General features: G+C 35.5%; 3 protein-coding genes across 5 annotated transcripts; 2 read left to right on the top strand and 1 right to left on the bottom strand.

The window, feature by feature from the left end:
• Positions 1 to 31,511: 31,511 nt before the first annotated feature.
• On the top strand, positions 31,512 to 32,842 carry LOC104600988 (AWPM-19-like family protein). Its single transcript, XM_010264173.3, has 3 exons — positions 31,512 to 31,780; positions 32,012 to 32,189; positions 32,281 to 32,842. The coding sequence occupies exons 1-3, from the start codon at positions 31,651 to 31,653 to the stop codon at positions 32,513 to 32,515; spliced, it is 543 nt and encodes a 180-aa protein (XP_010262475.1). The 5' UTR covers positions 31,512 to 31,650; the 3' UTR covers positions 32,516 to 32,842.
• Positions 32,843 to 44,197: 11,355 nt separating this feature from the next.
• On the top strand, positions 44,198 to 47,429 carry LOC104600989 (uncharacterized). Its single transcript, XM_010264174.3, has 3 exons — positions 44,198 to 44,407; positions 44,710 to 44,839; positions 44,940 to 47,429. The coding sequence occupies exons 1-3, from the start codon at positions 44,269 to 44,271 to the stop codon at positions 45,427 to 45,429; spliced, it is 759 nt and encodes a 252-aa protein (XP_010262476.1). The 5' UTR covers positions 44,198 to 44,268; the 3' UTR covers positions 45,430 to 47,429.
• Positions 47,430 to 47,576: 147 nt separating this feature from the next.
• Positions 47,577 to 107,169, bottom strand: AAS (Pyridoxal phosphate (PLP)-dependent transferases superfamily protein). Of its 3 annotated transcripts, none has more exons than XM_010264176.3 (14): positions 106,928 to 107,169; positions 106,716 to 106,836; positions 106,363 to 106,435; positions 105,982 to 106,212; positions 102,018 to 102,181; positions 99,154 to 99,294; positions 79,765 to 79,824; positions 76,018 to 76,182; positions 73,065 to 73,121; positions 72,646 to 72,710; positions 69,005 to 69,128; positions 67,547 to 67,684; positions 67,322 to 67,446; positions 47,577 to 47,948 (listed from the first exon to the last, which is right to left on the bottom strand). In XM_010264176.3, coding segments are annotated over exons 1-14 (1,470 nt in total). In that variant the 5' UTR covers positions 106,930 to 107,169; the 3' UTR covers positions 47,577 to 47,944. The 3 variants fall into 3 exon arrangements, with proteins under 3 accessions (XP_010262478.1, XP_010262477.1, XP_088757263.1); XM_010264175.3 differs by lacking the exon at positions 47,577 to 47,948 and adding an exon at positions 62,594 to 62,817; XM_088901137.1 differs by lacking the exons at positions 47,577 to 47,948; positions 106,928 to 107,169 and adding an exon at positions 62,597 to 62,817 and having other exon boundaries at positions 105,982 to 106,076; positions 106,187 to 106,212; positions 106,716 to 106,757.
• Between the last annotated feature and the right edge of the window lie 18,500 nt (positions 107,170 to 125,669).

Raw genomic sequence — 125,669 nt, forward strand, 5'->3', positions numbered from 1 at the left:
GATCAATTTGGTTGGCCAAGTAGCCTACAACTAAACCGAACCAACTCATGAACACTCATAATTTCAGCTAAATTAGCAGTCTCATCTCTAATAAATAATAATAGTTTAATCTCCAATAATTATTAAAAATTTATAGCGAAAATAAATAACTATTGAAAATATATTGATAATGAAAAAAACAATAATTACGAAAAAACAATAAGTACTAAAAATATATTAACTTAATCAATAAATAGCATAATCTCAAATAATAGTTTAATCTCTTATAAATATTAATCAATAATTTATAACAAAAATACAATAAATATAATAAGTACAATAAATTAAATTTAAAAATTTCAATAATAGTAGTTTAATCTCCAATAATTATTGAAGGTTTTTTATTAAATAACAAAACAAAATAAATTTATACATAATCATTGAAAATACATTTATCACAAAAAACAATAAATAATAACTAAAATACAATAAATATTAATTTTAGTATATATAATTATATAATAAATACAGATTAAGAGTTTAAAATTATTATTAATAAATATTAATTTTTTTGAAAGTTATTTTCTCGGCTTATTACTTGATATAAGTGAAATTATTTATTTACAATATTATGTAAAAATATTAAATTATTACTAATTTCAATATTATGTTATAATTATTTTTCTTCTTTTCAGAATTTTTAAATTTATTATATAATTTATTTATTTTAACTATTTAAAATCTAGTTATGTTAAATATTTTGTTATTTAAAATATTTATTTATTTAAATATTTAATAATATGTAAAATATTTAAATTTAAAAATATTAATTATTTATTGAATTTAATTATCCACAAAATCATAATTTATACTATTATAACATAATTTCGTTATTAACTTTATAATATATTAAATTATTATTAATTTCAATATTATGTTATAATTATTTTTCTACTTTGAAGAAAATTTTAAATTTATTACATAATTTCATTATTTTAACTATTTAAAATCTAGTTATGATAAATAAATATTTATTTAATAATTTAAATTATCCATAAAATATTTAAGTTTTTGTTATTTTAATTTTATTTATTTAAAGCTATTACATATTATTAAATATTTGAAAACATTTAAATTGATAATTTGAAAAAAAAAACAGTATTTAAATTGTTAGTACATAATTTCGTGATATTTTTTTGTAAAAATATAAAATTATTTTTTATGTTTTTATTAAATATTTTAAAGTTATTATATAATTTTGTTAGAATATTTAAATAATTCTTAAATTTTTTAATCTAAACTTTCTTTAGATAGATATAGATCTAAAGTAGGGGAGAGGATAAATAGAATTGAAAGATAATTTAGAGAGAAACTCCCTATATATATATATTAAAGGAATGATTTCAGGCCAAAACCTCCCTCACATGTGGCTCTCCTCCACCCAAACACCTGTCATTCTAAAGATTTAAATAAAATGGAAACGTGTCAAATTCTCATTAGTGGTAGTTCAAGAAAAGAGCCCACTAACATGAAGAGTGGAGCCCACCACCATGCAGAGTTGTGAGAAATGGGAAGCTCTCACTTTCAATCATTTCCTAAAAAAAAGGGAAACTGTGTTATTAATTACTGTTTTACTACTAAACTAATTAATTAATTCCAGCTATTGATTACTAATAATACTCTGCTTCTAATTAATTAAGTACAATTATTAATTACTAATAATAAATATTGTTAACTACTTCTAATTAATTAATTACATCTATTAATTACTAATAATAATTACTTAATTGTTGATAATAATTAATTAGTGATAAAAGTACTCATTATTAATTCAGAAAATAATTTCTTATAATAATTACTACTAATACTTAATTACTGATAATTTATTATTGACAATATTGCTCGTTATTAATTCGAAATGATAATTAATAAATATTTTCATAATGGTAATTAATAATTCGGAAATAATCATTTTATATTTATATTAACTAATGTTAATTATTTTGAAAATAAATATTTAATGTTAATTATTTATATTATAATTATTATTGAAACTATAATTCATACATTTATATGAAATAATTAATTATATTATTATTATAAGTAATTATAATTAATAATATTATATTAACTAATATAATTTTTTTATTATTATTATTATTATTATCAATAATTATAATTAATTATTACTAATACTAATGATGATAATTATTACTTCAGAATGTTAATTAATTAATGATAATTAATAAGTGTTTTAATAATTTTAATTAATAATTGGGATATAATCATTTTATATTAATATTAAATTAATATTAATTATTTTATAAATATATAGTTAGTGTTACTTATTTATAATTGATACTATTATTATTCTCCAATAAATACTTCATTTAGTGAAAGTTAAATTATAAAACTTTCAATTATTCAATATTGTTAAACTTAAAGAATTATAAAAGAAAATATTATTTTGTGAATTAACTAAAAACCTTAATTATAACAACTTGATTACTTAATAAAAATAAAAATTAAATAATAATAATAATAGTAATAATAATACTTTAATATTACTGATTTCAAAATAAATACACACATAATAAGAATATATTATTAGTTAATAATAATAATATACTTATTATTATTACTGATTTCATAATTATTAGTATATAATTAATCTATTAATATTACTGATTATTATTAAATAAATGTTAATAGAAAATTTTATTTATTTAAAATTATTTGCTGAAATTACCCATTTTAATTCGGACAAACAATTAATTATTAATTTTAATTTCTTAAAATTATTATTTACTGAATAATTTTAATTACTCTTTGATTAACAATCTTATTTTTGAATAATTGGTTTTTTATGTTTGATAATTTTTTTTTGCAAAATCCAAATAATTTTTCTTTTACAATGCTAACCATTTTTTTTTCTCTTATTCAGTTTTCCAAAAGATAAAAAAATAAATTAATGATATTTACCTATTTTTATCAAGTTGTCATTAATGATGACGATGATGATGAGTCAACTTTTTGAAAGAGACGGGGTACTAATAATAATTAATGACTTGTAATTAATTAATTTCAGCTATTAATTACTAATAATAATAACACACTAATAATAATTAGTTATAGATAATAATTTCTTATAATAATTACTACTACTACTTACTTAATGATAATATTTCTCATTATTAATTCAGTGATAATTAATAACGATTTTCATAATGGTAATTAATAATTCAGAAATAATCATTTTATATTTATATTAACTCTTATTAATTATTTTGAAAATAAATATTTAATGTTAATTATTTATGTTAGAATTATTATAAAAACTATAATTCATACATTTATATGAAATAATTAATTATTTTATTATTATCAGTAATTATAATTAATACTTATATTAATTAATATAATTATATTATTATTGTTAGTAGTTATAACTAATTATAACTAATTATAATGATTTTTTATAAAAATTAGTTACTGATTATAATTACTTACAGATAATTAAATCCTTAATTATGACAATGATAATTACTACTCCATAATGTTAATTAATTAATGATAATTAATAAATATTTTGATAATGTTAATTATTAATTGGGATATAATCATTTTATATTTATACTAATTCATATTAATTATTTTATAAATATATAATAATTGTTACTTATTTACATTTTTATTATAAGTAATTATAACTAATACTATTATTATTCTCTAATAATTATTTCATTTAGTGGAAGTTAAATTATAAACTTTCGGTTATTCATTATTGTTAAAATAAAAGAATTATTAAAGCAATTATTCTTTCAGGAATTAACTAAAAATCGTGATTATAAAAAATTAGTTACTTCATAATATATTAATAATATTAATAATAATAATAATAATAATTTAATATTACTGATTTCAAAATCAATACACATAATAAGAATATATTATTAGTAAATAATAGTAAATAATAATATACTTATTATTACTGATTTCATAATTATTAATATCTTATCAATCTATATTACTCACTAAAGACATGGAATAAAAAAATATTCAAATTACCACTAAATGAATGAACTAAAAATCTATGAGTATTCTAATTGACTTGAATTTGACACATCAACATGGCCAAACTTATAATTTCAACCTATATTTCCTATTTCTATCTCCCAGTTCCTATAATTCAAACATACCATTAGGTTATGTACAGGTTTCCCTACCTTTTTCCTAAAGATAAATTATAGCTAGTCTACGTGCATGTGGGGAGATTAGACTTAAAATCTATAACCATGATTGACCAAAAGAAGCATTGCCACCTAACTTGGAGGTGACTTCCATACTCGGGATAGTCCCATTATTCTCCTTCTTTCATGTTTCCTCTATTGGATGGGCTTTGGAGTCTTGATTATATTATCAGTTGATTGTAGCGATATATGATGATAATTTGATTGTAGTCATATATTTTTCATCTCTTATTTCAGAGGATGGATGCATTTGCAAATGTGGTTTAGCATGGATTGTTTTTCTTAGCAGCTCTTTGAATGATTTTCTTCCTTCTTTGCCTCTTTGAATGGATACCATTTAAATGCTTTTTATCCATTCACATGTCCCTAAATATTAAGTAGTATTGGTGATATTGTTATAAACATCCATATAATTTTACTATTTTATAAACAGATTAGTGATTTCAAAGTTATTGATACTTTTTTGGGGGTGGGTTGCTCAACAAGACATTGATTTTTTATTACTAAATAGTAAATTTCAAATTAAATGATACTGTAGTTGCTCTTTACTTAGTTTGGGGTCATTATCTAGATAAAAACATGGTAAGTCTCTTAAATCAAATAAAGAGCCTACCCTAAATGTCTATTATAAATAATTAACAAAGTGAAAAAAATCAAATTAAATCAAATAATTACTTGCTGAAAATTACTAAATTAAGTAAATAATAATAACAATAAATTATTTATAGAAATACTTAATAATAATAACAATCATCAAGTACTTAATTAAGTAAATAATAAAAAACGAAATAACAATCATTAGTTATCGTTAATGTTTATTCAAAGCATGCCCCATAATAATTACCAAATAGAGTAATTAAACCTTAAATAAGAATCAAAATTTATTAACAGTCATTAAAATTGTTAAGCCAAATCATTAATGCTTATTCTTAAATGCTAATTATGAATTAATAAATCTATTATATAATAATTATACTCGTTGGAAAAAAATTATTTTAAGTAAATATTTAAATAATTACAAATTTAGTTAATATTATTACTATATAAAAAATTTAAATTAAATACTAAAATAAATTAATAATAATAATAATAAGAATGGTTAAATTAAAGTAATAAACAGTTCAAGTTTAATTTAATGACCCGTATAATTTTACGGGTTTGACATATAAGGGTCAAATTATGTAGACCCCTCGACTGTATGAGTGTCTTAAAAAATGGTAGTTTATAAATGGTAATAAAAATCATAAATGTTTTTTCACTAGTATACATATATATTAGTAATAAAAAATGGTAGTTTACATATATATATATATATATATGTAAAATTTAACTTCCCCGCACTTAGTACGGGGTCATTCACTAGTATACATATATATTAGTGGGGATCCCATGGGGCGGGGATCGGGGTCCTCGCAGGGCGGGGAGTGCTCTCCCCGTCCCCGCTAACGGGGATGAAAATTTCCCCATTTCTGTCCCCGTGGGGGGAAAATCATCCCCATCCCCGCCCCATTCGGGGTGGATCCCCGTGGGGATCAGGGAAATGGAGAAAATTGTTGCCATCCCTACCAAAAATCCATTGGGAATGCTATTTTTATGACTGTTGAGTGAAGCTATTCAATTAACTTCGGAATATGCATGCTCTAACTATCGCTGTTCATTTGTAGTGGCATACTTTTTGATTAGAGGTGCGTCTTTCTACCCGAAGATAAGGCGAAAAAAGGGTGAGAAATTTCATTATGGCTTCCCGAAATAAACTTGAATCGAGCTTCTCATGTATTTCCGACGTGGAATCTTTTGGTGGTTAGATCTTCCCCCAACCAAATGAGAAATGATAAAAACACAGGTTGCCGGGCTTCTAAACAGCCGACGCCCACACAGAAAGGCACACCAAACAAGGTCTGTACCATGCCTGCTCAATTTAAACAACTTCTCTCTAGCAGCTCCTTGGGACGTAGAAGCCCTCTCAAACGGGGCCTATATGTACCTTAACCAATTTCTTCAAGCATATGAAAATAATAGAAAAAATCATAATTTGAGCATGGAAGCTGTTTTTTATTTTATTTTAAATCTAATTTTATATATTTTTATTGAGGTTAGGCACTAGTTTCTGACAAATAATGATAATCTTTATTTTGTTTTAAAAAAGTTTGCTGTATTTGAAAGATCAAACTAAACATTGTTTTGACTACATTTGGTTGCAGTGCAAATTTGGTTTCATTGATACAAAATTATAGTATTACAAATGATTTGGATGCAAATTCTGATTTATTTTTGTTTTAAATTTTATTTTATTTTGTTTGATTACATTATAAATGAAATAAAATACCACCTGAAGCAGGATAAAGTAAAATCCAAAACAAAATTAAACCAGGATTTGCAGTGTTTTCCATTTCCACTTTCCTTTATTTGTACTAGTGCAGATAAAACTGTACTGCAACCAAACACAACCGCAATGCATTTTTCATTGCAGTTCCTAGCCTTCCAAACATCAAATTCTAGAATTTGTAGAGCTCTCTTTTCTCTTTTTCTCTTTTCTACCTTTGTAGGCGTGACCTAGTATAATGTTGGGTTGGGTCCCTAGTTCCGTTTTGTCAAATCAAATTTCTATTTTTTTTTTATATTAACCATTGGAGTCTTACAATCCAAATTCAATCGCCAGAGTGTCCAATTCATCTTATTATTTCCTTTTTCTTTATCAAATCTGTGCCAGACCCTCGTATATTTGTCCTCATGCGTAGCAATAAGTACAGAAAATCTACCCATTTCTTGTCTGGAAATTATACAAAAGCTTGTATTTTCTTATAACGAAATCCTTAATTTTATGTGACCAACATTTTTTATCTTGCTCTTTGCTTTGGATTAGATTCTCCATTAAGCCCCTAAGAAATCAAATGACATCTTGCTTGCATATCCTCGAGTGATGTGGATAGTACAGAGAATCAAAAGGGCTAATCTAACAAGACCACGAAGCAGTCTCAGTCTGTTGTTAGAGATACATCTCCAAGTTGAAAGGCTAAGGACATTTGGTATATGCCTAAGCTCTCTATCGACTATTTTATTCTTTTGGCTTTATCCATGGATATTTTATTTCATTGAGTGACAAAAGAGTCCCATGATGCTCTTCACTGTTGATGATGCATTTAGAAGGATTGTTCAATGAATAGCAAAGTTTTTAAAATTGGACCGGACAGGGAATCATTCTGGGAATTGGTTATTGGGTCGAACAATTCAATCATTCGGCCTGAATGAATGATCCGTTCTGAAAAAGAAAAACAAAAAATGGTAAAAAATTATAGTTCGAGTCAACAGTTCAATTGCCTATGTTAGTGACTCACTGACCAAATTGATAGTTTTTGACCAAAAAACGGTTTTGGGGTGAAATGGTACAGGTTCCCGATCTAATTACAATTAACTAACTACTAAAAAATTTGATTGCAAATTTGCAATGTTTCTACTATTAGAACATAGTTAATGGACCATCCAATAATCATCAATGAATTTTCAGTAATTAATTAATTGTATCTAGGTTGTTCATTGATAATGCAGTTGTTGTTTAGCTCACCCTTGTTGAATATTAGTCTTAGAGAAAATAATAGCACACCCTTTTTGAATATTTAGTCAATAAACATCAATGTTTTCAATCACAGGGAGCAGTTTAGATAGGCTGAGAATGTAGTTGCTGCTTTTTTTGAATGTGGGTCAATGCCAATTTCATTTCAGAATTGTTCATCTTGTAAACAATCTCTTCTGTGCCCCAAAAGAGACCAAGGACTAGTTTTAGAAAAGTTGTGCTTTGTTTCATCAAAGATATTTTATATTTTTGATATATACAGTTCAAAATGTTAGATCTTTATAATGGATCAAACTTGAGATATAATTAGCAATAAATCCATTCAATGTATGAGGTTGAATTAATGGAATTAGGATTGACACATTTGGGTTTTAACATTAGTTTGGGTCTGGACCAAGGTCTATATTTAGGGTTGGTCTGATTTGGCATTTAATCTGACCTAATTCATCTAATTTATACCCTGCTTTCTTAGGCTATGTTTGGTTTGAAGGAAAATGTAGGGAAAGGAAGAGAAAGGTAGGGAAACTTTTACAAACCTTGTATAGGTTTCCCCGTCTTTCCCTTCCTTTATCTACCTTTTCTTCAAAACAAACATAGCCTTAGAGTGAAATAATTAAAAAAAGGGTTTAAAGAGATTTAAGAGAGAATAAGGATATAATGGGGGAAGGGAGATGCTAGTATGTTATAGAGATTGAGCTATGAGAGAGAGAGAGAGAGAGAGAGAAGTGACGGCTTGATAGGCTTTTAGGGAAAAAAAAAGGGATAAATAGACTGTACTAATCTATTGATATGAAATATGTTATAGAGATTGAGCTATGAGAGAGAGAGAGAGAAGTGACGGCTTGATAGGCTTTTTGAGACTGTACTCCGTCTCAAAAATATGAAATTACAACCACCTCCTAATCTACTGATATGCCCCTATAAACCACACCCTACCCATGAATTTAACGCCTACCCCAAAATAGCACATTACTAGAACCTGCACTGTAATTCCATGACAACTCCAGGCTACCCAAGCCCATTCCATGGCATCCATATCCGAATTCATTAGCAGACACATGACACAGAAATCCATGATCCATGTGCCAAAAGTACTTTTTGTCTTCTAAGGAGAGTCTAAATGCCATCCACATACCCGTGCTGGAAGGCTGTAATATTCGTTGAATCTTTCCATCTTTTCAACTGTAAATGATCCATGGATGGATAACTCATCCATCAACCAAGATGCCTTTGCAAAGTTGCTATCCTTTTCATGTAATTCTCCAAATGCCTTGAAAAATTAAAGTGTCACCCCGAGAGGGCCGAAGGGGTAGCAACTTTTGGCCAACTGCCTTTTCAAGGTGGGCCCCACATGGACAGCCAATAAGCCATATTTAGTGAAAAAACCCAGAGATTAATTTTAAAGGGGCTATTTGTGTGCTTGGTTCCACTTTACTTTTAAGAGATTATATGTGGTTTTTAGTAACATAATTAGAAGAGACCTATGCAATGCATAGGCTCGTGTTAAAAAGGTGATCATGCTTTATAGGGGGTTTGGCTATGATACCGAAAAGACGTCATATTGGAAAAACATGTAACCAATCAACCGGTATCATAAACGTATCAGCTGACAAGATGCTACTTATCAAAATTCATGAATGGGTTTTAAACGGTCCACATCACCATATCTCTTCTTTCTCCAAACCCCTCTTCCTAATTTCCTATTTTTTTTTTATTTTTTTAATTCCACATAATTAACTATTAAACCAATAAGAAAATAACACAGGCTTAACTATTTCTAACAACTATAAAGAAAGAAGGATTTGCTTTTCTTTTCTTTTTCTTTTTTTTGATACAAGGATTTCCTTTTCTAATGTTTAGCCAAGTTGTGGCACAACTTTCCCCCACATTCTTCTAAATTGTCTCCAATTCCTATTTATCTCCTAAATTATCTCTATCTCATATTTATCTTTTAAATTATCTCTAATTTAGTAGAGATATTCTCTCCTAAACTATCTCTAATTCCTATTTATCCTCTCCCCCAATTTTTATCTACGTCTATTTAAAGAAAGTTTCAACTAAAGAATTTCAGAATTATGTAAATATTATAATAAAATTATGTACTAACTTTAAAATATTTATTCAAAACATATAAATTAATTATAAAAGATTTTAATAATATTCATATTATTAATAATTCTATATTTTTACAAAATTCATCATGAAATTATGTAGTAACAATATAAATTATAATTTTATGTATTCAATTTAAATGTTATTTAAATAATAATAATTCAACATTAAAAAATAAAACATTATTTAAATATTGCAATAACTAAATATCTTAAATAACAAAACCTTAAAAATATCTAAATAATTATATAAAATATATTTAATATTATGTAATAACATTAAAATAAATAAAATTCAAATAATGAAAAATTTTAAATATGTTACATATTATTTAAATCTTTAAATAATAAAAAATTTAACATCACTAAATTTTAAATAGTTAAAATAACGAAATTATGTAAAAAAATTTAAAAAAGTCTTAAAAGAAGAAAAATAATTATAATAGATTTCATAATATTCATATTAATAATAATTTAATATTTTACAAAATTAATGATGAATTATGCAATAATAGTACTGATTATAGGTTTATATATTATTAAATTCAATAAATAATTTATATTTTAAAATTTTAAATAACAATATTATTTAAATAACTAAATAATTTTGCAAATAACTAATTTTACTTATACCAATTAATAATTATAGAAAATAACTTTCAAAAAAATAATATTTATTAGTAATAATTTTACAATAATAGTGTATATTCATTATATATATACACTAAAATTAATATTTATTTTACTATTAGTAATTATTTATTGTATCTTTTGATAAGTATGTTTTCAATAATTATTTACAAATCTATTTTTGTTTTTTTATTTAATAGTAAATTGTCAATCATTATTCAAGATTAAACAACTATTATTTAACTTTTGAAATTTAATTTATCGTATTTATTGTATTTTTGTTATAAATATATTTTTAGTAATTATGTATTTTTTATAATTCATTGATTAATATTTATTAGAGATAAAACTATTATTTGAGATTACATTATTTATTAACTAATTTAATATATTTTCAATATTTATTGTATTTTTTGTAATTATTGTATTTTTATTAGATATCTATTTTATTTTTATTATAAATTTATTTTCAATAATTGTATATTTTTTTTTTATAAATTTTCAGTAATTATTGGAGATTAAACTATTGTTATTTATTAGATATTAGGCTATTAATTTAACTAAAATTAAGAGTGTTCAAGGATTAGTTCAGTTCGGATGCAAGCTATTTTGCTAACCAAATTGACCTGGTTAGGTCGAGAGTTTGTCACCCGAAACTGATTAACCATTAGTGAAAACCCGCCAACTAGGGTTGTATCGGTTTGGGTCTATTTTTGGTTTGGTTTGTTCGTTCAAAAGATTTAAATTTAAATTTAATAAATTACAAGGGTATTATTCAAAAATAAATTAAATTTATGATATAGAATATTTTAAACTAAGAAATATGGAAATTTTCCTATATTAAAAAATTATATTTAATATATATATATATATATATATATATATATATATATATATATATATATATCTATGGTTGTGTCGGGTCGGTTTAGTTTTGGTTGGTTTATAAATGGCCAAATTGAAACTAACGTAACTTGGTCGAGTTGAGAAACTATTAAACCAAAGCCGATCGAAAATACTAGAAAAGCGACCAACTTAGGTCGAATTCGATCAAATTGATTATTAAAAAGTTAAAATATAAAACAATTATATACTCCTATATATTTCTATTATTTAGCTTTCACTTAACAAAGTTCGTACATTGCATAGGTCCCCACTAATTCTTATAAAAGACATTTCATCGAGCTAGTTGAATGAAATTGTCTTGGGCTTTTATTCTAAAAAAAGTGAGCTGATGTGGACAACTGTATTTATAATTTTGATACCTCCAAAGACGCCCCCTGTCAGACACTTTTATTGGTAAGACACCTTACCTGATGGTCTACCTGCATTGTTAATATCTATTTAATGACAAATTTAACCCTGTTTAATTAATCAGCCTATTAAAAAAAATTAAGATAAAAAGTACCCCTAGTTCATTTCTTTCCAATATTTTATGCTCTTCTCTCATTTTAGAACCCGTCAATGGTTTACTTCACTTTCTCATTTGTTTCTCAACGAATTAGGTTTTAAGCTTTAACCATCACTTGTAGGCTAAAACTTAAGACAATGGCTATGGGTATATTGGTTTAAAGGTACAGGGGGTATTATTGGTAATCTTGTAGAAATTGTTTGTTTTTGATAGAAAATATCTGATGGGTGGGGGAGGAGTGTTCCTGGGAGTCCGAATCTCCTACCGCATCCATATCCGCCTGTTGTTCTTATTAACCCAATGATATGGTCACAACTGTCCCATGTGCGTAAACATGTCCACCGACCTCAGTTTTGTTGTTTTGTGCCGTATTTTTATTTGATTCGACCTGACTTTTGTGGAGAATTCAAAGGAGAAAAAATTTAATTCTATGGTAGAGGACTTGGGCCAATCCTCTCTTGTAGTATGAACCTAACTTTGATCATTGTTTGGTTTAAATCACAAAACCGAACCGAATTAAATCGAATTTGTTGTTTGATTCGGTTTTGTACATGAAAATGGTCTGGTTTGGTTTGGTTTCATATTTTTCTTAAATTGTAGTTTGAATTTTCAATTTGGTTTCATGGAATTTATAAATCGAATCAAACCATAAATCATAAAGTGAAATTATATATGTATATATAATATAAATCTAGAAATATACAACATAGTTATATAAATAAATGATGTATAAATATAATATATCTAAACTGAATGTATAAAATTATTAATATATATATATAAACTTTTTAATTTTATAATAAAATAATAGAATAAAAATTTTAAGTTTTTAATTTTTAGAGGTATTATTTGGGCTTTCTAATTGGATTAAGCCCAATAGAATTAAAGAATGGTCTAAAGTTCCCCAAACTATATTAGAAATCACACTAACCGTAATAAAACAGTTTGGTTTGGTTTGATTTCCATGTGAAAATGGTTTAATTTGATTTAGAAATTTCTCAAACCATAATTTACTAGTTTGATAAAAAATCTTCTCTAACCCGCACTGAAATGCCCCTAAATTGAGCCACCATAAGTCGGTGCACTGCAGAAACACTTTGAAGCAGACCTACAACTCAAAAGACATCATACTTCATACCCTCTAAAGACCTATGTAGAAGGCAAGTTATACCATTCAAATACCTAAGTAAAAGTCAGGATAAGTTTGAGAGAATCACAGAAAATTGAGGGGGATTAATTTTAATAGGACACTTTTTAACAAAATTTTGACTTTTATAATTGAACCGTCTATAATTAAAAGAAGAAAGAATTTGTTAAGACATCACATTCACATTCACATTGAATAGGAGATTTGGCTCTAACAATTGAAGAATAATACTTTTTCAGGTAGGGTTTTGCCAGCAAGAGATAGGCAAGTAGTCGTCTTACATGAATAATTCTTCAGAATAAACTTGGTCCTCACAAAATATCAACCTCAGCCAGCCTTTGCAAGTGGCCAATATTGAGCAACGTGGTCCAATTTGGCCATATCTACTCTGAACGGCCTTGAAAATAATGACCCAAAACCAAAAGTTACTTTTCAGGCGAATTAGACCACGGTGCCTTTGGGCTCCAAGATGTACATGGATACTACGGGGCATATTCATTGTTTATCAAGGAAGACCTCAGTGAGTGAAAAAGAAAAGAAACAAAAGAACTCTTTTAGTTATGTTTTTTGGACTAATTTGCCATTGTCGACTCACTTCCTGGGTGCTAAATTTTTAACTCGCCAGTTTATTTTTCTGACTGACCTTGCCCAACAGGAACATTAACGAGTTGGTGTTGGATTTTAAATTTATTAGGGATTAAATATAATGAAGTTTGATTGATTAATTACATGAAAATACATTTGCACATATATCTTGAAAATAGTTTTTAAATCTCACACTAAAACCAGTTTTGAACTTATTTTATTTTTTTATAGCATTGTCCTACATTGAAAAATTTACTAAACATGTTTTTAGTTTTTAAATAGGAATTTGTTTACTCCTTAGAATTATAAGAGGAAAGTATGGAGGTTTGCGCACATGCATGCTATGCTTTAGAGGCACACTTTGATTGTTGGCATTTGAAACTGTGACTATACAAAGAACCTCTCTTGAACCGGTACCTTCCTTTTCGAAATGACCCTTCAAAAAATTATATAAGGAATGTGAATCAATGAAATGAACACACGAGTTTTTGAAAACTCATTACACTTTGACACATTATTTAATGAAATGAACTAATTTGGTTTCATGGGGCACTTCATGCAAGAAATGGCGTTCTTTAATAAACTAGTTTTTCTTTTCTTTTTGAACAAGAAAATATTTTTTTTTATAAAAAATGGAAGCTATACTTTCATTATCCATTCATCCATACTACATCATTACCATTAGAAGTATGAATGAGCTTGGAGTTTTTTTTTTTTTTGACTCAAACATTCTTTTGAATTTGGTCACTCTCTAATTATGAGGGTTGAAAATATAATTTAAACTACTACTTTTCACTTCATTCAATTTCCTCTTATTAAGTCTTATATTTAATATATTAATTCTTATTCACTCTTATTAAATTCCATATAAAGGTATTTTTTTCTTACTAATAAATTTTAGTAATGGGTGTAACTTGGGCAGGCCCAACCCGAGCTCTTATTGATCTAGCCTACTATTTTATACGGGCTGGGTTTGGATTTTCGGTCCTTAGGATGGACCCAAAAGTTTGGGCTGTTTTATTTTTAGTCATTAGGTAGCCCAGGCCTGATTCACATATATATATATATATACACACATATATGCATACGCAATCACATATATGTATTTTTTGATAAACCATACATACATGAATGCATGCATACACGTACATACATTTATTTTAAATTTTAGTGTGAATCGATTGATAAACCCAAGCCTGAGCCCAAATTTAATGCATCAAACTTCGGTTTGGGTTAGACTCCAGATTGGACAATTTAGGCTTGACCTCGGGTTTGAGCTGGGCTCAAGCCTTAGGCCAAAATCTTAAGATTGGGTCTGGGTTGAGCTTAAACCCAGCCCAGCCCACCCAAATTGCATTCGTAATACTAGTATTAAGAAAAGAATGTATACTCAGTAAACCTTTCATAGTTTTTTCTACTTAATTTATATGAGACAAAGGAAAAGACAAGATTGAAAGTAGTGAACCCGATAATCATTGAAAAAGGAGCCTCGGCTAGTAATGTCTCTCATAGTGTCTCTATGTGAAACCAACAATCTTTTTTGTTTGGCTGTGCTATACAAAATTAGTTGTACATCTCTCCTGTTTTTTTCCTAGGCTGTGTTTAGTTGCAGTACAAATTTATTTGCATTAGTATAAATGCGTAAGAGTGTAAATGTAAAAAATAAGCTTATTAATGTACTTTTACACTCAAATTTATTTTATTTGCACTGCAATTAAATAAAATAAACTAAAACTTGAAATAAAAAAATAAGAATTTACGCTCAAATCATTTGCACTGTCATAATTTTGCATCAGTGAAAATTTACTTGCATTACAAGCAAACACAGCGTTATAAAGCTTCTGTTCTTGGATTGTTCACACAATTCTTTAGTGCACTCAACCGCCCTTAGTTAGGCACGTGGTTGGTGGATGGCAACAGTCTTGACAGTTTGTGTGATAAACAATCTGTCCAATCAGTCATGTGATCACAGGTTGGTACAATCTGATTATGATATGGATGGATGACATTCTTCGAATATAAAGATAAAGTGTAGATCAATTCTAGCCATAGTTCCCAAGCATAAGATAGAGGAAATGACAAAATCAATGGAGGGTGCTTTGGCTTTTTAATCCCTCTCCCCTTAAATCCCAACGAATTTTTAACCAAAAACACTCTGGATTAATTTAAATCCCAACGAATTTTTAACCAAAAACACTCTGGATTAATTTATGTCTAGTCTGATTAGTGTTACTCTGAGTTCAAAGAATTGAAAATGATGTATCACAAATGCCTAATTTCTATACTTTCTCCTTGGTCATTGGGAGCAATTAATTATAGGCAAAAACTATAGTGCAGTAAAAGATGTGGATCAATGATATCTTTGATTTAAGTCTTGTTAAATGTGAAAGTATGGGTGCTATTATATAGTGTAGATTGTCAAACTGCACTGAATCAAGCAAAAACTAATGGTTTGGTCTGGTCTGGCCTTAAAATGATTTTGTTTGGCTCGATTTTCTGATTTTAGAAACTAGACCAAATCATATACTGTTTTAAACCGAATTATTGTATGTATGTATTCATTTAACATTTCATACATTTTTGTTGTCTGTTTTAATTTTTAACTTGTAATTTGATGCCAATGGAATTATTTATGTTTGAGAAAGTGTGCATGCAATTAATATAATATTAATAGATGGTACTTGCTAATTAACATTTTAATTTGATATTTGAATTATATTTGTTATTTACGTAGGTATGTATATGTATGTTATTTGAACTTTCTAATTGGGTTAAGCCCAATAAAATTTTACCCAAATTGTCTAGTTTGGATTCTATACTAAATTGGTTTTGTTGGGTTTGATTTGATTTGAGATCTTTCAACAGAAGGACAGACAACACCCCTACATTAAAGTATGTAAGTATACTTTATGGGATGTGAATAAATTATGTTGAACTTTTAATCTTAGATTTAATGTGAAAATGAATATTAACACATATACTACTTTTATTATATATGTATCATTCTCAATTTATGTTCAAATGCTAAGCATGGATACAGACATGCTCTTGATACATTCCTTCCAAAGAATATAAATTAACCCTTTTTTTCTTCAACTGAAAAACAAAGTCAAGTAATTTTATATTCCATTTATAAACCAAGAATGTTCTCGAAGTATGTTGAAAAAAGATAAATCAAGCCATGTCTTAGCAAGGCAAGAAAAATAGAGAAGGGAAAAGAAATTTGGATTTTTCAAAAAGTTCAGGAGATAATCCAAGAAGGTCATCATATTCCCCAAAGAATAAAATATTTGAAGAAAACCCTAGATCCACCAAATATTGCTTTTTCTATCCATGGAATTATCCTACTTGAAGGCTATCTTTTTCATTCAAATTGCTAAAGAATCACATTCTAGTAAAGAAAAAAAATCAATAGAGTTCAATTGTTGTGTGTATCCTACTTGAAGGCTATCCATGGAATTATCCTATTTGAAGAATCCTGCCAATTGCAAACGTTGGATTTCATTATCCTTTCTCTTGCTTTTTCTCTCTCCAGAAGTAGAGTTCAATTGTTGAAGAAGAGAGTTCAATCGTTCACTTGTTAGAGGAATCGACTATAAAATCCCAGGAAATTAGAGGAAGTTGATGTAGAAGCCACCGGTGTAGCAAGAAGTCATCGGTGTCTTAGATCGTTGGTTGGATTTGTGGGTTCAGAGGTCATCAGTGGAAAATAATTGAAATCGGATTTTACCATTGTAGTTGCTTTTCCGGTGGAGTTCTTCGAGGTGGTTTTCAAAGTGTATGAACGACATGATTTGTTACATTGATATTGGCAATGTAGTTGCTTTTCCGGTGGAGTTCTGACATATCCACAAATTTACATTGATATTGGCAACATATTTACACCATAAACAAATGGACCAGAGTAAATATTTACATCAAACCAGCATTTGCATCGTAAACAAACACAGCCTAACAGTTTGTGTGTATCTATGAGTTTCTTTAACAGTACTGTTAGAGGGACGTCTCTCTTATCCCTATTTTTTGTCTTATTAATTAGTGGCCTGGTGGGATGAGAGAGAAATGACGAGGGCCAAGTTCCCAACCATGCATCAAAGCAACTTGTTGGGTTCTCTTCATTTCTATTAAAGAGCAAATGGGGTTATAAGCAGGTTGGGCTTAAATCCAACTGAGTGGGTATACCTCAAACCTAATTAGTTTTCATCCTTATTTTTCATTATTTTCTTTCCTTCTATTGCAGAAATGTGCCGAAGAACATAAAAAAGAATATCAAGATATTACTTCCAAACCAAACCACATGTAGTTTGTGTTTGTTTCTTTTTCAACATTTTTTTGTTACACTCTTTCAAAAGAATCTGACTTTTCCTAAATTCTCCATGAGTACAAACAGTAAGGTTGCTTTATGTCAAATTTTCTGCATACAAGATCCAAAATCAAAAAGCATATTTTGTCATAACAGGATATTATTTGGAACTTAGCATCACAACTTTGGTGTTGTTTCGGATGTTGACTAGAAAAGAAATTGTTGTTTATGATTCCAAATTTTATTACACCCCATACAACTAGTTAAATTACATTAAAAAAATTATGCCCATATTGGCATCCTAAGATAAAGTGTGGAAAGGGTAAGCTTCACAATTGTCTCCTAATTTTACCAGTTTATACATATGCATCTCTTGATAAAGATTAACTAAGGTTGTATTTGGATAAGTTTTAGGATTTGTGTTTTATAAGTCCAAATTTTAGGATTTATTCTTTCAGGTTTAAAAGTGTTTTGGCTTTAGATTGTTCTGTTTTTAAAAGAAATTCTTACCAAACGCTCAATTTTATTGTCCATATCCCAAATCTCAATAGTAAAATATTTTTCTTTGCCCTTCATCATAAAACAAAAATGTAGATTGCAATTTAATCACACACACATGACGGCACATGAGAGAGAGAGAGAGAAAGAGAAAGAGAGGGAGAGAGGTGAAAAAAAGATAATCAGGGCCCTACAATAAACAATCTATATTATCTATATCTATACTACTTATAAAAGTTGAATGAGTCTTATTGAGACAGTAAACCAAATGAAACATTACTAGCCTCATGGGGGCAAATTTGTAATTTAATAAAATAAGCTTTAATTGAGACAGTAAACCAAATGAACAATATTTTTGGATAAAAAATTTAAGACCCTGTCTATACTACTACTAAAAATGTGAACGAGAGTGGAATTTTTTGTTTGACTAAAATAATCTATTTTTTTTTTTTTAATTTGGTCCCTCTCTCATTGTAAGGACAAAAATGTAATCTGAATGACCGCTTTTCTCCTCATTCAAATCCTTATCGTAAGTCTTATATACATATAAACTCCCAGTAACATTCATGAAATCTTTTTCTTAACTAAAATACCCTTAGGTCCCGTTTGGTTTGTGGGAATAGGGGTCTGGAATCGGAATTGGAATGGGCTATTCCAATTCCAATTGTTTGGTTAGGTGGAAGTAGAATCCCATTCCCATTCCTATTGGAATGACATTCCCCTGTTTGAGGGAATGGCCATTCCCTACCCCTCCCTTGGGAATGAAATTCCATTCCTGCCGACTTCCATTTCCATTCCCATTCCTGTCTGAACCAAACAAACTATGGGAATCGACCATTCCGTTTCCAATTCCAAAGGATTTCAATTCCGATTCCGACTGTAAAACAAACAAACCTTTAATTTTTTATTTTAATTTTTTCAATTGTAAAGACATAAAATATAATTTGAACTATTATATTTCTCCTCATTAAATCTGACATTTAGGGTACTAACTCCGTTTTTCATAGACTCTTATATTAATTGATCATATTAAGAAAATGTGTCAAAAAATAATCGTTTTTATTGATTCAATCGCATAAGACTAAATTAATTTATAGAAGTATTAAAAACTGTATAACTCCTATCAGGTCTAAATAGGTGGGAGGGAGAACTAATTACAATTCTATGGTGAATGACAAGGTTCTAGACGCTGTTAAAAAATTCCATGACAACACTGACAATCATGTGAATATGAGGCCATGCAACGTCTATTTGATTATAGATGCCAAGAAGACAATACTTTTGAAGTAACAGATCCCAACGTTCTAGTAAATGGTCCTGCAGTGAATGATAGAGGAGACTCCACTGAATATGCCACATGGTCAAATCGGACCTGACCAGGAGATTGTAGTTCGTCCAAAACGGAATAGGGTATGGATGATATCCCTCAAAATTCTCCAATTTTCTAATCATGATTGCTACTCTTTTTTGGAATATTAGGGGAGTGGGTAACCAAAAATCAGTTCGCTGATTAAAAGAAACTTATTAAAATGCACAATCTCTCCATCGTGTCTATTATGGAACCTTTTCTTGAAGCTACTAGGGCTTATGACGTGGCTAGAAGGATTGGTATGCATAACTATATTGTAGGAGATATTTATTGCTGCAAGATTTGGATTCTTTAGCAACCTAGGCCATGTTTGGTTCAATTCTCTTTCTTTTTTTTATTTTTTTATTTTTATCCATTATGAAATTTTAAAATGGACAAGAATGGATTAAAACGGGTAGAATGAGAAAATATTGTTATAAACCAAATGTTTTTCTTTTTTTTTTAACTAAAAATGAATTATTTTTAGATTGACAAGTGTCCTATGTAAAAGTGTTTTTGTACAAATATTTTTGTAAAAGTACTTTCATAAAAATGCTTTGATAAAAGTGCTTTCATAAAAGTTTTTTCGTATTCTATAAAAATGCTTTTATAAAAGTACTTCTGTAAAAGTGCTTTTTTAAAAGTATTTTCGTAAAAGTACTTTTGTAGAATTACTTTTACAAAAGTGCTATCATAAAAGTACATTTGTAAAAGTACTTTCATAAAAGTACATTTGTAAAAGTACTTTTGTAAAAATATTTTCGTAAAAATGCTTTTTGTAAAAGTGCTTTCATAAAAGTGCTTTCATGTAAAAGTACTTTTAAAGAAGTGCCCCATGTTAGTCCGCTAGTAAACATCTATAGCAACAGTTTTGTAGGCATATTTCCTTAAAAAATGAAAATGAGCAAGATGGGGCATGGTTATTTTTCATGCTGCAGGCTACTGCAATTTTTGTGCTATAGGCTGATTTTTCATTTTAAAAAGAATGTGGCACATGGTAAGAATTTTGTAACCAAACACTCTAATGTTATTTATTCTTGCTCATTCTTGCCCAGAATTAGCAAGAATTAAAATAATGAAACTTAGGGTAGTGAACCAAACATAGCCCTAATTGCCATTTGAATTGGTTGACTTTTCTAGCCAATTTTTAACCGTTTTACTGAGAGATTTGGGGACCTCTACATCTTGCTACTTAACTGCTATTTATGGTAGTTGTAAGTTGTAACTACTTGGAAAGACATGACACGTGGGCTTCACTAAACAATTTTGCTACTAATTGTGATTTCCTTGGGTTCTTGAGGGGATGAGTCCGGATCTCCTGCCCAAGTTTATCTCAGCCATACACAGAGAACATCTCATCCTCTGTGTAGTATTATGCAGGGGGAGATATTCCCAATTCACAGGGGTAGTGTCTTGTGGGTAGGCGTGAGCAGGAAGATCTGGAGTAATTTTAATGTGGTCTCCAATGCAGATGAAAGAATGGGCCGTAGCTATGGGCCCAATTACAGAATTTGATTCTTTTGTTTCTAACTTGGGTCTTCTAGACTTGGGTTTTGTTTTTGTTGGCAACAGGTTTACTTGGACTAATGGTTCTTCTGCAGCCTGCCCGGTGAATATTAGATGGCAAACAAATTTCACTATAATAGAAGTATTTCATCCGAATAGGGCTTGTTCTAACCATGCACCATTGCTAGTAACCATAAGAAATGCTTCAACCAGTGGGCGCAGACCATTTAAATTTCAAAAAAAATGTGGCTTCTTTGATTTTCGGCCTATTAGTCTTTGTAACGTTTGCTATAAGATTTTTGCAAAAAAATTGATAAATTGGCTCTCCACTATTCTTCCAGAACTAATTTCTATGGAACAAAGGGCTTTTGTTAGAAGTATTAATGACAACATTGATGTGCTTCAAGAAATGGCAACGGAAATTAATAGGAAAGCAATGGGTGGTAATGTTATGGAAAAGGCTTATGATAGGATGAATTGGAATTTTATATTCAGTATTCTTTACAAATTCAGATTCAGTACTATATGGATTGATTTAATTCACCTTTGTATGTGCAATTGTTGGTTCTCGGTCATGATCAATGGGTCTCTTACAGGGTACTTTCACTTTACTAGGGGTTTGAGGCAAGGTGATCATTTGTTTTCTAGTCTTTTTATTCTTGTTGAGGAGGTTCCAAGTAGAGGCCTTACTGCAATTTATAGAAACGGCTTTGTGCCTTATTTTTCTCTTCCAAGAGGGTACACGCCTATCTCTCATAGCCTCTTTGCAGATGACACTATGATTTTTGTTAGAAGTGAGAAACAGGGTCTAATGAATTTGATGTTTTTTCTCTCAATTTATGAGAAAGCTTCTACCCAAAGGATAAGTAAAGAGAAGTCTTGCTTTATTGTTCATCCAAGTATGAATATTGTTAAAGTTAATATGATTAAACATGTTATTAGCCTTAAACATAAACAACTTTCTTTTACTTACCTCAGAGTGCCTATTGGTTTTAGAAGGATAAAAATTGTTGACTTTGAACCAATTGTAATGAAGATTCCAAAGAAAACTGAAGGGTTGAAAGCAAAACTTCTGTCTTCTAGTGGCTGATTGATTCTCATTAGACATGATCTTCAATCTATGCCAATTCATATTCTTAGTGTTGTTTCTCCTTCTAAAGCTGTCATTCACAGAATTCACACTCTTTTTGCCAATTTTTTGTGGGGAGCTTCTGATCATGGCAACAAGTTGCATTGGATTGGATGACCTAAATATGCAAACCTATTAAAGAGGGAGGCCTTGGCATTCACTCTCTATTGGATGTCTCTGAGGCTTTTATCCTTAAAGCTTTGGTTTAAACTCATTAAGAAAACAATATTTGTGCTGAATTCACATGCTCTAAGTATGTAAGAACCATTCCCTTTGATATCCTCTCTAATTCTAGATCTAGTTCAGAATTTTGGAAATGCATGATTGAGCTCAAAGATATAGCCTTACTTCATTGTCAATGGTCACCAGGAAAAGGGGAGGTCTCCTTTTGGTATGATAATTGGATAGGTTTAGGTCTTCTTTTTCAGTACTTGAATGATGACAATGTTCAAGACTTCTTTTTGAATCAAGTTGTGGGTGCTCATGGTAATTGGTATTTTGTCTTGGCACTTACCCTTCCTCAGTTTATTAAGGACTTAGCTAAAGAAACTGCAATCACTATCAACAATGGAGACCATAAGCTTATTTGGAATCTGAATTTTAATGGTGAGTTTTCTTTCTCTTCAGCTTGGAATCTCATTAGAACTAATGATACTAATGTGAGTTGGTTCCATTATGTTTGGAATTCAGATCTCTCTACCAAAATATCTATTTTTGTTTGGAAGTTTCTTCGTGGTGCAATACCTCTTGATGATGCCATAAAAAAAAAGAGGTATTCAACTTGCTTTCAAATATAATTGTTGTGGTATCCACAGTATTGAAAATATTTATCATGTCTTTGCAACTATTGCAACAATATATTCAATGTTCCTGTTTTCCAAAATCAACATGTGGTTGATAGAATCTATATGTGGTGGAACTTGGCTGTTAGAGATTTTCAAGTTCATCATCTCTACAAAATCCTTTCATTTGTCTTTCTTTGGATGATATGGAAAGAGAGATATAAGCGTCGATTTGAAGGAAAGGGTGTGTCATCTTCAATTCTCATAAGAAAAATTAATTGGTGGTTGGTGGAATTTAGTCTATGTTATGCTACATGCCTACACCATCTTCGTATGGGAATTCTTTCATTCTTGATGTTTTAGATATCCCCATCAAACAAATCAAAGAGAAAAACTATTTGCTGGGTTTACTGGTAGCCCCCTAATAATCACCCTACTTGTTGGAAATTTGAAATAAAGCTTGAATAGGAATCTAAAATCATATATAAAAAGAAATCTTTTCGAAAACAACTTAAGAGTTAAGATTCTGCAAACATATTCACTAGATTGGAGCATAGACAACTTACATCTTTTAATCTTTTCTCTTTGTTTGAAGTCAAATCAAGAGATAATCTATCATCCCTCTACATTTTTCTTAGCCACAAAAAAGTCGTACATCAGCTTTTTAATATATCCAAGTCGGATCAATAAGCACATGCCTATTAGATACCAAAGGTGAATGGTATTAATGTTTATTCTTTGATATTCACATGATTTCATTCTTACTACCACTCCTAAATTTACTTTTAGTAAGGGTGTCCATGGATCATCGGCTTTGGACTGAACGGATTGGACGGACCAAAAAGATATAGTGGATTGAACTAATTTGGTTCAAAATATTTATTAAATTGGACTGAACTTGGTCCGTTCATAATAAATTTATATTGAATATAAGATAAGAATATAGGTGTCAATGGACCGGGCTTAGGTTGAAACCAATCTAAATTAAAATGAATTTGAACAAAATGCATGGTACAAACATTGAATTGGACTGGTCCAAATTATTCATTGGATTGAATTAGACCTGGTCCATTTGTAATGAACGCACACTGGACTGAATTGGATTGGACCAAATGCAGTCCAATCGACCGATGCCCCTACTTTTAGATCCTATTAAAAACTTTTTTGACCCTCTCTAACAAAACATGGATAATGGGTATAAATTAGATGATATTTTCTTTTAATAAATCCAAAAGGGGATACACAAGACGGGTGTAGCATGTCCCCACAAATGACAAAAACAAATAAAAGACAGAGACCAAGGCAGGCGAGCAAGATTAGAGGATACAATCAACGTGTTCATAGATGATGAAGCTTCATGGGCTAGCCAGTTAGCAGCTTGATTCGCCTCCCAAAATACATGTCTGTATTCCAAATTCCTCTCTAATTGCTCTTTCAACTCCCAACAGTCTTAGATGATGTTCCTTAGATTTCACGGTGAACCTGAGGCCCCATTTGGTGTGTCTTTTTGTACAGATTATCGGCTTTTTAGAAGATCGGAAACTCGCTTTTTGGTCTTTCTCCATTTGGTTGGGGGAAGATTTTTCTGCTGAAAGACCGTATCCTGAAAAGACCCAAGAAGTTCAATTCGAGCTTATTTCAGGAAGTTAAAAATGGAGCTTCTCACCTTTTTTCATTTCATCTTCTTGCAAAGATACACAAGTTTTTGACTGCCAAAATCATTATGTAAAAGTTCACTATGTCTTTAAAGTATTAGATCTTCCAAACGATTTTTCAAAAAAAAAAATCCAAATAGCACCTTACCAATCCCAACCAAAATTTTATTTAATCCGATGCATTTGCATTTACATGAATGAGTTTGCTTGCTAGTGGTATAAGGAAATGTGAATCGAACCTTTCTCTACAAAGCTTTTCCCGTTAAATGCTCATTTGGGAGTGCTGTCTTGGACTCTGGAAGCTATATTCTGGCTTTACTGAAATGGAAAACAGTTGCCGATTTTTCAACATCAATGACAAGTGTCCTACAAAGCTTTTCAGAAACCGCTTTCTCGTAAAACGGCCCATAAGCGTAATGGATAAGCTCTACCTTTTGCTTCACCCTTGTACTGGATAATGGGCCCATCATACGCCTTAGGTACACGTAGTGGGCCTAACTGATTATTAAAATAAATTAACAACGATGTAGATTTTTGTCATTGGTTAGCCTTGGATGGATAAATTTTAATCTAATAACTGAAAATGTTTCTAAAAATTGGACCAACCTAATTCCAACGTGGACTTTACGTGAAAATAGGGGTGATCTGATCTGAAATCCGATTGTATTTTATCGGATTCGGATATACTGTGATTAGATTTTTGGATCGGATAATAGGACCTGATTGAAAATTGGATCGAATTCAAATCAGTCCCTTATACAATCTGAAAAGATCCGATCATAAATATGTTTATATTGTATTTTTGTAATTTTTTATAAAAATACATGTATATATATATGATAAAAATAGTTGAATAAAATACTTGTGTTTTTGTTTTTTCTTTATATAAACTGTTATATTTTTTATAATTTTCAAAAATTAAATTGGAATAGATTAAAATTCGGATATCCGACATTCTTAGCGGATTCAAATTTGAATGTATTAGAATATCCGATCAGAAGTTTGGATCGAATTTGGATGTACCATGGTTCTGAATCCGATCTGATCCATTTACATCCCTACATGAAAAGCCTGAAGCCTATCTTTGATTAAAGGGTTTGATTATAAACCGAAAAGACATGATATCGGAAAAGCACCAATATATTTTCATTCAGTCATGAAATTGACTTTTTAATACAATTATTTTTTTTATTAAGCGGCTTAGTAAATGCAATTTATATCCCATTTGAGAGGGTTTTTCTTATACGTTCTGAGGGGCTATACAACGAGAGTAGCCCATTCCCCAACCCATAACCCCCTCAGCCTAGGTGTAGGCAGAATTTGATCTTAAGCTTGCATTTGGAAACGATGCAAATGTAGAGTGCAAAACCTTATATTTATACGTATTTATATTTCTACTCTTTAAGCTCAATTTGAAAGGAATATAAATGCAAATTTATAGAGTACAAAACCTTATATTTTGTATTATTTTGTATCTATTTACACTGTATATATTTGTATTTATACTGCTTCCAAACTGAGCCCAAAACACAACTTTTAACGTTTCCCTGTGGAACCCAATTCGAAATGTCAGAAACTGCATTCTACAATCCTCTCAAACGGGTATTTAATCAAAGGTGGAACCCTCCCAAACAGGCTCAATAACTCATGTTGGATTATTAGGATTGAAGTCAACCTGACCGGGCCCAGCTCAACTTGCATCCCTAGTCATATTGTGTAGCCATGGTTGTACAAGAACTCATTAGTCAATTAAGTTTATCTACAACACATTTTGTTGTTTTCCACCTTCACCATCATGCTTCCTTTTGCTTGGACAAGTCAGTGATTGGCTGCCATGGCCTTCGTTTCTAGTAGCTCCTACTGTCTTCGTTACAGGGCTTGTAGCTATAGATGTCTATTATATTCATCTCACTCCAAATTTGAGAGATTCTGGTAAATCTACTCTACTGTTTATCAAACTAAGAGTCTGTTGGTTTGCAGTTGGAATTAGAATCGAAATCTTATTGAATCAGAATTGGAATGGTCTATTTTCATAGTGTATTTGGTTTAGACAAGAATTAAAATGAGAATTGGAATGGTCTATTTCCATAGTGTGTTTGGTTTAGATAGGAATCGGAATGAGAATTGGAATTAGTTGGAATGGGATTTCATTCTCAAGGGAGGGGGATGTAATGTCATTCCAGTAGGAATGGGATTCAGATTCCACCCAACCAAACTGTTAAAATTGGAATGGCTCATTTTAATTCCAATTCCAATTCCAGACCCATATTTCCACAAAACAAACAAATGGGACCTAAGATCATTAGGCCCCATTTCTTTTGTTGCTAGAATTGGGATCTACTATTTACATAGCACGCCTCACAACCACATCCCACTGGGAATATTTTCCCATGAACAATAATACAAATACGGGAGACATTCCCAATGTATGACTAGGAATGCTATGTGGTCGGTGTGAGGCGCATTCTGTGAGGAGCAGATCAGGTCTCTTGTCGCTAATATCTAACTAACAAGGCGTGCATGGATTTGTCCAATCCATATAAACACAACTCTGAAAATTCAGAATAAAAAAGAAAAGGTGGTAATTTGTAATTAGGGCTGTTCATAAGAAGACCCAACCCAACCAAACCGACCAACCTGGACCGACCCAATCCAAGTCGGTCGGGTTTTCTTCAGCACCGGTCGGTTTCGGGTTATAAAAATTCATAAACCGATGATTCGGTTCGGTTTTGGTTTTCATGTGTGAAAACCGATACCGACCCAAACCGAACCGACTTAGTAGTTAGTTCCTAGTTAGTAGTTACAACGTACTTAGTTCCTACTTAACTAAGTTGTCTCTATCCTAGTTACAACCTACTTAACTAAGTTGTCTCTCAAACTCTACTCCCTCCACAACTGGATCCATGGATGGACCACAAAACATTAAGGAAATGCTGGTTTCCTTTGAGAATGTAGAGCCAGAAATGAACACTTGAACAACAACTAAGTCACCACTAAGTAGAGCCGAAATCGACCCAAACCGACTCAAACCGATCAGGTCGGTTTTGCTTAACACAGGATTGGTTTTGGTTTCAATTTCAGGTAACTCGATCAGGTCGGGTCGGTTGGAAAAACATCAGTAAATCGACCCAACCCAACCCATGAACAACCCTATTTGTAATTTCACTTTACTATGGATTTGTCCAAATCAGTCTTCCAAAATTTATTACAAGTTCATGAAACCTTTTTGGATGCATAGTGTGGAAGTAGAGACCATATATATATTGCTATTTTTTTATTATTTTTAACAAATTTTACTATTTCAAATAATTTGGTTAGTTATTAAAAAATAGAAAATGAGAAATTATTTTAAAAATCCATTTAACAAGAATTACTAACAAAATTCTTGCAATTGAAGTAAGCCATTTTAAGAATAAATATATAGACAGGTTAAGGGGGTGTTTGATAACGCTTTTTAGAGGTTTGGTGTATGAAAAACTTGCTTTTTAGACATTAGACCCATTTGGTGTTGCTTCTCTCTTAATCTTGTTTTCTGATTTAAAATTTTAAGCTCGTGGGCCAACTCTTAACGTGCTCAAACACGTTTTAGAGCGAGCCCAAAGTCGAAAATACCCCCCCAAATTGGAAATGATGCGATTTTGCCCCTGTTAACCCCAAAACCTAAAACATTTTCCCATTTATGTTTTCTCCTTGGAACGGAAAAGAAGAGCATCTTCACGTTCGTCTCATTTAAAGATCGCCGCTCTTCTTGTTAAAGGTATCTTCTTCTTCTTCTTTAAATGATTTTGCCCCTGTTAACCCCAAAATCGAAAACATTTCTGCATTTGTGTTTTCTCTCTATAACAGAAAAGAAGAGCATCTTCATGTTCATCTCGTTTGAAGATCGTTGCTCGTCTTGTTGAAGGTATCTTCTTCTTCTTCTTCAAACGATTTTGCCCCTATTAACCCCAAAACCTAAAACACTTCTCCATTTGTGTTTTCTCTCTAGAACGGGAAAGAAGAGCATCCTCATGCTCGTCTTGTCTGAAGATCACCGCTCATCATCATCATCATCATCATCATCATCATCATCTTCTTCTTCTTCTTCTTCTTCTTCTTCAAACGATTTTGTCCTTGTTAACCCCAAAATCTAAAACATTTATCCATTTGTGTTTTCGCTCTGGAACAGGAAAGAAGAGCATCCTCATGCTTGTCTTGTCTAAATATCGTCGCTCGCCTCGTCACTGGTATCTTCTTCTTCTTCTTCAAACGATTTTGCCCCTATTAACTCCAAAAGCTAAAACATTTCTCCATTTGTGTTTTCTCTCTGGAATGGGAAAGAAGATCATCCTCACACTTGTCTCGTCTAAAGATTACCGCTCATCTAATAGAATGTATCTTCTTCTTCTTCTTCTTCTTCTTCTTCTTCAAACGACTGTTCATAGGGTTCTTAGAAAGTATACATGTTTTTGATTTTATTCTTATTTTTATTAATTATTTGAATCAAATAAATTATTTTTTATTTTTTATGATTTTTTGTATTAATTATAACTTATTTTAATTTTTATTATTGTTGATTAATTTAATATTTTTTATTAGATATTAGTTACGTATTTAGTAATTAATTATTTGTTTTTATTATTAATTATTAATTAGTTACTGATTTTATTAATTATTTTAATATTTATTTGGTGTTCATTATTTTAATATTATGTATTATTAGTTATAAATTGTTAATTATTAATGATTGACATTATTAATTATTAGTGTTATTTATTTTAATGCTTTTATTAGTTGTAATTTATTTTGTTTAGTTTTTTTGTATTTTTTAATTATTAATTATTAATTTCATTAATTTCGTATTAATTATTTTAATCCTTAATAGTGTTAATTATTTCAATTTTTATTAAACTTTATTTGTCTTTTTTATTTATTATTAATTATTAGTTATTTTTATTAATTGTTAATTATTAAATATTATTTTAAATTCGATAAATTATTTTATATGAAATAGTACAAATTGAACTCAAAATTACCAAATAGTCTATTCTAGGGGTAAAATAATAAAATTAGAAAATTTCAGATGTTAAAGGCTTGGTCCAACAGAAATAAGCTTATCTATTCAGACACTTTTAATATCTTTTAATATCTTTTTAACTTTTTAAACTTCATATTTCAGATTTATCAAATACCACCTAAATTTGCCATATATAATTACGAATATATAAAGTTTTTAGAATAAATACATTTTTAAAATAAATATTCCTATATACTCTTAAGATTTAAAAGTCCCTTTAGTTTGTGTAAATTTGATAGGTTTCTATGGTGATCGGCTCCGAAGGCTTGAAGAGAGAAGTTGAAAAGTATGGAAAATGGCTGGATCCTCAGTACGTGGAGTGAGAAGTTAGAGAAGACTACTGGTGAAAGAGGGAATTGTCTGTATTTACATTTCTTATTTAATACATGTTTTCTTAGGTTGATTATTAGTTTGGACCGGATCAGATGCATTTGGCCGGGTAGCGGTTTGTAAGTCTATATCTTACACTCTCAAGATTAAACATTTTTTTTTGAATAATTAAGCATAATTTTCTATATTTTTAGAAAAAATTCCCGCCATTATATTTCTCTTAAAAATTGGCATTAAGTGGTAGGAATGGTGATATAGGATTATAGAATTCTATAACTGGGATAAGGCTTAGAATGATAATTAATGATCTTTTTGCTAAAAATATATATAACAAATACTGGTCTATCTAAGTATCAAGATAACAAGGGTTTATACTTAAGTAAACACATTATAGGAAAAATCATGGCTTTCAAAACTGGATCAGACTGGTTGGTTGGATAAAAAAAACCGGAAACTGGTCAGGTGACCAATTCTATTTTATCTTAGAAGGCTACAACCATTGTTTCCCAAAAACCGTTGATTTCATTAGAAAGCCATTGATCCGGATAATCAAACCGTTCAACAATTTTTCCGATTTTTATTTTTTGTTAATTTTTTTTATTTCTTTTGTCAAGATGAACTGTCCGTTTAATTCAAATAATCGGACTGTTCAACTCGAAAACCTGATCTGATCGATTCGTTGTCCGATTCAATTTTAAAAACCTTGGAAAAACCATGATGATGTCGCTTTGAAGGAGAATCCATCAGAGACACATGTTTTCTCTTTCCTTGTGAAAAATAAAGAAAAGGGTCTCTCTAGAGTTTGCATCAGAATGTTGTGGATTCCAGCCTCCATGGTTGAATTACAAGTGTATTACAGTTTACAGGGCTACCTTCTACTTGTGGAAGGCTAGAAGATTCTGGTTCTGGTCAATAAAAACCTCAAGAGTGGTTGATGATTTGATCGGTGTGATGAGACCGTTTAGACTTCACAAACCATCAGACAGAGGAGTTTCTTAGAACCCTGTTCTGTTCTAGATATGCACAAACCCTTTGAGCTCCAAAGTCCAAGAGAGGGTTTCATGGAAAAGCATGTCACCCAATTCGACACGTGTCCCCCACCTGTAAGCAAGATAATCTCAAACGTTCAGAATTTCTTACTAACACTCCTATCAGCCGACACGTATAATATTCTCATGTCCTCGCTTGCTCTATAATAATGTGTTGCACTTTCACTTCACGCCTATCCAAACTCTCAAATAGAGATAAAGGAAGCGAAGTCAGAGAGCTTACAGTACTCCATCTTCCTTGAAGTCTCTCTCTGTCTTGTAGTTGTGTGAACTGTGAAGTGAAAACTAGGGAAGAAAGTGCAGAGAGAAAATGGCTCTAGCAGTTGGAAGAAACATAGCAGCGCCATTGTTGTTTCTCAACTTGATACTGTATACTTTGGTTGTGGGCTTTGCTAGTTGGTGTCTTAATAGGTTCATCAATGGCCAGACAGGCAATCCTGGTAACAAAACCTCTCTTTTTCTCTCTCTCTCTCTCTCTCTCTCTCTCTAAGTAATCACTGGATGGGCACTTGGCCAAGCTGGCCCAGTTGAACCCTAATGCCACCAGGCAATCTAGCTGGAGCCAGCGCCAGACGACCCCAGTCCTCAGAACTAAGTTTATAAAGTGTAAAGGGTATTATAGAATACTACTGATAATCCTTGTCTCTGTTTAAACATTATTGATCGATCAGGGTTTGGAGGAAATGGTGCAACTATATTCTTCCTGGTATTTTCCATATTGGCTGGCGTGGTCGGTGTGGCTTCAAAATTTGCTGGAAGCAACCATATGAGGGCTTGGAGGAACGACAGCCTTGCTGCCGCTGGGTCTTCATCGCTCGTGGCATGGGCCGTGACCGCCTTGGCGTTTGGGTACGTAGGCACCCCACAACACAAGTATTAGTCTTTCTCTTCCGCCATATCTGTATGATTGATTGTTCATGTGTGCACATATGCTCTGTAGGTTGGCATGCAAGGAGATAAGTATAGGAGGATGGAGGAGTTGGAGACTGAGGATACTGGAAGCTCTGATAATAATTCTGACCTTCACCCAACTATTGTATCTGCTACTGCTTCATGCTGGTTTAGTAAGCAGCAAGTATGGCCCAGGCTATAGGGACACTACTAACTACGGTCTTGGGGCTGCTGAGGTTGAGCCGGCTCATAAGGTTGGGGGTATGACTGGAGTTAGGGCGTAGAGAGTAGAGAGCCCCCAAGTTCAGCAGCTGGAACAAAGCAGATAAAAAGAACTGGTTTTCATCAGCTCCCATATTTAGTTCAGTTCAGTTGATCTTGAGTTGTGTGTGGTTCAAGTAACTGTGTCTTTTGTTTCCTTTTGTTTCCTTCTTTTGCTTTTGTTAGTAGCATGTGGTTAAGTGGCTCTTTGGTTGTGGAGTTGTTGTTTCTTCTATATGGAGACTTTAACTTTCTGTAGTTACTTAACAAAGACACTTGGTGGCCTCCTAACCGAAGGTCTTCGGTGGTGTAAATGTGCAAGTATATATTGGACAATTGGTTTTTGTATTTTTCTTATGCTTTTTACTGGTCACATTTTCTTTGAGGCTTGTTTGGCGAGATTCTGGCTTGAGTGTATTGACAAACGGCTCCTTCAGAGAGGATTTTGTTTTGGTGTTTTGGATTTTACTTCCTTCATGTCATTTGCAAATTACTGTTGTGTAGACAGCAGACTAAATAGAAACTTGAGGGGAAGTTATATAAGAATTTTATAAAGGTCCATGAGAACTTTATAAAAAATATATAAAAAATAAAACAGATTATAGAAAAAATTTAGGAGACATGAATAATGATTCTAATTAATTCACCCGGAGTCATGACTAATTTCGGGATCAACCGGTCTGACCGCCCGTTCCAGTCCAGTGCCCATTCATGAGTTTCATTTTGCCTTCATAAAAAACCGACAAATCAACCCATTTCTATCAAAATGAATTCCTTGACAGGCGATTAACAATGTTTTAAAACTTAACCGGAACCCAAACCACTCGAATGCAGCATATAATATATGAAAAATATTTTATATTTAATTTATGTTTTTAATTTAGTTATAAATTTTTTTATTTGTAAAAAATATTAAAATTTGTAATTTGAGATAAAAAAGATTTAATTTTTTTTTAAATAACGGGGCAAAGCAATTATAAGGCCAGAAAAAATTATCCAAAATAAAAAATGAATCATATGAGATCAAATGGATTAACTGGCCGAGTCAAATTTAATGGCATTTTTTAATTTATTTAATTTATTAAAAATTAAAAAATGGTTAAAAATGGGTGGGTGGTATTGAGTCTATTTGACCATTATTTACATTACACAATTGAAGTGGAACGGGATCGGATCCTCGCACTTGGGCACCTCACGGTGGACTGAACAGTGAAACATTAGTGTTAGATTTTTGGTTAATGAAGGGGAGATGAAGATTTATTGGGTGGACTGAACATTAAAAAACCCCAGTTTATTGCATGATCTGACAGAGTGACAAAGATGCAAGAGAGACTGACAAAATTTTTAAGTAATGGGGTTTGATATAGAGTTCAGCAAGATCCGTTCCGCTCTATTTGACATATGATATTCCCAATGTAAGGTTAGGAGAAGCTGTTCGAATGGTGTGATCAGTGAGCACTGACTTGCACCGATTTCTTTGATATATACTGATTTGAAGGATGGTTTTTAAAACGAACCGGTGACTAAACCGGCAGGGTCTGGTTACCGGTTCAAATGGTTCGACCGTTTGACCTGAATGGCCAATCCGTTCTGACAAAAAATAAGAAAATTTGAAACAATAAAAAATTGAAAAATGGTTAAAACCGTTCGAATGATTCAAACGGAATTGATCCGGTTTGGTCCGACCGGACCAGTTTTAGGTCACCTAAAAAGCGGTTTTAGGTGACCGGTTCCCGGTTTTTCTGATCCGACCGTCCGATCCGGTTCGTTTTTGAAAACAGTGATTTGAAGCATATTAAAGTTCTTTAATTAACAAAACATTAGCAGGGTCTCCGCTATCGGCTATGATGCTCACAAGGTCAGTTTGTGGAAACTATGATGTCAGTTTTTTGTTTGAAAATCTGTTATTTATTGGTCTTAACCTGGTGGAATGTTTTCGGAAAGTATAGGATATTTATATAATTTTTTATTTGATATATTTGGACCATCAAAAGGTAATTAATTAGTTCTTTAAAATAATTAACAGGAATTATAATATTTTATTTACTTTTTTGTAATATTATAATTATCATGGTTTTTGAATTGCCGTTGACTTAGATAGTCAGATCGTTTGGCCCGGGAACTATTTAGGCAATCGATTCCGTTTTATTTCAAATCTGGTCTTTGGCCAAAAACCTTTGAATCAGTCAATGATCTTTTGACTTTGGTAGTCGAACCGTTGACCCGTCAATTCATTCAACGGTTTTAGCCATTTTTAATTTTTGTTGTCAAAAAAAACTGTCCATTCGAACCAAATGATTGAACCATCAATTCAAAAACCGATGGCTAGAACAGTTTCATTTTCGGATCGTTTTTTAAAATGTATATTATCTAATTTTAATTAAGTGAAGGGACCTTGCTAGTTTTATAGGGGCTGGTTTCTCCTTCCGCCCCATTCATTTTCACTTCGAGCAAATGCTTCTCAGGTAAATTTTGTCCGGGAAAGTTCAGTTTCAGTGTTCTTGTGTCATGTGTGATACAGGTTATCTGGGTAAAGGGAGAGGCAGGAGGGAGGGAGCGTTATTTTAGAGCGGGTAGTAATTGATACTCTTCATTCACTTACCATGAGATTCAATATAGTGGCAAATGAACGTGGGGATCGAGATTTATCGATTTAACCCTTACTAAATATAATACTGGAAAACGAATGGAGTCGGTTTATCAACTTAACCCCTGCTAAATACTAGCAAACGAATAGAGCCCTAATAGGTTTCAGGCTTAAGTGCTGGGATAGCTCAGTTCATTTATAGTCCTACCAAGTAGCAACAGCAGAAGCAGTTCTTTTGGCTAAGGAACTCAACGTAATTACGCAACGTTTGAAAAGTGTGGATAGGATCAAGTGTATATTGCTTCAAGTAGAAGAAGCTATGAAAAAACAAAAAGTTGGAGATTGTGGAGCAATTCTTAATAGGGTATGTTATGTATTAGAGTTTTTGGCATATATAAAGGATCCAAGAAGACAACCAAGCTACATAATTTATGGCAGGATCTGGGCATCTAGATAACGATTCCTTGGGGCGTGCTCTCCTCCGTCCCTTTTTGTTAGAAAATTAGAGAAAGGAAAATGGAACTTACGGGATGAAGTAGAAAAATGATTGTAGTGAACTGAATTAAAGAATGATGGGTGCTGAATATTGTCATTGATCACTTTTCTTAAAATTGCATTTGTTAAATTTAGGTTTAATTTGGAAGGAGTAAGGTTCAAAATTTTGTCACCTATCGGCCCGTATCGGTCGATACATATCGTTTTGGCAAGTTTTCGGCACGGGACATGGTACCAAATTGAATGTACCGTATCTATTCATTGTATCGATGCCATATCATGTTTGTATCGTTGAGTATCGGTGCGTTTCGACACCGTATCGGTCGATATAGTATGATTTTACTGTGGTAGAATCGCAAATAAAACTCCTTTACCCTTCAAAAAGCTTTTTAACCTTTCTAAAGACTCGAATCTTGTAAAAAATTTCCAAAACATCTATAAATTTGCAAGATTCAATAAGTTTTTCAAGGTTGTGAAAAAAGGAGCGAAAATAAATATGTTTTTTCAAAATTCTTTTACATTTTCAGCCAATGTTAGACAAGATAAGGGGAAAGAAAGTGGTTTGCCCCTTGCCCCTTCGGCTGGGGGGCTTTTTCCCCTAGACCCCCCGTCCCCCTTTTCGATGTAGCCCAATTTATTTTTTTTGAGTTAGGGGGGTCTTGCTTCGCTCGCTCGCCTCCGCTTCGACAATACCCCCCTTTTAACAACTGTTATGCATTTTTATTGTTCTTATTATAAAAGATTTTTATTAAAGATAAAGAAAAAAAAATGAAATCCCCCCTTCCACCTTCCTCCTCTTAAGGAAGCTTTCATCTCCTTGTGTTCGAGAGGCTTACGCCTGTTGCATTCTAAATTATGCTTCACGCCTCTAAGTAGTGAAGCACCTCTATGTTTTAAAACATTGATATTTATTTTTTTTATTTTTAGAATAAAATATGCAAAATAATTATTTCATCTATTATGTCCATAAATTCATTCAATTTTTTGTTACATATTTACTTTTCTTAATTTTAATTTAATTTTTACAATAAAACATGCAAAATAATTATTTGAATAAATATAAATAATTATTTAGTTTCTAAAAAATTAGAATAAAACATGAAAAATAATTACTTGATCTATAATGTCCATAATTAGATAATATGTTTCTGTTCCCGACTTCCCGTTTATTGATTATAATATGTTTTATTTTTCATAAAACCTACTAAAACATGTTATTTTTATGCATAAATAGCTCATTTATGTTATATTTAGTGATATTAATGTTTATTTATGATTTATTAGAGTATTTATAGCATTTCCATGTGTTTCCATGCGTATCTTAATTTTTCGTCTGTATCCATGCGTATCCAAGGTGTATCCCGATACGTCTCTTAAATTTGCCTTTCCAATACACATAGCATTTATGATACTTTGAACCTTGGGAAGGAGTATAAATACAAATATATAGCGTGCAAACATTGTATTTTTTGTATGTATTTATACTTGTACTCTTTTAGGGTCAGTTTGGAAGGAGTACAAATGCAAATTTGTAGAGTGTAAAACCTTATATTTTGTATTATCTTGTATGTATTTTCACTGTACATATTTGTATTTATACTCTTTCCAAACTCAGTTTAGAAAGAGTATAAATGCAAATATGTATAGTACGAATAGATACAAAATACAATAAAATACAAGGTTTTGCACTCTATATATTTGTGCTTGTACTCCTTCCAAATTGAGCCTTATTAAATTTGTGTTAAATTTGTATATCCACATATTGTCTGATTCTTTATTATAAGAAGTTTATAGACACTAGGGCAAATAAAAGAGAGACCAAGGTAAGAAATGTTATTTTGAAACATTTGAAACAAAGTGTTAAAAGGCACAAAGAATTAAACAAGATATAGAAAATACAAAGGAAAACTGGGGGCCAAAAGAACAAAAAGCATACAAAGAGGGAAGAGAGGGGAGAAAAATTAAATGTATTTTAATACTACAATAAATACAACACTTTTATCTTTTATACAAGGAAGCCAAACTTTCGGGTTGATCAGTACAAATTGGTAATAAATATTTATTGACACATCACATGTGAGAATTATTTTAACTAGAATGATTAGACTTCACCCCTCAAGCAAGAAACACCAATTTAATCTTTCTAGAAACAGCTTTTAACACATGCATTTTTAAGATATGCCTACTTTAACCATAAATAGCCTCAAAATAAGAATTGTATGTGAATTTATGTTGATTAACCCAAGACATTTTTGGTAGAAATAGCAATGATGCCTAGGGGTGAGCAAGAAAAACTAAAAAACCGAACCGAATCGAAAAGCTGATTGAAACCAAATAAAAAATCCGGTTAATTGAACTGGTCAATTTGGTATTTTTAGAAAATTGAAGGTATCAGTTCGATTTCAATTAACTAATAAAGAAAACTAACAATTAACCAAACTGACTGATATACATATGTTTCTATATATTTTATTTATTATATATTTTTATTTATATAAATCAATAAATATGTATTATATATATTTATAATATATTTTCTATATATTATAAATCAATAAATTGAACTGCAAAAATTTGTATACAGAACTGTCTTGACTCTCCTCGAATACAGATTCTTTGTAGACAAACAACATTGCTAAAAATTCTACTTCTTAGTGTACAATCATTTGAAGCTGAGGTAGAATGACAGGAAATATTGGCAAACATATGGAGTTACTTTAGTATATTAACCAAACTACCACATGTATGAGGTAAATTCATAGTTCACTTAAATCCTTGCTACTAGTGGAAAAAATCTTTCATTCCAAATGATTATGGGTGCAACTTGGGTGGGCCCAACCGAGTACCAATTCAATTCGCAATTTTACATGGGCTTAGTTCGGATTTTTGGTCAGTGGGTTGGGCTTGGGTCCAAAAGTTTGGCCTGACCCAACCCCGGCATAATCTTATATATTTGCATGCATACGTACATATTTGCATCACATATATATATATATTTGCCAAATTTTAGTGTGAGCTGATTGACTAACTTGAACTAAGTCCAAATTGGGTTCAAACCCAACCCAAATGCATCAAATTTTAATATGGGCTGAACCTGAATTAGATAAATTAGGCTTGAACTCAGACTTGAATCTTAATCCCAATTTTTAGGGTTGGGCCTGGATTGAGCTTAAACCCAATTGAGTCCAACCTAAATCCAAACCCAATCTAAATGTATCAAATTCCAATATGGGCTGAGTATGAATTAGATAAATTAGACTTGAACTTGGAGCCTTGTTTATGTAATTAATTCTATTATTCAGTAACCTTACAATCTCAAATGGGTTGTATTTAAAAGGCACGATCTATGTTGAAGAATGACCCTTGCCTGACTGTACCCAACCAGTCACCTATCTGGTAGAAAAGTAAAGAAGAATCCGGTTCAACCAGCTGCCAAATGGGTTGGTGTTCAAAGACACCAGATATATTCAAACCGACTAATGCCTTTACATTCAACGGAAATATCTCACAGTTCAAGACAGGAATAGTCAAACAAAGAGCTGGGCGGTGCCTCATAGTAAGTAGGTGATAGACAGATCTAGTGAAAGTAAAAGATTTTTGAAGGTTGGGCATATATAGTTCAGTTTGATGTTCAAAACAGGGAGATATGATCAAAATATCAGATATAAAGAATAATTTCTTGACTTCATACTCCAACAGTCCAACTGGCTAATGTTTTTGCATTGATCTGGTTTAAGTTGAAGTGAAAGACAGGTATAGTCAAAGTAAACAAAAGACCAGAGACTGAATTGATGCTTCATATTGGGTGATAGGCAAAGTCAAGAGTCAAAGATGTTTGAAGGTTGGACATGGTTCAGCTGCTTGATGTTCTTTCCACAGGCTGGTTGAGTAATTATCCTATAAACCTTTTGGAATGCTGAAGTTAGGTATGGGTCAAAGTAAATGTGGATTGGTCAAAATCCATTGTTAGTGAGGTTTTTTTTTTTCTTTTTTGGTTGGTAAATAGGGTTTGAATTCATAGGGCATGTTAAATGGATTGGATTTGGGCAGAATAACTTCCACGCTTCCTGTGTTGGAAAGGAAAATATACTTTTGGGTGGGAAAAAGTTCTGATGGCAACCCTAAAAGAAAAAGTTTCTAAGGATAAATCATATGCTTAGAACTTAGAAGTTATCTAATCATGAGAGTTTTCTTTTTTCCTTATATAATCTTTTAGGTATGGCCCATACAGAGGTGGGCCCCGAGTCCAAAATGGTAAAAAAAAGGGGCTGGTTGGTGGATTGGAAATAATCGTCTAATCTAGACATAAGTGCATCAGTTTGAGGTTGAGGATGATTCAAATTTTCAATCTTTACATTACTCAAGTGCCCTTATTTAAGCAGCTGTCTACTGATAGAATTGATTGTTGGATGCATGTCAAATCCTGATTGGTATTTCAATCCTTTATAAGTGGGTAAGGAGGTTCTGTTTGGATAAACTTTTCCTTGAGCTTTGGGTGTGAAAGACAAAGTTGGGCCAAAATACTGTTTTTTGTGTTTGGTAAGAATTCATTTTAAAATTATTATAATCTAAACTAAAACACTTTTAAGCCACAAAACACAAAATCTAAAATTGGGGTTTTGTGCTCTTAAGCTTAAAAAGCACAAATCCTGAACCACAACCTAAATAATCTCTTCTAAGCAAATACTTCAAAAGCATAACTCAGATACCTTCTATTTTCCTTTGTTTTCCTTGTGAATCTCACTTTAACCCCCCAACACAAATACATGCATCCTTTGTAAGATACTTTGGAATAACATTATTATCATAAAAAACAGTCATTTTCAAAGATATGTGTCTATATTTGATAGGGTGGCATCACTTAATACAACCAATAAGCAACTCTTATAAATAGATCTCGATCCAGGGTTACATACAATTACAGCTTCAGAAAATTGTCGATTCAAATGTTTTGATTTGAAAGCATTTCATGAAAGTAAAATAATTATTTATGATTGCTGGAGAAACAATTATTCAAAAAAAAATGTAATGTTTTTATTATAATGTTTGATTTCAAGTTTCATATAAGATCTAAATTTTAGTACTTCTTATAGGAGGAGTTCTACAGAAAGAATAATCTCCTGGATAACCAGTTCTGTAAGGGAACACTCATGAAATAAGTTTATGATCTCATCCCAGACTCCAAGTAAAATGACTTATCTAATGATGTAAGTTTTTTTTTTCTATTTCAATACAAGTTAGTTGTTGTGAAAATAGCAAAATCAGAAACAAGAAAAACGATTGGCAAAAGGAGAAATGGAAAGAAAAGAATGTAAAATAGAGTAACACAAAATAATACATAAATTTATATATCCAAGGTTCAAAAGATTGACATGTATTGGCCCGTATCGGCCAATAGTATCGTATTGGGAGCCCCCCGATACACCCCTACAGAGGGTGTATCGGGTTCTGACCGGTTCAGGGGGTGGAGGAGCTTTAAACCGCCCCCCTGAACCGATTTTGAAAAAAAAAAACTAAAAAAACAGTATCAATGGCATATCAATATTTAGAACCTTATATATATGTCTTACATCAACATCCAACCGGTCCAATAGGATCAGGTTTAGCCTAATGCCATACCCTATCCGTATTTGTACCAGTTGTAAAGGGATAGTAGGGTGGAAATTGCTATTCCTATTTTCATTCTTAAATAGGGAACCTCTACTTATTAGAGTGCGTTTTGGAAATATGCCCATTGCACCAACTTTATGTTATTATAAACAAAAAGTATCAATTTTATCCCTTCATTGGAGATTCGACCATTTATTAAAAAAATAGAAGTATGTGCTCAAATAACCAAAACTAACAAGGAATAAAAGAAGAGTGGAGAAAAAGAGCCACAAGATTAAATCCCTACGCTTCTAAGAACTGATATGGGTTGTCAGGCATCTAAATATATAATTAGAACAAGAATATATATTATAAAATGTTTACTTGATCCATTACAACATATTGGTTTATCCTTTCTTTCCTTGATGGAAAGTGGAAAGGGAATTGGAGTTTTGATTGTAAAATGTCAAAGTACATTTTGTGAAAAATGAATAGATAAAAAGTAAGCAAACTTTAACATGATTAGTTGAGATCTGGATTTAACATACAGCCAATATTAAATAGAAAATACACTGTAATTGAACTCTTAAGTTGTTCCTTCAAATTCATTTCTTTAAATGACTCCCCCTTTACATCTCCTATTAATTCATGTTTTTCAAAATCGGACGGACCAAAACCAGATTTTTGCTAAAAAACGTTGATTTGGTCAGTAAATCGCTGATCCAGGCAGTTGAATTATTCGAACCATTCAATGGTTTTGATCATTTTTTATTTTTTATTTTTTTTGTTAGAACAGACTATCTGTTCAGTTCGAACGGTCAGTCCATTCAACCTGGGAACCGGATCCCTGACCGATTCATTGTCCGGGTCAGGTTTTAAAAACCTTAGATTAAGTCATGCCATTGGCTTTATCCACTTAATAACCCTCCACTAATCTCCACTCAATAACTCTACATTACAGCCACCGAAACTTACACCAGCCAACTAAGTACAGCAGAGTTTTCTCATGAGAATAACACATGCTCAGCCCATTTCTCTAGCAGATAGCATGACTATCCTTGTGATAATCCTGATGCTTCAGCCACTTATTATTATCATAAGAGTTTTAAATTTTAACTTACATTTTCTTTTGTTTGTGTAAGTGGATCAATAAATTTTAAGAAACAATTGATTATTAAAGTCAATATTTATAAAAATTGATAATAATTGGTTTTCTAAGAATTAGCATATATATATATATATATATACAAGTCCTAGTTATTACTATTCTATCATTTTTCAGCATTTCTTAATTGTTTTATGATGGTCCATACTTCACATGAGCTATTGAAATATGCGTTTATTATGTTTATATATCTCATTCATCTATACTATGTTTTAAAAAGCAGTTATCTATTTCAGACTCCTTATATTGCTTCACAACCCTTTTAGAATTTTGTGGATTTTTTTTTTTGAATTTTCAACAAATATATAATTAAATATGAGATTATCTATTTAATCTCACTTACAACTGATTCAGTTAATAAACTGATTGTAACATGAACATCTTTTTAATGACTCCGGATCTCATACCCACAAGAACTCTACCCATGCATGCCTGCCTTGGGAACATCTCCCCATGCATAATAACACATAGGAAGTTTTGATGTTCGCCATATGTGGCTGTAATGTTATTTGGGTAGGTGTGGATAGAGTTGTCTTGAATAAAAAATCCGGATACCACCCTATGCATCGCCTGAATATATTTCTTCTACCGTAATTATCTAAGAACCAGATTTAGTTCATTAATATAACTTTTGGGATTTATTCGAGTTTTTCCAATGTATTCATGTTTATCCATGCATATCCTAAAATATTTATCCAAAATTTATCCCAATACATCTCTTAAAATTACTTTTTCATTCTCTTTTCATTTCCAAAGCTCTTTTTTTTTTTTAACTTTGATTTATTTTGATCTCAATCAAAACATGGCGTGCGTTGGAAGGTTGGGTGGAGTTCTTTTCTAAATTCCTTACTTCGAAAAGCTTAAAAGAAGAGGAATTTAGAAACACCAAGGGATCTGTTGGACTATAATAGTAGCACTTTTTTTTTTAGGGTTTCGTTCACCATCCGTAAAAAGATATGGACAGAATGGTTTAATAAACAAATTCTATCGGTCTCTAACACACATTCAGACACCCTACGTGTCTTCCTTCTGACATCCACACCCTTATTATTTTAAGCTTCCAATAACCTGAAAACGGTATCCTACAAGCACATGCTTAATAAACAAATGAATAATGGAGGTCACCACGTATCAAACTCCTAGGAATACTCCCAGAAGATGGTCTCACCAAATCAAACAGGTGGTAGATACCCATTGGGCTCTAGTCCACTTAATGTTTTTAAGCTATTCTTTTAGAGAAATGCTTTCTTTTCTCCTACGTTTACAGCTGTGAACTCTCAAAAGGGCTATTAGTTTTAGCTTGTAGACATAAGCCCCAACACATACGTGTCCGGTGGCTATGAGCTTCCTTTTTCTTTCTTTTCCCTGTATATCTATATTAGATTTAGCAACATATAATGTAAATGGCTTGTTTTAACCCAAAAAAGTTGTAATGTAACTTGCTGAGGCATGCCAGCCAATATGTCAGCATTCCTGAGGTTTATAGAATACCATCATATATTAAGGTTATGGACTACAGCAACCCTAGTGTTGTTTATGATCTGAACTGTTGAATTGGAATCTCAGGATCAGTTGATTGTTAATGATTTTTGGACTCAAAACTGTCACATGAGGTGGCCCACTCATCAAATGGTCTAGATCACTGTAAATAGTTCATGATTGTGAGATGACATGAAGTTCCATGAGGATGCACAAGAATACATGGTAGACCCACTTAGGTCATGGATCAAATACTTGATCATGATGGAGCATAAAGATAGCCTGAACTTAAAGAGTAGATGGATAGAGATTATTTGATAGGGACAGTTAATTGACTGATTGAATGAGGTAGGAATTATGAGCTTATATAAATATGGCAGACATTACAAACTAATGCCATAGAATTAGGAGGGAAAGCTTATCAGTAATCAAGGAGAGCTTGATTTATATTTTGGGGGGTCATGGCAGGACGATTAGGCTGGGGAATCCTTGAAGAAGGTTGGAGGAAAGGGCCTTGGACTGCTGAAGAGGATAAGTTGCTCACTGAATATGTCAGGTTGCATGGAGAGGGAAGATGGAACTCTGTGGCAAGGTTTGCAGGTAAATACTACTTAAATCCTCTGTTTTCAAACTGGGTCAGCTGTCTTTTGGTGTGGAAAAATCTGGGTTGTGACTAGAGTAGGTATCAAACTTGGCCTAGTGAACCAGTTTTTCTCAGATCAATTACCTCCCCTCTCTTCTGTAGATGAGATCTTTCATCACCACTAAGATATTTGTCTTACCTGATGAGTCGTGGGCATGGCTCGTTCACTAGGACTAATGAAATGCCAGTAGCTCTTTTGTTTATTTTATTTCACTTCATTTATGTATTTAGATGTGTCATACTTATTACTGGGTTTCAGGGTTGAAGAGGAATGGTAAGAGCTGTCGGTTGAGATGGGTGAATTACTTGAGGCCAGACCTCAAGAGAGGACAAATAACTCCATATGAAGAGAGGATCATCATGGAGCTACATGCTCGATGGGGAAACAGGTAATTAAGGCAACTGTATCATGTCTGAAGTTTCTAAACTTGGAGATTATGAAGCTTGATTATTATTCTGCAATTACTGGAAGATGGGTTCCATTCTCAGGTGGTCGACAATTGCAAAAAGCTTGCCTGGGAGAACAGACAATGAGATCAAGAACTACTGGAGGACCCATTTAAAGAAGGAGCACTCTGAAAGGTCGAAAACTCGATTTCGAAGATGGCAACAGCTTCAACAAAAGAAGCAGCAACTACAGCAGCAGCAACAACAACAGCTGCAAGAACAACATCAACAAAACCAATTTGACATGAAAAAAATCATGTTTCTATTTGATGAGAGTAACCATAGATTGTCATCTCTATCCCCAGTGAGGCAAGATATGGTCTTCATATATCCCAGCAACTCTGAGGAGCAATGCATGATGTCTTCCATGTTTAACAGCAGTGCCTCTGTGCAGGAGGCCTCAAGTGAGGAGATCCTATGGGGTGACCTATGGAACTTGGATGACATCCATGCCAACTTGGACACTGCCTGTTCAACCAGCAAAGCTAGCTTGCCAAATTTGGTCACTTCTTCACCTTCTGAGTTTAACTGAGTAGCCTTCAACTTTAAGCACAGTGTCTGATACTTATTGGTGTAAATTTTGTCTGATACCGAAAGGCAAACCTCTTATGGTTTAAGTTGGTATTTTATTAGACACGGTTATAATTAGGCCCAGTTATTTAATCTATGGAAAAGAAAATAGATGATATTTACCAATATTTTTCAGATAAGAAACCTGATATGGAAGAAAGACGAGATAAAATAGTTGAGCAAAGTTTAATTAAATAGATCTATCACGAAGTCGATTCATACGTCATGTTTTAGTGGTGAAGGATATTCTTATTGTGGATAGTATTTAAATAAATAGTGAATGGGAAATCATAATAAATAATAACTTGTGCACGAACTGTGTTTGGGAAAGCAAATAGATAAGGGTAAACAGAACACCACAATGAGGGTTCCCGCACCAGCTTGCAAGTGGAGTGATTAGGGAGGTGTTCTTCTGGGTTAAGAAAATGGGTCTAGAGATAATGCTATTCTACTCTCTAGTATGCTTAAGCATGTCAGCAGATCCTGCTTCAATCTCCCAAATGCAGGGAAGCAATAGGTGCCTTGTCTGTCCTTGTACTGTTTTTTAAGTCATCAGGCATCAATAAAATCTTTCTGCAATAACTATTGAACTATTCATACTGGCATTGCCCCATATCCCCCTGAATAAGGCCTGAAATGGATTTTGAGTTTGGTAGAAAATATTAGCAAAGGGCTATCTGCCTACATGTCTTCGTCTGGGCCTAGATATATAATTATTTTAAAGGCTTAAGCTTTCATGCATGAGACATACACTTTTTTTTTTCGGTATTGAAGCACTCGCCTTAAGGCATACACTTTGAGGCAAGGTGTACAAATGAAAAGAATAAAGCCTAGTAACAGTGTAAAAAGGTGTAGGCCTCAAAATATATGGAAAAAGCAGTTTAATTATTATGGGCCAAATGAAAAGCCAATAGGGAAAATCAAGTATTATTAGTTTTTCTTAGTATTTTAGGAAAATTCGATGCAAAAAAAGGACCGATCAAGTTCTTAATTTCTCTTGGATAAATCAAATGAGTTTTTTTCCTTATTATTCTAAATCTAACATCCCAAGTTTGTTATTTTTCTCATTTCTTTTCCTAATAGATTGTTTCCTTTCTTCTAAACTATTCAATTATATGAATGATTCTACATAAGTTTCCTTTCTTCTAAATTGTTCATTTGAATAATCTGAGATCATTGCATTTTGAAACAAGAAATGTAAAACGTTTATAATTGTTAGCTGATTAATTACTATTGTATTTAAAACTTAAACGCTTAGACTTATTGCTTATAAACTCCTATTTTATGAGTATTTGTACCTTCAAATGATTCCAACTTGATATATTATATGTTATTTTTATCAATTTATAAACTTTAATTTATTTTTCCCTTAAGCTTTGAGGCTTACACCCCACCTTTTTGGGCCATTACGCCTCAGTTATACCTTTAACCTTTTAAAACCTTGCCAGAATACAGAGAAAACAATTTCATCTCCACTTGACACATGGTGATTCAACTGTATTTTCTGAATAGCGGTTGGGCCAGGCCCAGGGAAAAGCTTTCTAAGACATTTCAGCATCATATTTACAATCCATCATGCACCTATTTTACAATCCAGAGTGTTGAACAACTATAACATGCTGGAAATATTCTATTGGATGGAAAATCAGGATGCTGAACTACCTTAACTCCTTTATAATTGCATGAATACATCATTTGAGTCCTGGACCCTTGCATCCAAATTTGTGCAAGGGATGGTTGTGGAATGCCTTTTTGGTATAGTTCTAGTACAAAAAGAACGATCCAACAGTCTTGTCCCAGTTACGAGATAGAGCACCCTTTTATCCCCCTTTTCTAGAATAGAGTAAAACATTTTGAACTATTTTCCTAACCATGTACTTGGTCTGCACCAAGTGAATGCTCTCTGAATACTCTCAGTACAGTTGAGCCCTTCAAATGATTTCTTATAGTATTATAACAACTTCAGGATTACAAAAAGAAAAGAATGCATAAATTTTAGTTGCTGCTTATGTAAACTCTAGGATAGGCATAGAAAAATAAAATTACTATCAAGTCTCAACAGATTGATCAAGGCAGATGAGATTCAACTCTAAGTTGACTCAAGCCAGATTCAGGGCCAAAATTTCACTGGATCTTTTCAATCAATAATTACTGTGGCATATTTCATAGTGTATTAGAAAAGCTCTAAATTGTAAACATTCTCAATGTTTAGGGTCTTACATTTAATTATCCAAAGATCAGTTGTGTAAAAAACAAAAATAGGATCAACCGTCTTTCCCTTGTAGATTACTTTTTTACAAAGTCAATATACTGTAAAATACCAGTGAATAAATTCTGATTATAATTGAAATATGACAGTGATTTTCTCTGTAGGTGGAAAAATGTAATTACAGAGGAAAGATTATTCAAATGCTTGAATTTTGGACTTCCTATCGGAGTGGTAGTGCAAATCTTGAGCATTCAGTCTGGATTGGTGATTACCTGCATCATATGCTCTGCCCATCTCAGTAATTGTTTTATTGGTAATTTGAAATTTTGTAAATTTGTGAATGAGAATGATTACAACATGAATGGTTGGCATGATATTTCTTAGTGATTCTCCAAGTTGAAGCCAGCAAAAATTCTCAGTATTGAGCATTCCTAAATATGGTATTTCAAGAGACAACACAACCAGCAAATTCCAAAATGCTTTTACCAATTTATCTCAACTTTGGATTTCTTGGTCAGGACTGCAGTTCGTGGAAAAGTAGGTTTTATTGGCCATATATTCATAAGTTAACGGTTGCCAATGATCTTTGCATAACATTGTACAAAGTAAATAGCATAATAGATCCACAAAATTTAGACAGATCTACACATGTCAAGTTGTCAACATGAAAAACAAATACTTGGGGGTCATAATTACCATCACAGATCACTTAATGACATGAGATGGGACGGGAAAAAGATGGGATTATAGGAATTTGGCTTTGGTCAGGGCAAAGCCCGTTCGAGCAACCTTTACTGCCTTTGCACTGAGAATATCTCCCTACTTGTATGCTTTATTTCATGGAAAGATATTCCCAATAAAAGGTTGCAAAAGGCTGTTAGAGCGGTGTTGGCACAGGTTTGCCCTGATGGAAATCGATCTCGGATTATAGATCCCAATTCTTGGGATGTGGAGTGTAAGAGTTAATACATGTAGGGGAAACTTATGTAACAAAAACAAACACCTTCCTTGTAGTATTTCCAAGAGTTAATACGAGATCCATGACCCACACATAAATTATTAATTATTTAATAAAATATTAATAAAACAATTTCACTAAAATAAATAATTAATAAAAATATTAATCAATAATAATTTAATGATTAATTATTTTTCCAGAATAAAATATTAAAATTATTAATTAAGTCATAAGTATTAATAAAATAAAATATAAACTAATAAAAATTAAAATATTAATTAATGTCAACAATTAATGTAAAATTAAAAATTAACAATAAAATATTTAATAATTAATTAAGTTACTATTTAATTGTAAATTAAATAAATATTTTATATTAATAATTTAATTAAAATAAATTAAAAGAAATAATTTATCTATAAAAATAATTTAATAGTTATGAGTAATTACTATTAAAAATATTAAAATTATTAATCAAGTCATAGGTATTAATAAAATATAATATTAATAATAACTTATAAACTAATAAAATGAAAAATATTAATTAATTAAAATAATTAATTAACTAACTATGGATTTTCAATAATTCATATCTAATGAATAATAAAATACTAATTATTAAAAAGTATTATTAACTAATTAATAATTAAGAAAAACTAGTTAATAATTAAGAAAAACTAGTTAATAATTAATTAACTAAGTAATTAATGAAAAATAAATAAGGATTTTACTATTAATCTAATTAATGATTCAATAAAAATAATTAAATAATAAAAATGTTAAATAATTATAAATAAAGTAAAATATTAATTAATTCTTAGTAAATATTAATAAAATAAATTTTAATATGTTAATTCTTAATTAATAATTAATTATATAATTATCGATATTAATTAGATATAAATTATTTCATTAAAATATACATAATTAATAATTAATAATAATAATAGAATATAAATTAATAAAATTATTACTTTTACTAGGGTTGATTTTCCCACTTTTTTTCCCTTTTGCAACCAAAATCTTTCCTTTCCCATCCCATACTTTCCCATCCCACCAAAATCTTCCCACAAACCAAACAGAGTCTAAGAGAAAACCATTGAACCTGTTTTGGGAGAGAATTAGGACTTTATCTCCCCTAAAACAGTCAGATTAATAATATATATTAATAATAAAATGTATCCATACAAGAATACCCTGCCGCCCATGTACTTAAAGATATACTAAACAGCTCTCTCGACATCTTCTCATAAATATGTTGATTTTCTATGTTTTGATATGAGTTTGTACTTATTTTATGGGGATAATGGTAATTATAATTAAAGATTACCACTTATTACTGTGAAACCTAGGGAACTACCATAGGATTTATATATTTTTTATTTTAAAAAACTCATTGACTAGGTAACTAGACGACAAGGCATCCCTTCGTTGCCTAGCTTTGCCTTGGCACTTTGAAAACTATGGTTTGTTGATTGGATTGATTCTTAGGGTTTTGGTCCCACTTCTCTGGTTGGCAGACCAGTTTCTTTCCTTATTTGGACTGTTAATATCATATTAATCTTTCAGCCAACTATTCTTGGATTGTATTACTTCAGTTTGGTGCCATCTTGCATTGTGGAGCTGTATTACTTCAGATGGCTCGAAAGGGACTTTGAAATGGAAGAAATCAGGGGAGCTGTGTTTTCAATGGACAGATCTAAACACCAGAACCAGAGGGGTTCAATTTGGCTTCTTTCAAGATTGTTTGGAAATAATCAAATCAGATTTGTGTTAGGACTTTGTTGAACTTGTTGAGGATCATTTCATTAATCCCGGGATAAACTCTACTTTTCTAGCTCTGATACCTAAAAAGGGAGATGTTATCCAACCTAAAGATTTTAGTGACGAGTATCTACAAAATTGTGGCAAAGTGCTATCTTTGAGGTTAAGAGCAGCCCTTCCAAAATAAATCAATCGCAAGGGGCTTTCATCCAAGGTAGATAGATTACTGACCAGATTCTAATAACTAATGAGAGTGTGGAGGACTTCAAACAAAGGGGAGAGAAAGGATTAGTGTGTAAATTAGATCTAGAAAAAGCTCATGACATAGTAGACTAGACTTTCCTGTTGGAAACCTGGAGGAATTATGGATTTGGTGAGAGGTGGTGCAGATGAAATAGAAGGGTGTCTAGAAACTTGTTATTGTGTGGTCAGAGACTTCTTTCCGGTTACTAGAGGATAGACAAGGTGACCCACTATCCCCTTTCCTCTTTACCTTGATAGTTGATGTGCTCAATACTTATTGGGAGAGTAGATAGGTTAGACCTAATAAGAGGGTGGAGGGCAGGAAGGGAAGGCACAATTGTAACCTATTTGCAATTTGTGGATGATACGATCATTTTTTGTGAGACAGGGGATACACATAAGGAAAGAAATTTGAAATGGATGATAAAGTTGTTTGAACTTGTTTCCAAGCTAAAAAACAACTTTGAGGAGAGTTGTGTTGTGGGGGTAAATCTGGAAGAGGAGTTGACTAGGGTAGCGGAGTCTATAGGTTGCTCTACTTCTAGTTGGCCTTTGAAATACCTAGGAATGCCTTAAGGAGTAAGCCCAAGGGAAAGTAGGTTTTGGAATCCGATAGTAGAAAATTGTGCAAAGAAATTAGCAGCTTGGAAGAGGAGTTATGTGTCTTTTGGGGGTCGTATCACTTTGATAAAAGCTACCGTAGCGAATCTTCCAACTTACTTTCTTTGTCTTTAGGACGCCACAACAGGAGGTATTGAAAGTAGAAAAGATCATGAGGAACTTCCTATAGGAACCTAGTGAAGATAGAAAGGATCATCTGGTTAGATGGGAACAAGTGTGCAAGAGGAGGGAGCAAGAGGGTCGGGATTAGGTAACCTAAGGAAGAAGAATACAACTTTGTTGGGAAAATGGTTGTAGAGGTGGCACTAGAAGGGGATAGGCTTTGGCATAAAGTTGTGGAGAGCATTCATGGAGTTGCAGGTAATGGTTGGGATGCTGGTGTATCTCAGTGGGCTACTTTGAACTCTCCATGGAAGGTTATACATAGCATTCTTCCCTAGTTCCTTAGCCTGGTCAAGTATGACATATGCTCTGGTGACAAGGTTCCGTTTTGGGAGGATGTTTGGATTGGTAACTCTACCCTCAAGGGTCTCTTTCCTTCTTTGTTTTCCGTTACCCTCCTTAAAAATGAACCTACGTAGAGGTTTGTGACTTCTTCTCAATCTTCTTGTTTAAGTTGGAATTTGGGTTTTAGAAGAGACTTGATAGACTCTAAACTCCAACTTGTTGCTCAGCTTCTCAAAATTCTCGACCCCTTTTTCTTGGACCCTTCTGAGCCCGATGCTTGTGTTTGGACCCCAAACCCCTTAGGCTCCTTTTCATGTGCTTCTTTCTTTTCCTCTTTGTGCTCTGTCCCTTCACCTCAACCTCTTCATTAGAAGAAGATTTGGTCCAAACCTATCCCCCCTAAAGTCGGAACTCTATGCTGGGAAGTGACTCTGGGGAAATTAGACACCTTGGACATGTTGCAAAAAAGAAGACCTTGTTTTCTCTGTTGCTACAGTAGTCCGAACCAGTAGAAGAGGAGAAGAAGAAGAAGAAGAAGATGAAGATGAAAGAACAGTCGAACCTAATAGGTTAAACCCTATTTGCCGACCCTTAATATTGATTAGGCTCTAATTAGTAGTATAAAGACTAAACTGCCCCCACTTAAGATGAAAGCTGTACTTTCTGCATCATATTTGATAAACCAGATGCCATCTAAGGTGTTGGGTATGAAAACCCCTTTCTCTGTTTTGTGCCCCACTCTTCCAGACTTTCCCCTTCCTCCTCGGGTCTTTGGTTGTATATGTTTCATACATGTGAAGGATCCAAAGAAGACCAAGCTGGATCCTAAGGCTACAAAGGGAATATTCTTGGGGTACTCTCCTACACAAAAGGGTTACAAGTGTTATGACCCTGTCTCCAAGAGAAAGTATGTCACCAGAGATGTGGTCTTCTTTGAATCTCAACCCTATTTTCAGTCTTCTCAAAATCCTCTTCAGGGGGAGACTAGTGGGATGGAAGAGGATTCTCATTCTCCCTCTTTTTTTGTCCCCCTATCTGCCTCGGGTCTTCCATCCTCTCCTCCTACTCCTTGTTGTGACATTCTGGGTCAACCCAGTGAGGCTCCCACTGTGCCGGTTACCTCTCCTGATGCTGCAGATGTTCCTGAAGGCTCCAGTAGGCAACAAAAAGAGATACTTACATACAACAGAAGAAAAAGGGGCCCTCAACCTCATGACAGCAACCAGTTGGACTCGGGTCAATCTGTCCCTACAATCCAAGGTAATTCAAACTCTCATACTTCTGATTTGGATCTTCCTATTGCTCTCCGTAAGCCTATCCGCTCTTGCACCACCCGGCACCCCATTGCTGATTTTGTTTCTTACTCACATTTATCTCCTGCCTATCACTCCTTTGTGTCTGCTCTTTCCTCTGTGCGTGTTCCTTCTAGGTACTCAGAGGCTGTGTTTGATCCAAGGTGGAAAGAAGCTATGAATGAAGAGATGAAAGCCCTAATGAAATCAAGAACTTGGGAATTAGTGGATCTGCCAGAGGGGAAGACCACTGTTGGGTGCAAGTGGGTGTTTACTGTAAAGCACAAGGAGGACGGGTCCATTGAAAGGTACAAGGCCAGACTTGTGGCAAAGGGGTTTACTCAAAAAGAAGGGATTGACTACAAAGAAACCTTTGCCCCCAGTAGCAAAGTTCAACACAATTCGGGTTCTATTGTCACTAGCAACAAATTTTTCATGGGAACTTCATCAGCTGGATGTGAAGAATGCCTTCTTAAATGGTAACCTTCATGAAGAGGTATTTATGGAACCTCCACCAGGCTATGACTTTGGTAGAAAGGTGTGCAAACTGAGGAAAGCATTATATGGGTTGAAGCAATCTCCCCGTGCATGGTTTGAGAGGCTTTGTGGGGCCATGAAGAAAGTGGGGTACACTCAGAGTGGTGCAGACCATACCTTGTTCATAAGGAGACAGGATAGCAAATTTACTGCGCTCATTGTTTATGTGGATGATATGGTAATTACCGGGAATGACTTGGAAGAGATAAAAAAACTGAAGGAGTTTCTAGCTTCTGAATTTGAGATCAAAGACTTGGGTCATTTGAGATATTTTCTTGGGATTGAAGTTGCCAGGTCAAGAGAGGGAATCTACATATGTCAGCGGAAGTATGTTCTTGACCTCCTAGAGGAAACAGGCATGATGGGGTGCAGGCCAGTAGATACACCAATAGAACAAAATCATGGCCTGTAGGAATCAGTAGGGGAGGACTACTGTGATAGAGAGAGATACCAAAAATTGGTAGGGAAGCTGATATACTTATCCCTCACTCGGCCAGATATTGCTTATGCTGTGCATGTTGTCAGTCAATTTATGCACTCTCCAAAGATCCCTCATTTGAAAGCAGTTGAAAGGATTCTCAGGTACTTGAAGACTTGCCCAGGAAAGGGAATTCTCTTCAGGAAAAACAATAGAATTGAAATTGAAGCTTATACTGATGCAGATTGGGCTGGTTCTGTGGGAGACAGAAAATCAACTTCAGGATATTGTACATTTGTGGGAGGGAACCTGGTCACATGGCGTAGTAAGAAGCAGAATGTTGTGGCTAGATCAAGTGCAGAAGCAGAATACCGAGCTATGGCACACGGGGTAGCTTAACTCTTATGGCTCAGAACTCTTCTTAATGAGCTTGGTATTAAGGCTGAGGGTCTTCTCAGGCTGTATTGCGATAATAAAGCTGCTATCAACATTGCCAACAATCCCGTAAAGCATGACAGGACAAAACATATTGAAATTGATTGACACTTTATCAAAGAGAGAATTGTTTCAGGAGAACTCTATGTGTCGTATACACCATCGGAGATGCAAATTGCAGATGTATTGACTAAAGGGCTGGCAACAACAAAGTTCAGGGACATACTTGGCAAGCTAAACATGATTGATATCCATGCTTAGCTTGAGGGGGAGTGTTAGAATGTTGAATGATGTCTCTTTGTATGAGTGTTCGGCTGATAAGAGTTCTTATTAGCCCATACTTGAGTTCAAGTTATCTTGTAACTGGGCCTGTGTTAATGGGCCTAAGCCTGTTTAATGTTTTAAGTTACTGGGTGTCCCATCACTAATCAGGGGCATTCCAGTAATTACTTGTATCTTGTACTACATTCAAATATAAATAATAACATGGTCGACTGGCTAGTATAGTTCGACATTCCAGCATCTCTTCTTCTTCTTCTTCTCCTTTCTGCTACTTCGGCTACAGTAGTTTAGCTTTCATGGTATCAGAGCATTAGCTTCTTCTTGGTTTCAACCAGCACACACTCTCTTCTCTTTTGGGCTAGGTTGCAACTTTGAGGGTTTTCTTGAGGCAGTATCCCATTTTACTTATAAAAAAAAAGGTGCTTATTGCGTTTCCAGCCTATCTTGGCCTGTCAAGTAATTTTCAAAATACCAATTACTCTTATTTGAAAAGAGTGCTTTTTCACCAAACACTAATAAGTGCTTATTAGAGTAAGCACTTATTTATTCAATAAATACTACCAAACAGGGGCTACTACTGGTTGGTGTGAATCCTTTGTGGTTCACTTATTTCCTGGAAGTGCAAAAAATAACAGACTGTTTCCAAATCCTCTATTGAAGTTGAGTATCAGTCCATGTCTTCTGCTTGTAGTGAAATTATATGGATTAAGGCCTTACTTCAGTAGGTGAGAATAGATCATCCGTAATTCCATATCTTGTGTCCCTCTTTGCTGACAATATGAATGCCATAGATCATCCTTCCAGTTTTCCATGAGAACACCAAAGAGCTGATTGCCATTTTATTAGAGATATACATTGCAGGCCAAACCACTCTCCCACATGTCTCTTCTGAACTCCAACCAGCTGACCTCTTTTACTAATGCAATGAACAATCTAGACATAATTTTCTTGTTGACAAACTTATCCTTACTTCTTAGTATCAGTTTGAAGGGGGGAGTAGAGAGTCTTTTGTGAATGGGATGGTGGTATACTATAGCTTGTAAGCCTTGTATACACTGTATCATTATGTACAACATCCATTTATTACTTGTGATAAAGTTCTGATCTGCACTAGAATTCTGTTAGTATTAGTATTAGAGAGACATCAGAAGGGATACTAGAGAGAATAGGAGAAGAAGAAGAGAAGAGAAAAGAGAAGAAAGGGAAAAATCTGGTTTGAACTAGAGAGCTTGATCACCCTCTCTAGTCGGCCAGGTTATATTTATATGTTTCTATTCAATAATCAAAAGACTATTATGTCCCTACTTAAGTATGGGACACATCACTTAACATAAACATTACGCATCAGCTTTAAACATAAATAGAAAGACTAAATTACCCCTATATAGTCGACACTAACACTCCCCTCAAGCTGGTGAGTATATATCATATAGTCTCAGCTTGTTACATATGTAGTCCACTCTTCCCCGACTCAACCCTTTGGTGAACAAGTCTGCCCATTGACTCCTTGTGTTAACATATGCAGTATCTATCACTCCACTAAGCACCTTCTCTCTCATAAAGTGACAAACTTCTATATGCTTTGTTCTCTCATGAAACATTGGATTAGAAGAGATGTGGACTACAGCTTGGTTGTCACAATAAGGCTTCATTGGAGTGTCAATCGAATATCCCATCTCCTGTAGAAGCCACACTAACTCACAAGTGGTATGTGCCATGGCTCTGTATTCAGCTTCTGCACTGCTTCTTGCCACAACTGTCTGTTTCTTACTTTTCCATGTCACTAGATTACCCCCAAGGAAAGTACAGTAACCTGTAGTGGATCTTCTGTCAGATACAGAACCAGCCCAATCAGCATCGGTGGATCCCTCTATTTTGAGATTTCCTCCATTTTTATATATCAAGTCACGACTAGGAGCTCCCTTCAAATACCTTACAATCCTTAAAACTGCATTCCAATGTGGAACCCAAGATTTCAACATAAATTGACTCACCACACTAACTGCAAATGAAATGTCTGGCCGAGTAATGGTTAGGTAGTTTAGCTTACCCACAAACCGCCTGTACCTTCCAAGATCTTCAAACTCCTTACCCATATCACTGCTCAACTTGGTATTTGGTTCCATAGGTGTTTCAGCTGGTTTGGCACCTAACAATCCTATTTCTTCCAATAAATCAAGAACATACTTCCTCTGGCACAAATTAATACCATGCTTAAACCTTGCTACTTCTATCCCCAAGAAGTATTTTAATTTACCAATCTAGCTTTCAACCAATCTACACCACCATCAGGTAAATGCTTAACAGTGTATACCCACTTACAACCGACAGCCTGCTTACCAGGAGGGAGCGTGGTGAGATCCCACGTATGATTATGAGCTAAGGCAGAGAGTTCTTCTTCCATTGCATGGCACCACCCTGGCGAGGCAAGGGCTTCCTGGACATCCATAGGAACAAAAATAGAAGACAACAAAGAAATAAACTAGCAATGGGAAGTAGAAAGGTGAGAGATAGAAGCATAATTAGAAATGTGGTGAAATGTGCAATTGCGTTTACCTTTCCCTAAGGCAATTAGAAGATCAAGGTCAAAAACTGGGTTGTGGTTGGTGTGGGAACAACTGTCGGATCTGTCAACGGTGACGAAGCTGGAGGAGCTGGTATATGTTGTCAATGCGTATACACTTGATGGATGGGTGGCCGTTCAACAGCAAGTTGCACTAGAGGCAAAGACTTAGTCACAACTGGAACAAGTGGAATGGGGTCCTCAATGGGAACTGAAAGAGGAGGTGCGGAAGAAGAAGGGACATCACCTGACCCCAAGAAAAATGGAGTAGACTCAAAGAAAGTAATATCTACACACACAAAGAAACATCGAGAACTAGGGTTATAACACTTATAACCTTTCTGGGTCTGGGAATAGCCAAGGAAGATACACTTAGTGGATCATGCATCCAATTTGTCCTTTCCTGGTCCAAGATTATGAACAAAGCATACACACCCGAAAATCCTAGGAGTAAAGGAGAACAAAGACAAGGTAGGAAACAAAGTGGTGAAAGGGGAATGAGCTTCAAGGATGGGTGTGGGCAACCAGTTAAACAAGAAGCAAGATGTAAGCACAGCATCACTCCAAAAATGTTTGGGTACATTCATATGGTGCATAAGGGATCGAACAATTTCCAAAAGGTGATAGTTCTTTCTCTCAGCTACCCCATTTTGTTGTGGGGTGTGGATACATGAAGTTTGATGAATAATGCCATGTTGTTCCAAATACTCCTAAAACAGTGTATAAAAGTATTCTCGACCATTATCAAAACGAAGAATCTTAATGTGTACACCAAATTGGTTGCGGATTTCAGCATAAAATTTTTGGAAAATGGAAAACAATTCACTCATTTCTTTCATTAGGTAAAGCCACATCATCCTTGAATAATCATCAACAAAAATAACAAAGTATTTGTAACCATTGTATGACACTATTTTATTTGGACCCCAAACATCTGAATGAACTAAAGAAAAAGGTTCGACATATGATTATTAACCCTAGGACTAAATGGAACACGATGATGTTTCCCCAACTGACACAATTCACAATCCAAAACAGAAAGATGACTCAATGACGAAACAAGAGACTTCAATACTTTAAGCGATGGATGACCAAGTCAACAGTACCACTGAAGAGGAGAAAGGAATGTCTAAAGGGATGTTGACGAGCTACCACCACCATCAAGATAATACAGTCCACCAGCTCCACGCCCTCCACCAATCTTCATCCCCGTCTTGAGATCTTGAAAGACACAAGAAGAAGGGTAAAAAGTGATAGAGAAATTAAGAGACTTGGTCAACTTACTAACAGACATAAGAATAAAAGGAAATTTGGGAACATACAAAACTGAGGATATAGCCCCTCATTCTTTGGTTGGCCAAACAAAAGGGGAAGGATAATGTGGGGATGTGTGAGGGTTGTTGTTTGCTGGACTCTTTGGGAGGAAAGGAACACCAGAATTTTCTCTGAAGCTGAAGGAAAGAAAGAATGCCTTATTGAAGTAGTAACAATGAGGGTGTTACATTGGCTGAAATCCTTGGACCTGTTTGTTGATATTTCTATGGATATGTTGCTGAATAGCTGGTTGGAGGTGGCAAATTCTGCTCCTGCTCGCTCTTTAGTTTGTCTTGTGTGGTCACCACCAGGAAGTGGACTTGTAAAGCTAAACTTTGATGGAAGTAGTGAGGGAAATCCAGGTCCATCAGGTGTAGGAGGGGTTTTCAGAGATGAGGATGGAAAGGTGGTCGCTTTGAATTCAGGTTCCATTGGGTTTGGAGACTCTCTCAAAGCTGAGGTCTATGCAATACTGGAGGGTATAAGGAAGTCTAAGGAACTGAATATACAAAAGTTAGTCATTGAAGGGGACTCAAAGCTGGTCTTAAGTTGGTTACAAGAAGGTAGTGGACTTTGGAAATATGCTAATGAGAGGAGGGAGATTAAGTGGCTAACTAGAGGACTGGAAATCAAGTTTCAGTGGGTCAAGAGAACAGCAAATGCATTTGTTGATGCTTTGGCAAAGCAGAGGGTGGGAAGGGATCAAATGTTTTGGGCTGTTCTGTAACTTTTTCTTTTTTGTTATCTTCCTGGAGAGAGTTAAGCCTGTTTATCTCTCTTTGGAGCGTTGTAACTAAATTCTTTTAATCTAATGAATTCCAGTTATTGATCAAAAAAATAAATAAATAAAGGATCTATGTCAACATTACCAATACCACAAATGTAAGATGTGGAACCATTAGCAAGGGTAACAAAGTTTGATGTGGGGCACTGAGAAAGGGAGGAAAACACACCTAGAGTTCCAATCATGTGATCGGAAGCTCCAAAGTCAATAATTCAAGGATTGAGTTTGGATGCCAAATAAGCCATACCTGAGTGTGCAAGAGTGGCTATATTCTGTTGAGATGTGGCCTGAATAAACTGCTCATACTCATCATGTGGAACACTCATCATCTCCTTCCCAGAAACATCTGTAGATATAAAAGGCATCTGATCAGCTTGTTGACTCTCCTGTCTGGAACCACTATCACTAGCCACTCCATGATTTGCCCAAGTTGAAGGTGGGCCATGCAAATAGTTGTAGAAACTAGGGTTTCAAGAGAGAGGAAGAAGAGAAGAGAAGAAGAAGAAATGGAAGAAGAGAGCTATCGAGGTGTGTGTGTTTCACTGTTCACACCCTTAAAAGAATACATTATAATCTGAGAAAATAATAATTACAAGAAGGCCCCTATATGGGTGCCCAAATACTGAGAGAGTATAAGAAAGGAGAAAAAAAACCAAAAACACCCCTGCCTAGCCATTCTCAACACTCCCCCTCAAGCTGAGCATATATGTCAATCATGCCCAGCTTGGCAAGGTTCTTAGCAAACTTTGGATGGTGAACACCTTTAGTGAGGCAATCAGCTAGTTGGTCTTCTAACCTTACAAAAGGAAGGCAAATCTCTCCGTTAGCAATTCTTTCTCTAATAAAGTGTCTATCCACCTCAATATGCTTTGTACGATCATGTTGGACAGGATTGTGAGCAATATTTATGGCTGCTTGATTGTCACAATATAGTCTCATTGGAACATCTGCTTGAAGGCCCATCTCAGTCAATAAGGTCTTCAACCAGAGTAGTTCAGACACTCCATGAGCCATTGCCCTATACTCTGCCTCAGCACTAGAACGAGCAACCACAGATTGTTTCTTACTTCTCCAGGAAACCACATTGCCTCCAACTGAGGCACAATAACTGGATGTAGATCTTCTATCATCGATGGACCCTGCCCAATCAGCATCTGTGTAAGCCTCAATCTTTAGATGGTCGTGGTTGAAATACAACATCCCTTTGCTAGGGCATCCTTTCAAGTAGGCTAAAATTCTGTTAACTGCCTGCATATGAGATGTTCTGGGTTCATGCTTATATTGGCTAACCACTCCAACAGCATAGGAAATGTCAGGTACAAAGATACAGAAGGCGTCCCACCAATCTCTGATATACCCCTCTGTCTGGAAGAACTTCTCCTTCAGTAGAGTTCAAATTGTGGTTGGGATCAATTGGAGTTTCTACAGACTTACACCCTAATTTCCCAACCTCATGAAGCAAATCAAGTACATATTTCCTTTGTGATAGAAAAATCCCCTTCTTGGATCTTGCAACTTCAATGCCAAGAAAGTATCGGATTTCACCAAGGTCCTTAATCTCAAATTCAGAAGCAAGGAATGACTTTAACTGAGAGATACCTGTGATATCATCACCTGTCACAACAATGTCATCAACATATACTATCAACATTATTACTCTACCATCAACTCTTCTAATAAATAAGGTGTGGTCAGCCTGAGATTGAGAAAAAACAATCTTTAAGATGGCATTCCTGAACCTGTCAAACCATGCTCTTGGAGATTGTTTTAGCCCATACAAAGATTTCTTCAAGCGACACATTTCCATCACTGTTAGGAAAATTTACCCCAGGTGGTAAATCCATATACACTTCCTCTTGTAAGTCCCCATTAAGGAAGACATTCTTTACATCCTTTGGCTACAAGCCGAGCTTTGCATCTTTCAATTGAGCCATATGCCTTGTGCTTAACAGTATAAACCCACTTACACCCAACAGGAATCTTATCTTTGGGGCAAGGAACAACCTCCCAAGTCTGGTTCTTTATTAGGGCCTCCATCTCTTGGTTCATAGCTTCCTTCCAGTGAGGGCACTGCATTGCCTCTGTAACACTGCGAGGGATGGAAACAGAAGAGATAGTAGAAATATAGGCATACTAAGAAGGTGAAAGAGTATCATAAGACACATAGTTAGTGATATGATACTTTCTACATGTCCTCTTCCCTTTTCGAATGGTAATAGGAAGATCAAGGTTAGAATCAAAAATAGGATTTTCAAGAGGTTCAAGATTACCTGAGTCCGGGGAATCAAATTGTGATGGGCATTCTACTTCAGGAGCCACCCTCTTACTGCACCTGATGAAAAACTGCTGCTAGGACCGAGGTCAATACACAAGAGGAGGAGGAGAAGGAGGAGGAGAAGGAATAAAGGTAGGAAGAGAGGAAGGAATAGAGGTAGGAATAGGAAGGTAGAAGGGAGTCCGATCTTCACTTGCATTCTCCTCCTGAAGAGAAAGATGGTGTGATTGGAAAAAGGAAGAGGATTCCAAAAAGGTAACATCCTTAGAGACATCTCTTGCCAAAAAGAGCATCAAAGCATCTATAGCTTTTCTGGACTGGAGAGTAACCAAGGAATACACACTTAACTGATTTAGGATCAAACTTGCGCTGGGAAGGACTCATATCATGAACAAAACAAACACAACCAAAGACCTTAAGGGATAGATTAAAAGGAGTTTCATCAGGGAAGAGTAGTTGATGAGGAGAATGAAGGTTAAGGACCCTTGATGGAAGTCTGTTAATGAGATATACAGTTGTTTCAACAGCATCACCCCAGAAACGAGTTGGAACAATAAGCCTCGAGCAACTTCAACCACATGCCTATTTTTTCTTTCAGCCACCCCATTTTGTTGTGGAGTATGACTACATGAACTTGGGTGAATAGTGCCCCTATCTTCAAGAAATCTATGCAAGTGATATTCAAAGTATTCCTTGGCATTGTCAGATCTTATTATCTTAACTCTTTTCTCAAATTGTGTCTCGACCATATTCATGAAGTTTTGAACAATCATAGGAACTTTATCTCTACTTTTCATCAAATAAAGCCATGTATACCGACTATAGTCATCAATGAAGAGAATGAAATACCTGTACCCCCCCATACAGGGGACAGCATATGGGCCCCAAACATCAGTATGGATCAAATGGAAAGCAACACTACTTCTTTTACTGCTTGCAAAATATGTGTTTCTACATTGTTTGGATAAATGACAAATTTCACATTCAAAATTCAATTTGGACACAGAATCAAACAAGTTTGGAAACAAAAACTTGATAGAATTGACAAACATATGACCAAGGCGACAATGTCATAATTTCAAAAGACTCATTTTCTCATTGGAACAAGACTTAGTCTGGCTTGACAATCCATGCTTTGAAGGTCCATCCAGGAGGTAGAATCCATCCACTTCATGCCCACTTCCAATCGTCTTCCCCGTGCTTAAGTCCTGAAAAACACAATGGTTGGAAAAAAAGGTCACTGAGCAATTGTGGGATTTTGTTAAAGAACTAATAGACAAATTTTTTTTGTAGCTGGGGCACATGTAGAACAGAATCAAGAAAAAGGTTATTAGTGATTCTGACTTCACCCTGACTCGAGATTGGGGTCTGAGATCCATCAGCAACAATAATCTTGCCCTTCCCCAGGGTTAACCTATATGAGGTAAAATGTGAAGGCATACTAGTTATATGGGCACTAGCCCCAGAGTCTACAATCCATGGGCTAAAAGAGGTGGAACAAACAAGTGCAGTACCTGTCTTGGCATATGAACTAGATAGATTACTAAGTCCAAAACTAGATGAGAAGGATGTACCACCCTTCTCTAACTGCAACAATATATTCCTAAGTTTGTCCATCACATCAGAGGAGTTAAGCACATCCAAGGGCTGAGCATCATTACCAACTGTAGCCAAGTGAGCATTGCCCTTCTTCCCGGTTTTGTACTTCTCCGGCTTTAGATGAGGATTAAGCTTCCAGCACCTTTCTTTAGTGTGTCTTGGCTTCTTGTAGTACTCACAAATAACATCCTCGACCTTCTCTGCAATGGGATGTTTGCTAGTATTTTGCTTGGGTCGCGATGACATAAAGGCAGAATGATCACTCATAGAGGATTGCATCATGGCAGTTCTTCGACTTTCTTCCCCTTGTACAAGAGAGTAAGAAGTAGCAAGAGAAACAACACCTGCACTAAGAATGTGTTGCCTGGTGAAATCAAACTCTGGGTTTAAGCCTGCCAAAAAATCAAACTCTATTCTCCTCTATGTACTTCCAATACTACTCACCATTTTCAAGGTCCTTCCAAACTAGAGATTTCAAGTGATCCATTTCTTCCCAGATAAACTGTAGAGAAAAGAAATACATAGCAACATATCTCTCCTCTTGACGCATACTGCAAGCTTCCCTCCGAAGTTGATACACTCTAGCAGTATTGTTAACTTGGGAATAAGTAGCAACCACCCTATCCCAGATATCCTTGGCAGATGGAAGAAGCATGTAATTTCGGGCAATATGAGGTTGCATTGAGCAAATCAGCCATGACATAACAAGGAAGTTGTCCTGTTCCCACCTTGCAAATTTCGGGTCTTCAAGACTCGGCTTCACTTCCCTTTCTGTGATGAATCCCAGTTTACCCCTCCCAGTAATGGTAAGTTTAGCAGACTAAGACCACTCTAAAAAATTAGTTCCATCCAATTTAACAGTACTTGTCATACCACTGGAAATATCTACAATTCTCGAGAGCACGCCAGGAACCATCTAAAAATCCTTAGATGATTCCATATTCTAACAAGACACCTTTTCACCAACCAAAAAAGACCCCCAACACTTTAACCAAGGTTCCAGACCCAAAAACCAGGTTACCACACGGTTAAGAACCAAAGGAAGCCCAAAAAAACTAGGTTGGCGGCAAAATAGAAGGAGAAAAAAATCTCCCAAAAATCACACAGTGCTCAAAAAAATATGGGACCACTTCCCGTCAATCCCAAATTGAAAAACGACCTAAATGGTCTAGGTTTTACAGCAAAAAATATCATTAAACCTGTTGTACATGGTTTGACATCAGATTTGGAATTTTTGCAATTTTTTCCTTAAAAAATCCACCAAAAATAATAGAACCTTCATATGATGACAAGAGTCATACCAAAATTTTTCTAAAATCAAGGCGAATCAAACTGTGCTGGTTTCATAGACTGCCGTCGGCACCTATACGGACTACTGACGTCAGACCGCCGCCGGATGACGTCAGCAGTTCGACTCTGGGTAGGAGATCAGCAGAGAACAACTCCCATATTCTCTACCCGCTCTGATACCAAATTGCAGAAACTAGGGTTTCAAGAGAGAGGAAGAAGAGAAGAGAAGAGAAGAGAAGAAGAAGAGAAGAGAAGAGAAGAGAAGAAGAAGAGAAGAGAAGAGAAGAGAAGAGAAGAGAAGAGAAGAAGAAGAAAGGGAAGAAGAGAGCTATCGAGAGGGGTGTGTGTGTGTGTGTGTTTCACTGTTCACACCCTCAAAAGAATACATTATAATCTGAGAAAATAATAATTATAAGAAGGCCCCTATATGGGTGCCCAAATACTGAGAGTATAAGAAAGGAGAAAAAAAACCAAAAACACCCATCTAGCCATTCTCAACACAAATCATAACAAAAGTTGATGGTATGTCCTTCCATACCACAGTGTGTACACTTCCTTGGACCATTACTACGTCCTCTACCACGAACTCTCCCTGAATCTTGACCTTCAATACGTCCACCACCACCACTACGACCATACACTGATCCACTGCCACCACTACGGCCAGATTGAACTCCCCGAGCTCCACCTCTAACACCACGTCCTCCCCCTCTCGTCACTGCAAAGGCAGACCTATTAGAGATATTAGAATTCTCTATAGGCCCAATAGAGATCCTCCGAAGACGGGAAAATACCTTTTCTAGGGACAAAAGGGCTGACCCTCCTAGTATTTGTGCTCTCACTGATTCATATTCAGATTTCAGCCCTACTAAAAATCTGGTCACATATAGTTGTTCTCTCTGTTGTTGCTGAATTTTAACATCAGAAGTGAGGGGATGGTACACATTCAACTCATTACGAAAGTTCCTCATGCTAGCATAGTACTCCTCAAGACTTTGATTACCCTATTGCAGATTAAAGTACTCCTGATAAAGCTGATACACTCTAGTAGTGTTGTCTTGTCCCGAATACAGCTTCTTGGCATGGTCCCAAATCTCCTTGGTTGTATTTATGAACATGAAATTCACACTGATCTTGGGCTCCATACTATTCCATAACCAGGTCATAATTTGTGCATCTTCTTGTTCCCAATCACTATACACATGAGACTCAGTGGAGGGTTTTTCTTCCCTTACATGCTTCACCTTCTTCTTAGCTCTAAGAAAGGCCTCTACGGATTTCGCCGAAGGCACATAGTTCTCCTCATTCAACTTGATAGAAGTCACCTGAACATTCAGGTAGTCGGTGGGAACCATCACACTAGATTTGTTTTCACTGTTGTCTCCCATATCTGACTTTTTTTTTATTCACTTCTCACCACACTGCACACTAGTAAAAACCACCTACAGTCACAAATTCAGAAACACCCGTCACTGATTTCTTCACTCTCCACACCACAAAACTACCACACAACTACCTGAATGCACACCATAACACTAGCAACTCACCAACCACTCGATCCCCACTGAAATACCCACATAACCCACCTATTTAATCACCACAAAGCCAACCTGCACTCGACTGTCCACAGCACCACCTGAAACAGCTCTCTTCTCACCATCGATTGGGGGGGCTTCCTACAAACCACTGCAAACACCCACCAACCTACTGACTGAAGGCATGAAAACCTCCAAGAGTAAAGGGCGATCACTCCTTTTCAGCCCCTTTCCCTATCTCCAACAGATATTGAAGAAAAATTAAAAAACCCTAGGCTGAATGGCGATAAAAAGAGAATTCTGGGCAGATCTGATTTTGTCACAGTTGCTCTAATACCATGATAAAGTTCTGATCTGCACTAGAATTCTGTTAGTATTAGTATTGCAGAGATATTGGAAAGGATACTAGAGAGAATAGGAGAAGAAGAGAAAAGAGAAGAAAGGGAAAAATCTGGTTCGAACTAGAGAGCTTGATCACCCTCTCTAGTTGGCCAGGTTATGTCCCTACTTAAGTATGGGACACATCACTTAACATAAACATTACACATCAGCTTTAAACATAAAAGAAAGACTAAATTACTCCTATACAGTCGACCTAACAACTTGTACAAGAGGGGCATAATGATCCTTTCACATCTTTTTGAATTACTAATATATGAATCTCATTTTGGGGCATGGTCATCATTAGACATACCCAAGAGGAAAGGAGTTTGACTGTTAGAGACAAGATTGTGTGTGTGGGAGAGAGAGAGAGAGAGAGAGAGATAGATGTTTACAATTGTCAGTAGTTGCAGCAAGCCTTTTCCCCTCCCCCTCTCCTCTTCCTTCTTCCATAAAGATACAACTTAACCTAATATTCCCATCTGAAGGATCTAAAGGTGTTTCCTTTGACAGTTTGATCCATTCATCCCAGATGGTTGAACTGGTGAATCGTCACCCAGACAAAAACTGAGTTGACCTCCAGTTGGATTTTAAAACAAAGACACAAACAGATTAGGGAAGTCAGTCCTCTGTCATGTAGTTATTACTACAGAAATAAAAGGGCATAATCACCCCTATGCCCCGACACTGTTAAAAACTTTTTTTTTGACAAAGAAATATTGCATTTTTCAGATTTCATGAAGAGTATGATATGGACATATTAGCTAACAGAACAAATGATATAGCTAGAGTAGACACTCATGTTACAAGATAATAACTTAAAGATGATTGATTTCAACAAGTAAAAAAGTATTAGGTGACGAGAAAAAGAAAAAGAAATAAAAAGAACAAAGAACGATATACTCACTTCATATACTGCTCTAACAACGTAGTTGCCTCATCTTGCAACACTTTCCATGCTGCACTTATGTGTCTTCCCTCTGTCAATGGAGCTCCCACTGCGAGGCGTAGAATATACTTCCCAGATAGAATCTGATTAAACATGGCCAACCAAGAAGTCATCTCTTACCCATAAACATCATACTAACATGACTCAGGTGAAAGCAGAAATTTGTGGTGGTAGTAAACTTACTGTATGTGATAGGAAGATTTTTCCAGTTGAGTTTACCACCTCCAGTAAGTCACGATTCATTTTATTGATGCAATCCTCATCACCTTGTGGGGGCAGAAGGCGGAAGCAAACAAGTGAAAATGTCCGAGGCACAACAATCTGCACATAGTAACAAATGGTAGGAAATCCATGAAAAGGGTTTGGAAAAAACACTGTTTCGTCAATTAAAGATGCATGCTTGTACAAGGAAAAGAGAATTTCCAGATTCTTGTCATCTCATTAATTTCATTCTTTTATCAGTAACAACATCAAAGGTGGTCATTAAACATAATAATAACACAAGTATACAATAATTGTAATAACCGAATAAGAGTACAATGACCAGTGACCAATAGTCACCAAGCTGACTAAAACACAGTAAAAAAAAGAGCTCAATAAGGGTATTGCCATCCTTCTTTTTATTAAAGATTTTATCATTTTCTTTCATCCCATATGCTACAGAGAGTTGCTGATATTGTGCAATACCATATAAATTCCCCCATTCAGTCTTTAAGGGGGTCATCTGGGAAGAAAATGTCATATAAATTTTGTGGTACAGTCCAAGCAAAGCCAAAAATGACAGAAATGGGTTTAAAAGTTTGTTGAAAAGGAAAAAGATAAGAACAAATGAATTGCATTCTTGCTATAAAAAGGCATTTTACTTCCTGATTTTGCTCTACAACATTTGTTTGAAGGAGAGAAGGTGGTGAGACTTAATGTCCCACGCTTTTTTATCAATAAATGTCCCACCCTAGGTGGTTTTGGGTCGCATCTGTCATTTTTCCTTCTTTTACTGGTTTCTTTCTTTATTCTTCATTGCTATTTGATTTCTTTCTATTTAGGGGAAACCACCATTAAAGAATAGCAAACTGCTTGAGACGTTGACATTGTGACCTCACCTTGGGCACCACACCAGCATTCATTAGCTAATATTGGAATCCATATAAACAAGATGTTCACTCTGAATGGAAAAGATCTATCCTTTCTGATATGATGTCGCAGAAGCCAATGGCCCTCAGATCCCTATCCCCCAAATAGTAACAATCTATCAAGGATGTAGCTGTATTCTAGTAATGGTCTATAATAAGGGATGAGAGTTGCAGGTTTTGCCTTTTTTTGCAACTTATTACTCTTTTCTTTTATCCATGACTTCAGCCAACCTATACAGCTCTTATGTCACTTTTTCTTTATAACCTAATCCTTATTTTTTATATTTTATGCTCATTTAATTACATTTATGATGTCATGCTGCCATCAGAGGTTACATTTATGATGTTCCTATATAAAGGTTAACAGAGCTTCCACTTAGAAGGATATAGATGTAATCATGCAATCATAAACTCAAAACGGAAGTAGAAATACTGGTAGGTGGCATGCCCCAAGGAGTTGCAAATAAATTATAAATCAACAAATCAACTTTTGACATGAAAATGTAATTACCTCAAATCTTTGATCTACAGAAACAAGTTCTTCAAAATATTTAGCCAGCTCTATATGGTTTCGTAGGTAATTTAGTAGATTTTCCTGACCATATAGGCGTAGCATCATCCATAACTTCAATGATCTGCAAGATTGCTTTGCATTAGATAATGACAACAAAGTATCATCCATAACTTCAATGATCTGCAAGATTGCTTTGAATTAGATAATGACAAGAAATGTTGTTTCTTTTGGAAACAGCCTCTGTACGTGCAGAGGTAAGGCTGTGTCATCTGTCCTTCCCCCACATTGACGGGAGTCTCATGTACTGGGCTGCCCTTCTTTTACTGATGAGACAATCTACAAATAACAGTAACCATCGTTTTGGATAAGTATAGGAGTCTCCCCTTTCTCTTAAGCTAGAATTAGGGTGTCACCAAAACTAGAATAAAGCCCTGCTGAAGTCCCACCATTAACATTAAGTACAAAGTAATAAAACAGGAAACAGCCTAAACTTTGGAGAGAATTCTTCAATTCAATGGAATTATCTGCCACATCAGTTGAAACAACATTAATAGGCAAAATGTTAGTTGGTGAGGCATATACTTGTTTTCTTGTCTATAATTACTTTTCCTTGAAAATAGGAAACACCTGGACTCCAACGTTCATTCAAAGTAAAGTGTCAAATCTTCAAATCACCATCAAACTCCATTAGAGACACTAATTACAGATAAAAGGGACTTTAACAAATATTAAAGTTAAATAAACAACTAGAAGTGTGATTGCAATAACTCAACTAACTAAAAATAGGGATTCCTGTCAAAGTTCTCATATATTACTTATTGCATTGATATTTGAGAATGAGTCTCAAACTGTCTCCAAATAAATCATCTTAGGTTCAAGGGATTAAATAAGCTTTCAATAATACAAAATAAAAGCATTCAGAAATGAACCAAGAGGAAATGAAAATCAACTTGAGGCTATCTTCAGTTTTGGTTTTGGGTTGATGACCAATTAACTGGTCCATAATTTGAGTGCAAATAATTATGCTTCCTCAGGTTTGCAGTTTCAATTTGATAAGTCTAAATTAAGAAATTTTATGAGAAACTTTGAAATGGAATAAAAGTTTCTGCTTTGACTGAAATTACTTAAGAGGAAATGAAATCCTCTTCATGAAACTTGTATAATTGTTAATGTAGTCAGTTTAGTTCTTAAAAACCAGAATGTGACAAAAATAGTCAGAGTCAGCCCAAGAAAGTCCATATCTGAACAGGTATGCCTGGAATTAATGACCTTACCGGCTTACACAGAAAAGAGTGTTTATATTAATAAGATGAAAGGACCATTCTGTCCTCTCATGAAAAAAAAAATATGTACAAACAAATACATGTAATGATCTAGTGTACAAGATATAGAATGCAATCATGCTCCCAAAACACAAAGAAACTAAAAAGAAAATAATAGCCCTCATCAGCCATATATTCTCTACAAAAATAGCCATATATATGACAAGCTTGACGGTCATATTCCATTTACATTCATAATTATATGTACATAAATTAGGGCTGAAAAAAGTATCCATTATCTGCCATAGAAGAGAAGCAGGATAGGGGTTTAAGAAAGAACAGAAAAGATTGAAAGAATGGAATATTTTGAGTGGTGCCCCATTTCTTTCTCTTATATCTTTTAGGTTTGATTACTGAGCTAGAATTTGCATCATTGACCTAAGAAGCCATGAAATGATGCAAATGTAGAGACAGTGAAGGTTAAAGTTGTAATTTTATCTTTCTTTAGTATCTTGTATACGTTTTTTCTACTCTTTTATTGTGTTCTTCCTCTTGTTTGAACTGCACTCACATGGTATCAGAGTAAGTCCAATCATTCTTCCACTCATCTTGGTTATTTTTCCTCTGTACTAAAGCATAAAATAGGGATTTTAGATTGCCTATCTGCACTGCCACTGGTCTTTGGCATCTTTTTGGAGCTGTTTAGATCAGAACAAGAACAAATTTTCTGGGTAAAAATGCCATTCAGGTGGGTGTTTTCCTTATTTCTCTGAAGTGGCTGTTCCGTTTGGGCTGAAACTTTCGATCTGGTGTCACCCTAGGCTGTTCCTTCAACCTATATTTTGTGGTGAAGATTGGATTTGTCTTGCTAGGGTTCTGATCCCTTCTACAGTTTGGAATACCTGTATTCTTTCTTTTTCTGGACTGTTGAGAAGACTTTAGCAACTTATAGCACTTTCGTTGCTTGTTTTCTTTGCTCCGTTATTTCTGATAGCTTTTCAAAGGAGTGATATCCTTCCTATAAGGTTCGACGGAACTAACTTTGCCCTAACGGCAATTCCATTTTCAGTTTTATGGTGAAGGAAAGGGTCTATGGGGTTGATGGAACAACTGCCAAGCCAGATGAAGCTGATGCAAAGGCATTGCAGACTTGGAAGATTAATAATGCTCAAATAGCTTCCTGGATTCTTAGCTCAGTCACTACAGACGTAGATATTCCTATGAGAGGTCTTAGGACATCTAAGGAGATGTATAATTACATAAGAAGGTTATTAGCAATCCAATCTCTCGGCAGTATCAAATTGAGATAGAGATTTTCTCATATAGCTAGGGTGAGAGAAAAATTCAGGAGTATTATGCTGGCTTTATGAATCTTTGGATAGAGTACAAGTTGGTTCACACTGGAGAGACTTCATCAGCCTATTGTATTAAGGCTCTGAAAGAACGCTTTGACAGAAGAAAGGTGATGCATTTCTAATGCATCTTCAACCGGAATGAGGTAATAAGGTCAAATATTCTGTGTACAGATGCTTACTATCTCTTGATATTATACTTGGGGAACTTCTTCGTAAGGAAACTATAATGGTTACTCAGTGTCTCAGTCTACTTTATGCAAAGAATGAAGGGGTGGGGACTGTTTATGGCAGCTGATAAGTCCAAATCAAAGAAGGATTTATCCAAAGTTCAGTGTTGTGAGTGCAAGCAATTTGGACATGTGGTGTCTTGTTGTAGGAAGAAGAACATGTGCACTTACTGTAAGAAGCATGAGCATTTTATAACTGAATGCCCCACCCAACCATCCAAGGGGAACTATTCTAGAGGGAAGAAAGATTAGGACAAAGACTATCAGACCTCAGTTCGAGGATCAGATGACTCTTCATCCTACTGCATCAACGAAGGGAGATGTCCCTAGTGTTATGATGAATAATAACTCTCATGGATACTTTGTTAATTGGTAGAAGTATGCTACAAATTTGGTTAAACTTGCTCACCTCATAAACTCTAAATTAGTTGAAACTTCCTTGGAGATAAACTTGAAATTTAGCAAAGATGATGGTCTCTTCTTAATGATGTTACACTATCGTTAACTTGTGGGGAGTCTCATTCATCCCATCATGACTCGTTCAGACATTATGTTGTTCAGGTTGTCAACAAATGGACAAAATAACTTAGTTCATCTGATTTTTGAATTTTGTAACTAGCAACAGAATGGAACACCGAACCCAAAGGAAATCCCTGAGATTTAACATATAGCATAGTTCATCGACACACTGAAAACTTGAAAAGTAATGACCTTATGTTTTCATTAGAACACTAGGAAAAATGGTATCACAAAGTCATTAAAATCTCAACAACATATTGGTGGAGAGACCAAACCTGAACCGACGTCCTAGAGGAATTTGCCAATCTTTGTAATCAACAACCATATTTCCTTCTGAGGCCTGGATAAGTCAATCGCATTGACATAAACACAAAACCAACCAGGTTAACAATCTTATTAATTACTTAGCTCCTGAAAATATCCAATTCAAATGAATAGTTGGATTTTGTGAACCACGTAACTGAAAATATTAATAGCTTTTTCAACATAAGTTCGGTTTTTCGAACTTGGATTTCATGAACCACATAGACTTCAGAAGTTTGATCATACATTGTAACTTGGTACAAATTCTTAGTTGTAGGGTTTTGGTGTAAATCCAAATTTTGAGTTCAACCGAAGTTCTAAAATTGTGATAGATGGTTTCCAGAAGAGTCCACACAAATCAAAGTTCCAAGCTAAGATAGGAACAAATTACCTTGTTTTTTAGATACTCTGGATTTGTAGAAAGGGATTGAATCAAAGCACTTCGATCCTGTTGATGGAAGTAATATAATAAATTAAGTTAACACACTTTCAAATTAGAACCATGAGAAGAAAGTAACTTGTGCAATTACCATTACTTTAAGAAACTACCACTAGATTTACACTTCATCTAAAGGAAAACACAAAGGAAGTAAAAGAAATTCACATGTTACACATTGGTTGACATGCAGATTACCCTCAACTATTTGGTGGCTAAACTAAGACATGAAACTCAGCAATATGGTACAACTATTTGTAGGATTAGAAAATTGGAGATGCAATTTCAAGTTAATTATTTATTGAAGAGGATATTGCTAAGAACATAATGCATCATATTCTTCTAGACCTTGTAAAAAATTAAAGAGAGAAGAAATTAAGAAGTCAGCCAGAATGCTATGGATCAATAGATTTGTAATTTAACATTTGATATAGTACTGAACAGAACAGAATGGAGGAATGTGATTCATATTGCTTTCTGAACATATACAAATGAATAAAATATAAAATTCTACAATCATTACAGCTGCTAAAAACATCACCTTGGAATCAAATTTATTTCTATTAAGGGACCCATGCCATGCAAGGACTGGTGTTAAAAAACCCTAAATTACAGTCACATTTACTTTTATGTGTCTGATGGGATTTATTATGTTTTAAAGAAATTTCTGCATAACCAATTACCCAAGGCATTAATGGTTATGCAATAACTTTGTCATATATGTAGTGCCAGTCGTTGCCCTTAGTCCCAAACATAGAGGTCGCAGATACTTGAATCTTGTTCCACCACTCTGTTCTGTTCAGTGCCATATCCATTGTTAAATTCATCATCATTGTCATCTAAGCCTTTCCCTTACTATATGGGGTTCACTACATGAATCCCGTTTCACTATTTCATTCTATTCAGTGCCTTATCCATTGTTAAATTATGATCCCTTAAATCATTTCTTACAGTTGAGAGTTTAGCCTTCAGCCTATTTACCATTTATTCTTGTTTATTTACTGCCTTTATAACAGCTGATTTTATTTATTTATGCAACTGTATATCTTTCTTTTATTATTTTTCTGAATATGGACATCCAGGTGTATGATGGTCAGTGTAGACTAGTTGATCTTTGATATAAATAGATAAGGGGTGTCAGATACACTTTTTCTTGCTTCTCTGTTATTCTTTTATTTCTTGTTCCTCTTCTCTTCTCTTCTCTTATTGCTGTTTTTGAAGTATTACTTGGTTTTATAAATCGAGTTGGTATTAAAGCAAGTTATAAATCCATTTACAAAGAGCATTTGTTCTCTTCGTAATGATTCTCTTCCTTTGGCCCCTGGTTTATAATCCCTAGAGGCACTGGCACCAGCCAGAACAAAGGTAGAGGGATAGCCAATCCCTCAGCCAATTGGAGAATAGTGTTTGGAGTTAAACTGCAGTATCCCAATATGTTGGACCATCTGGTAGAGGACCTGCTACATCCTTCGCCCATACTGGTACTTGAGCTACTGCAAACCATGCTTCCAAATCAGATAATAAGGATCCCTTATAGGCTTTGGGGCATTTGACCATATGACCAATATTTCCTCATTTGTTCATCCTATCAATTCCTCATTGGAACTGAACCTTTTCTACATAATCCCTACACTTAGCCACTCAAAACCTTCCTCCCATCCACCCTTATGAAGGCCAATAGTATTCCCCTATTGTTTTATCCACTATCAAGTCCCAAAGATGTAAAAGGAGGCCAAACACTTTAACCCAACAAGTGTTGACTCGCCATCCATCCTCCATGATGCAATTAGCTTTGGGATACCAGCTCCAGTCCAAAGCTTGAACCCATCTACCACCAGTTCTTGATACCATTCTTGTGACTCACTTCTTGTTCAGACAGAAGGCAGACTAGTATCATACCATTGATGAGCCTCTAAACTTGCAGTGGTACCAATGCTTTACCATTTTTTTGGCCGCTTAGATTTTATCTCATTTAACAAGAATGGGGGTCCCCATCAAACACTGGCAAGGTATTATCTTATCACCTCATCCTTTACACATTCTGACACTATGTAAGCTGCCTTTCTGTCTTGTACAACTCTGCAGCTGCTTCTGATCAGCCAACCCTGAATCCCCACTTCATCCATAAAGTTGTGACCATTTTCATGAAACATAGACCCTAACTTCTGTTTCATCTCACTTGACTCACCTTTATTCCAGCACTGAGAGCGCAGCCATGGAGCTTGCTGGCCCATCCAAGTCAGCAGAGGAGCCACACGCAACTCACTTTAAGGCAACCTCACTGTCACCATCTGCTACCAGTCGTCAAGCATCAATCACTGTCTAGATTTGATGCATATTCCACAAACTTGTGTTTGTTGATGGAATATCTGGATCTGCTAGAAAAATCAATGAATATGAAGTGGATTCATTTGACTTCCACGCAGTATATTTTTTTCCCTTTTCCACTTTTGTTAAGCTTCCATTCCTATGCCTTAAAGAAACATATTAGTTTGGTAAGAGTATAATCTATGACAGTCATCAACCAAATAGAAGGGCAACCCAGTGCACAAAGATCCCGCCAATTTGGGGTCTGGGGAGGGACAGATGTACGCAGCCTCACCCCTGCACATACAGAGGCTGTTTCCAAGACTTGAACTTGGTCACCCAGGTCATAATAGATAATTAGAAACTTGAAAACTACAGAAGCTTTAAGCTATAAAAAACAAGAATATTCAAGGTAAGAGGTAAAACAATTTTTTACATATGGTGATATTAAAATCACCAAAATAAATAAATACAATTTTTAGAGAAGGCATAATCAGACACAACACAATGTCAGAAAATCGTTGTGAAACTTAAACTTTTATTTCAAAGTTAAGAATAAAATTATAGACATTTATCAGATACATAATCAGCGATGACATACCTTAACCCAAAGCACCGAACAGTCAAAGTTTGTAAGGAGCCACTTATGTGCATTCATATTGAATGAATCTGCTTCTTCAACACCATTAAGATAGTGGCGATATTCTGGACATATACAAGCACTTCCAGCATATGCCGCATCAATGTGAAACCACATTTTGTTATCCTATTGGACATAAAATAAAATGAATACGGTTAGATTAGCTACATCTCAAAATGAATATGGCAGATGTCATAGGTCAAATGAAGTATGATCTGAATACTGTTTGCTGAAGACAAAAATGTTCTGCATAAATAATATAAAAATTATTTCGTATAAAGAATTACAAACCAGGCAACTAAGTGTTACTAAGAGTTTCCATCTCCAGAACTTGTGCCAATCCAATATTTATTCTTCTAGCATGAAGAGATATCCATTCCCTCAGAAGAAAATGGTGGGATTTAGCTCTGGTTTGTAAGGTCCTTTGCTTTTCAGGGTATTTTCTCAGTGCATCCAGCAAAGTTGCATCTTTTGGGGAGAAAAAGGAAACTTAAAATTATATAATATTCATACAGGGAAATATAGATGAGGGATATAATGATGTTTGAAATGAATAGTTATAAAACCCCCTCTCTCACCCAACAAAAAAAAAATCAAGCATAGAGCTTTTCTAATTTGGGATAGTCTTATTTATGACACCATGCCATGACAGGATATGTTGCATGCTGTTCAAGTCATAAGCCATTTTGTTTCTACACCACATCCTCTGCATCTTACTGCAGTTTATCTAGTTGTTAATCACTTATGGCATCCTTCTCAAAATATTCCCTAGCATTATCTAAACTTAAAGCCTTAGTTCTCACCCCAAACTGTGTAAGAACCATCTAATGGAATTGCCATACCAAAGAGGATGTCTCATTACAAGACCTCATCAAATATATCCAAGAGTATCATGAGCAGTCATCCACAAATAAAAGAAAGTAATGATAGCCACCTATGGAAGAAATATGATATTGCCCCCAAACATCTAAATGAATAATATCAAAAGTTGAGGAACTTCTTTTATTATTGATTTGAAAGAATGTCTACAATGATTTCCAAGTTGACAACTTTCAGACTCCAAACTGGACAACATAACAGACTCAAACAACTTTGGAAACAAAAAATGTAAGGAACCAAAGAATAAATTCCCTAACTGATTATGCAAAGGCATAATCTGACTCATTGACTCTGACCAACTACTCCTACTGCTGACATGATGACTGGTAACTTGGGAGCGCATCAAGAAGGTAGACTCCATTCACCTCATGACCACTCCCAATCATCCTCCTTGACCCCAAATCCTACAAAACACAACGACCAAGAAAGAAAGTCACTAAACAGTCCAATTTTTTTGTCAAACTACTAGCAAATAAAAGATTAGTGTGTAATCTGGGCACATGTAAAACAGAGGGCAAAGTAATGGTATTAATCACGCTAATCGACCCCTTCCCAGCAATGGAGACATGGGAAGCATCTACTGTAGAAACATTATCTCTACCAAAACACAATTGATATGAAGAAAACATGGAAGATACGTTGGTCATATGCTAAGATGCTCCTAAGTTTATAACCCAGGGAGGTCCCTCCTTACCTGAGATGGATGCATAATTTGCAATGGCATATGAACTACTAGTATGAGCAAAGGAATTGGTATGAGCGGCCCTTAAACTTCCTACACCTTGTTGTCCACTAGTGAAGAATTGGAACTAGCAGTATCTTTCTAAATTATAAATTGTTCATACTTCTCCATTTCAGTCTTGACTGCAGCTGCTGCAATGGACTCCAAAGAAACTAGAGTAAATGATCCTAATGAATCCCCAGGCACTACCATATTAGCATTTCCCTTTTTGTTCCTAACCCTAGTTGGTATAAGGTGAGGATGGCGTTTCTAGAATGTGTCTCTAGTATGCTTAGGTTTTTTACTATCATCACATGCCAAGTCCTTCTTATCTTCTCGTTTAATCTCACTTCCACCCTTGTCTCCATTGGGTTTGGGTTTGATGGCACTCACCATAGCTAATTTTTCAATCCCAAAATGTCTTCTATCTCATCATAATATTCCTTCTGCTTTCCTCTCCAGACCCATATTCCTGAAAAAGAGTTGTACTTGGAATGAATATGCTATCTTGCAATGTCAAATTCAGGATTAAGCCCAACCAAAAATGCAACTCTATTCTTATCTACCAACTCCTGATATGTAGCTACATCCTTACTACTTTCCCAAATAATAGTCTCCAAGTGATCTATCTCCTACTAAAGGGTTTTCAGAGTAGAGAAATACACTACCAGAGTTTTATCTCCTTGCCTTGTATTAATTATCTAATTTCTTAACTAGTAAACTTTGGCCACATTTTGATTCTAGGAATAAGTCTTAATTACTCCATCCCAAATCTCCTTAGCAGTATCAACCTATAAGAAATTTTTACTAATATGAGGTAACATAGAATTACACAACCAAGTCATCATCATGTAATTTGCACCCACCAAGAGAAGTTTGTATCAGGTTTCTTCTCCTCTCCAATAACATATCCTAGTTTCCCATGTGCGTCATTGGCCATCTTGGCTGAGTGTGCCCATTCTAGATAGTTTGTACCATCTAATTTAATTGTACTAATAATTCTAGTTCCCAAAGGATAACTGGACCTCCCACACCCAAACCTAGGTCACTGGTTAATACCTATTCAACATCACTGTCCTCCATATTGTCTGAAACAACTCAAAATAACAATAAAAAGTAAGGAAATGCCCCTTGGATCAGATTGATCCTACTTAGATAGTCAAAAACTACTTCCGGGAACAAATAACACTTACCCAGAGAGAATTCTTCTTTCCCAAGAATAGATAGAAACAGGAGATGAGGTTGTTGATCTCACCAAAAGCTCTAAAACAGACCAAAAACAGAATTTCCCCCTATATGAAGCCTCAAGAAACCAAGAAAACCCTGAGCACCCAACTCCTGGTCAAAAACAAAGCATCCACTCTGACTAGGACTTCTCCAAATCCAGTTCTTACTGATTTTGATGTCAAATCACAGATCACCCTCCTGATGACAAAATCGCATCAAAAAAATCCAAGAACTGGCCCTTCCTTGATCAATCGATCAGCCCTTTTGCCTCTCCATGTAGTTACCTGATGTAGGGCTGCACAAAAAACTCCAATAGAAGGTCTAAAAGATGCTCCAATACCAAGTAGAATACAGAAAAATAAACAACAAGAAAGAAAGGAGAAAGAAGAAAGTGGTTTGTGAGAGAAGAAGATAAATACAAGAGAATGAGAAGAGAAGCCAAAAGAAAAGGTATACAATGTCCAATATGCCCTTAATAGGGCGGCTACTGTCAATTTAGATCAGAAACTTAAAAAAGGCACTCAACTAATGGGCCTTAGGCCCAACATGCTAATTAAATAAAATAAACAAATAATAGTAAGTCCTCAACAATATCAAGTCAAGTTGTAATAACAGTAAATCCTCTAAGTTGTGTGTCTATACTTGTAGTTGTAAGGATCAATAACATTGCACTATAAAATGTTCTTCATAGTACTTTAAAAGGGGTGCTTGACACACATTGCATTGCAAAATATCCTTTTTCATATATCAATAAAGATTCTGGTTACCAATCAAAAGAAGACCCCAGTGAAGGCCTTTCTTTAAACAACCCAACTAGTAGTGTCAACACTCATATTTTGTACCACCTGGATATTTTCTTATATATCTGTTATGCAACTCACTTTAGCAATCTTTCCCAATGCAAGCAATGGGTCCACTGCTGTCGAAGAGGTAGTACCAACCTGAAAATGACCATGCAAAATTTCATCCATCAATCATAGTTTCCAATTCCCTAAATGATAGAATGTAAATTAGTTTTATCACTAAATAGTACAACCACCTACATTTTCATTTCCTTTCATCATCAACAAGAAAATCTATTCAAGACATAAAGCTAACTACAGATGAAAAGGGCAAAATGGCCACCAGCCAGAAAAAAAAAACATCTTACTGTTAGACAGTTTTGTATGCCCTTAGCTTCAATCAGAATGATGTACTTTATGAGTTTATTGTAAATGAATAAAAGTGCATATTTGATTCATGTTCCCTTGGTATGTTTCTGTGTAATACCCTTAAACTGGACACTTAATGAGACTCGTGTTAGTTTAGAATGTTCACAGCCAGTGGGTCGGTCTGGGGAGACCTATCCTGATAAGGCTGACACTGTGGTGCCACCAAGTCGGTTGGGGTGGCCTGTCTCAGCTGCCAGGGTGAGACCCTAGGCACATACAGTGTAGGATTAATTGAATCTATGAACTGGACCAGATTTCCAGTATTGCCCTGGACCTTGGAGATTGATGGGCAAAACTGGAAAGTTACACTCGACCCCTAGACTCGATTATGATACTGCACTAGGTGTCGGATTGGGCTGTCTTTGATATACCAATCAGTGAGATCCTTAGCGGGGGTAAAAAACCTGGGTATGTTGGGACAGTCTGAGAATTCATCTGAGTGGGTGATCATAGTGACAGGATCAGCCCCTTTGTCGGACAAAGGTAATGATCGGGGGTGCACTCTCACTGATGGAAACCAAGACTGCCGGCAGCCGATTTCATTCGTTGAGATTTGTTTTGCAAAATATATTTTATATGAGATATAAAAGTATATATATTATGGTTTCTAAAATGTTTGCAATAAGGTTTTAATTCCCGGGATCCATATAAGTAGAGAGTGCAACACTGTTCCTTGCAGCCGAGGGAGAGGTCCTCTCTTGTCGGGCAGTGTATGATCATTATGGGCTGAGAGGTTAAGTGTAAGACCATTGAGGATAATACCTGATGGGCTAATCTTGCATCTGCCCACAGTCCCTGGGTGTTACAAGGTGGCTTGGCCCAGGGACCACTTAGGGTAAGTGTTGGGCCCATAGAGCCCATTTGATGGGTTTCAGGGGGTGCACTGTCCATAACAGTGTATTCGGCCAGGCCTTGTAACAAAGGCTGGGCCAAACCCATGTGGTTGATGTGTAGATCAATGCTTGGGTCCCACGCCATACAAGGAAACTCAACTGGGCAGCAGTTAGGAAGGTTAAGTGAGCACATAAGCTTAATGGGCCTAAAGCCCATTTCAAACTAGACTTATTTAATTAGTTAATAATGGGGCAAATTCTGAGATGGATTAGCAGATAGGATAGGGTCTTGACCCTATCCACTCAGAGAGTCCAGATCTGAATGTGATTCAGATCTAGAAACCTCCAAATGAGATTAGGAGAAAGCTAATCTAATCTGCAGATAAGATAAGTGTTTATCCTTATCACCTAAAGAGAGGGCTGATCCAAATATGATTTGGATAAGCAGCTCCTAATTGGATTAGGAGCTTATCTTTTAGGTTAAGAAAAGAAGGAGGGGGCGGCAGCCTTTAAAAGACACACAATCAGATCCTCTTCAGTGCTGAAATCACAGAGAAGAAAGAATTAAGCATCCCTGCAGAATTCTTTCTTGCCGCCTCCATGTTCTTGCCGCCCCTGTTTGCCAATTTGATCTCCAGTTGTGGGAGAAGTCAAGATTCGATCTTGACATCAGTTCTTTCAGAAAGAATTGATAGGAAGCTGTGCTCACGTGCCATCCTGCTGATTCTTGCGAAGGACAGAGTTCTTGGAGAAGAACGCTACTGATTCTGCTCCATCCTGCACTGCGCCATCTTCAGTGGGAGCAGTCTTTGGATCCTTCCTTGGGCGTGAACACCTTCGTTGGGGGATACTATTTCTCCGTATCAGGTATAATCCTCTCCTACTCCTTTTGGTTCAGATCTGGTTCAGTTTATGGTTCAAGAATGATCCTTGAAAATATGATTTTCTAAATAGGGAATGTGATTCCCAGTTGAAGGGAGAGAAAAAATTTTAGAAATTCGCCCCCTTATTCCGCAATCTTTGGGCGTCCATACGATGGATCTCTCATCCCTTCACTTACAACAAAGTTTTGTACAGTCTAAGGATCACAGCCAATGATACAGCAAATAAACACCAAAAAGACCAAAAACCAGCTACACTTGAAGGGACACTGCCCATTTTCTTTTTTCTTTTTCTCTTTCTTGATAACAAGAATTCTATTAATAAAAAATTTAAAAAAGTACAAAGCTAAAATAACATTGGGAGGGAAATATCCTCAACTGTGTTTACAGTCTCTTTCATTTAAAATTTAGTTTATCCATTAGTTTTCTAAAGTTTTAAAACATTTTCATTATAGTTCTTCATTTCTAAAGGCATGGTCTTTGAGATCCAGGTTGAAATACTCCATCAGATTATACAATGATTGACCAACTCGGTTGCCTATGGCCTAGAGAGGAAGAATTATGAGGAAATAGCTATACTCACTGCTACTAGCTAGCGCACTGGAATTCTATCTTTCATATATGAAATACAAGGGGGTCAATTGATGGAAAAGGATTCCCTTGGTTTATTTTAGATATTTTGGGGATGTGTATATATTACCTATGATACTCAAACATCTATACATGCCTAGCATACCAGTATTGTATCAGATACGTATCGGATGTGATACCAAATACTGCAAGGATACTTCAAGATGCAATCTATAGCAACTAATGAAAGGAAGGCTAGATCCATCATATGGATGGCCGAACCATGCTAGATCGTTGGGCGAATTTTCAAAAATTTCTTGCAACCTTCCGGGAATCGCATTCCTAGTTTTAACCAAAAGAAAGGGAGAAGTATACCTTATATGGATTCCACAAGTGTAGCTCCTAAAGTGGTAGTTCACACCCAAAGTGAGTCCGAAAACCAGCTTCCACTGAAGATGGCGCAGCTTGAATTAAAGCTGGTTCAGCAACACAGTTTTCAGCAAAACTGTAATCCAACACCTTGGATTGAACAAGGGAGGTGAGCACAAATTGGTTTTGATGTTTTCTTGCAAAAATCAGAAGTCAGAACTAATCAAGATCAGTCCAAGAACTAGAAGTCGAACTAGGGTTTCTGGAGCGGCAAGAGCGGAGAGAAAGAACTGAAAGCAGACTGATAACTGGAGCAGTTCGATCTCCCCTTTTTATAAGCCTTAAGGAGCACCTCTCCTAATCGAATTAGGAGCTTCCTAATCCAAATCTTTATTTGGATTTGGACTCTTTATGTGGATAAGACTATTCCTCTTATCCTAATAGGTGCTCCATTCCCTTATCCAAACCTAGATTTGCCCAAGTCACATGCTGTCATGTGACCACTTGAAATTAATCATGGGCTTTAGGCCCATTAAGCAAGTGGCTCACGTCCCTAGGTAGTTGCTGGCCCATTTGGTTCATTTTGTATGGTGTGGGACCCCAACAATGACCTTACATAAGCCCATATGGGTTCGGACCAGCCTCTATGATGCTTGGACGAATTTACTGTCAAGTACAGTGAACTCCTGAGTCCATCAGTATGGGCTCTTAATGGGCCCAACAATTACATTAAATGATCATTCATTATCCTATGAAGGCCCAAGGATAATGAACTTAAGTAAGATATAGCCCATCAGGTAAATATCCCTAAATGGTCTCTTACACTTAACCTCTCAGCCCTTAATGATCAAACACTGCCCGACAGGGAAGGACCTCTCCCCTAGTTGCAAGGTGCAGTGTCGCACTCTCTACTCGGATGAGTCCCAGGAATTAAAACCTTTTGCAAACATCTTTTCTTAAAACATAATATATATATATATATATATATATATTATCATAAATATATTTTGCAAAACAAATCTCAAACACGGTTGAAATCGATTGCTTATCTTAGTGCCATCAAGATTGCCTCTAATCCAGTCTTCTATGAGCACACCAAACACATAGAGGTTGATTGTCACTTCATTAGAGACCAATTTCTTGCTAGGCACATATCTCTTCCTCATTTCTCCTCCAGTCTTCGGTTGATTGACCTTTTCACTAGGGCTATGGCACGGGCTTGTCATCAATTCTTAGTTGACAAACTGATGCTTACCTCTCAGCATTAGTTTAAGGGGGGCATAGAGATCACATATCATAACCTTGGGAGTATAGTTATATCATATATCATATGTAATGTATTTGCTCTTTTTCTTTCTATGTTCTTAGAAAGGGCAGATTTGTCCATTCATCTTCTTGTATCAATCTAATATAAATACAGTTCTTTCTTGGGCATGTTTGACAGAGAACACACCCAATATTCAACCCTAATATGCTCTCTCTCGTGCTGTTTGACAACCAAAACCTTCTTGCCATTCTTGTACATGGCCACAACCCAAACCCAACCCCTCCTCAATCCCATCATTTTTATTTCTTTTTCCTCTTCAACATAAGACACAAGTCCCTAGAACTTGGTTCCCTTTCTTTCCAATACTGCCCTTATTAACCTTCGCGACCCTTAAGCTTCCCCTTAGAATACTACCCACATGCCTTTTTGCATAACTCTCTACCATGTGGGCCCCAACCCTCACATTCCCCATTATCGAGACTCACCCCCTCCTGTTTATTTTATACACATATATATATGATATAGAATATTACATAATACATTTTTCGCTACTAATATTATTATTACATAATATTATATAATATATATTATATTTTTTATTATGCATATTGTAGAGATATTGGGCCGAATAGGCCCTAGTATCTTTTCTTGTAGTATGTTATTTATTTATTTGTTAGTTAATGGGCCTATCTTTATGGGCCCTATTATTTCTTTTTAAGTTCGCTTTATGTTACTGCCTAGCTGGCCGCCCACTTAAGGGCATACTTGTAATTAGCCTAATGATTGAAGTTTAACAAAAGGATTAGTGTAGGGAGGGAAGAGATTATTCGAACTCTTCTTCTTCTTCCTCTTCTTTTCTCCATATTCTTCCTTTGTGTTGTTCTCTATTTTTTTTTTCTCTTCTTTTCTCTCTAATTTTTACCAAGTTCATATCAGTTTTAGAGGACTGATTCAAATCTTGGTATCAGAGCAGGTTTCTTTCTTCCTTATTTCCTTCTCTTTTCCCATACACCCTTCGATTAAGAGTGTATGGAGAGATAGGTTCTCTATAGTTCAGAGGACCTTTTGCCTAGTTGGTAGAGGGTTTGGAGAGTTGAAATCTGATCAAAAATTGCCAAGAAGTGATGTTGTACTGTTTCTACCCAAAACCCTAGCCGATTAGAGAGTTTCGAAGTTACAAGTAAAGGAGAAGCCTTGGGTGTGGTGCTCTGTGCTTGGAAGGTGTCTTTTGACTTCTAAAAGAGGGCGGTTCAGTTTTGGAAGAGATTGGAAAGCTCTGGTAAGAGCGGCCTCATCTTCTCTCTTTCTCCCCGACAGTCGGGCGTTGTGAAACCCTAGTTTTCAAGCATCTGGGTACTGTTTTGACTTCAAGTAAGTTTATAAAGACCAAATTTCTGATTTTTTTATTTTCGTTTGATTAATGGAGCAATACGGAAGTGAGTTCAAGCAGGTGCCAGTTTCTGGGCTTGGCTCGGTAGATTCCATTTTGACTGGTGTGACCATAATTAAGTTAGATGGAACCAATTATCTTGCTTGGGCATAAGGATTTATGTCTATAGTAGAGGAAAATTAGGGTATCTCACAGGTAGTAAAGTGAAACCTAAAGAGACATACCCTGAATTTGAGAAATGGATGTAGGAGAACTATACAGTCATAGGATGGTTGGTCAAATCTATGCAGCCTCATATAAGTCAGCATTATCTCTGGGGCAGTGTTACTGAAACCTATTCACAGAAGTTGAATGTGGCAAGAGCCTACAAGCTGAAAAATGATGTGAAGAACCTAAGATAAGGGGAGAAGAGTGTGGCAATCTACTATTCTATTTTGAAATCCTTATGGTAGGAAATTGATGTTATGGAAACAGTTATATGGGAGAGTAAGAAGGATGCAGAAACTTTTAGAAAGTTGGTGGAACGAAATAGGGTCTTTGAATTTCTTATAGGACTCAACCCTGAGTTTGACATCATTAGGCAGAATATTCTAGCCAAAGAAGAGGTAACTCTTGCCTAGGCATATGCTATGGTAAGCAGTGAAGAGAGTAGGCGGCAAGTTCAATTACAGAGTCCACCTATAGAGCACTTTGCACATGCTGGAATAAAGCTGAAGGGTCCAACTAAGAAGGAGCTGGTATGTGAATATTGCAAGAAACCAAGGCATACTAAGGACACTTGCTGGAAGCTTCATCCTGATCTTCTACCTGATAGGTTTAAGAATAACAATAGTTTTAAGAAGACCAATCAGACAAGAAAGCCTAAGATAGCTAATGTTGCCACAGTACCCGAAGGAGAAAGTAAGGAAAGTGAAGAGAAGTCAATCATGGAACAGTTGGCAGCAATGAAGGCAGATTTTGAAAAGTATGGAAGGTTGTTAAATCACTTGGAAGGCACTGTCTCTACATATCACTCTTCAAGCAACACATCAGCATTTGCTCACTCAGGTATTCGTACTTCTGCAAACCATGCTTCAATTTCAAGTAATCATAAAATCCCTTGAATCATTGATTTTGGTGCATCAGACCATATGACCAGCTTGTCTAATCTTTTTTGTTCATACCACCTTCTCTCCGATAAAGAGAAAATATCTCTTGTTGAGGGGTCTCTTGCTCCCATTTCTGGCAAAGGGGATATCAAGACCTCTAACACCCTTTATTTATCCTTTGTTCTTCATGTCCCTAAACTTAATACAAATCTTTTATTTGTTAGCAGCTTAACTAAATCCATGAACTGTAGCATAACCTTCTTTCCCACTCATTATGTATTTTGGGACCTGCAATCACAGAGGATGATTGGGAGTGGCCATGAGGCGAATGGAATATACTTGCTGGACACACCCGATAGGATTCTTGGACCACCTCATGGAGTTGCCTTGGAGTCAGTTGTCAGAGTTTGTTGACAAAGTCATGCTATGTCATTTTCGGTTTGGTCATTTTTCTTTTTCTATTTTGAGTCAATTGTTTCCAAATATGTTTAAGGGAGTGTCTTCTTGAAGTCTTCACTGTGAGTCGTGTGAACTAGCAAAGCATTGTATACAATCTTATTCAATAAGCAATAAAAGATCCATTTCTCCTTTTCATATAGTTCACTCCGATGTGTGGGGGCCACATCATTTGCCTACTATGGGGGCTTACAGGTACTTTATCCTTTCTATTGATGATTATTCTCATTACTTGGATTTATCTCATGAAATCCCGAGATGAAGTACTAACTATGTGCAAAATTTTCATGAACTTATTATTACCCAGTTTAACACCCGGATCAAAATATTCCGTTCTGATAATGCTGAGTATTTTGAGAAAACCCTCTCAGCCTATCTTGAAACTTTTGGGGTTATTCATAAAAGTTCTTGTTCCTACACTCCACAACAGAATGGAGTGGTAGAAAGGAAGAACTGGCATGTGGTTGAAGTTGCCAGATCCCTCCTTTTTGCATCCCATGTTCCTATAAAATTTTAAGGAGATGTTGTCATTACTGCTATCTTTTTTATTAACCGTATGCCTTCCCAGGTTCTTGGCTTCAAAACCCCCTTTATCTTTCTCTTTCCGAATGAGGATCTCTTCTCTCTTCCTCTCCGTATTTTTGGGTGCACCTGCTATGTACATGTTCATAGCCATCAAAGGCACAAATTTGAACCTAAGGCTCGTAAATATGTTTTTCTGGGATATGCCTCAACACAGAAGGGATATTGTTGTTTTGATCTGGTTAGTGGCACCCGCTTTGTATCTCGGGATGTCACATTTGTTGAGTCTACTCCTTTCTTTAGTATTCCTCCTAAGGGTGAGCAATCTAAGGAACCCTTTGCTATGTCTCTAACAGTTCCTCTTCCTATTCCTTTTGAGTCATCTGATGAGGTGTCCACTTCTCCCACTAGGCCTACCTCCAGTATTCCTGCTCCTCCTTCACCTCATCCTCTTGTAATTTCTCCTCATCCTGTTCTCCAAAGGTGGTACCAAAGACACAAATTTAGACATGGGCAAGTTGTTTCCACTCTTACAGAAGAGCCTCTTGCTCCTCCCATCATTACTGAGGTAACAGGTCAGCCTTCCTCTTACCCATCTACTTCTTTCCCAAACCTTGATCTTCCTATTGCTCTTCGCAAGGGCAAGCGGAAGTGTACAGCCCATTGTATCTCTAAACACCTTCCCTATAGCTTTCTATCCCCTACCTACTACTCTTTTCTTGCTTTTGTTTCTTCCCATGTTAAAAATGCCTTCCTGAATGGAGATCTACATGAAGAGGTCTATATGTCTTTGCCTCCAGGAGTGTATGGAAAGGAAATGTAAGGGAAGGTGTGTAAACTGCAGAAATCCATTTATGGTCTCAAACAGTCTCCTCGGGCTTGGTTTGAGAGATTCAGGGCTGCTTGTCTCATTTGGTTACACACAAACTCAATCTGACCATACCTTGTTCTTGAAAAAAAGTGGCTCCCTAGTGACCTTTCTGATAGTTTTATATTGATGATATTGTGGTCAGGGATAATGACACCCAAGAGGTCAGTAATATCAAAAGGTTTCTTAACTCTGAATTTGAAATCAACGATTTAGGAGATCTCCGGTATTTTTTGGGCATTGAAGTTTCTAGATCTAAGGATGGTATCTTCATTTCTCAGTGCAAGTATGTCCTTGACCTTGGTGCTAAACCAACCTCCACTCCTATTGATCCCAATCATAAGCTTTCTACTACAGATGGTGAACTTTTATTTGATAGGGGAGTGTTTCAAAGACTGCTTGGGAAGTTGTTATATCTCTACATGACTCGGTCGGACATTTCCTATGCAGTGAGTGTTATTAGTCAATTTATGCATTCTCCCAAAGATACTCATTTAGCTGCTACAAAAAGAGTTTTGTGTTATTTGAAAGGTACTCCAGGGAAAGGCATTCTATTTGCCAAACATGGACACATGAAGCTGGAAGCATACACTGATGTTGATTGGGCAGGATGTATTGATGATAGGAAATCCACCTCGGGTTATTGTGCTTTGGTGGCAGGGAACATTGTTTCATGGAGGAGTAAGAAACAATCTTTAGTTGCCAAATCCTCTGCTGAAGCAGAATACAGGGCAATGGCACATGGTGTGTCAGAATTACTATAGCTACGATCACTTTTAGAAGAATTGGGGGTTGACTATGAGAAGTCAATGATGCTCTACTGTGACAACCAGGCAGCTATCAATATTGCACATAATCATGTTCAACACGACAGAACTAAGCACATTGAGGTTGATAGACATTTTATACGGGAATGAGTTTCCTCAGGAGAAGTTTGCTTTCCATTTATCACCTCAGAAGAACAATTGGCTGATGTTTTGACCAAGGGAGTTCCAAGAGGGAAGCTGACACACTATATAAGCAAGCTGGGCATGATTCACATCTATGCTTAACTTGAGGAGGAGTGTAGAGATACTAGGCCGAATGGTCCCTAATATCTTTTCTTGTAGTATGTTATTAATTTATTTGTCAATTAATGGGCCTATCTTTATGGGCCTGTTATTTCTTTTTAAGTTCTCTTTATGTTACTGTCTAGCTGGCCGCCCACTTAAGGGCATACTTGTAATTAGTGAAGGGATGTAAGAGATTATTCGAACTCTTCTTCTTCTTCCTCTTCTTTTCTCCATCTTCTTCCTTTGTGTTGTTCTCTATTTTTCTTCTTCTTTTCTCTCTAATTTTTACCAAGTTTATATCAGTTTTAGAGGACCAATTCACATCTCATATACTATTATCAAGTTGAGACTGGATCTGCTCCTCACACCGACCTCACAGGTACATCCCACTGTGTATTGGGAACATCTCCCATACTTATTTAGGAAAGCCCAAGCTCGAGTCCATGGGCTTAAAAGTTTGTCCAAGCCCAACATAGAACGGGTCAGCCTGTTGGGCTACCCAACCCATGAACAGGTCTAGTCACACTACACCTCATTTGTTTCTTGTAAAACCACAATGTCAGGGGACCAACGATGAATACAACACTCCACTTCTCTAGGGCTCTTAGTCCCCTCATGTTCCAACATAGGATCTTCATGGACAACTAGGGACATCAAATCCTCTTCTGGAGTCTCCAGCTCCTCTACCCCCCAATGTTTCTTCCAACCCCCCCCCCCCATCATTCATTTAGTGTCCACTCCAATCTGCATTGCTCCCTAACCAATTTTGGCTTCTACTTCAAGATCTCCTAATCTTGAAGCCTAAGATTTCCAAATCTTCACAACTATGAGAACCACCCATTGAGATGATGTACAAAAGGCTAGCCTCACACAGGATACAAAGGCATAATACTATCACTATAAAGGTTTTCACTGTGTGCACCAGACTTGGCTAAACTATCTGCTACAGAGTTTATAACCCTAGGAATCCAGATTAAGGTTACACTCAAGGAGTATAACAGATCTCTAGCCTCATCTAGGTAGTGAGCCAGTCTCCAAGGTCCGCCTTCTTTCTCCACAAGCCACTTTATCATGTTGCTAGAGTCGCCTTTGACCACCAGGTTGGTCAAAACTAGACCTTGTGATACGGAGGCCATTTAGCACTACTAGAGTCTCAGCCATTGTAGAATCTTCAGTACCTATTGGTCCACTAAAGAAACGCAAAAGGACTACCATCCCTCCTCTTAAACATTCCACCAAAACCAGCTAAACCCGGGTTCCCTAGTGCACTTCCATCAAAGTACAAAGTCACCTGCTCCTCTTCTTTTGATTGGGGGAGGCTAGTAGTTCTTACAGAACTAGGTGAAGAGAACAAAAGTTCCACTAAATTCTGCTGAAGCATGTTTAGAGTGAAATCTTTGTACATCTCTGAATTCAGCACCCACAAATTGCATAAGTGAGACATATGAGAATTTAGGTCTTCCATGGATCTAGCTTTATTGTTGTAGAGAACACTGATGTGGGCCCCACTGCAGTGGTCCCCACTGTGTTCGTAGGACAGCATGTGTAGTTATTTGTTTCAGTTATAGTAGTGTCAGTTTGAGTCAGTTTGTTAATTCAGTTGTTATTTATTTCAGCTTTTATTTACTTTATTTATTATGTAAGTACTACGGGCAGATGTGTCCTTTCCATTGTGTACTAAACATAACCTATAAATAATAAGAAAGTGGCGGCGGCAGATCTGTTAGAATCTGTTCCTCCTTTCAACCACTTGTGTTCTCCTGTTTCTCTTCTAATCTTTCTTCTTTCTCTCACTTTTCTTCTATTTTGTAAACCTAAAACCTATTAGGATTCAAGACTGATTACAGTCTTGATCTTCTACTTGGTATCAGAGCCTATCTAGGGCTTCTCATGTGTGTCTAGTCCAGCCGACCACATGAGGACTAGCTAGGGCTGGAAGCTTTGAAGAAGTATTAGGTGGCTGAATCTTGGAGATTACCAGGAGAGGTTCGCAGTAGCTGAAGACTTGCCGCGGCTTGCAGAGAATTGGTAATCAGGAAGAAGCAATGAAGGTTAGGGTTCAGGTAACCCTAGAAGACAGTAAACCGAAGTACATAAGTAAGTTTTTTTTATTGAGTTTCAGAGACTGCAATCAGTCGAGATAGGTTGGACCTGTCTAGAAGGAGGGGCCGAACTGTGTTCAAGTTTGTTTCTAGGGTTTGACTTGCCGAACTGTGTTTAGGTTTGTTTCTAGGGTTTGACTGTTGGGCCAAACCCACCCCCCCCTCTCAGAGGTGATTAGTTTTAGGGTTTCATATTGCCCTACGACAAGTCCCACTTGTGCGGACTGCTTGGAGAGTGCAGCTGCGCACTTATTTCAGACCTACAGTTGAAACCCTAATTTTGCTCTCGCAGCAGTGGGCCCCACAGTAGTGATTTCAGAAAATAGCATCTCAGATTGACAGGCTGCCCGGTACTGTGCATGCCGATTGATTTCAGATCAGTTTTGAGTTGATTTCTTGCATATATTGTGATAGGCGATTGATTTCGGATCAGATTTGGGTTGTTTTCATATCAGATTTCGGATCAGATTAGATTTCAGATCAGTTTTGTGTTGGTTTCATATCAGATTTCAAACCTTCTTGTTTTACTCTGTTTTCTGGTATAGTGGCTCTAACAGTTTGTAGCCATTGATTCTTGATCAAAGATGGAGTTTAAGGGTCAGGGAGAAAGTAGTTTTAGAAACAACAGTTTTGGTGGTGTATCTGAAACCGGGTTTCAGATTACAACTATGAGATTTGATGGGTCAAATTACTTGGAGTGGGCTCAATCAGCCATGATGGCTATTGGAGGAAGGGGAAAACTGGGTTACCTCTTGGGAGATGTGAAAGAACCTTCCAAGGAGGACCCAACATACACCAAGTGGGTTCAAGAGAACTATTTGGTTATGGCATGGCTGTGTAATTCTATGCAGCCACATATCAGCCGAAATTTCTTGTGGGCAAAGACAGCCAAAGAGATATGGGATGTTGTGAAAGAAACCAATTCCCAACCCCTTAATGTTGCCAGAGCCTATGAACTGAAGTGTGAGGTGAACAGCCTTAGACAAGGAGAGAAGCCAGTTTCTGTCTACTTCTCTACCTTGAAATCCTTGTGGCATGAGATTGACCATCTAGAGACCCTTGAGTGGGAGAGTCCCAAAGATGCACAGACTCATAGAAAGCAAGTCGAGACGAATAGGGTATTTGAGTTTCTGGCTGGTTTGAATTCAGATTATGACATTGTGCGACAACAGATATTGACAAGAGATAATGTGACCCTTTCTCAAGCATACTCCCTGGTGCATAGTGAAGAGACCAGGAGGAAAGTCATGATGCAGCCTCAGCCCTCTTTCCCAGCCTTGACAGCTATTAAACCTAAGCCAAGGGGTGACTCAGAAAGGGACCGGAAGAAGGAAGATAAACGGGATCTGGTATGTGAACATTGCAAGAAACCGAAGCACACAAAAGATACTTGTTGGAAGCTACATCCTCACTTGGTCCCAGCAAAACTAAGAAATAAGAAGGGTAATGCTCATGTGGCCGTGAACACTGATTCAGCATCCTCATCAGGCACATCCCTAGAGACTTTAGCTGCTATTCGGGCTGCCCTCATACAGTTGGAAAAGGAAGTTGGGAGTTCAGCTCAGCCATCTCAGTCACCATCAGCTCCTGCCACATCTACATTTGCACATTCAGGTACTCGAGCCTCAGCTTATCATGCTTCAGCTCCAGGTAATACTGACCACTGCTGGGTAATAGATTCAGGTGCATCTGACCATATGACTAGCTTGCCATCTTTGTTCACTTCTTATCACTTGTCCTCTGGCCGAGATAGAGTGTCCATTGCTGATGGCTCTCTTGTTCCCATTTCGGGCAAGGGGGACATCAAGCTATCGGATACTATCTCTTTATCTTCTGTCTTTCATGTTCCTAAGCTTGATACTAACCTGCTTTCAGTTAGTAGTATTACCAAACACATGAACTGTTCAGTAACCTTTTTCCCTGACCGATGTGTTTTTCAGGATTTGGAGACGAGGAAGGTGATTAGGACTGGCCGTGAGACGAACGGGATCTATCTGCTTGGAGAGAGTTCTCGTCGGGAGGAGTCAGTGGATAAGAAGTCTTTTGTTTCCCAATCAGTGAGTTCCGATTAGGTCATTTGTCTTTTAAGTCTTTGAAAAGTTTGTTTCCTGCTTTATTTGAGTCTGTTGAGTTATCAAAGTTGAGGTGTGAGAGTTGTGAGTTTGCCAAACATTGTAGAACCTCTTATTCTTTAAGTAATAAAAGGAGTAATTCCTCTTTTGATATTGTGCATACTGATGTTTGGGGGCCATATCATATCTCTTCGATGGGTGGGTACAGATATTTTCTATTGTTTGTTGATGACCATACCCGTTTTTCTTGGGTCTATCTTATGCATTCTCGGGATGAGGTTCCTGTTCTGACCCAAAACTTCCATCAGATGGTTCTCACTCAATTTGGGACCAAAATCAAAGTCCTTAGACTGATAATGCAAAGGAATACTTTGCTCAGCCATTGACCTCCTACCTTCTTAGCCACAGAGTTATTCACCAGAGCACTTGCCCTTATACACCATAGCAGAACGGCGTTGCTGAAAGGAAGAATAGGCATATCTTGGAGGTGGCTAGAAGCATTATGTTTACCTCCAATGTACCTATTCGCTTCTAGGGTGATGCTATCCTCACGGCAGTTTATCTCATTAATCGAGTTCCTTCCCGGGTTCTTGATATGAGAACCCCCTTTTCCCTTCTATACCCAGACGATGAGTTGTTCATTGTTCCCCTTAAAACCTTTGGCTGTACCTGTTTCGTCCAGCTTCTCGGGCCTCCTCATTCCAAGTTTGAACCTAAGGCCTCCAAATGCATTTTCCTTGGTTATGCACAAACTCAAAAGGGTTATTGCTACTATGATCCGGTTTCAGGGAAACGGTTTGTTTCCATGGATGTCACCTTCTTTGAGGAGACACCCTATTATCCTAGGGTTTCTCCTCAGGGGGAGAGTAGTGAGAGTGGGGCTGTTTTGAGTTTCTTTCCTCAGAGGGAGAGCAGTGAGAGTGGAAGTGGGGCTGTTTTGAGTGGGGCTAGTAGTAGTGGGGCTGTTTTGAGTGGGGTTGTTCCTTTACCTATTCCACTGGATGATGAAGGCTGTAATGGTGAGGGTGGTCAGAGGGAGGCAGAGTTGAGAGTCTATCACAGGTGATGCAGGCAAGTTGATCCCAGTCACCGGCAGTCCCGACCAGCTCTAGTTCCTTCTGCGGCTCCAGATCCAGAGCCTACTGAGATACCTCTCACTGTTGCCACTTCCTCTCTTGTGGATGACCTTGATCTCCCTATTGCCATTCACAAAGGGAAACGACATTGCACCACTTCTACAGCTCATAGCATCTCACAGTTCTTATCCTATGATCGTCTGTCTCCATCTTACCAGTCCTATCTCACTTCCATTGCCGATGTCCCTATTCCAAGAACAATGCAAGAAGCCTTATCAGTTCCAGAATGGAAAGATGCAATGCAAGTCGAAATGGATGCCCTGTTGAAGAATAATACTTGGGCACTGATTGACCCACCAAAAGGAAAGAAACCGGTGGGATGCAGATGGGTGTTCACTGTGAAGCATAATGCTGATGGCTCTATTGAAAGGTACAAAGCCCGGCTGGTTGCAAAGGGGTTCACTCAGACTTATGGTATAGACTACTTGGAGACCTTTGCCCCAGTAGCCAAGATGACCACCATCCGAGTTCTGTTATCCCTTGTAGCAAATCATTCTTGGCCCCTGTTTCAGATGGATGTTAAAAATGCCTTTCTGAATGGAGACTTACAGGAAGAGGTTTATATGCAATTGCCTCCTAGATTCTATGATACAGAGACAGGTAAGAAGGTTTGCCGACTAAACAAGGCATTGTATGGTTTGAAGCAGTCACCTAGAGCCTGGTTTGATAGGTTCATATTAGCCCTTGGAAAGTTTGGTTATGTACAGGCCCAGTCAGATCATACACTATTCATCAAGAGGGTGGAGTCCTCTCTGACACTACTTGTAGTATATGTTGATGATATTGTGGTGACAGGAAATGACAATCATGAGATTGAATCCCTCAAACAGCTCCTTCATCAAGAGTTTCAGGTGAAAGATCTTGGTGCACTACGGTACTTTTTGGGTATTGAGGTTGCTAGATCCAAGCAGGGGATTTTTATCTCTCAGAGAAAATATGTTCTAGATCTGTTGGCGGAAACTGGAAAGTTGGGGGTTAAGCCGGCTGATACACCCATCGAACAAAATCACAAGATTAGTGCAGAGGGCGGGGAGCCTCTTGAAGACAAAGTTATGTTCCAACAGTTGGTTGGAAAGCTCCTATATCTCTGCCTCACTCGGCCGGATATCAGCTATGCAGTTAGTGTTGTTAGCCAGTACATGCACTCCCCTAGAACTTCTCATCTTCTTGCGGCAGAGAGAATATTAGCATACTTGAAGAGATGCCCGGGTAGAGGTCTACTGCTCAAGAACAATAATCACATGAGGGTGGAAGTCTATACAGATGCCGATTGGGCTGGGAGTGTTGATGACAGAAGGTCTACCTCTGGATATTGTGCCCTTATGGGAGGTAACCTTGTCTCTTGGAGGAGTAAGAAGCAGAGTGTTGTTTCCCGCTCCAGTGCTGAAGCGGAATACAGGTCAATGGCTAATGGAGTAGCTGAAATCTTATGGCTGAGGTCACTACTTGAAGAGTTGGGTATTGACTATGAAAAGCCCTTAATGTTGTATTGTGATAATCAGGCAGTTATTAATATAGCCCACAACCCAGTGCAGCATGACAAAACTAAACATATCGAAGTTGATCGACATTTTGTGCGAGAAAGGGTCACATCACAAGAAGTGTGTCTTCCGTACATCACATCTAATATGCAGCTCGCGGATATCCTCACCAAGGCTGTACCAAGGAAGAAGTTAGAGACAGACATATCCAAGTTGGGAATGATAGATATCTACTCCCAACTTGAGGGGGAGTGTAGAGAACACTGATGTGGGCCCCACTGCAGTGGTCCCCACTGTGTTTGTAGGACAGCATGTGTAGTTATTTGTTTCAGTTATAGTAGTGTCAGTTTGAGTCAGTTGATATTTATTTCAGCTTTTATTTACTTTATTTATTATGTAAGTACTACGGGCAGATGTGTCCTTTCCATTGTGCACTAAACATAACCTATAAATAATAAGAAAGTGGCGGCGGCAGATCTGTTAGAATCTGTTCCTCCTTTCAACCACTTGTGTTCGCCTGTTTCTCTTCTAATCTTTCTTCTTTCTCTCACTTTTCTTCTACTTTGTAAACCTAAAACCTATTAGGATTCAAGACTGATTACAGTCTTGATCTTCTACTATTGTTAAAAATGTGATTGTTTCATTCTTCCCAAACGCCCCACAAAACTGCTTGAGCCACCATGTTCCAGTAGAATTAGTAGTGGGTGATAGAGTTACCTCATGAGTTTTAAGTCCATAGTTGACTACCTTTTTGAATTATTAATGTGTTTGTCTTACATTTAAAGCAATTAGAAGTTGCTTAGTCAATTTCTTGTTGAAATTGAAGGCCGTAAAGGGAGCTCTGAGTCCTTATGTTGATAAAGGTTATTACCCAATGTTGGTCTCAGCTATTTGTGGTTTTCAAAGGCATGGACTGGATACAGACCTAACCTTCTGCATTTTTTGCAAAAAGCAACAACTCTGAGACTTCAACCCCCATTCTCATGCTCGTCAACTAGAAATTTTACCATTGACCAAGCACTAACCTGATAACTCTGTATTTTGATGCCTTAAGGGCATCATTTTAGGGGTATTTTAGACCTTAGACTAACTAATCTGTACCCTTTTCCGGTTAAATTCAATGTTGTGACCTCTGAAGGTCCCTGTGCAAATTCTGGGTAAAAACTGGGAAATTTACAGAGTTTTCTGCAAATCTTGGGAAGTTAGTGAGAATTTCAGCTGAGAGAGGGGGTGTTTCTGTGAAAAACTAAGCACAGGAAGGTGCCTCCTATCTGCTAAACCCAGAAAGGCGCCCCTCCTACTGTATTAGCATACTCCCCTCTCCTTAGCAAACCCTAGGGCGCCTCCCCACTCATTCTTTTCACCTCTAACAAACCCTATCCACCCCTAACTGCTAAATCTTCACCTTCCACTCCTCCCTAACATCTAATCTCAACCATCCTAGCCTTAGCAACCTCTCATACCCTTACATCTTCACTCTCTATCTTAGCCACTCACCCTAGGGCGCCACCCACTCCTTTTAATCTCCACCTTTCAGCCCTAGGCGCCCAAATCTCCACCATCCAATCCTAGGAGCTTAAATCCCAGCCTTCCATACTTATAGGCGCTCTCTCCTGTTCACTCTAGCTGTAGGACCCCTCTAGTGTAATCCTAACCCTCCATTCCTAAACCCTAGGGGTGCCCATTTTCTGCATAAACCCACTAGCCGCCCCTCTCTTTCTCTCTAATCCCAGTTTTGTCCACCCTTCTCTATAAAAAGGACCCCAGGGGCCCTTGAGAAGGGGTTGATGAGCCCAGTTCACAAGGCCAAGGCTTCTTGAGGGGTTCAAGGGTTACAGGAAGGAGGACGCCCAGTTCTTGTCAGGAGGGGTTCCTGCAAGCAGTTCATCCAACCTGCAACTGCCGCCACTAGAGCTGATCCACCATTTTTATTTTGTTTTATTTTCTTTCTTTTTTGTTATTTAATTTTTCTAGCAATTTAATTTCTGCAATTTTCGATTTTGGTTTGATTTAATTTCTATTTTTCTTTGTCTTTTGCAGATCTGAATTTGCCCAGTTCAAGGCTAAGGTGTCTCGAGGGGTTCGAGGGCTGAGCGGAGGAGGAACGGCTTGCAATTTGTCTTCCCAAAAAGTTACCGCCACTGGATCCGAATTTCATCATATTTTTATTTATTTTCTTGTTAATTTCAGTTTTATTTAATTTCTGAATTTTATTTCTTGTCTTTTTCAATTCTGAATATTTAGTTTCAGCTTTAATAAATTTTATTTTCTTATTTTCTGCAAATCCCAAATCTGTTTTCTTTTTCTTATTTGTTCGGAACAAAATAATAATTTTTAACCTTGCTTCCCTATGGATTCGACCCCTTCCTCACCACTAAACTACGTTCTTTATTTAGTTTTGAGGATTGGAAAAAAATAAATTATTAAACTGGTGCCCCGGGTGTTTGACGACGCATCCCGGGCGCACCAAACCCCTATGTTGAGTTTATAGATAGTCCATGTAACTCAGATTTTAGAGTTGATTTGATGAATAAAATTATGTTATAGTGAATTGTGATTATCTAAGGTTGCTCCAAGTATCACTTCCTTTTTTCTCTGTTTTTCTTCTAAAGGTGCAACCTTTTCTTCTTTCTCTTTTCTATTTTATTCTACATTTCAGATCTAAAACCCTTTTATTTCTCCTTTCTTTCCCCTATATCAGATCCATATTCTTTCTTTACTCACCACTTAGAGGGTTAGAACTTAATAGGACCTTTCTCCTTCCCATCCCACATCAATTCATGATAAACTGGATAGGACAATGAAAATCACCAAACCTGCAAGCAATATAAGCATCATATTTTATTTATATGAGAAAATAGAAGAAATAAATTCTGAGTGTGAACTCTAAAAGACACTAATTGAATGGGAAATCATGAAAAGAACAAAGACAAATAATTAAAAATAAACTAAAATCAACTCTTTTTTCTTACTGTAGCACAAAGAAAAAAGGGAACTAGACCAGATGCAGTGTCCTGAGAGATTGCTTCAGTTAACACTTCAGGAGAAAGAGCATAATTTGTAGAAGAGTCAGTTTTCAGCAGTCTACAGTTCTCTGCGTGAATACCACCAATCTGACACTCGTACATAAAACAACCATCAATAGTAACAGTATTTGAAGAATCTGTCAGCATCCTTTCATGCCACAATTCAAACAACATGTTTTAATCAGTAAGGAAAAGAAAATCCCATGGATGCTATTTTAATCTATGATACTAAGATACTACATGCTCAGTGCATCTATATGACAGAAAACACTTCTAGAACTTGATTCTTGTTTGCAATTCTAAATCGGATTTATGTATTAAAAGCCTATATATAAGTCTTCCACTAATCTAACTTTGAGAAAATTAGCTGTATTGGTTTTTACATGATATAAATACTTTGGTAGATAAATACAATTTCATTAACTATCATAAAAAAAATAAAGAAGACACAAGGAAAAAGAGACAATAAAAAGCATAGCATGTGGCAGGGCCAAAACATAAAGCAACAGAAGTGCCTTCCGTTCGAATAGGAGTGTGAGTATGAATCATCCAGATCAGCCATCACCCCCTTTCAAATTTTCAGAATTTAGGACATCCAAGATTTCATCATCCAGATCAGCCATCATTTTATCTAGGATTCTGGTATCTGCAGTTCCTAGGCTTCAGAAATGAAGAGTCATACCCACCTTCCCCTGCTGTGAGTTCATTATAACTAACACATTAAAGAGAAGGGAGGAATCTGTAGAGTATACTGCTACATGGTTGGTCATAAGCTCTTTCTCTCATTCTTTTCCCTTGTTTCTTGTTTTCTCTCCCACCTTCTTCTATTTTTCTATTCTGTTTTATAATTTTATTACATCGTATCAAAGCAGGGTTTGTGATCAACTGGTACCACTTTCTACCTGTTAGATTTATTTTCTGAGTTCTGGTATTCTACAAGGATCTGAGAATCAGATTAAGGTTAAGTGCTTCTCAGAGAAATTGTGATGGTTCAGACCATCAGTGATGTTAGGGTCAATGTTCAGGTAATGCAAGACTCTCTATTAGGACAGTCCAAGAGGGCTGATGTGATTTGAGTAAGGAAAAAAATGTGAGAAGGGTTTCATGTGTGTTAAAGTGACATTAGAGAACCCTCATTCTAATAGTGTTCTTTTGTGTGGATTTCTCTTTGTCGAAAGGAAGAGATGGAATCTAAATCAACTATTATGCTGTCTACTGATCTCATGGCAATCCAAGTAATATCTATAAAGTTGAATGGAACAAATTATGCAATTTGGACTAAATCAGTTTAGGGTTTTCTCACTGCAAAAGGGAAGCTGAAATATTTGACTGATAAGAAACCTGAAGTCAGGAGTTCAACCTACTCTGAATGGGTAGAAGAGGCTAAAATGAAAACATGGTTGTGGAACTCAATGAAGCCTAAAATAAGTAGTACACTGATTTTTTCTTGATACTTCCAAGCAGATGCAGGAAAAGGTGAAGAGATTATACTCGGATGGCAACAATATTACCCATATTTATCAGAATTTTCAATCCTTTTTTTCTCTACAGCAGGGAGATGGTTCTCTCAAAGAGTACTATACTTGAATGATGGGTCTATGTGAAGAACTTAATATTTATCAACCCATTACTTCAGATATTACAGTTATGGAGAAACAGAGGAAGGATTTTAGTGTTGTAAAGTTTCTTTTTGAGATTAAATCAAAGTATTATCCAGTCCAATCTGATACTAGTGTTTTAAAATTGTGAGGCACAAAAAAAGCACAAAGGGCATTTTGTACCCAAGGCACAAAGTACAAGGCGAGGCACAGACCTTTTTGAAGCAAGGCGCAAAATTTAAAAAATTGAAAATTGCAAAAAAAAATGTAAAAAAGTTAAAATAAATTAAAAAATATTAAAAATAGTATTAACTAAAAAGGCAAGCTTTAATTTTTAAACTAAATGTTTTAAAAAGCCTATTAGCTCAAAACAAAATACATAAACATAACATATAAAACATTTAAAGTGAAAATGCAAAAATAACATATAAAACATATTCAAGCATGCCAAACTTTCAATTCCTGTATATCTTTCCCAATTGCATTATTTCAAATAACTAATATGTTTTTAAACATCTCTCATTCCTAATTCTAGGAGATGCCTTTGTACCAAGCCCCTTGAAGCAAGCCAAACAAGTCCATGTTAGTGTCTTAAATTCTTAATCCCTACAAAAAAGAATGATTTTTTATAACTTTAATTATCTTTTAAAAATATCTTTTATTAAGATGAATGAATGAACAACATTAGCAGATAGAAGGGTTCTCGGAGCTTCTATGAGTGAGCAAAGCAAACGAAATAAGATCTTGTTGCTGGAATAAAAAGTTGCACTTATTGATTAAAAAAGGCTTGGAATATGATGATTGTGTAATAATGTTTCATATTAATGGAGGGCAATATTGTATTTTTTGTAATTTAGTATAAATCCTAATGGAAAGGGCCAAAAACTGGGTTGATTACAAATGTATAACACAATATACCCTAGTGATTACAAATGATTCATCTTGCACTTGATAATAAAAAGAGGACTAAAAGAAAGAAACTATAACCAAATGATAAAATGCCTGCTGAATACAAAAAGAACATGCTAATACTGATAAACAATATGAGGAACAACTGAGAAAGTAAAGTCTGATATTAGTTTTAGGACATATATGGTATATATTTCTTCATAACCTCCTGTTGCAGAACCATCAAAAGTTTATGACTTATTAGTATGTCTATTTATTGTTTCTTAAAGAAATAATAAGATATTAGTTCTTAAGTTCATATACCTGGCAGGCTTTCCGTAAAGCAGAATGTGTTTGATCAGATGCATACACCACAAGTTTTCCAATGGAGTTTCTTCCAAACATCCTCAAAGCCTTGTCCCGTGCAGCCAACAATACAACTAGAACTGCTTCACTTGCTGTACCCTGAATCACACCACCACCTTGCCCTGCAAAATTGGTTCCAAGCAGGACAACTACTTATATAGAATTACATTGCTAATGAAGAGAACAAATCATACTTCTGGTAAATATTAAAATAAATAGCAACTACCTTAGTAACAAAAAATTCATCATAATGTGTTTTTATTTTTTTGAAGAGTAAAAAGAAATTTCATTAATTAAAAAGAAAAATTACAGATCAAGAAGTGACAAGATGAAACCTCGCAACCAAAACAAGCTGAAAACTGAGAAACATTACAACTGAAATTCAAGAACATTCCAAAAATTTTCCCCTGGATCTGATTTTCTGATATGAGCAAACTCTGACAGCACCCAGGCCCAGTCCACCACTAGTTTCCCCACAATAGCCACAAGGGTTTCAGCATTTCTAGATATATCTTCAAAGATTCTTCTGTTCGTTTCATTCCATATGATCCAAAAAACAGCAAATGGTATGCAGCTCCAAATTACTTTTGCTTTTCTACTACCACCGATTCTGGGCCAAGCTGAGAAACTTCTGTTGTAGATCTTGGCTGATAAACTCTGACCCCAAACAATAGAAAATAGAAATTCCATATAAATTTTGCAAACTTGCAAGTATAGAACAGGTGTAGTACTGTCTCTTCATCTGAGCAGCATAGAATACAGTAACTAGCCAAGCTGAACCCTCTGCTTTTTAAATGATCTGTAGTTAAAATGCCATCCAGTGCAACCAACCAAGCAAAAGCTTCCACTCCGAGAGGCACAAGATTCCCCCAACCTTTTCCACTCAATTTGAGACCAGATGATTCCTCACCAATGCCAGATAAAAAGACTTGAATTCACAGTGAAAATTCCATTTCTGGATTCTTTCCACCACAGACCATCCCTTTTAGGAGTTGAAACCGAAGACTGTTGTAGCTTTTCCAATAGCTTACTGCAATCCTTAATCTCATGGTCCAGTAAAGGTCCTCTAAATTTGGGGCACCAAACAACCTGCTCACCCCTCAGTTCAAAGCATTCATCCACATTGACTTGATGATCAGAGAGCCTATATGGTCTGACACATCTCACACAGTTTCCCTGCTTCACACCACTCGGCTTCCCAAAATCTTATCCTAGACCCATCTCCTACCTTAAAACTTACCAAGGCTTTGTAATCATTGTTGAACTCGTTATGCCTTTCCAAACACTCACTCCATAAGAGTTTGAGACCTCTCTCAATTCCCACCCAAACCTCACCAACCCATACTTTCCCACTATAACCCTCCTCCAAAGTGATTCCTTCTCCCTCTCCAGCCCAAACCTCCATCACTTACCCAACATAGCCTTATTGAAAATTCTAACCCTTTTAATCCCCAAACCACCCTTTCCACTTGGCCTACAAACCTTTCTCCATCTTACCAAATGAAATTTCTTGACACCCCCTACCCCTTTGCACAGAAAATCCCTTTGTAGTTTCATCTTTCAACCACCCTTGCTGGAACTTTCAACAGAGAAAGATAATATGTCGGTAAGCTTGACAGTACACTCCTGATCAATGTGATTCTGCCCCACAAAGGCAGGTATTTTTTCCTTCCAGCTCTCCACCCTCTCAATTACTGATCTCCAAATCCCAGTTGCATAGGCTTTAGACCCCACCGGCAAGCCCAAACAAAGGAAAGTTAGCTACCCAGTTTGGCATTGAAACACCGCAGCAAATTGATCCAAATCCTCCCTTCCTACCTCCCCCCACCCCAACTATCATGCTCTTAGACAAATTAACTTTCAACCCTATGAGCAATTCAAAGTTAGCCAAAATGGCTATTAGATTTAACACTTGTTCCACTGAAGCATCCAGAAAGATGAGAGTGTCATCAGCATACTAGAGATGAGAAATGCAAGCTCCTCTGTTCCCACTTTGAAGCCTTTACTGGTTACTGTTCACACCTATGTTTTGCACCCTAGGAGTTGAGAGTTCCTTCTTTCCAATACAAGTTGCTAAAGTGACTTGAAAGGACTGGTCATCCCTTAGGAAAAGAGGCTTTAGTGCCTTGAGTTAGTCAATTTAAGGTGTTTGTGATGGTGTCTTAAGTTCTTTGCCACAGCCCTAGATGTAAGTACAGGTATGTGTGTTGAATTCGGTGGTTTTGTGACAGTGTGTGGTGTTTAGTTTGGTGTGTTGTGGTGTGGGAACTCACTTCCTATGGTGTGTGGAGTCTTTTGATACTCTATAAGGTGTACAAGCCTTTGTTTGTTGGATTCTAGGGCTGCAAACTACTGTATCAAGGTACTGTTGTACCCGTATTTGGGCTTAAAGTTGCTGTAGTGTTGTTAATCCTTGCTGTTTGGTGTTTTACTTTTCCTATGGCCGCCTCCAGTAATAGCTCCAAGCCCTCTGTAATAGTGCAATCGGACTTTATGAATACCCAGCTAACCACCATTAAGCTCAATGGTACTAATTATGTACCATGGGCTAAATCTATGGAAGTTTCTTTGATTGCTAGAGGGAAGTTGAAATATGTTAAGAAAGATTAACCCAAGAGTGGGTCTGAGGTATACAGTGAATGGGTGCAGGAAAATGCTCAAGTTATGACTGTCTTATGGAATAGTATGGAAAACAACATTAGTGTTAATCTCATGTTTTTGGATACTGCCAAGGAAATTTGGGAGCATTCCCGAAAATTATACTCAGGATAGGACAATGTGACAAGGATCTATCAGCTGTATCAAGATTATTTTCTCTCCAACAGGGTGATAAGAGTGTAGAGGAGTATTATGCTACTCTGAAAAGTTTACGGAATGAGCTGAATGTTTACCAGCCTCTCTCCCCTGATCTGAAGGTATAACATGTTCAGAGGAAACATTTAGATGTTGCAAGATTCCTGTCAGGACTGAGATCAAAGTTTGAACCTATGAGAGCTCAGATTTTGGGAAGTAGTGATCTTCCTTCCCTTTCAGAGATGTTTTCTTGTATCCGTAGGACATGCCAATTCCACAATGATCATTCTATTACATCAGAGAAGTCTACCTTAGTGGCAACCAAAGATGGTGGTGGAAGGGGTGTTAGGGGGAGAGGTACATTTAGAGGTGTCAGTCGTGGTTTTAGAGGTGGTCACAGTGGAAGTAAAGATTTAAGCTTATCCACCTCTTTGTATGTTAGTATACTTTGGCATTCATATTAGGTATCAAAGATTGAACTCTGGCATCTAAAGCAAACATCTTGTTAAGATGGATATGAGATCCAAAAAAAAACTCTCCAGCAGATAGTCTAGTTGGAGCATGGACATGTATTCCAGTGCATACCCCATAGGGTAGCAAAATATCGAAATCCTTTCAGCTGTTATGTTTCCTCTTTTTTTTAGATATTTGTTCTGGGATAGGTGATTTCCCTCTCAGTTTTCATTATCAACAAAGTTCTTGATATGGTTATGGATCAAAAACACCTTGGTGGAGGGTAAAAAGAAGGTAATAAAACAAAAGAAACTAAGAAATAAAATATATCATTGAAAATGGAAAACTACTTATATCTTTCTGGTACTTGGGATAAACAAGTCTAAACTACTACTTTATAAGTGACAGCTAAAATCCCACTACTTTATGGATCAAAAACACCTTGGTGGAGGGTAAAAAGAAGGTAATAAAACAAAAGAAACTAAGAAATAAAATATATCATTGAAAATGGAAAACTACTTATATCTTTCTGGTACTTGGGATAAACAAGTCTAAACTACTACTTTATAAGTGACAGCTAAAATCCCACTAAGCGATTTTTTGAATTCACAAAAGAAAATATGTTGGCATCGGTTAATCATCTAATTTATGTAAATATAATCATTTTCACACTTACCAGATGAAAGGAAATCTTCTGGTAGCTTCAGCATTTTAGCAAGCCAATCCAGAACAATGGTTTCAAGTTCGGTCGCAGCAGGAGAAGTCACCCAACTGAAACCCACAATATTAAGACCACCACTGAGCATTTCTCCCAAGAACCCAGCAATACTGCTATTAGAAGGAAAATATCCAAAAAAATTCGGACTTTGCCAATGGGTTACCCCTGGTATTATCTTTGCTTGAATATCTGCTTGCAAAGAAAAATGTGGTTTTCATTAAGACAAAATAAAGTTTAATGTCAAAACCAATTAAAAGAGGAGGAAGGAAGGGAGAGAGAGAGAGAGAGAGAGAGAGTAATTAATTTTAAATAAATGAGAACCCAGTTGATCAACTTCACCATCAAGAACATTTTGGAGTGATTCAGGCTGGTTAGGCGCAGAATCGGGTATAATTTTACGCAGATACCCAGGCTGCAAAGAAAACCCATAATCAACCGCATTACATAAAAGGTAAAAAAAAAATGAACCTGAATAATTAAAATATAAAAGAAAAAACTCAAAACCATTTTCATTGAGTAAAAACTTCTAAGTTCTAACAACAAGCAAGCAACATATCATTTTATCTCCAGTATTGATTGGTCCGTGCAAACTTCGTCTGCTTAATAATATCTAAATTAGTGGTAAACCAGCAAGTGCATAATAGGGGGAAAGGAAAAGCTAATATGGAACAAAAGAAGATATATTTGAGCACCTCGACTTGACTGAGAACAGGAAAACTTTCTATGCTTTTGTAGTAATCAGCAATGAAATCTACCATCTTATGAGCATTCTCTCTGAGCTGCTCAGCGTCCATTGGTTTCATCCCACCCTCCCTGAAAATCCAGAAAGAAAAAGGATGATATAGATAAACGAACATTGTTCTCATCTTAATGATAAAATTAGAGTTGTTAAGAGAAACACAACATTTTCTTCTCTTCTGGATTGGAAAAGATGTAAGGATGAGACTGGATTCTGAACTCTGAAGACCGAAGGAGGGTGCGGTCAAAATACACAACATACACAGCTTTGATAAATCTGAAATCTAAGATATTGGTGTTGAAAAAAAAGTAAAATATATTGCTTTTAGACTTTTTAGAGGCTCTAAACGAAAAGGTTGTTAGTGTTAGATCAAACCATGGTTTTCAAAAAATTAAGAACTAATCAGGTGATCGGTTTCGTTTTTTTTCCAAAATGGGATATGTGTATAAAAACGTTGATTTGGTCAGTAAATTGCTGACCCGGGTGATTGAATCATTCAACAGTTTTGACCGTTTTTTTATTTTTTTAATTTTTTTGTCAAAACAGGCCGACCGTTCACTTCAAACGATTGGACCATTCGACCCAAGAACCGGACTCCTGACCAGTTCATTCTCTGGGCCGGTTTTAAAAACATTCGATCAAACCTTAGTCCAGATCGATTTTAAAAACCTTGGATCAAACCTTCACCATCTGAATTCATTGATTTTACTATTTTACCTCTAAAATAGATTATTTGGTTATTTTGAGTTCAATTTACATTATTTCATAAAAAGTAATTTATTAAATTAAAATAATATTGAAAAATATGAGTAAATTATATAAAAAAATAAAAAATAATTATTAAAATATGAATAAAATTGAAAAATACATATCAATTTATAAATTAAAAATAAATTATTAAGAGTTAAAATAATAATGAAAATAGTAATAAAGAACATGAAGCAATAAAAAATTAATAATTATCAAATTAATATCTTAAAACTATTAAAATATTTAATAATTAATAAAAACTAAAATAATTAATAATTAATACAAATATAATTTTATAAAAAATAAAAAACAATTTATTAAAATATGAATAAAATTGGAAAGAACCACTGCTACTGTTGAGAGTTGTAGCGGCGTGGCTGGAAAACAGGGGAGAGAGAGAGAGAGCCTTTTGACATACGCATGTTAACTGCCATATTGAGAGTTGCAGTGGCAATGGCGGGAATAGGGGGGGAGAGAGAGGGAGGGAGAGGGAAATCAAATGTTGGTGACTATAGGGTTGCAGCGGCAACGGGAAGATAGGAGGGAGAGAGAAATCAAAAGAATAGAAATGAGTTCTCCATTGCTGTCTCCTTTTGAGTTCTCCATTTCTCTCCCTATGTTGTCATGGCGTTGACAAAAATGTCAAAGGAAATGAGTGATGGCCCACAATCTAAACATTTTAGATCTGAAATGCACTTTCAAATCAACATTTAGATGCATACCCAAACACTTATGGAAATCTGAAAAGTAATGTTTACAGATTTTAGACCTCTTAAAAGCGTTATCAAATGCCACCTTAGGCGGTGTTCGGCACCGTGTTCATCTCATGGATGGGACCGATCCACACTATATTGTGGACCGGTCCCGTCCACACCCCATTTTAGCAGCAACAGGAAAAACTCGTGGATAGGGCCTGTCCATAGTCTATTTTTGATCCTGCTTCACAATCTATTTTTGGTTTTGTACTTTCTTTTTTTCCCAATTAAACATGAAATCAGAAATGCATTCTTGATACAAAATATTCAAATGGAAATTGATCAAATGAATGTTAGCTCAGTTTTTTTATTTTTTACATTTATTTTCATCTTATACTATGGACCAAAGTTCCATTCGAGGGGGGTTCATATGATTCATTGGAGCTTTAAAGTATCACTTGTAAGGGAGTTTATAGGAGATTTTGCAGAATTCCCAGCACCAAATAGTAGCCCAAATCAGTCTTAAATTTTTATTTTTTATAAAATTTTAATGTTTTATCAATAAAATAACATTTTTAAATATTTAAAAATATTTTTTAATATTTAATTATTTTACTATTGTTTTTTATAAAAAAATCAATATTTATTGGTTAATATTAATTCATTGATGCATTTTTAATATATTTATCATATAAAATGCAAAAATAGATATTTATGATTAACTATGTAGATCATTCATAAAATGTGGTGTGGTGTGGTGTGGTCCCTACCATATGATGTAGTGTGAACCAGTCAATCCATACAGTTTGTTCACAGTTTAGAACAGTTGTAGACTGTGGTGTGGCATTATGTGGATTAGTCCCTGCCATATGGTGTAGTGTGAAGCAGTCCATACCCACCAATTTCTCATCCACACTATAAAATTCTCCCTTAATCTCTCTTTTATTTCTTTTAGGGTAAAATACAAAAAGCTCCCCTAAAGTTTTTGACAATCATAACAACCTCCCTTATAGTTTATTTTAACAAAAACCTCCCTTAAACTTTTAAAGTATTTGATAAAAACCTCCCTTCCATCACTGATTCAGATGAAAAACGTTAGACTAATGCATCATTTTTCTTAAATACCCATTTTATCCTTTTATAGCCCTCTTTAAAATTCCACTAAAAAAAATCTCCCTTTAACCTTCTTATTGCACTTCCTTTCTTTATCGTTCAAACTTCTTTCTTTCTGAATCCATGGCTGTAATCCCGTCGGATTTTTAGAGAAATCCCTAGAAACCTCTAAAAGCTTGGTTACCTGTCCACTACAAACAATGTTCTTGCCTTTGTAGCCGCTGTTGTCCGGTTCTCGTAGCTTGGCTCTTCACAGCACATGCTAGGTTAGCACTTCAAGTTTCGGTAGCCACACCGACGTCATCATATGGTCCAACGATGCCGGATGATTTACAGAAGAAGTGCGTCAACTCACTCAGAGCTCGCTTCAAAGTCGTAACATTCACATTCCTCATCCAAATTCAACGTGCCATGTGATTCTCTGTTTGTGGAATTCGGCTCCACTATATCAGCTAACTGAGCTGCCCACCACGTTTAATATTACTTCCTACCGGAATGCAACACTGACGGCTGCCGTAAATAATTTGGAACGGAAATGTCAGAACTCATCATATTCTGGATGCACCTAGTGTCTCGATGCCCTCGGAAAGGTCAGTTCTTTGACCGAGTTATTAATTCTTTATCTCACAGATGCATTCTTTCATGATAAATTCTGATTTTAGCAGTATTGCAGTTTCAAAAAACATGAGAGGTGACTCTCACCTTTTTCATTTCAGAGAACCAATGGAAGTGGTTCTGGTAACATGGAAATGGAAACCATGTTTTATGGATGTTTTTCATTCTTTCTTTCTTTTTTGTAATTTTTCCCATTCCCATTGCTAACATGCGCTGTTACTATTGCTATAGGGTAGTTGTTTCTAATGGCAGGAGAAAACAGCAACCGATTGAGCAAGATGTTTGGTAGGGATTGCCAACCAGGCGTATTTTTCAAATACCATGGATATTTGAAAAATATTAATGCATCAGTCTAATGTTTTCCGTCTGGATTAGTAACAGAATGGAGGTTTTTGTGGAATTCTTTAAAAGTTAATTGTTTAAGAGAGGTTTTTGTTAAAGTTAAACTATAGGGCAGGTTTTTGTATTTTACCCTTTCTTTTATTTGACTGGCGGCCATTTGTCATAGGTTTAATGGGACCCATTGTTTGATCATGCAGGTAAAAAAAAATAGGATCCATCTTTTGATCATACTAGCGGGGACCCGTGTGATGTACGGGATTTTTCAAGGAAAAGTGAAATTTTAGTAATTTGTTACAAAAATAATTAAATTAATCCATAGATTAAATTTTTTTAGTCATAATTAATTAATCTAAGTCCAAGCTCAATGTTTAAGACTTTAGGTTAGGCTTTGGTTGATCCTCAACCTGATCCAACCTCTTAAGTTGCACCCCTAAGAGCAATGTGAAATTTGTAATTAGACTGAATCAAATCTATGCACAACCCATGCATGCATTATTTTTGGGTTTTTAACTATTTTAAATAAAAATTATTAATATTGAACTCAAAGGAGCTATGGGGGTTGAGCTACCCCCATTGTGTAGAATAATAAACTAAAAGCATAGATGATCTCAAGCCATGTTTTGATACTGTGTTAACAATTTTATAGGTTGTGTAGCCTTGTCCTACCCACATCCTAAGCATAATAATATTTGTACGGGCTTGGAACGGGGATAGGCTCGCCCATGTTAATTACAAAACTATTGCAATGGGATGGGGACCATACTCCTCGTCCTCGATCCTGACTTTGACACAAATCCCCGTCCTTGACCTTGATCCCTGCCAAGGATAAATATGACCCTCCATCCCCGATTTCTAATGGAGACGAGCTCTTTGTTGTGAACCTAAATGCCCAAATTTTTAAATTAAAATTATTTTCATAAAATATATTTACTTAAAATAAGGGATTTTTTAAATACAAAAATATTTTAAATATATTTTGATATAAAAAATATCATGAACAAAAAACCATGTCAAATCAGAAACAAAAAACCATGAACAATCGATTGTTCAATTGGAATCATTTTGATCTTGAACCTCATTCCATGTCAAATCAGAAACAAAAAACCATAGATACGTAGATCCCCAAAATCCAAATCCAACAACACCAAGATCATCTAAATCTGACACAGTTTACTCCTTCATCTTAACACCCGAAGTCGAAACCGATTCCGATCGTCTAATCAAGGTCATTTTGATCCTGAACCTCATTTCACATCAAATCAGAAATCTAAAACCATAAGTACATAGAGCCCAAAAATCCAAATTCAACGACACCAAAATCCCCTGAATCCCTTTCATCCTAAGACCTGAAGCTAGAATCGATTTCAATCGTTCGATCAAAGTCATTTTGATCCTGAAGCTCATTTCCTGTCAAATCAGAAATCCAAAACCATAGGTACATAGAGCCCAAAATCCAAATCCAGCGACACCCAAATCCGACATCGTTTACCCCTTCATCTCAAGACTCGAAGCCGGAGCCAATTCTAATCGTTTGATCGGGATCATTTTTTATCTTGAACCCTATGCCATGTGAAATTTGAAATCCAACCTATGGTAGAGCTTGAAATTCTGAGTCTAACGGTACCAAGATCGTCCAATTCTAACACCATTAACCCCTCCTTCTTGAGACTTGAGCCTAGACTCAATCCGAACTTTCCATTTGGAATCCTCTTCACTACATTTTTTAACATAGGGCATCCCACGACCAGAACTTTCTCTCAGCCTCTAAAATCATCTTAAAATCCAAGATTTGACCAGTTAGGGGCCTCCAATCAATCAAACCAATTACCTAAACTTGGAATGTCCAATTTAGGTAAATTGGTGAAATCTTTCACTTATTGTTTTGATTAATTGAGAGGATATCTCTCAAAACTATTTTGACAGCTCCTTCCCTCAATCAATCTCCCTCCAAAAACCCTTTAGACCTCATCCATTTATTTTCCTTGTCTCCCTATCTCAGCCCTCCATTCCCTTCTAAAAAATCTATAAATATCCCCTGCTCACATTCCATACACACAATTTAGCTTAGGGAGATATCTCTACCCCCATTAGCCTATAGAATACTCTCCTTCACGTCCTAAGTAGCCCCAAGTTTCCCTATCCCATGTCCTACACTCTTTCCCCACCATCTCTCACGTCCCATATTAGTATTACAATCCAAGAAACACCCCTTGAAAGCTATGAAGCAAAGCAAAGAGCATGTTTGAAAATCAAACAATGCAGCAATGATATGACAACTCCTACGAGAGTATTTCTACACCATTTGGGCTACATAGTCTTTTATCTTTGGTCTCTTGAAATGATGAGGATCCCCGAAGTGCAATAGGTGTTCAAGGATTGTGCACTCGCTGATTCAAAATTTGAAGGTTGTTGGATGTATCGACAAAGGAACGAAATGTTCATTTGATGATTTTGACTTGTCGTTTAGCTACTCTAGTTCACTTTTCTTTTAGCTAAATCTCATCTTCTTCTTTTATTTAAATATTTGATTTCTTTTACATAGTCTAGTAGGATTGGCCTATCCGCCATTTGAAGATGAATACTTTGCATATGTATTGCATTTCTCACTCTTAGCAATCATTTCATTTTTGGGTAAAATACAAAAACCTCTCCTAAAGTTTATGTTAATCATAAAAACCTCTCTAGTAAAAATCTCTTTTTTATTTTTAAAAAAATCGACAAAAACTTCCCTTCCGTTAACGATCAAGAGGAAAAACGTTAAACCAATGATTTTTTTTTTAAATACCTATTTTACCCCTCCAACTGTGACGTCTCTACTGTGGTGATCCCTTCATTTCTAGTTCCAGTTAGCTCAATCATTTCTCCGGTGGGATCCCAGCATCACTTGGGAGATTTCCGGTGATGGTGAGCTTCGATCTGAGGCATAACAATCTCACCAGAGAAATTCCTCAGATTAGAACACAGACAACTGGGATGAGCCTCTCCCCGGCATCACTTTCTTCATGCAGTTTTCAGTTTTGAAAGAGGAAACCCCGTGCCTTTCTCCAATTTAAAAACTGCTCTTGTATCTTCCTATTCGTCCAAACTCCTCCTCGCCCCTAGAGTTCCGCCGACGGATTGACGAAATTTTGCCGGAAATCCAGTAAATATGACAAAGAAGTTCACAATCGCTTCTTTCCCTGTGATCTTCTTTGATGGGGAGCGCAAAATCGATCTCAACAACGTCAGCGTGCATCCGTCTCTGGAGTTCAAGAATTTCCAATCCTTTCTGAGTCAGAAAATCGGAATCCCTCCTCAGTAAATCGCCATTTCTCTCATCCACCGGAAACCATCAAGATCACCACCAGGAAATCACTGTAGAATTCCGATTACAGACAAGGTAGATTTTTCTACAATTCTTGAAGACAAAGATTGCTTCTTCTTCGTCACAATGATGAAGTAGTCAAGGAGGGAGAGAAGAGGGACAGTGGATAACTACCTACCACCTCGACCAATTGATTTCCTGCATGAGAAAATACCTCCACTAGAGAAAATTATTCTCCAATGGGATTCTGGCATGTTATTGCAATTCTATAGTCAAACTGCAATGCCGGAGTGTCTGTCTACAGGACAAGGGATTGTGAGAACCAGATATGGAAGCTGCAGGGGATGAGAGAGAAGTTCATGATGTCTACGGTGAACACGTACATGAACCCTCATCCTATACAGAGCACGAAAGCGTTACAGAGCATATCTCAACGAATAGTTCAATATCAGTCGTCTGCGAGGTGTGTTCGGATGCAAAAGGCAGAGGGGTACCGTTTTGCCAATGTGTATACGATGCTGTGACGGTGGGGTTTCACTCTCCGACCGGTCCAATTGCTAGGCCGCCCAAATCCAGTTAGCTTGATTCTTACGTTTTTAATTTCTGGGTCCATTGTTTCTTTGATCGATTTGTTTATTTAGGAGGCTCATCCCAGTTGTTTGCGTTCTAGTCTAAGGGATTTCTCCGGTGAGGTTGTTATTCCTCAAATTGAAGCTCACCGTCACCGGAAATCTCCCAAGTGATACCGGGATCTCACCAAAGAAATGATTGAGTTGACTAGAACTAGAAATGAAGCCGCAGAGAGAACTCATGGTTGTGCCATGCGTCCCAACTGGAGGGGTAAAATAGGTATTTTAAAAAAAATTATCATCAGTTTAACATTTTTCGTCTTGGTCGTTGATGGAAGGGAGGTTTTTGTCAATTTTTTTTTTTAAAATAGAAAGGAGGTTTTTACTAAAATTAAGTTATAGGGGAGGTTTTATGATTGTCAGAAACTTCAGGGGAGTTTTTTGTATTTTACCCTTTTTTTTCTTTCCTTTCTTTCTCCATGCAGCATACAACGACACCTTCATAAGTCTTACGTGTCTAGAAAAGCAATCCATGTCATTTGGGAAAGTTGCATCAAATTAAATTTAATTTAGGAAAAATCTATGTTCCCGCGGATATCGTATGGGAAGAGTTTTGACCAATCAAAACCCATCCATAAATTTTGATAAATAACACCTAATTGACTATTACGTTTATATGATTCCAGTTGACTGGTGAAAAAATTTTCAGATATCATATCTTTCTCATATCATAGTCGAAGCCATAAATTTATTGTATCCAAATTTTGTATGGAATCAAAAGTCAATACTTTATTACGTAGTCAAAATGTCCAAATGGGCCCCTCTTTGATCTTAATGTTCATTAGCCACGGTAATTTGTTATATTTAGTAATAATTGAGTTAATTCATCGTTCATTCCAATTGCACCATCTAGTTAGCATGCATTACATAAATTAGTTTTTTTTTTTAATTTAATTCTCCATGCATTAAACCTTATGTTTCATTCAAACAGAATCATTGTTTTAGAATTATATTTGCATTTAAGTGATTTTGTATTTAATCCCTTTTTCAAGGTTCACGTGTCTAGTAATTACATGTCCAACAATCCTTATGTTTCATTCAAAGATAGGCATTTGATCTTATAAGCACTGTTTTTAAAATCGGACCGGACCGGATGGTCGGATTGGAAAAACCAAGAACCGATCACTTGATCAGTTCTGTTTTTCTCCAAAACCACTTTTTCCCCCAAAACCGTTGATTTTGGTCAGCAAATCGCTGAACCGGCCAATTAATCATTTGAATCGTTAGAACAGTTTTGACCGTTTTCCAATTTTTTTTTAATTTTTTTAATTTTTTTTGTCATAATGGGTCGGCCGTTCAGGTCGAATGATCGGACCGTTCGAACCGGTAACTGGACCCCTGATCGATTCGGTCACTGATTCATTTTTAAAAACCATGCTTATAAGCATGTCAAGATTTCATCCCTGTCTTTCCAATAAAAAGTAGTATTGCATTAGTATTTCGTGCAATTTCAATATCATGAATAAATCATTGTTCTTTTCAATAATATCTTCCCCATTTTTCTTGTAGCATAGCATTTTAGTATTTAATTTCTCACACACAATCACAATTCATTTTTTAAGCAAAGTTCAGCAAATATGCAAGGGGCATTAATAGACCAATCTATCCAGACCCAGACACCTAGGTCCTTTGCACCAACACAACCACCTACCCCAAATTTCATGTAAGGGGTAACACTTTTTCTCGTGACCCCAATTGATCCAGGGCTGGACCAATGGTTAGACTGCATAGAACAAAGGCTTAGCAAGTTGCAAGGCAACAACTTGGACTTGGCTGGCCTTGACTTGATTATTGAACATAGGCTACCCCAAGGATTCAAATGGCTTAATATGGACAAATACGATGGGGTTGGGTTCCCAAGGGCCCACATCAGAACGTATTAGCAAATACTAAGGCCCATGGGCTTAATTGATGAGCTTTTAGCTCAATCATTTTTAAGGAACCTACTGCCATAACTTGGTTAAAGAACATTGACCCTAGCCTAGCAAATACTTGGCCAAATCTAGTTGACACATTTGTGAATCACTACTTGTATAACACAGATATCCTATTGCTAAGGCGTAAATTAGAATTGGTCAAGCAATAATCAAAAGAATTATTCGCAGACTTCATAGCTAGGTAGAAAGCCCAAGTAGCCCAAGTCCTTAAGAGGCCTAGTAAGGAGGACCAAATTTTAATGGTCTTAAAGAGCTTGAATAAAGAATATGCTAGCAGGTTGACTTTGACTTATCATCCTACTTTTCAAGCCCTAATTTGTGCAAGTTGCCAAGTGGAACATTCTCTAATAGCCGTAATACATTCACTCTTGAAGTATCATTAGAAGCTGACATATCATCTAACAACGAGCATATTACAAAGGCCGGGTCTTTAGAAGTAGAGGTGAACCAACTTGGGAATGAACTTCAAATTTAAGCACTGATCTACAATGCATCAACTCTAGTTAGTCAATCTCAACAAGCAACCTATGAGGATAAGCCGATCCAAGCTCTAGAAAATCAACATCAAATCAATCCTCAAGGGCCCAACAAAAGAGCAACAGCCCCTACCAAGTCATAGGGTCAGCACCATGAAACAAAAGAGCCAAACGTTTGATCCCACCAAATACATCAGTCCCATCCAATTAATGGAAGTTGTGTCAAAAGTTAAGGAATATGAGGCTTTTGATCTGACCCAACTCATCAAGCCGATACAAGGGTCAAGAAAGGAACCCCCAAAATGGCAATGCACATTATCACTGTAATTTAGTAGAAGACTAAAGAAGATCAGCCCTTCGATCCAACTAAGTTCATCAAGCCCATAAAGCATATAGACATCAATAAACTAGTTCAAAAAGAAGAGCATAATGTGCAATCAGACCAACTAGACTTAAAACAATGTTCTATTGCCTTAATTCAACTGATTCCCATAAACCAAGGGCAAGAAAATCCTAGTATGGGTCTAGACTAGGGACAAGGTTCTCCTTGGAATCTCAACAATCCATCTCTAAATTTCGCATAGAAGATGAACATGGTATGAGGAAAGACATAAACATATGGCATAGTACAAGGCAACTGGAGCAAAACTCAAACCGGGTTGGTCAAAACCCTATCATTGAATCCAAATACTGGCATGACACAAAGCAGGTAAAACAAGTGCCCAAACAAACCAATCTAGAGCCCAACCCCATCATTGAATTAGAAGTCTGGCATGCCACAAGGATTGTCAAACAGGATATAAAACGGGTTGATGTAGACCCCACCATTGGCATAGAATTAGAAGGCAGATAACATCAACAACATGTTAATTATGACCTTTATTAGCCCAACCTGGGAGTAACCGACAACTTGAGTTTAGAGATGCAACACGGAACCCATTAGGATGCAGAACGGGTTAGCCAAGACTTGGACCAACCCAATCTCGAGCCCATCTATGACTTAGATTAGAAGAAATGACTCCAGATCTTCTACAAGAAATTAAGCAAATCAAGCTTCTCCTAGGTTGGGCTGATTCAAATCTTGTCATGAACTTGGAGATGAAGGTAGAACTCTTGGACTTCCAAAAAGGTATACCTCTCAAACCTCCTGACCCACCATGTGTGACTCCTAAGTTCATCTTTGATCAAGGCCCAAAACTAAGGCCTCAAAACTCTTTACAATTATCCGAGCAAGACCCAACTTTGGGTAACCTTTCATTAAGCACCAATCCACCATGGGCTGGTCTTAAGCCTACATTTGGCTTTTGCCTAATCAAAAGGCTTCACAATCTTTCGCAATTGCTTGACCCACCATGGACTAATCTTCAGTCCATCTTTGGCATAGGCCCAAATCCAGGGTTATCTAGCGTTCGACTACATCAAAACTTCAAGCGAAACTCCCTTTGTTCAAGCATGAAACGGTTTGACTAAAGACCCATTTCTAACTTAGGCCCAAGTTTGGAGCCTTCACACTTTTTACAGGATGAAAACACTACCAATCAAAGAGAAGATCATGATCCAATCAGATTAGCATCACCCAATAAAAATATATCAACACTCACAATCAAGCATAAAGCAAACTCATGCATGATTTCTTTTTTATGGTAGTTGTTTCTTATATTTACTTTAGTCATCAAGTTTCATTTTCATATTGTTTTTGCATTTCTTCACTACTTTTCTTCATCCCCTATGCACTTAATTCAACCTAGATCTCCCATTGGATCTAATGGGTCAACTATTCTTCCAAGTACATCAATCTACGATGCTAGAGACTCATTTCTTTATCTGAAGTGCGAAAGGATTCCCAAGCATTACCCTTTGGGGTTCTTTATCTTAATCTTCAATCCAAGCGGTTACCATCTTTCAAAAGGGGATAACTTTTTTTAGCATTAGTTTGTTTTTCAAAAGAAAAAACAAAAAATCAAACATTTTCTTAAAAACAAAAAAATAAAAAAGTTTCATAATACAAAAAAATTCAAAATCCAAAAAAAGTTAAAAAATCTTTAAAAACAAAAGAAAAAGGAAAAAACAACAAATTTCTTAATTAGTCTTTAAATTTTTAATTAGTGTTTATTAAGTTTGATTTTAAGTGAAATTTAAATGTTTTTAATTAACATTTGAAGGAAAACTAATTTCTTAAATTTTATTAACTATTATAGGATAAATCTATTTTTAATTTTTACTAAGTTTTATTAATAATTATTATAATATTTTAAAAACAAGATTGGAATCGGAAATGGAATTGGAATAAAAAATGGAATTTGAATCACCTATTCCTATCGCCTGTTTGGTTTGATTGGGAACCAAAATTGGATTTTGATTGTTATTTTTTGGTTCATTTGGAGTTTTTATTTTATTATTACTTCAATATTTTTTATTTTATTATGTTTTATTTTCTTATTACTTTATTAATATTATGTTAATTTATACTATTATTATTTTAATTATATTATATCAGTATTAACATTATTACTTAATTATTATTATATTATTAATAATATTATTAATTTACATTGTATAAATAAAATATTTATACATTATTATGTTTAAAAGTTCATATCTTTGTTTCTCATTATTAATTTATTATAGTACTATTATTTTATTACTATTTTACTAATATTTTGTTAGTAGTTTATTAATATTTTTATTAATAATTTTGTCATGAATCTTTTTAAAACTCTTGAATGGGAATTTCATTCTCTATGGGGACATAAAATACCCAAATGTCCCCCCCTCTCTCTCTATCTTTAATAACATATTGCATTATTGCTCTCTTGAATGAGAATCTCATTCCCTAGGAGGCCTAATAAACTATCCACACCCTTAATTTTCATTAACACACTCTTAATTTTCTCTCTTTTTAATAATATAATATTTCTTTTTCTCTCTTTAATAATATAATATATTGGTAATAGTGTAAAGCTTTATTGATGACATGATAATAGTGTACAATTTTATTGATGACAATGATTACTTTTTTATATTTTTTAAATAAAAGAAAATAGGAAAAATACAAAAAATAGAGAAAATAGATAAATAGTTTCTCTCAAATGAGAGGCATGCTGACAATATGTATATATATATATATATATATATATATATATATATATATATATATATATATATATACCCTTATTTATTTAACTCTTATGCAAATGACAAAATGACTTAACGGTTAAAGTAAAATAATGAAATGCATTAAATACAAAAATTCCTATATGAACTTTCCTTATTTTTCTTTCCCTTATCCTTTTCTCTTAAACTCTAATTGACCAAAAATACCTCCATTTTCTCAAAGTGAAACCAACTATAATAACAACAATCATTTATTGGCATAGAAAAAAATTCTTTTATTAATTTCCTTATTTCTCTTTCCCTTATCCTTTTCTCTTAAACTCTAATTGACCAAAAATACCTCCATTTTCTCAAAGTGAAACCAACTATAATAACAACAATCATTTATTGGCATAGAAAAAAATTCTTTTATTAATTCTTGATTCATTTCACTCACATGAATGTCTTTCTTCATCTTAAAATATAAAATAGGAATGGCAACAGGGCGGGGCCAGGTTTTTGCATACCCCGTCTCTGCCTTGAACCCTATTGAGACTAAAAATCCCAACCCCATCCCCATCCCTATAGGGAATGGTCGATGGAAATCCCCGAATTTATCCCACCTTACCCTAATCTCGTTCCCAGCCAATCTTTGCTTTTAGCTACAGACGATGCGAGTTGGAAGGCACTTAGGTGTCCCCATCTTCAATGTACATTTAAGACTAAAGTGAATGTTGGATTTTGAAGGATTTATGCTTTGTCAAACTAGTAGCAATAGGTGTCAAGTGATTCCTTGATGACATTGATATCTTCGAAGATGCTATGGCCAAAGAGGAGTAAGTCATCAGCAAACATCAAGCGGCAAAGTTTTGGATAGTTATGGGCTAGTCTGATTCCTTCTAAGTTCCCTATAGGCTGCAATCGTATTGCTAGTTAATTTTTTTACAAGCAATTTAAAAATAAGATGAGTAAGAATTATCTAAAATACTAATAAAAGAAAAAATAATAAAATAAGATAAATACATAATTAAAGTAATAAAGTTTAATAATTAATTAAAAATCAGATTATAATTATAAAAATAATATTATAGTTATAAATAATATTCCAAATAAATTATTGTTTTTAATTTTATTAACAATAATAATTGTTAAAATTAATCACAATAATATTATACTTAATTTATAATAACAAATTCTGACATTATTAAAAGTTTTAAACAATAATAAACTTAGGATAATATCATAACTTAAATTATAGATTAATAACAATTTACTAAATAAATCAAAATTTAATAAAAATAAAAATTATTAATTTAAAATCAAAGTAAATACAACTTTAAAATAATAAAAAATAAACATAACAAACCTGGTTCAGTACAGGTTCTTTGCCATGACACCTTGCCTCCCATTTCACTGTCGTAACAACGGTATAAACTTTCCAAGCATTAAATGTATAGGGAATGGAAACTTTCCAAAAGAGTTTTCTTATTCCTTTATGAAACAAATCTTCTCTTTCCTTGCCAAATTTCATTTCTTGCTATTGTTTCCACTTTCTTCTTTTCTTTTCCCCTATATCAACCTTCATGTTCTTCCTTTTCATACTATTATTTCTCCATTTCCCTCTCCCAAACAAACATTCTCTTTCTCAATTCCTTTGATCATTGTTGTTTAAGGCTCAAACTCAAAGAGATATTGCTTGCATCGGTTAAGGCTGATAAGGCCCATTTCATCTTAATCACACGTTAATCTTCACCAGTGATCAACTTACAAGCAGATTTTTTTTTTCATTCTATTATATATTCGTTATTGCAAATCAAGTAGATTGTTCAATTTTTTATTTGGAATCTAATTAATCTTCACTAATCATCGGTTTTTCAATCTGTTTCAGTAAAAGTCACCAATTTCAGTAGGTTAGTCCCATCCTCTCCCACCATCATTGATACGTATGAAGTTTAGATCTCACCAACATCCTTACACTGATAACCATGTGGAGTGCTAGCATTTTATTGTAGTAGAAGAGGGGTTAACAACTATTGTGTTTACTACTTATTCAAGTAAATACTGTAGCTGTTAGCGAGTAGAGAAGAAAGGGTTCTTGGGTTGGATCCAACCCAAGTACAACCCAAACCCTGGAATCGATTACCAACCTAGATACAACTTTCTTTTAGTAAGTTTCATAAATTACCAAAATAAGTCAGTAATTATTGGAAAAAATTAATGTAATTACTTTTAGCTTAATGTTAAATTACTATTAAATAGTGTTAATTTACTGGTAATTATTAATGTAACATTAATGTAATTCAATAATGTTCATATACTAATAAATAATTATTAGAAAATAATTAGTAATTTTGGTAATTAGTAATTATCAGTAATGAACAATAATTATAGGGAATTTAAACTATATTTATAATTTCCAAAACTATTAAAAAATTTTGATATTTTTTGAAAATTATTAAATTTGATTTTTAATAATTTCCATAATTGATATTAGGTAATTTACATTGTTTTTTGGTAATTAGTAAATTGAAACATTATTGGAGAATTTTAATATTGATGATTTACATTTGGTAATTATTAATAATTTCCATAATTATTGGTAATTTACATTAGTTTTTGGTATTTATTAGGAAATTTTAATTTAGTTATTTCCATAAACTAATTTAATGTTTTCAGTAATTTAATTTAGTGAAAATTTAACAAAAATCTAATTTACTGAAATTTTTGATATTTTAGTAATTAAATATATAAATTAATAATTTTTTGAAAATTAATATATTCATATCAATTGAAGAAATAGTTACTAAGTCATGAGTGTGGGGTTCCATACCCACACTCAGGCTCTAGTGTGTGTGGTTCCATACCCACACCTACTTATTTCCTAGTTGTTTTATTTTTCTTTTAAGATTGGGCCGCTGGCCTTATTATGTTTATCCATATTAATTTTATCAAAGGCTATAAATAATAAAGAATATGGGGCGGCAAATATCATCAACTGAACCCCTTCTTTCTCTTCCTCCTCTCTTCTCTCACTCTTCTTCTCTCTCTCTCTCTCCTTCTCTTCAGACCTGTGTATCTCTTCTCAGTTTATACAACAATAGTTCTAGTTCATCCAAGTTGGTATCAGAGCAGGTTCTAGGGTTTCTCATGTGAAATCTATCCCAGCAGACCGCATGAGAATCATCTAAGGCTGGAAGAATAGAAAGAAGTTGTCTTTGCCTGATTCTTGGAGGTTACCATAGATCTTAGCAGTTGTCTGAAGATTGGAGAGTGATTCTTGGCAATCAGGAAGAATCAGAGAAGGTTAGAAGATTCAAGATTGGATTTTTGTCAAGATCAAAGGAGGCGATCAAAGTTTTTTTGGGCAAGATCTTTTCCTTTCTTGAAACAGTAGTAGTAAGAAATTAGTTGATCTCTTCCATAAGGTACGGCAAAAAAAATCTGATTTTTCCCAGGGTTTGTTCTTAACCCTACAAACCTTTCTTTGACTTTCTTAACTGAGAGCCTTTCTTGAAGGGATCGGCTAAAAAGGGTCTGTATTGATCTTAAACTATGAATTTTGGATTGAGTACAGTCCAGGAGTTAATCCTTGGTTGAGATTACCTTCCTTTTGAAAGAATCCGACTGTGTTTGCACTAGGTCAAATTCTGGACTGTTAAAAGATATCTTTTTGGCTCTTGTTCTTGGCTGAAACCATCATCTGGACTGTTAATATATGATGTTTTTTTGTTAAAGTTATAGTTTTTAAGGAGAAACTATCAACTGAAACCGAGTTCTAGTACTTATTCTTGCTGAGATCATATTGTTTTTCTTAAAAAATTAGTCTTTTTCTTGGAACTCTGTGATCTACTTAGTATGGAAAAGGCTAGAAGTGAAGTAAAAGCGAAGGGATGGGAGATCCATCATATGGATGGCTGAACCTTGTAGGAAGGTTGGGCGAAATTTCAAAAAATTTCTTTACTCCCATCTGGGAATCCTATTCCCAATTTAAAAAACAACATTTTCAAGGTTCGTTCTTGTAACCAAACCGGACCAAATTTGAAACCAAGATTAGGGAGGGATATACCTGATACGGAATCCATGCAAAAAGCTCATCCAAACGCAGGTGTTCACGCCCAAAGAGTGTACCAAATCCTCCCTCCACTAAAGATGACACAGCTTAGGATGAGGCAGGATCAACAGGTAGTTCTCCACCAAGAACTTGTAATTCTTCGGCAATAATCGAATGGGGTAGTGAGCACAACTTTAGAATTGTTTTCTTCCGGCAAGAAACAATATCAATATCAAATCTTGATTAGTTCCAAGAATTGGAGATCGAACAGGGTAGGGCGGCAAGAGCAGGGAGAAAAAGAACTGAAGGCAAAAATCAGTCAAACTGAGTTGTCTTCTGTAATGTCTGTGTGTCTTTCTCAAATCTGCCCTACTCTCTATTTATAGCCTTAAAGAGACAACCTCCTAATCTGATTAGGAATCTCTTGATCCAAATCTTTATTTGGATCTGAACTCTTTAAGTGATAAAGATAATCCCTTATCTTATTTGCAGTTCAAGATCAACCTATTCTTAATCAAATTAGGAATCCCCTGATCCAAATCTCTATTTGGATCTGGACTCTTTAAGTGGATAAGAGTTATCCTCTTATCCTTATTTGCTGATCCAAACCCAGATCCACCCCTATTTAATTAACTCAATTAACTCAGTTCGAAATTGGCTTTAGTCCCATTAAGCTTTTAGGCTCACTTCCTTTCAACGTTGGCTAGCTTGGCTCTCTTTGTATGGCATGGGACCCTAACATTGATCTACACATTAGCCACATGGGTTTAGCTTAGCCTCTGTTACAAGGCCTGGCCGAATTCACTGTTGAATACAATGAACTCCTGAGTCCATCACTATGGGCTCTTAATGGGCCCAACATTTACACTAAACGGTCCTTGGGTCCAGGAATCTTATGAAGGCCCAAAGACTATGGGCTGATGTAAGATTAGCCCATTAGGTATAACCCTCAATGGTCTTACACTTAACCTCTCAGCCCTTAATGATCAAACACTGTCCGACAAGAGAGGACCTCTCCCTCGGCTGCAAGGTACAATGCTGCACTCTCTACTCACATAATTAAAACCTTTTGCGAATATTTTGAAACCATAATATATAAGTATATATCTATATAAATATATTTTGCAAAACCAAATTTCAAACACATTTGAAAAATCCACTGCCGACAGTTTAGGTTTCCATCAGAGAGAGTGTAATTCCCCGATCATTCACTTTGTCCGACAAAGGGGCCGATCCTGTCACTATGATCACCCACTCACGTGAATTTTCGGACTGTCCCAACATACCCAGGTTTTGACACCCTCTAAGGATCTCATTGATTGGCACATCAAAGACAACCCAATCCGACACCTAGTGCAGTATCATAACCGAGTCTAGGGGTCAGGTGTAACATTCCTGTTTTGCCCATCTATCTCCAAGGTCCAGGGAATACTAGAATTTTGGTTCGGTTCAAGGTTTCAAGGAAACCCACACTGCATGTACCTCAGGTCTCACCCTGGTAGCTGAGACAAGCCACCCTAACCAACTTGGCGGTACATCAATGTCAGCCTTGGCAGGATAAATCTCCCCAGATTTATCCAACGGTTTTTAAGATTCTAAACTAACACGAGTCTCATATGTCCAGTTTAAGGGTATTACACAGAAACACACCACAATGACATGAATCAAATATGCACTTTATTCATTTACAATAAATGTCATAATGTACATCATGATGATTGGAGTTAAGGGCATACACTGTCTAACAAAATACTCAAGGGGAAGTTTTTGGGACTGGTAATATGATTGAGAATACGTTCCAGATTACCACTGTTAGATTTGATGGAACAAATTACTTGGAATGGGCCTAATCGGCAATGATGGCCATTGTGGGCAGAGGAAAATTAGGATATGTAACCAGAG

The sequence above is a fragment of the Nelumbo nucifera genome, chromosome 3 (genome assembly GCF_055504915.1).
Source record: "Nelumbo nucifera cultivar China Antique chromosome 3, China Antique-T2T, whole genome shotgun sequence".
In the NCBI taxonomy this organism is placed as follows: domain Eukaryota; kingdom Viridiplantae; phylum Streptophyta; class Magnoliopsida; order Proteales; family Nelumbonaceae; genus Nelumbo; species Nelumbo nucifera.

Bases quoted from the DNA above. Each gene is read 5' to 3' on its own strand.
- AAS (XM_010264175.3), bottom strand. The intron at 106,213-106,362 runs GTGAAGTTGATC...CTTTGCAAGCAG, and splicing joins ACTCCAAAATGTTCTTGATG to ATATTCAAGCAAAGATAATA. The intron at 79,825-99,153 runs GTAAGAAAAAAG...GGTCATTTTCAG, and splicing joins CCTTTTTTCTTTGTGCTACA to GTTGGTACTACCTCTTCGAC.
- LOC104600989 (XM_010264174.3), top strand. From the start codon at position 44,269: ATGGCAGGACGATTAGGCTGGGGAATCCTTGAAGAAGGTTGGAGGAAA. The intron at 44,408-44,709 runs GTAAATACTACT...ACTGGGTTTCAG, and splicing joins CTCTGTGGCAAGGTTTGCAG to GGTTGAAGAGGAATGGTAAG. The intron at 44,840-44,939 runs GTAATTAAGGCA...TTCCATTCTCAG, and splicing joins CATGCTCGATGGGGAAACAG to GTGGTCGACAATTGCAAAAA.
- LOC104600988 (XM_010264173.3), top strand. From the start codon at position 31,651: ATGGCTCTAGCAGTTGGAAGAAACATAGCAGCGCCATTGTTGTTTCTC. The intron at 31,781-32,011 runs GTAACAAAACCT...TTGATCGATCAG, and splicing joins TGGCCAGACAGGCAATCCTG to GGTTTGGAGGAAATGGTGCA. The intron at 32,190-32,280 runs GTACGTAGGCAC...TATGCTCTGTAG, and splicing joins GTGACCGCCTTGGCGTTTGG to GTTGGCATGCAAGGAGATAA.